Source organism: Macaca nemestrina, chromosome 2 (genome assembly GCF_043159975.1).
Source record: "Macaca nemestrina isolate mMacNem1 chromosome 2, mMacNem.hap1, whole genome shotgun sequence".
NCBI lineage: Eukaryota > Metazoa > Chordata > Mammalia > Primates > Cercopithecidae > Macaca > Macaca nemestrina.
Window position 1 is genome coordinate 113,746,921 of NC_092126.1, and position 129,129 is coordinate 113,876,049.

Consider the following 129,129-nt stretch of genomic DNA (forward strand, 5'->3'; position numbering starts at 1 on the left):
TCTCGATCCACTGCTGGGCCTCCTGTCTTTTTACCTCGCAAAATGCCGTCCTGGTGAGGTGCCTGGGGAGCCCACCGCTGGCCAAGACCCGGGGCAGGGCAAGGAAGGCTTCCTAGAGGTAGAGAGGTGCACGAAGGCGGGAAAGCAGATATGGGGACATTGGGAGCCCCTTTAGACCGATCTTTAGGTGTCTGAGCCACGGCCATTTGGAGGGAAGGCTGAATGGGGATCAGCCCCCCCAAACCTGCTGGAGGAAACAAAAACTCACTCCCGTTATAATTGCTCCCCGCCCCTCCCCCCCACCAGCTCTCTTCTCCCAGAAGACAGGACGGCCCTGTCCCCACAGGCTTCACTCCATTTCATTCACTCCATTTCCCTCGAATGGTGCCCACCTCCTATCCTCCCATCTCTCGTATCCTCAGGTTCTACTCCTCATAGCAACCAGAAGGAACTTCAAAAATCAGATCATGTTGGCTGGGCGTGGTGCACGGTAGCTCACGCCTGTAATCCTAGCATTCTGGGAGGCTGAGGTGGGCGGATTACCTTAGGTCAGGAGTTTGAGACCAGCCTGACCAACATGGCGAAACCCCGTCTCTACCAAAAATACAAAAAAATAGCCGGGTGTGGTGGCGCGCCTTGTAATCCCAGCTACTCGGAGGCTGAGGCAGGAGAATCGCTTGAGCCTGGGAGACAGGCTGCAGCGAGATGAGATCGCGCCACTGCACTCGAGCCTGGGTGACAGGGCAAGACTCCATCTCAAAAAAAAAAAAAAAAAGTCAGATGATGTCATTCTGCCTTCAACACCCTCCAGTTGTTTCCTTCATACTTGGAATGCAATTTAAACTTTCTTGCCCCATGGCCGGGATGATCTGGCCCCTGCTGACCTGTGCCCCTTGGTGCTAACCCACAGCCTAGCCTGTTGGCATGGGACGCCATGCTGGCCCTCACGTTAGGGCCTTTGCCCTGGCTGATGGCTTTTCAAAAGCTTTTTCTCCAACAGCCTGAAGTCACTCCTGACAAGGCCTACTTCCCTAACTGTCTGCTTGGCCTTGGTCACAGTATTTGCTTCATACGGTACAGGCAGAGCAATGCTTGTGCGTCCAGAACTCAATGACCAGCTTCCCTCCTGCAACAGGTCCCTCCTCCCCTATTACTCCCTCGCTCCTAGTCACAATCTACAGGAAGCCCCTGAGCCCAGCTGGCAAGGTGCACCTTGCTTGGCTGCTTGCTATTGCATCACCTTCATTAGGGCTGTTTTTGCTCCTTCATTAAATTAAATTCCAGGAAGCAGTGTTAATGACAGCCCTAACAAGTCGCCGGAGAGGCTCCCAGCCCCAGCCTTTGGAAAGCATGGCAAGGAGGACTAGGCAATAACATGAACAAAGCAGTAGCTCCTGGGAATAGAATTGATTATCATTTCCCAGGCCCTCCAAGGACCCTGGGCTTCCCAGGGTAGGTGGCCTTTGGAGACTGCCTATGCAACAGGCACAGTGACAGGTTGTACCATGAACTCTTCAAGGACAAAGAGAAGGAGGGAGGTTAAGTTTAGTCCTTGGCCCCAAAGCCCTGAGAGCTCCTGAGTTCCCTGCAGGGCCTGGGTAGCTCCTCCCCCGTCATACAGGAGCACCCTGAATGCCAGAACCAGTTGGGTTTGTAGGGCTAGGCATGGATCACTGGCTTGGAGATGCTGGTGCCCCTACCTCAGCATCCCCTGGAGACTTGGGAATCCCCTGTGTGGCTTGTTCCTCCGTGATGCCTCATGGCAGTCCCCTCTCACACCAGTGTTTTCTTGCTCTCACTATTGTGGCCAGGCTGGGCTCCTCTCTGGTTCGGGAGCATCCAGCTCCTTCCCAACACAGGGCCCTTGCACTTGCCGCTGCCTCTGTCGTCACTCTCTTCTGGCTTGTTACAAGACTGGTCCTTCCACATGATTCAGAGATCCCCTCCTCAGACTGTCTTCTCCTGCACACACCTCCCAGTGGCTGTAGAGTCACCCTATTGATTTCCTCTGAAATGGTGAAATTCATTTCCCTGTTTGTTTGGTGTGTGTTCCTCAAGGACAGGGCCCAGCTGCCTCTTTTACCATAGTGTTCTCAGCACATTGGCAGGCAATATGTTCAGGGAACAGTGGTTGAACAGATGACCCCTTCCTCTGGATCCTCCCGCACTGACCCCCAGCCTCCACCCCTGTGTCAGGTTGGGCCCCCTTGCCTAATCCAGATGCCTATGAGGAAGGGGTGCTGGGGCCTGAATTCTCCAGGTCAAAGCCAATGATCTGTGAAGAGGGTGGATGACCAGAAAGGGGGACTTTGGGATCCAGGACTCCCAGGCTTTTGGGTTTTCCTCCTGGATGAAGAGAGACCTGGGAAGAGGGGTCTGCCAGGGAGCAGGGAGGGAGGGCAGGATGGCTGACTCTACTTTCAGAACTTCCACTGGGCTAAGAAGCAGGAAGGGGAAAGCGCAGGAGATGCACCAGGAAGTGGAGTCTGCCCCAGGGCAGTAAGGAGGGAGCAAGCTGTGACCACCCAGGTCTAAAAGCAGTAGCTGCAAGGCTGTGATTGAGTTGGTCACAGGTCCTTGGCGGGGGACTCCCTGTCACCTGAGACCCATGGAGGTAGGGTGGTCAGGATCCTGAACTCCGGGCATCCCTGTGGGGTCCTACCTGGTCCTGGACTCTGGGCAGGGACAGGCACACCCACCCCGAAACTGCCTTTGGGGAAGTGCTAGCAGCTTCCCCTTCCTGGAGCCTGCAGGCAAGCATGTCACAGCCCACTGAGAGGGTCTTCGTTCCTCACCCTGCTCAGGGATACTGCTTGATAGGAACTCAGGCCAAGCTGGACCTGCCGTGCTGCCCGTGGTGAGCCCCAAGGCTATTCTGGCGGTAGGGGTGAGCCAGAAGCTGCCACTTCTTCATTTCAGCTGAGATGCCACCCTCATGTCATTCCATTGTCCTTTATGGTCTTGTCCAAGTGGTGCTGGGCCTGGTGGCCATGGGGACAAGTCATACCTCCTCCGGTGCTCATGAGGCCCTGGCTAGGCAGCTTCCCTCTGCCCCCAAAATGACGTCTCCTGAAAGGACTCCTGGATTCCTGAGTATGAAGAAACCAGGATGCCCACGATGTACCTCACCAATGACTGTGACTGGGTCCTGGCCCACTCTGGACCTCAGCTGACTCAGCTGCAAAGCAAGGGGTTTGTTTCTCCAGCTCTCAGCCTTGATTTTCTCACTGGCCCTTCCCCAGACCCCTGCCTCTCAGTCCTACTGCCCTTCCTTTGCATGTACTCTTCCATATTCTTGCAATATTTTTCCTCACTGTTCTTCTCCCTCTAGCACTCCCTGCATCACCTCCTCAAAGAAAGCTTCTTGACCTTCCCAGGCACCACTGGTTTCTCTCTTGTCTGTGTATACAGCTACATGAATATTTCCATAGGGGCAGCAGCTCCCAGCTCCAGGATGAAGAGACTGATTGATTGATTGATTGATTGATTGATTGATTTTGAGACGGAGTCTACCTCTGTTGCCAGGCTGGAGGGCAGTGATGCGATCTTAGCTCACTGCAACCTCCGCCTCCCGGTTTCAAGCGATTCTCCTGCCTCAGCCTCCCAAGTAGCTGGGATTACAGGCATGAATTGCCATGCCCAGTTAATTTTTGTATTTTTAGTAGAGATGGGGTTTTACCATGTTGGCCAGGATAGTCGATCTCCTAACCTCATGATCCTCCCACTTCAGCCTTCCAAAGTTTTGGGATTACAGGCGCGAGCCACCGCACCCGGCCTTATTCATTTAAATTGACACGTATTTACCTGCCACCCTGCAAGAAGCGTGGAATTAGGGATGTGAGTGGGATAGACCCACCACCAGAATAGTGGGATGTGGCTGGGGAAGGGGAAGCCCCAGGACAATGGGACTCAGAGAGGCCCAGCTCACAGCCAGGGAATGAAAGGTGGGGAGGAGGGATTAATTTAACAGGGTAGGGGGATGGGAGGGAAGATCTGGGGATGGAGAGAGCAAGGGAAGCCAGATGGTTGGAGTGCCAGTGTGTTGCACGTGGAGGGACATGAGGTGGACCCTTGAGTGGAGACAATCATAAAGCCTTACAGAAATCACTACTATTGGGCCAGGCACGGTGCCTCATGCCTGTAATCCCAGCACTTTGGGAGGCTAAGGCAGGAGGATTGCCTGAGCCCAGGAGTTCAAGACCAGCCTGGGCAACATGGTGAGACCCCATCTCTATTAAAAAAAAAAAAAAAAAATGGGCCGGGCGCGGTGGCTCACGCCTGTAATCCCAGCACTTTGGGAGGCTGAGGCGGGTGGATCACGAGGTCAGGAGAACGAGACCATCCTGGCTAACACCGTGAAACCCCGTCTCTACTAAAAATGCAAAAAATTAGCCTGGCAGTGGGCGCCTGTAGTCCCAGCTACTTGGGAGGCTGAGGCAGGAGAATGGTGTGAACCCGGGAGGCAGAGCTTGCAGTGAGCCGAGATCCGGCCACTGCACTCCAGCCTGGGCGACACAGTGAGACTCCGTCTCAAAAAAAAAAAAAAAAATGGGGGGCCGCGCATGGTGGTTCACTCCTGCAATCCCAGCACTTTGTGAAGTCAAGGCGGGCAGGTTACCTGAGATCAGGAGTTTGAGACTGGCCTGGCCAACATGGCAAAACCCCATCTCTACTGAAAATACAAAAATTAGCTGGGTGTGGTGGCGGGTGCCTGTAATCCCAGCTACTTGGAAAGCTGAGGCACGAGAATCACTTGAACCCGGGAGGCAGGGATTGCAGTGAGCTGAGATCGTGCCACTGCACTCCAGCTTGGGCAATAGAGCGAGACACAGTCTCAAAAAAAAGAAATCGCTACTATAACACCTCACCCTTATTGAGAGCTTCCTATGTGCCATGTACATTCTGTATGTTTTACATGTTTCCTCCTGAAGTCCTGTCCTCTGCCTGTGCTTTGGGTATGTGTAACCATCAGGCCCATTTTACTGATAAGAAAACCGAGGCACAGGGAGTTTCTGGTACTTGTCCAAAGTAACAAGTAGCTGGCAAGTTTGCAAACTGCTCCTCAGAGTCTTTGCTTCCAACTGCCAGCCTACAGCCTCCACCTGCTGCAGAGTCCAAACCAGTGTGTGTGGGGACTTTATCTATTGTCAGGGCATTGGGGAACCACAGAAGGTTTCTGAGCAAGGAAGTGATGTGATTTCTTTCAGTAGGATGCCCTTGGCTGCCATGTGGAGGATAAATTGTAGGGAAACAGGAGAGCCAAGGAAGAGGCTAGAGTCCTAAGCTGGGAGATAGTGGTGACAGAGAAGAAATACAGATTGAAGGGGAAATTGAGGTAGGGAAGAGGCTGGCGGCATATAGGGGTAGGGGAGGGGAGTCATTGCTGTGGCTGGTGGGGGGACCATGAAGTGGTGGAGAGCCTCGGAACAGGGGCCAGTGGGATGGGATGTACCCAGTTCTGGACAGTGTGGGTTTGAGGTGCCTAGATGTCTCGGGGAGGCTTCAGAGCAGTGGTGGACATGGGGTTGGCAATCAAGGAAGTCAGGCTGGAGAGGACCTTGTGGGGTTCTGAGCCCCCGGAGTGGGAGGTGTATGACTGGAGTGGCAAGCAGAGGCCTGGCCATAGCCTTGGGGACCCCATGGAGATGGAGAGGGAGCAGCTAGCAGGGTGGAAGCAAGGGTTGCTGGACTCCCTGGGAAGAGCATAGGACTGGAAAGGAGCAGCTAACTGGTGGGAAGGGTGCCATAACCACAGGACCTGGCCTGGGATGGGGGAAGGCCATGCCTTCCAGTGGCCGCATCCTGCCCTGCCTCCATAGATTGGGGTCTGTGTTGTGCCCACCTACTGAGAGCAGGGCCTCCAAGGGGCTGACAGTTTCTCCCTGTTGCCTGGCAACTGTGAGAGCTGTTGGCTGTTGCTAGGAGCAGGCTAGAGAGGCCAGAGGAGCGAGGATCAGCTCTCAAGCCTGGGGCGGGGTGACTGGTGGAGGGAAGGGGAGGGGCCCACCTTGGAAGCCAGTCTGTGAGTGGACAGACTGTATTCTTGGCCATGTGTACCCATTTTTGTAGTGTGTTCTGTGGATCTGAGGCACGTTGGAGGCTGACCTATGTGTAGGTGTATACAGCGTATCTGTGGCCCTGGTGGGCGTTATGTTCCTCAACATGTTGCACACCCATGGCAGGGCCTGCTTGAGCTTCAGAGCAGTGGTGGACATGGGGCATCATATCCCATGTCTCAGGACAGGAGGGAGCCCTGAGGGAGTCATTGGAGGACTTCCAGGTCAATGACTCCTCAACAAGAGAGACATTCAGATAGGGATATGCAGACACTCCAGGGAGAACAGCCAGCCTGGGGATTGGGAGCTGGAACAAAATGTGTACCAAGGTTCTTTTTTTTTTGAAACGGAATCTTGCTCTGTTGCCCAGGCTAGAGTGCAGTGGTGTGATCTCGACTCACTGCAATCTCCAGTTCCCAGGTTCAAGCGATTCTCCTGTTTCAGCCTCCTGAGTAACCGGGATTACAGTCACATGCCACCACGCCCAGCTAATTTTTTTTTTTTTAATGGGGTTTCGCTCTTGTTGCCCAGGCTAGAGTGCAATGGCGTGACATTGGCTCACTGCAACCTTCGCCTCCTGGGTTCAAGCAATTCTCCTGCCTCAGTCTCCCAAGTAGCTGGGATTACAGGCACCCACCACCATGCCCAGCTAATTTTTTGTGTTTTAGTAGAGACAGGGTTTCTCCATGTTGGTCAGGCTGGTCTCGAACTCTTGACCTCAGGTGATCCGCCCACCTCAGCCTCCTGAAGTGCTGGGATTACAGGTGTGAGCCACCGCACCCAGCCTAATTTTTGTAATTGTAGTAAAGACAAGGTTTCACCGTGTTGGCCAGGCTGGTCTTGAACTCCTGACCTCAAGAGATTTGCCTGCTTCAGCCTCCCAGAGTGCTGGGATTACAGGCGTGAGCCACCATGCCCAGTCAAAATGTTTTCCAAGGTTCCAAGGAAGGGGTCTATGCTAAACACCGGCCTGTTGGTGGCAAGCACCCTGTCTTGCGTCAGGGGACTTCCCTGTATTTGGGCTGGGGCCTCCTGGCCTGATGGCACTTGGGCCACACAAAATGCCTTCGTGGTTCATCTTTGGCAGCCCCTTCAAATGTCCAGTCGAGGTTGGGGCTCTGGGCACAGGATCAGAAAGACTTGAAATGTTCAGCTAGAAACACTGCTGCCTCCACCCCACCTTTGCCTGGCCATAGGGTTGCAGCCATTGCCCAGTGGGGACAGGCCACAGGAGGGTGGGATGTGGGATCATGGCCACCTCCAGACGTGGACAGGCCATGGAAGAGACAGGTCATAAGATTGTGGCCACTTTTGTTTCTAGAAGTCCAGTGGCAACTCCTTCCTCTTTTTTCCCTCCCAACCCCCTCACCCTGCCTGCTCGCCCTCCCCTCTTCCTCCCTCTCCACCCTCTCACCCTCTCTCCCTTTCTCCCTTGGGTCCTGATTGCCTGGTCCCAGATTGGAGTCCAGGATGGCTGCCTGCAGAAGAATGCCTCCTGGTAGGTTGGGGAAGGATGGATATGAGAAGTCACCCAGCTAAAGGAGACAGCCTAGGCAAAGGTGTAAAGATGGAAATCAACTTTTTTTTTTTCTTTTTCTTTTTTATTTATTTATTTTTTATTTATTTATTTATTTATTTTATTTTATTTTATTTTATTTTATTTTATTTTATTTTATTTTTTTTTTTGAGACGGAGTCTCGCTCTGCAGCCCAGGCTGGAGTGTAGTGGCCGGATCTCAGCTCACTGCAAGCTCCGCCTCCCGGGTTCACGCCATTCTCCTGCCTCAGCCTCCCGAGTAGCTGGGACTACAGGCGCCCGCCACCTCGCCCGGCTAGTTTTCTGTATTTTTTTTTTAGTAGAGACGGGGTTTCACCGTGTCGGCCAGGGTGGTCTCCATCTCCTGACCTCGTGATCCACCCGTCTCGGCCTCCCAAAGTGCTGGGATTACAGGCTTGAGCCACCGCGCCCGGCCCTTTTTTTTTTTTTTTTTTGAGACGGAGTCTTGCTCTGTCGCCCAGGCTGGAGTGCAGTGGCCGGATCTCAGCTCACTGCAAGCTCTGCCTCCCGGGTTCACGCCATTCTCCTGCCTCAGCCTCCCGAGTAGCTGGGACTACAGGCGCCCGCCACCTCGCCCGGCTAGTTTTTTGTATTTTTAGTAGAGACGGGGTTTCATCATGTTAGCCAGGATGGTCTCGATCTCCTGACCTCGTGATCCGCTCGTCTAGGCCTCCCAAAGTGCTGGGATTACAGGCTTGAGCCACCGCGCCCGGCTTTTTTTCTTTTTAGATGGAGTTTTGCTCTGTCGCCCAAGCTGGAGTGCAATGAATGGCGTGATCTCGGCTCACTGCAACCTCCGCCTCCCGGGTTGAAGCAGTTCTCTTGCCTCAGCCTTCTGAGTAGCTGGGATTACAGGCGCCCACCACCACGCCCAGCTAATTTTTGTATTTTTAGTAGAGACGGGGTTTCACCATGTTGGCCAGGCTGGTCTCGAACTCCTGACCTCAAGTGATCCGCCCGCCTCGGCCTCCAAAAGTGCTGGGATTACTGGCATGAGCCCCTGGGCCCGGCCTTTGTTTTTTCTTTTTCGATTTGCTGCAACCCAGAGGGAGAAGGCGGTTTACCGCCTTAAGACAAAGAAAACCGCAGTCCAGAAAGGCTCCCGAGTTCTGTAGATTCCAAAACAAGTTTATTGGACTCATTAACTTTAACAAATGACAAAGACACGCCTCCTCCACCTAACTCGCCCAACTCGCAGAAGCTCAGAGCGCTGGTTCCTGCTCTGTCCTCGAGGGCACCGGATCCCCACCCTCGGGCTAACAGATCCGCCCTCCCGGCTGTCCAGCAACTGAGCTCCCGGCGCTCCGCACCCAATCACAGCCCGGCCCCGCCTGCAACCCGCCCAGTGCCGGGTCCCTGGGTTTGGATCCACCCCTATTGCCTTTGCTCCGCGTGGCCACGCCTGCAGCCGAGGCCCGAGCCTGGGCTGCGCCTCATTCCCCCTTCGCCCCGCCCTCAAGCCAATCACCAGCCTCGAATCTCCTCTGGCCCCGCCTCCAGACCCGCCCCGGCCCAGTCCCGGGCTTGGTTAGCCCAGGCCCCACCCCCGGCCCGCCCCGCCGTCGGTGCGCGGTGGTCGGGAAGGCGCCTCCTGCAGACGCTCTGAACTGCCGACCCGAGAGCTTCCCGCAGAGGGCTGGTAGTGGGAGCGGAGCGGGTCGGGCGGGGCCGGGCGGGGCCGAGCCGGGCCGTGGGCCGTGTGGGGGCCGGGCGGCGGCCGGGCCGGCGGACGGCGGGATGGGCTGCACAGTGAGCGCCGAGGACAAGGCGGCGGCCGAGCGCTCTAAGATGATCGACAAGAACCTGCGGGAGGACGGAGAGAAGGCGGCGCGGGAGGTGAAGTTGCTGCTGTTGGGTGAGGCCGCGTCCCGCACTGGGATCCTTAATTCCCAGCTCGAATCCCCAGACAAGGACTTTGACCTCTCATACTAGGGCTTCGAACTCCCGGACTCGGGCTGTCTGGGACCCCACACCTGGGCCAGGACCAGGGTTGAAAACTCTAGGTTGGGCTAGACCTTCGATCCTGCCCAGACTCTAGACCAGATCCCTATCTCATCCCAGACCCCAGACCTCCAAATCCAGTCAACAGTGCCCCAACACCCGCGGTCCAGTGCCCTGCTTGGCCATCCCCCCTTACTAACCAGCTTCACAGAACTTCAGAGACCCCGCCATCCTTCCTTACACTTTACCCAAACCCCCAGGATGCCCGCCACTTGTTCCCCAACCCTCAGGCTCCACTTGTTTTCCTCATCTGCGCCTTTTATTCCTGTTGGGCATGAGCATCCCGCGGAGCCCCTGCCAGGCCCCCTACCCACTCCCTCCTTCTCCCTCTGTGCCCCATCCCTAGTCTGGAATCTGTGTCTTCCACCTGTGCGTTCTGACCCAAGGAACCTCTCGAATGGGAAACTGCTCTTGAGCCCGCTCTCCAACTGGAACCCCTTCAGCGAGCCCTGCTCCCTGCTTCCTGCCCTCCAGATCCTTCTCTGCAAGCATCACTCCCGAAACCTTCTGCTGATCCTCCACTAAGTCCTCTTACACTCTGGCCTTCCCCAATCCTTCCACCTCTCCTGCACCAAGTGGGCTGGGCTAGGATGAGGGAGCCCCGGATTGGAGAGGGCCTAGGCTGCCTTATGAAGAACCCCCACGGGGCTGGACTGAGGCTCCACTGGTCAAGCTGTGGGAGGGGGCCAGGCCTCACGCTTCCCAGGGAGGCTCTGCGGGCTCTATGTTTTCCAGTTTCGAAGGCCAGTCTGGGAAGTAGGAGAGAGTGTGGAGGAGTTAGGGTTGTGGTCGCCTCCAAGGCCAGGAAAGATGGTGGCTGCTAGAGGGGTGGGGGGAAGTGGAAGTGGTGAGATAGCCGACATATTGCTGCCCCTGCGGGTGAGCCCAAGAGATCTGCTAGTAGGTGCTGGGCTGCCCACACCCCTTCTGGGCTGCAAGGCCTGGGATGTAGCCACTGAGAGTTCGGGGGCTTGTTGGATCTTGGGACCCTGTGAAGGGGGATGGTGGACTAGCTGAATGAGGAGTTGAGGGGCCAGCTAGGGGTGGGCCAGGGTGCTTCTGAGCATCCCAGCTGGCCTTTTGCAAAGACAGTGGGCCTAATGGCTGTCCCCATCCAACCTCCCACTGGAAGTAGGGGTGGTGCCCAGTGGCAGTCTGATTTTGATTTGGGGGTTTTAGAGTCGGGGGAGGGAGGCCCTTGCAACAGCACAGCACCGTTGTAGGCTGAGTACTGCCTGGGGGGGTGTGGCCCCTCAGCTTCAGAACTGTCATGGGGCTCCCAGGCTGTGAAAAGCAAGGCTTTTCGTGCTGGGCCTGTGGCCGAGGAACAGCATGTATGTTCATTATGGGCCCATCTGTTGACTGTCCCTGCGGACCTAGCCTCCGGGGCACAGCCTCGGAGGTTTCAAAATGGCATCCGCTTCGCTGCTGCCTCAGGGAGGAAGAGAAGGGGCGGGAAGGGGCGGCGGCCCAGCCTCCTGGGCTGCTTTGCGTTGGGCGCTTGCCTCTTCCTGTCTCTGCTGTGAGTGCGGCAGCGGCAGTGAGTGGGTGTCGACGCGGCGGAATGCCCATCGCTGCTACTGCTGCTGCTGCCCGATGGGCCTGGGGAGGGCACTTCCGGTACCGCTGCCTCCCAGTGCCCAGCCAGGAGTCTCTAGCCAGCCTCTCCCTAGGCTGATTGCAGCTACTGTGGTGACTGAGGAAATGCAAGACTGGACCATAGAGCTGGGGGAACGTAGGGCTTCTGGCTAGTTTTGTGTCCCGTCACTAGAAGGGTCCCCGATCCCACCAGACTTGCTCCTTGGAGCCCAGCTCAGCTTTTGGGCTAAGTCAAGTGAGACCCGGCAACTCGTCCCACACTGGGCTGGCAGCAGCCAGGGAGGCAGGGTCTGGCTTAGCACTTTCTAGCCTGGGGAGTTCACCCTGGGGTCCTGGCCTTCTGGCCTTTGCTTACTCTGTGAAATGGGCTTCCTGGGTTTGGGCCAAAGGAGTATCCCAGCTCAGGGTGGGGAGAACAAGAGCCTCCTGGTGGTTCTTGTTGGGGATGTGGGTTGGGAGTTAAGACCCTGCAGTGTGCTGCAAAGGGCTCTGACTAAGCTCTGCCCGATATTGACGACCCAATCTGCCATGGCTGCCTGGGGAGGGATCCTGGCTTGAGCCATGCCTTTCCCATTCAGGTGCAAGGTGGTGATGGGAGCCCAGCTGTGGCAAGTTCAGAGTTCTGGGCGCCTGTCCCATGTAGCGGGAGACTTTGTCCAGGCAACGGGACTCAGGTTGGGCAACTGCCAGCCTTCCCTCCCAGCCAGAACCACGCCTGCTGCCCCGCCTGCACACCGCCTCCCTCCATCCTGGGTAGCTCTGCCAGCAGGCGGGCACAGTTCTTGTCACCAGGGTAGAGGCTGATGTGGTACACACAGGCAAGAGAGTATTTCCTGGCAGCTTGGTAGGGGGAGCAGATACCAGTCCTGCGCTAGGGATGCTCACCACTCCTACCCAGCTCAATGTGATTGACCAGCTAGGCCCAGGTGGAATCTGGGCACTTAAGGGAAAGGAAGCCAGAGTGTGTGTGAGCGGGGAGAGTCTCTGATTTGGGATGGGCTTGTGTGGACGGCTTCACAGAAAAAGGAGACAGTGTCCACCACTGGCTCCATAAAGGCTTCAGAATGTAAACAGAGCAGTTCTTTCTTGCCCCTGGAACTTTGCGGAACTGTTGTTCCCTACTTGATTGTTCTTTAAAACTTTACTCCCGGATCACCTCCCAGGATCCTTCCTGGACATCCTCCTTCAACCAAGGTGAAACATCTGGCTCCCAGCGCTGTTGTTTCCCCTCTCAGATGCCTGGAGACTGTAGGGCAGGGCTAAGTCCTCTTCATTTCTGTGCCCAGCATGGAGCCTGGCATCTACTGGGTGCTTCTCATCTGTTTGTTGAATGAAGGAAGTATCCTCCGAACCTGATTTTGGGTAGATGGAGGAGTAAACTGAGTGGCAGTTTGCGTACTGTGGGCAGGTGGCAAGGGCCCACAGGCCCACCACAGGGTTGGTGACCAGCACTGAGGGGACCCTGAGAAAAGTTCTTCAGGCTGTTTCTTCCCAGCCCCGCCACAGGCTATGCTGGCACCTAAGAGACAGTTCTTACCCCACCCAGTGCGGAACTCCTGCTGAGCAGAGTGGCTTTGGATTCTTCCTTCCAACTCAGGTGCGCTGCTAGAGGGCTGCTGTCTCTGACACTCCAGTAGCCACAGTTGAGCTTGAGCTGGCTGGTATAGCTAGGGCTGCCCTGCAGCCCTGGGGCTCAGACCAGAGTAATGCTGTGAGGGTCCTGGTACTGGCCAGCGCAGAGACTGCACATAGCAAGAGCTCAATGAAGTTTACCAAGAGAAGAAAGGGGGTTTTGTGACCTCTCTCCTGTCTGTGTCTCTTGCAAAGGACTGGCATACTGTAGATGCCTAATGATTGTATATGGACAGAATGAAGTGATTGAACATGTCCATGAACAGGGCAGAGCTCCTGGGAGAGGGGTAAGTATAATCCTGGGGCAGCCACTGGAGCCTGGTCTAGCTGGAGATAGATGGGAAGGGCTGGCCTGAGATTCTGGCTGGCTGGGTAATGGGTTAGACTCTAGTGGTGCCTGTGAAGGTGGGGGGGGCTTCCTGGAGGAGGCGTCTGCTGGGCAGCTGTGAAGGATGAACACCATTTGCCAGGGCTAGGCACTGGGGGGCAGAGGGACCAACTTGACAAGAGCACTGCAGCGGGAATACAAGACTTGGCCTGTATTCCCAAGAGCTTGGGTGGGTGTTTCCTGGCCTGGGGGAAAAGGGCCACCCTCCCTGGACCAGCCCATGGGGTAATCCAGACCTGAGTTCGAATCCCAGTTCCACCTATGGCACTGGCTGAGAAACTCAGCATCAGGTGAAGCCCTGGCAGGAGTCCTGCTCTCCACTCATAACCTGGGGGCAGAGTGCCTCCCTGCAGCCACAGGTGTTACAGGGACAGTCCACCAAAGCCTGGAGGTATGAAAAGTGGGTGAGGAAGGCCAGGCGCAGTGGCTCACGCCTATAATCCCAGCACTTTGGGAGGTTGAGGCAGGCAGATCACCTGAGGTCAGGAGTTCAAGACCAGCCTGGCCAACATGATGAAACCCCATCTCTACTAAAAATACAAAAACATTAGCCAGGTATGGTGGTGTGAGCCTGTAACCCCAGCTACTCGGGAGGCATGAGAATCGCTTGAACCTAGGAAGCGAAGGTTACAGTGGGCCGAGATGGTGCCACTGCACTCCAGCCTGGGGGACAGAGCCAGACTCTGTCTCAAAAACAAAAAAACAAAAAACAACAAAGAAAGGAAGAAAGGAAAGAAAGAAAAAAATGGATGAGGGACCCACTGCTGAGAGTTTGGTGAGAAGGAGTCTCCCATCCTAGAGGCTGCCTGGCCCCGGTTTGCGGCCCTGGGGAACCCCCTCCTCTGGCCTCAGGCAGCTGTTCACAGCAAGTGGGGAGCCCAAGGCATGCAGATAGTTGGTGCCAGCAGGAGTGACAGACTGCCCTGGGGACCTTCGACCTCTGGGGGTCTAGGTTTGGAGATGTGGCAGGGCCCTGGGTGCCAGGTGGCCAGTACCCACCCAGGCTGGCCTCCAGCCCCTACATTCTACCCCAGCCCTCTCCTTCACTGCTGGAGCTCATTAGCACTTGAATGGGGGGCGGGGCGGCTTGGGCCTCTGAGTCTCTTCTTCCCACCCCTCCCCCAGGCTTGGCGGGGCTTTGTCTGCAGGAGCAGGCAGGGATGGAGCTCCCACACCAAGGAGTGAACAGGGGTCCAAGCCATAGCTGACCTCCTCTGCCTGCATCCTGCCCAGTTCTGCTAGGTTCAGCCCCTGCCTGTCACGCCAGTGTCAGCACAGCCAACATGAGGTCATACCTCTAGGGTAGGAATGAGACTAGGTCCTTCAAGGGATACCTTTGAGCTGAGAGACTAGGTGAATCAGGGCAGCTGGAGCTAAGCTGGGAACATCCCAAACAGAGTGGGGGAGGGGAACCCCAGATGAGGGCAGAGCAGGTGTGAGGACAGAGGGAATGAGCTGCGCTGCTGTGGCTGGAGGTGGAAGTCAAGCCAGTTGCGGGACATGGGCTTCCATGCCAGAAGCCCTGAGGCAGCATCACCACCCACTATGCGTTGGAGCCTAGGCTGCCAGGTGGGGCCTGGGGATGGTCCAGGACCTCTTTGGCCCTGGGCAGCTTGTCAGGGGTTGGCCCTGGGTGGCCTGAGAGGTAGGGTCACTGAGTGGCATCACTGATGTCCCAGGCCCTTGAACATCTGTTTGCCTAGCAAGTGGCAGCAGGTAGTGCTGAAGGTGGGGTGTGGTCAGATCCCAGCAAGGTCCGTAGGCCTCCAGAACTGCAGGGGTGGGGCAGTAGGTGCACTTGGGGCTACTGGGGCCACAGGCAGACACACAGGTCCTGTATACTCTGCCCTTGATCTCAGTTCTTGGTCCCTGGCTGTGTCTCCTCAGTCTGTCTCTAAAAGCCAGCCATTCACTTGGCGGGAACAGGATGGAGGAAGCTTTGTCCACCCAAGCTCTGAGCCACTGAGGAACCAGGGACTCCCCCCACCCCACCCACAGCAGAGGAGGAGACTGTCACCCCAGAGCCTGAGTGCGGCCTCTCCTGCATCCCGTTGTGCTGTGGGGGAAGGCAGGACTGGGCAGATGGGGGCAAGGTACAGGCCAGGGAATAGTCTCATCTTCCCAGCATCTCAGGCCAGGAGTCTTGTCCTAGGAGTTCAGCGAGGAGGGGGAAGGGGTCAGCAGGTTCTGGCCAGGCCACTGGTGAAGCACCCAGCCTAAGAGTGCTCTGCAAGGTGCTTTGGGGAAGGCAAAGGATTGGGCCCTTTGATGGTGTCCCTGGTACCTGATGCTCTCAGGCAGCCCTTCCCTCAGCTACAGGTGCAGGGTGGGGCCCCATCTGCCCAGCCCCACCCGGCCCTTCTAGCCTGAAGCTCTTGTTCTTACTAAACCCCAACCCCACCCTCACCCTGATGTTACTTCTTGGGGCTGTGGCTGCTCTTGGTGGCTGGGGAGGAAGAATCTTTCTGGAATAACCAAACATTTGCTGGGCTGGTTCTTCTGTGTCGGCCTCTGTGCATATTTACAAGGCTTGAAAGGCAGCACCACACCAGTCTGAGCAAAGGCCTAAAGGTGGGGTCATCTCAGCCTTGTTGGGAGAAGATATCCTTATGGCTTGGAGGAATCTGGGGGCTCCAAGGCTGCTGATAGCCTCAAGATATGCAAAGGAGGTGTTGGTAGCACCTATTGTGTGTGCCCCAGGCGGGAAGGAGGAGGTAGTGAAGTCTGCACGACTTGGCAGGGCAGGGCTGGGCCTCTCGGGGAAGTGGTGTCCACACCAGAGGAAAAGGAGGAAGCAGCTGGGGGAGGAGGAGCCCAAAAGAGGAAGAGGCCAGAGGGCTGCCTGGTGCTAGGGTGGGGGTGAGAGCCCAAGGGCCCCCAGGGCTTTGCCAACTGGAAGGGTCTAGGAGGTGAACACCTGCCCAGGCTTATCTGTGCACTCCTGTGGGCCATTCTAGTGGCGGTCACTGAGTTGGAGCAAGTCCAGGTAGTTGTCCCCAGCAACCGTCAGGCCCAGGATCCCAGAGAAGGTGGTGCCTCCGAGAAGGATTCTAGGCCCCTTCTTTGGCCACAGGAAGTTGTGGCTGGGAGAGGGACGCTGGCGGGAGGGCTAGCAGGAAGGCAGAGGGCCGCTCTTAGATTCCCGAGCGGCCATTGCTCTCCAAAGCCGGAAGGCCAGCCACAGGCTGAGATGAATGCCTGGAAATGCAGCAGCAGCCCCGAGATGAGCTCACTCTGGATTTCCCCTGCTGGGGGCGGACAAAGGAGCCCTTGCCTCAGCCTAAGGATTCTCCCCTGACAGCACCCACTCACTGGGTCTAGGGCTGCATTCACTGGGCCTATTTCCCCTCAGGTGATAACCACAGCTGTCTCTGATTGAGCCTTGACTGTTGTGTGGAGCTGAATTGTTCATTATCTTGTCATATTTAATCCTGTGAGGCTGGGACTGACATTACACCCATTTCACTGATGGGCAAACTGAAGCTCAGGGATTTTACGCACTTACACAAGAAACAGAGACGCCAGGACATGACCCATGTGGTGGCCAAGCGCTTGCCTCCAACTGCCGTGGCCCCTTGGGAGTCTGTGCTGGCTGGAAGTAACCGATCAGGCAGGACAGCAGGCAGACAGTGTGGGTGCATGTGTGTGCTGCATGTGCCTATGGTCCCTGGCTCGCGGACCTCAATTCCTCTTTTAGGAGACAGAAAGGAAGCTGTCTGACCTGGAAGGTGGGACCGAAGACTGTGTATGAATCTTTCTACAGCCATGTGGTCATGGGGGAACCCCCCGCTTTTTTTTCTTTTTGAGATGGAGTCTCACTTTGTCGCCCAGGCTGGAGTGCAGTGGCATGATCTCCGCTCACTGCAACCTCCGCCTCCTGGGTTCAAGCGATTCTCTTGCCTCAGCCTCCTGAGTAGCTGGGACTACAGGCACACGCCACCACACCCAGCTAATTTTTGTATTTGTAGTAGAGATGGGATTTCACCATGTTGGTCAGGCTGGTATCGAACTCCTGACCTTAAGTGATTCGTCTGCCTCAGCTTCCCAGAGTGCTGGGATTACAGGTGTGAGCCACCGTGCCCGGCCACAGCTGCACCTTTTGACTTCCCGCTTTTCCTCCTCCGTATCCCCTCACAGTGATGCTCAAGTTATAGCTGGCAACTTAGGACTTCATTCTTTCCCTAATATTATGCTTGTTCTCCCACAAGCCCCAGTCTTAGACTGAGACCAAGCCTGGGGAAGGTTCAGAAGCTATTGAAGTGCATGATGAGGGCCCCTGAGACTGGGAATTGTCCAGAGGAGTGAAAGGAAAGCATGTTCCTTAGGGCTCCACCGTGAGCACAGGCTCAGTGCTGGATGCATGTGTGATGCTGTGTGGCGGCGGAATGTGGCCATGGTGTCGGCTGATGACTGCATGATAGTTGATGAGGCTGGTTCCTCTTGCTCCTTGATCTCTGAATCTCAGTGTTGTGGCCTAGTGAGGCCTTGCCCTCTCCTGTAGGGGTTCCTAGGGGTTTTGCTGTGTTGCCAGGTCAGGCCTTAAGGGGCTGAGGGGGCTGAGGGAGGCTTAGGAGAGCCAGAGCAGAAGCGTCCAAGCCTCTCTGGGCCATGAGTGAGGCCATGCACAGAGTAGAGACCTGTGCATCCTCATGGCCACCGAAGACTCTGGGTCCCAGAGGGTCCAATTCCTTACCGTGAGACCTCAGACTGGCCTCTTCCCTCTCTGTGTCCAGTACTAGAACCAGTGATGCTGTGATTCTTTTGTTGTTTTTTTTTTTTTGAGACTGGGTTTCGCTCTTGTTGCCCAGGCTAGAGTACGATGATGAGATATGGGCTCACTGCAACCTCCATCTCCCAGGTTCAAGTGATTCTCCTGCCTCAGCCTCCAGAGTAGCTGGGATTATAGACATGTGCCACCACACCTGGCTAATTTTGTATTTTTAGTAGAGATGGGGTTTCTCCATGTTGGTCAGGCTGGTCTCTAACTCCTGACCTCAGGTGATCCGCCCACCTCAGCCTCCCAAAGTGCTGGGATTACAGGTGTGAGCCACCGTGCCCCGCCAATGCTGTGGTTCTTAGCATGGTCTCCTGGCCTCTGGACACAAGGACAGCTGCTGGTTTGGGTTGGGCCCTGAGGCAGTTTGAGGTGACTTTGAAGATCTGAGGGATGCTACTCAGGGCAGGCCTTGGGTTTGGCACCCTTCCTCAAGGGGTGCATTTCATAGATGAGGTCTAGGCTCCCGTTATCTTTCCCAGAGTCCACCGCTGTGAGTCAGAAGGGAAGAGAGGTCATTCAGGTGCCTTGGGAACAGCGGAGGGATGCCTGAAATGAAGAGGCCTCCGAGGAGACGGTGCCAAATGGCCCAGCTCCGCATGATCTGGGTCTTGTCCAGCACCTCCTGGCTCCTGCAGAGAGCAGTACCTGGGGCCTGAGGGGCCAACGATGAACAGGTCTGGAGCCTCCTTTACATCAGGCCCGCCTTCCTCACCCGGTGCCTGAGTTTCCCTCTGCAGTGGAAAGGGCTCCACTGAGGGAGACACACCTTGCCCCAGAAAGCCTTTCCCATGTGTGGGCAGGACCTCAGGCTTCAGTTTCCCTAACACAGAGATCTCTGACTTGGCAGTAGCAAGCCAGAACCCGGTTGGTAGTGCTCCCCTTATGGGCACTGTGAACCCCTGGAAGCCGCTGGAGGCAGCCGAGTTCCAGAGACTGGCGGGAGGGAGGTGTGGAGTCCGCTGGTCTGTTCAGGCATCCGTTATAGGGCCATGCCACACACACGGGTGGGGGTGTTGCCGGTCCCTTTCAAGACCTCGAGTCCCTGTCTCCCAGTGCCGGACCGGGGCTGAGCCTCCTCGGAGGGAATGAGGGGGGCCAGAGAGCAACACCTGGAGGAAGGAAGAGACGCCAGGGGCGGGGCTCAGAGGGCCTTTGTCTGGCCGGGCCTCTGCCCCTCCCTCCCGTTGCCATGGTTTCTGTGTGTGCGGAGTCTGCAGGCTGGGGGCTTCCCAGGGACGGGCTGGTGGGTGGGGCACCTTCCCCAGCCTCCCCTGGCTGTGGCTGGTTTTCTGAAACAAAACGCTCCCCAGTGTTTCCCAGCCCCCACCTCCTTCCATAGTGTCTCTGGCTGCCGGGCGCCCCCTGGTGGTGGCGGGACCTGGGTCCCTAGGACTGCAGGGGACGAGGGGGTGCGCGGGATCTGAGAACCACAGGCTCAGCTGGAGATGTGGCGCCTTCCTGGGATGACAGTAGGAGGTGGTGTCCGGGCTGCCTTTGTGGTGGGCTCAGGGCTACCCCCACCTGCCCCACCATGTCCCACTGGGATAGGCTGGGGAGTTGTGGCAGTGTGGGCGGGCCTGGTGCTGTGGGTTTGAGCTGGGCCGCTGCCCAAGTCTACCCTGTGGTCCCAACCGCTGCTGCTTCTGAGAATCTCTGCCCTCGGGCCTGCCACGTCAGCTGGCTGCTCTCCCTGGCCCCACGTGTTCCCACGGAGCCCACCAGTATGGGGGTTCTCTCCAGGGAGGTCTTCTGCCCGGCTTTCTGGGTGTGTGGAGCCAGTGAGCAATGTCAGCAGTGAGGCTTCTGGGCAGGAAGGAGGCCCCAGCTGTGTAGGAGTGCCCGGTTATACGGAAGGGAAGTGACGACACAGAGCGGAAAGCCAGCAGAGGAGCCAGTAGCTCTGACTCCTGTTCCAGGTTATGCTGAGTCCCAGCAGGGAACCACCAGAGCTCTGAATCAGCCTGTTAGCTGCTGTCCATTGCTCTTCATCTGCTCTTTATCTGAAAGCCTTCAGAAGCTGTCCTTCAAATGAGATGACCACAGCAGTCTTCTCTGCAGGTTGCAGGAAATAAGAGGTTTGGGGAAATCTGTACTCTTTCAAAAGGTAGAAAAATAGTGATAACTTTTACCTGCATGCTCACCATGTGCCCCACACTGTGAGAAGAGCTTTGCATTTAATCCTTACCCATCTCTCAGAAGGAGACAGTGTTGTCCCATTTCACAGATGAAGTGCCAGAGAAAGGGCAGGAAAGGAGCTGAAGCTCTTGGGGATCTCAGGAAGCATTAGAGTGGACATCCGGGCTGTGGCAAGTCTGGACCTCCTTCTGGGAGAGGATCTGAAAATGGGAGGTGGGCTGGCTGGCCACTTGAGGCTTGACAGCTCTGCCCAGAGGAAACTGAAGCCAGAAAGGACAGCAGCAAGTCCCAGCCTCCCAGCAGATCAAAGCCTATTAAGGAGTTAGAGGGTCCAAGATGAACAGATGCTGTGACTTGAATGCTGGGGCCTGGAATAAGCATCAAGCGACCAGACCTGTGGGCCTGTCTCTCCTGCTGCAGGGGCCCTGCTGGTCTTGTTCGCGCAGGTGGAGTGGTACTGTCTCCCTTCTCTCATCGGTTCCCCCCCCCCGGGGGTCAGCACTCCCAAAGTGGAAGCAGATGTTCTAATGCAGAGCAGCTGCCACCACCCAGCACATCACTGCGATTACTGCCCACCTGCTGTGGGCCCAGCAGCTGCGTCACAGGGCAAAGGCTGCAGAGGTTTCTTCCTTGGTGGGAAGAGGTGTGACTCAGTGGGGATATCAAGGCCACCCCAGGAAACCTCTGCAGGCCTCTCTGGTCTTACCCAGCTGGGGATAGAGCACTTGGTGGAGCCCTCTACAGGCAGGAGGGGCTGACTCATGCCACCTTCTATTGCCTCAGTTCGCCTACCCAGCATCTTTGCAGAAATCTGGACTCAGGCTGGACACGGTGGCTCACTCCTGTAATCCCAGCATTTTGGGAGGCCGAAGCAGGTGGATCACTTGAGGTCAGGAGTTCGAGACCAGCCCGGCCAACATGGTGAAACCCTGTCTCTACTAGAAATACAAAAATTAACCAGGCGTGGTGGCACATGCCTGTAGTCCCAGTTACTGGGGAAGCTGTGGCAGGAGAATCGCTTGAACCAGGAGGCAGAGGTTGAACTGGGAGGCAAAGGTTGCAGTGAGCCGAGATCATGCTATTGCACTCCAGCCTGGGCGACGGAATGAGACTCTTGTTTCAAAAAAGAAAAAAGAAAAACCTGGACTCAGCCACTCCTCTGAGAGGCAGGTGGGAGGGGAGCTGGATGCGTGCAAAACTCACAGATAAGCCTCATGCCATCTTATCTGGTAGGGGATATCCATCAGGTCCTGATGGAAAGAGGACCCAGCCAGAGATGTGGAGAGTGAGGCTACTGCCTCAGCTGGCAGAGCACTTAGCCTGTGGGCTGCCCAAGAGCTCTTCACCCCACCCATTCCATCCAGATGCCATACTCCACCCACCTCTGCTCCTGGCCCCCTTCTTTGCTGGAGCTGCTCCTGGGCTGTGCCCCTGCCTCTGTCCCGTTGTTCCCCCTGCTTCCTGCCTGACTGCCAGCACCACGCCCTTGTCCTGCCACTCACTACTTCCCGCCTGAGTCACAGCTGCTGGAAAGACAAAGAGACCAGCCTGAGTCTAGGGATAGAGGCTCCATGACCTTGATTTGCTTACCTGTCAAGTGGAGGTCTTTTTCAGTGACCCCTGCTAGGGGTAGAGAATGTTCTCTTAACATTTAAGAGGTCTTAGGAGGGGAAACTGAAACTCAAGGGGGACAGGGAAGTGGGCCCTCTCAGGGCTGGGGCAGGGAGCAGATATCCTGGCTCCTAGCATGACTGGCTCTGTGCTGCCTACCTCATGTCTACCAGGTCTAGCTGCTGCTAGGAAAATCAGATGCAAAGCAAGTTTGTACCCTCATCACTGCCCCTCGGCAGGGTCACAAAGCGGCCCACATCACCTACTAAGAGTGTTCAAAGGGCCAGACCCCCTCTTCACTCCCAGTGGCCAGATAGGGAAACTAATGCCTCAAGTGGGCAGGAGTCCTGAAGTCACACAAGAGGGGGCAGCTTTCACCCTAGACCTCAGGTCCCCCATCCCCTGGGTAGCTTCCCTGCTGAGTCTCGGCTTGCCTCATTGGGGACTGCATGGAGACTCATGGCTTGGCATCCTTGGCCTCTGCTCCTTCAGTTCCCCCCATCCTGGCTGTGACTGGCTCCTGGTTCTTCCTCCTGCTCTGGAGGAGCCAGTGGGGAGGATAGTCAGGTGGCTATTGCTGCCTTCCCTGCCCCAGTGGGTGCTTTGAGCCCCAGGGGGATGGGCCTTGGTGATGGGGCATCACTGTGAGGCTTTCCTGGGACCTTTCCCTGTGTCCCCATTGGCAGGCGGAGGAGTGTTAGTATGGAGATCCTGGCTGCCCCTCTGCCATGCACAGCCCAATGGGGAGGGAGTGGTGCTAGTATATAGTCTGGTATACACCCCAGTGAAGATAGTGGGCCTGGCACCTGTAGTGCCCAGGGGCTAAAGCAATAGAGGGGATTGCTGCCCCAGCCTGCCCAGGGCCTGCACATTTGTATGTCCACAAGGTTGTGCAACCATCACTGCTATCTAATTCCAGAATATAATCACCACCCTCAAAAAGAAACCTCTTACCCAACTAGCTGTCACTCCCCATCTCCCCACATCCCCTCCCCTCATCCTGGAAAGCAGGCCTGGGACAGTCAGAAGCTCAGTGATTGCAGACACCTGGTGGCATTTGTGAGGAGGGCTCAGGCCCTTCCCCTCAGGGTGGTCTCTGGCGTAGGGGGCTGAAGGTGGGCAGGGGCCTTGGCACGGCCTGCCACCATATCCCAATGCCTGCTGCTGCTTGTTGAGCGCTGCGCACATGGCCCAGAGTCTGCCTGGGGAGACAGGGAGTGAACCCAGTGCCAGGTGGACTGTGTGGCTCCGCTGCAGTACCAGGTACTCAGGACAGTTCTAGGAGGGACTGCATGGTGGACAAATGCGCTCCCTGCAGAGGGGACTCTAACCTGTGACTTCAGCCTCCCTGGACCTCAGTTCCTTCATTGGTTAGAGCGGGGTGAGAATGGAACCCACCTCCCAGGATTGCTGTGGAGGTGGCAGTTGGTGGGTGTCATTGATGTAGAACAGCATCCGGCACATGGTGGGCGCTGTTTTCATATAGCTTTGCTGTCAATATTGCCGATGTTATTGTTACTGCTTGTGTTTGTTTGTGTGTTAGCACCTTCATTCTTCTGAGGTAGTTTTGACCAGCCCCGAGGGATACTGGTAAGGTTGGCCTGAGTCCCCAAGTTTGACCTCTGCACAGACTGCACTGCCCACCCAGCTAAGCTGTACAGAGGAACAGACGTGCCACAGTGATCAGAACTGAAACACTGTGAATGGGGCATGGGGCACATATTCCCAGCAAAGAGAACAGCATGAGTAGGGTGCTGGAGGTGGCTACAGGTAGTACCTGGCAGCTGCAGGTCTGACTGGCAGTGATGGAGCAGGAGCAGAGGGGTCTGGGAAGAACAGCAGGGCCCAGCTGGGGGCCATTCGACCTGGAGCTCAAGACAGCCAGCAGCAAGGGATCAAGGTCAAGGTGAGGCCTTGCCTCCACTCCCTCTGGCCCCTAGCCAGGGAGTTGGGTGGCCCTCCTGGTCCTTCTTCACACAGACTCCCTGGGTAATACAGGCTCCTGGGCTGCACTCCTCAAGATCTGGCTGTTATCTGGGATGGGACCTGGGAGTTTGCTTTTTTTTTTTTTTTTTTTTAAGACCAAGTTTCGCTCTTGTTGCCGAGGCTGGAGTGCAATGGCATGATCTCGACTCACTGCAATCTCCACCTCCCAGGTTCAAGCGATTCTTCTGCCTCATCCTCCCGAGCCTCTGGGATTACAGGCACCCGCCACCATGCCCAGCTAGTTTTTGTTATTTTTAGTAGAGATGGGGTTTTGACATGTTGGCCAGGCTGGTTTCGAACTACTGACTTCAGGTGATCCACCTGCCTCGGCCTCCCAAAATGCTGGGATTACAGGCGTGAGCTACCGTGCCGGTGGAATCTGCTCTTTTAAACACCTCCCCAGGGCATTGTCCTGCAGGGTCTTAGCCACATTTTGAGAATGGCAGGGTGGACCTGGCATCATGGGTTCCCTCCACCCTCTTGCCCTTCTGAGTCCTGGCTACATTATCTTAGATCAATATTTTATTTTTCTGAGCCTCAATGTCCTTGTCTGTAGAATGGGAACAGAAACAATATCTTCTGTGACTAACACGAGAGAATGCAGCAAATCTCAGTACCAGCTAAGGAGAAATATGGGCCAGGGGTGTACCAGGCCAGGGAAAAGCTTGAGTCAGTATGGGCGTGTGTGGGTGTGGGTGTGTGAAATACATCGCAGGTCTCCCAGATTCATGAGTCAGTACGTTTCTGTGTTAAACTGTAGGTCTCCCAGATTCTAGCCTTCTAGCCTCCATCTGCTCAGGGCAGACCTGGGTGCCGTGAGCAGAGGGCGGGGCATTGGGCCACGTCCAGAAAGCTGAAGTGTGACGCTGTGCTCCTGCTTAGGGCCTTGATTGCTAAGGCTCAGAGTGTCGGGAGAAGAAGGGCTGCTACCCTGTTGGATGGAGTATGCAGGGCATCTTCCTGCCAGCTCTGCCCAGGGTACCATATTGGCATGCACCAGCTGCACAGGTTGGTGAGCCTATGTATGTGAGAACAGGTTGACTCCTTCAGGTCTGGCCAAGTCTCCAGCCAAGACCCCTGAACTCAACCAGGACAATGGGGAGCCATGGTGGGCAGCAGAGCTTGTGGGAGGCAAAGGCCTGCAGAGAGTCTGCCATGGGGCACAGGTGCTCTAGGTTACCTTGACCACTGTGGCCCTGCCAGCTGCATTCCTGATAGCTCAACGGCCCACCAGGCCCAGCTGCCTCCATCTCACGGTGCAGCTGGTAGGATGGTTAGTTCTGCCTCCTGGGCTACAGGTGTCTGGGCATTTGTTCTGTGCCTGTGGAGCCCCTCTGGGCCTGCCCCCTGACCACCTGTGCCCTCTGTTCCAGGTGCTGGGGAGTCAGGGAAGAGCACCATCGTCAAGCAGATGAAGTAAGTGCTGTATCCCAGAGGCAGTGCCCAAACTCCAGCTTCCCCTCTTCATCCTCTGGGCCTGTACTGCCCCCGACTACAGGCCCAGCCAGTCTTAGCCAGGCCCAGAACCTTCTCAGAGGCAGTCACTTATCCTCAGGTCCCAGTGGGTCAGGGGCAGTTTTTTCTTCTCTGAAGCAGGTCCCAGCAGCCCCAGGCAGCTGTGGGAACTCCCAGTGCCCTGGGGACACTAACCTTCCTGGTCCCTGGCTATCAGGATCATCCACGAGGATGGCTACTCCGAGGAGGAATGCCGGCAGTACCGGGCGGTTGTTTACAGCAACACCATCCAGTCCATCATGGCCATTGTCAAAGCCATGGGCAACCTGCAGATCGACTTTGCCGACCCCTCCAGAGCGGTATGTGCCCTCCGCCCCACCCTCTCCCACCTCCCAAAAGGTTTCAGGGTGGCTGGGTGTGGTGGCTTATGCCTGTAATCCCAGCACTTTGGGAGGCTGAGGCAGGTGGATCACCTGAGGTCAGGAGTTCAAGACCAGCCTGGCCAACATGGTGAAACCCCATCTCTGCCGAAAATACAAAAATTAGCCGAGCATGGTGGCACGTGCCTGTAGTCCCAGCTACTTGGGAGGCTGAAGCAGGAGAATCGCTTGAACCCAGAAAGTGGAGGATGCAGTGAGCCAAGACTGCCCCACTGCATTCTAGACTTGGTGACAGAGCTAGACTCCATTGCAGAAAAAAGAAAAAAAAAAGGTTTTAGGGCAAGTCTCATCCTAGGGAATCCAAGAATACCCTAGCCTGGGCCCCATTCCAGAGGTTTCCCTGCCTCTGGCAGGGTGGGGGTATATTCCTTCAACTGCCTGACCACCCGCCGCTGTGCCCAGGACGACGCCAGGCAGCTATTTGCACTGTCCTGCACCGCTGAGGAGCAAGGCGTGCTCCCCGATGACCTGTCCGGCGTCATCCGGAGGCTCTGGGCTGACCATGGTGTGCAGGCCTGCTTTGGCCGCTCAAGGGAATACCAGCTCAACGACTCAGCCGCCTAGTGAGTGCTCTGAGGGGCTGGGCTGGGCAGGGCAGGGGCTGGGGGAGGACTAAAGGCTGGACTGGAGGGCCTGAGAACCCCCAGAAGGACACTGCTGGTCTTTGCTCATGAAACCGAAGACCGTTAACCAAGGCCTTGGTGTTTTTTGGTTTGGGGGGTAGGTGGGTGACACGTTATTGAACGACCAGGAGGAATGACAGGCAGGTGGCTTATACAGTACATCTCTTCCAGTTGAGTCTGATCTGTCTTGACATACAGTCTTCTAAAGAACATTTGCAGCCGGGCGCGGTGGCTCACACCTGTAATCCCAGCACTTTGGGAGGCCGAGGTGGGCGGATCATGAGGTCAGGAGATCGAGACCATCCTGGCTAACATGGTGAAACCCCGTCTCTACTAAAAGTACAAAAAATTAGCTGGGCGTGGTTGCGGGCGCCTGTAGTTCCAGCTACTTGGGAGGCTGAGGCAGGAGAATGGCGTGAACCCAGGAGGCGGAGCTTGCAGTGAGTGGAGATCATGCCACTGCACTCCAATCTAGGCAACAGAGTGAGATTCCATCTCAAAAAAACAAAAAGAAGGCCGGGCGCGGTGGCTCATGCCTGTAATCCCAGCACTTTGGGAGGCCAAGGCGGGTGGATCACGAGGTCAGGAGATCGAGACCATCCTGGCAAACACGGTGAAACCCCGTCTCTACTAAAAATACAAGAAAAAAAAAAATTAGCGGGGCGTGGTGGTGGACGCCTGTAGTCCCAGCTTCTCGGGAGGCTGAGGCAGGAGAATGGCGTGAACCCGGGAGGCGGAGCTTGCAGTGAGCCAAGATAGTGCCACTGCACTCCAACCTGGGTGACAGAGCGAGACTCCATCTCAAAAAAAAAAAAAAAAAATTTGCTGCTACCTGTTCTGTGCCAGGCCCTGTGCAAGGCTTCAAGGACACAGTGATGAGTGGAGCAAAGTCCCCATGCAGTGACAATTTAGGATGTTAGTGAAAAGGTTGAGGTGGGTTAGTGAAAAGGTTGAGCAATCCTCAGAGGCAGGATTGCTGAGCTCTGAAGGAGAGTCAACCAGGGGAGGAGTGGATGAGGGGATTCCAGGCAGGGGCATAGCATGTGCAGCATCCTCGGGGTGGTGGAGAGCTGGCTGTGCTTGAACATAGGCTGTGGAGGCTGGCTGGTGGGGGCCACAGGGGAAGAAGTTATCTGGGAGGTGACAGGTGTGTGTGTAGGTCGGAGCCCCTGGACCTCACCTCTGACCCTCGCTGGCTCTGGGCTGAACCCAGGACTCAGCTGAGGAATTACAAGGGGTCCCAGGAATCCCAGAGGCATGACAGGTCTGCACCCTTGCCACAGTTCTGAACTCCTTCGCTGTGGTATCTGTCATGTACTCGGACTGGTGGAGGGTGCTGAGGAACCCACGGGGAACAGGACAGACAGGCTGATAGCCATTGAGGATGGCTGCAGGGGACATCCACAGGCTTTGGATGGTGTCACCAGATAGGCTGCTGTCCCTGTTCTCTAGTCTTCCCCGATCTCTGCTTAAGCCAATCCCCTCTGTCTGGAACACCCTTTTGCTCCTATTGTTAATCCAATCCTGAGCCCACCCAGAGGGTGGATTTCAGCAAGGGTAGGTGGGAGGAGGAGGGTCCTGAGCCCTGTGCCAGCCACATGAACAGCCTCCTCCTACCCTCCTTACATGGCCTGAATGCTCTTGTGAATACGTACCCCCTACAGGAGCTAATGCAGTCACAGTTAAATGCTGTGGGGGCCCCAGGCCTCACCACTGCCCCTCCCTGAGATCTCTGGCCCAGCCACCAGCGAGCTTGGCGCTCAGAGCAGCAGGGACCTTGGTGCCCATGATACTCAAAGGGAGCAGGGATAGAGCCAGCTCCAGGCCACCTTCCGCTTCTCCATCATTCTCTTTCTTCATTCTCCAGACATTAGGCACCCACTGTGTGCCCAGCACAGTTTTGGGAGTGAACACAGGCTCTGCTCTCCCAGGCAGGTTTATGCCTTGACGGTTCCCCCCAGGGATGAGTTGTGGATTGGAACACCACAGGAAGCAGGGCTCCTCCAGCCCCTCATCACAGCAACCCTCCAAGATTGCAGTGAGGCAGGGGGTCCCTGGGGTGAACCCACCTGTTGGGGAAAAGGGAGAGGCTGGTGTGGAATGCACCATGGTGCCTCCACATTGAGGGCTCTGTCAGTAGGGGGCGGTGCGTGGTATGCGGGTCACAGCACATGTGTCATGGTTCCCCATGGCCCTTCCTGTTTTTCTGTTTTGTCCCTGCTACTCTGAGATCATTTCCCTCTGGCCTGGTTTGGCCTGGTTGCTGGTGGGAGCCAAGGGCCGGCCCCAGCAGCCTTGCCCCAGGAATGAGAAGTCGGCTCTGGGCAGCAGCCTGGAGGCCTCGGACCAGCCTCCAGGGCATGGCAGGGATATTGAGGCAGGCAGCAGAGGTAGGACCCTGCAGGGGTAGCCTTGATACTAATTAAGGGAACCTGGTAATGAGGAGCCCCTGGGACCCTGGCCAAGCAGGTGTCTGTGCCCTCCCCCTGAGGAGCCCAGATTTCATTGGGTACTGGGCAAAGAGTCCACTGGGCCTGGCAGGCCCTAACCTGTCCAGCACCACATCGAGGGACCGCACCAGGCTGTTCTGCGGCTAGTGCCGTAATTGTGCCCATTAGCATCCTGAATCCTTCACTGAAGGACTAATTTGCCTCCTCCCACCCTCTTTGCCTATAGCCCCAACATCCTGGATCCTGTCCGAGGCAGGCCTGGCTCAGACCCTGAGTACTAGATCTTCACTGGCTAGCTGTCCACAGAGCTGCACCTCCTCCCATTCCCATTCTACAGGTGGGAGGCCGGGGGCTCTGAGTTCAGGTTTCTTCATTTGAGCAATGAGGTAATGCAGGCAGGGGTTAAAGAAGCAAGGGCTGTGCCTAGGCTGGGCACTGTGGCTCACGCCTATAATCCCAGCACTTTGGGAGGCTGAGGTGGGTGGATCACCTGAGGTCGAGAGATCAAGACCATTCTGGTCAACATGGTGAAACCCCATCTCCACTAAAAATACAAAAATTAGCTGGGCTTGGTGGCTTGCGCCTGTAGTCCCAGCTACTCAGGAGGCTGAGGCAGGAGAATCGCTTGAACCTGGAAGGCGGAGGTTGCAGTGAGCCAAGGTCAGGCCACTGTACTCCAGCCTGGCAACAAAGTGACACTCTGTCTCAGAAAACAAAAAAAAAAAAGAAAGAAAAAGGGAAAAAAGCAAGGGCTATGCCTGAGAAATGGCATGGGAGGAAAGGGGCCTCTTCCAGCTGGCCCAGGGTCCAGGTAAGGTGGCCCCATGTTGGCCCCCACTGACCCTCCCACCCCCCACCCCCAGCTACCTGAACGACCTGGAGCGCATTGCACAGAGTGACTACATCCCCACGCAGCAAGATGTGTTACGGACCCGCGTAAAGACCACGGGGATCGTGGAGACACACTTCACCTTCAAGGACCTACACTTCAAGTGAGCGAGCATATAAACAGGTGGGAGGGGCAGGACCTGCCAGCCTTTGGGGTAGCAGAGGCAGGGGCTGGTCCAGGATCCCCCAGCCCCACTGAGGTTTTGCGAGGCTCACATGTTCTGGGCCAGCACATCCTCACCACCTGGTGAACCAGCAGTCAGGATCCATGCCACCTCTGCCAACTGCTCACAGCCTCTGCTGCTCCTGCCTGATGTGGCTGCAGCCTGTCTGCTGTCCAAGCCCCAGGCCCAGAACCAGGGGTGAGGTGGGCAAGTGTGGATGATTCCAGATGTCAGCCAACCTGGGAAATGGGGCAGAAAGCCTCCCCCAGCGCTCCCTTCCTGGAGCTAAAGTGATCCTATATCTGCAGGATGTTTGATGTGGGTGGTCAGCGGTCTGAGCGGAAGAAGTGGATCCACTGCTTTGAGGGCGTCACAGCCATCATCTTCTGCGTAGCCTTGAGCGCCTACGACTTGGTGCTAGCTGAGGACGAGGAGATGGTGAGAGGCTGAGAGAATGCTGCGGGTGGAGGCAGCGGGCTTGGGGAGTGGTGGCTAGTGTTGACCTCGATATTCTGCCCCTAGAACCGCATGCATGAGAGCATGAAGCTATTCGACAGCATCTGCAACAACAAGTGGTTCACAGACACGTCCATCATCCTCTTCCTCAACAAGAAGGACCTGTTCGAGGAGAAGATCACACACAGTCCCCTAACCATCTGCTTCCCTGAGTACACAGGTGTGGGGACTGTGGGGACAGGGCCTCCAGAGAGTTGCTGTTTGTCCCCAGTAGCCCCTGGTGACCAGGTGGCCCTCAGGTGCCCCCCACTGGACAGAAGTGTAGCCTTGGAACATTTGCAGGGGCTGGTGCCTCACTTAGGCTTGTATAGTTATGTGTGCACATGTGGAGCCCTTAACACACTCAAGCATGTACCCCTGAACATGTGCACCTGGGCATCCTCCTTCACACAGTAGGGTACCCCTTTGCACATCTGGCATATATGGGCAGCCACACACATTGTCATATTGTGCACATGTGTGCACAGGTTGTATGCCTGGCCATCCACACGCACAGACCCTTGCTGCACATGTAGGATGGGGCTTGCCTGCCGCATATGCAGCACAAGTCTTCACCATTTTCTCTTCCCCAGGGGCCAACAAGTATGATGAGGCAGCCAGCTACATCCAGAGTAAGTTTGAGGACCTGAATAAGCGCAAAGACACCAAGGAGATCTACACGCACTTCACGTGCGCCACCGACACCAAGAACGTGCAGTTCGTGTTTGACGCCGTCACCGACGTCATCATCAAGAACAACCTGAAGGACTGCGGCCTCTTCTGAGGGGCAGCGGGGCCTGGCGGGATGGTGAGCCAGAGGGGCTGTGGCAGGGAGCTGGGGAAGAACTAAGCGGGCCTGGAGCCCCAGCAGGGGGTTCTGGGGGTGGGTAGGGGCTTGAACCTGGAGGGGGAGGGGCAATAGGTGACCAGGGGACAAGGGAGGAGGAGGCACAGGGTGTGAATCAGGAGGTCAAGTGAGTGGGGTGCAGGGCATGGAGGAGGTCATACAAGCAGGCCTGGCCCAGTGGTCCAGACAGAAGGGCCTGGCCTTGCCCTGGGACAGAACCAGAGGCCATTCTGATGTTCCCTGGAGAAATCTCACCTCCTCACCCACCAGGCCATTGGCCCAGCCTGGGCCAGCGGAGCCCAGCCCTCCTGCCCACTACCACCAGCTCTGTGCACACCTCCAGCTCTTGCCCTCCAACCTGTCTGAGCTTCCTGGGCTTAGGCTGGCCCCACTGGCCCTGGTGGAGGTGGGAATGACTCTCCCAGTGCCACAGACTCCCCTCCCCCATGTAACCCAGCAACAGAAACTGGCTCCTGGGCGGCAACTGTGTCCCTGGTAACAAATGGGTAGGAAAAATGGAGAAGGGTCATTGTCTAGGGAGGTGGGAGAGAGGCGCGGCCTGGCTGCTTCCCGATCCATGCTCTGCTTTCCCCCCACCTCCAGGGCCACCGCCAACTCTGTACCCCCCAACCCTTGAAGAAGATGGGGGCAAGAAGACCACGCTCCCCGCCTGTTCCCCGGCCGCTTTTCTCCTCTTTCCTCTCTTTGTTCTCAGCTCCCCCTGTCCCTCAGCTCCAGATGTAGGGGAGGGGTTGCCACGGGCCTCCTTGTTTGAAGCCTGCCCTTGTCTGAGGTGCTGGTAATGGCCATGGTACCCCCTTTCTGGGCATCTGTTCTGGTTTTTAACCATTGTCTTGTTCTGTGATGGGGGGAGGGGGGCACATGCTGAGTCTCCCAAGGCTATGTCCGGAGGGGCGCCTGCTTCTCCAGCCTGGACCCCCAGCTTTGCCCAACACCAGCCCCTGCCCCAGCCCAAGTCCAAATGTTTACAGGGAGCCTCCTGCCCAGTCCCCTACCCCCCAGCCGCTCGGAGGCCCCAAAGGAAAAAGCACAAGAAGCGTGAGACACCACCATTCCTGGAGACCACAGTCCACCTACTCATTCTCGTAGCTTTTTAAAAAAAATATGAAAGTAAAGGAAAAAAAAAAAAAAACTGCAAATCTAGAAAACTTTTTAGAGAAAAACTATTTAAAACTGTCAGATCCTGACCAGCAACCCCTCCAGCCCCCTTTCAAGTGACTCCGTGCCTTGAGTGTGTCTGCGTGTTTACACCCATCCCTCTGCTGGCCGCCCCTGTGCGAGCCGCAACCCTGCCCTGCCCTCCACAGAATTGGGTTCCAAGGGCTGTTCCAGACAACTGCCAACGTCACTGAGGGCCCTGCCCCAGCGGCCCTGGGCCCAGGCTCCATTAACCTAAAATGTAGCTCCCTAGCGCTAACCTAGGAACCGCCGCTGCCTGCTGGGGGGCCACACCCCTCATTCCCTTGTCCCAGGCCCGGGGCCTTCAGCGTTGAACACTTCCTTGCTTTTTTCACATGTTTTATGGAATTGTTCACCTGGTTTGAAATAATAAAATGTAGAAAGAAAAAAAATACCGAGAACTGATGGGTATTCTCTCCCAGGGGCAGAGGCCCCGGCTAAGGTGTGCCAAGGTGATGGTGGTCTTAACCTCAGTCCTCAACCTGGGGCAGGGCCCTGACTCAGCTTTACGGGCCGTCCTGGAGCCCGAAGCTCTGGGCTTCATTTCTCCCACCTGGACTAGGCAGCATACATGTGGGGGCCGTGTGTCCCCACCTTCCCAGCACTCTGCAGCTTTGGGTCTCGGGCAGCTGGACTGGCTTCTAAGGAAACTGTTGTAAGGTGCTCTTCCACATCGGGAGCAGGAGGGGTGTCCGGCACGTCTCTAACGTGGAAGGAGAAAGTGACTTACGACTTAGGTACCAAAGCCCGGAGAGTGTGCGTTGCCAAGTCCACACAGCCAGGTGGGCTGGATGCAGTCCAGGCTTGACTAAACCGAAGGCCATTAGGGGCCTTGAGACATATTCTGAAATGTCCCTGCCCCAGAGGGCCCCCGTCAAACCTGAAGGGTAGTGACAGACAGGCCCCGTATTACCATGTGATGGTTGCCACAGGCTGGGCCTGGGGGGCTGCAGATCATTGAAGATGGAAAGCTCCCTGAGGCTGTGGGAAGGGCCCGCGCGTTGCTGGGGAAGGGAACTGCAGATGACAAGGCTGGTGATGCTTGTGGGGCGGGCCCTGAGTGCCATCGAGGCGCCTAGACCTTCTCCTATGGGCAGCAGGGACAGCCGCGGCCTGAACGTGTCGGGGCGGGCTGGGGGAAAAGCCGGCCTCCACAGGGTGGGGCTCCGGGGTTAACGCCTCCGCCTCCGACCGCCAGGGGGCGCCGCCGCCCGCGTTCGGCCCTGTCTGGCTGGTCACGGAGGCTGACGTCAGCGGGTCCCGCGGAGGCCGCTGGACACAAAGGCAGCTTTGTGAGGAGGCGACGGCTCCGCGGCCACCCCGAGACAGAGCTGCTTGGGCAGGGGGCGGGCCGGGGTCGGCGCCGCGGAGGCGGGGAGGGAGGGAGGGAGGGTTGAGCCACAGCCCTGGGACCCCGCCCCCGCACACCTGCCAGTGCCCCGTACCTTCGGCCCCGGGCACTGGCAGGAGATGAGAGGCTGCTGCCGCCCGGTCGGAAGGACATCGGCGCCCCCCAGGCCCGGTCCCCACCCCTGCCTGCGAGGGCCAACGACACGGAGAACAGGATCCCGCGCCCAACCCAGGTCCCCCGCCTTCTTTCAGAGGCCCAGGCCTGGACCCCGCTGAGCCGCAGATGTGCGAGCAGGAGCATCAGAGTCCTGATGCCCGCCCAGCAGGAAGCGGGCGGAAGATGGTTCCTTCCTTCTGTCCTGAGGGGGAACCCTGCACAGAGGGACCATTGAGGGACTGGCATTGTCTGCCTAACTCACCCAGTGCCTCCCTCCCTGGGTGGGCCATGCGGGGCCCTGGCAGGATCGACCTGGTGCTGTCTTGGCAGTGGGTCTGGGTGGGATCCTGGGGGCAGGGCTTCCCTGAGTGCAGACAGCTAGGCCTCCACCTGCCCTGGCCTCCCACCCAGGCTCAGATTTCCAGGGCATAAGGCTCTATTGTCCCAGCACTGGTGGAGGCGGCCTGTCAATTCAGCCTTGTGTTTGGTGGTTGGGAAATTCCCAGCTATAGGGGGCTGCAGGCAAGAACGGGCTGCCCAGGTGTCCTGCACCCCAACTGAAGGGACTCCATGAGGTTGGCTCCTGGGCATCCCCTGCCGCCTGGAGCTGTCCCAGGCTGGACCTCAGCCATTCATCAACCCTCAGGAGCAGTTGGGTGAGGAGCACCAGAAATTCAATGCTCGCTGGCCCTGAATCCCCAGAGCCCTCCCAGCCTAAGAAGCCCCATCTTTCTGTCTCCACTCATGGGCAGCTGCAGCTGTGAGGCCCAGGATCCTTAGCAGGACATGCAGAGCTGGGCAGGGACCCAGGCTCATGCTCCCAGCGTGGGGGGGGGGTTGTCTCTAGCCTGTGGAGACCGCCATGAAGCTGATCTGCCTCCCAGAGGGCCTGGCCCGTTTGAAATAATTGCTCTGGCTACTGATGTGGTGGGAACTTTGGTATTTTTACCCATTTGTGGGGTGGGGGAGCAGCTGGGAAGAGAGAGGCAAGCTTTCAGAGTCAGGCCTGAGAGAGGAGAGGGACATTCTGTGAGGAGGAGCCAGTCAGGCTGCCTCTCAGTAGTTCCCCAGGCCTAGACACCCCTCGTCCCATCCCCTGTCCCAGCAGATAGGTGCAGACCCAGATGCCAGTTGCAGAAGGGGGAAAGGGCCCTCTCCAGGGTTACAGCAGGGATCACTGAGGCTGCAGGAGCTGCCAAGGCCTGGAAGAAGTCCCATGTTCCAGGGAGCCCCATGGCTTCTGATGTCAGGAAAACTTAGTTGTCTCAGTTCCCCAGAATCATTTCACCCCACCCCACCCAAACTGAGTGCCAAACCAGTTGGGTGGAGAATACAAGCCCTGACTCTAGCTGCCTGGTCAGTGGCATGGCCAGCCAAGTCCTAACGACCCTGGGAGTCAGGGAGGAGGCAAGGATAAGACTACAGCATTGTTTGGCTGAGTTCTGGGTCTGGCCCCACTCCCCAAAACTGACCCCAATCTCTGGGTCTGCTGCCCTAAAAAGAGACCCTGGGGCTGGGCGTGGTGGCTCACACCTGTAATCCTAGCACTTTGGGAGGCCAAGGCGGGCAGATCACCTTAAGTTAGGAGTTCAAGACCAGCCTGGTCAACATGGTGAAACCCCGTCTCTACTAAAATACAAAAATTATCCGGGCATGATGGTGGGTGCCTGTAATCCCAGCTACTCAGGAGGCTGAGACAGGAGAATCGCCTGAACCCGGGAGACGGTGGTTGCAGTGAGCCAAGATCATGCCACTGCATTTCAGCCTGTGGGGCTGAATGAGACTCTGTCTCAAAAAAAAAAAAAAAAAAGGAGACCCTGGCTGTGTAGCAGGTCATGCCTGTAATCCCCAGCATTTTGGGAGGCCAAGGCAGGAGGATCACTTGAGGCCAAAAGTTTGAGACTAGCCTGGGCAACATAACAAGACCCCTTCTCTTTTTTTTTTTTTTTTTTTTTTTTTTTTTTTGAGGCGGAGTGTCGCTCTGTCGCCCAGGCTGGAGTGCAGTGGCGCGATCTCGGCTCACTGCAAGCTCCGCCTCCCGGGTTCCCGCCATTCTCCTGCCTCAGCCTCCCGAGTAGCTGGGACTACAGGCGCCGCCACCACGCCCGGCTAATTTTTTTGTATTTTTAGTGGAGACGGGGTTTCATTGTGTTAGCCAGGATGGTCTCGATCTCCTGACCTCGTGATCCGCCCGTCTCGGCCTCCCAAAGTGCTGGGATTACAGGCTTGAGCCACCGCGCCCGGCCAACCCCTTCTCTTAAAAACAAAAGATCCTAGCGGTCCTCATCTCTACCATGGACTACCAGAGGGAAGGCAGCACCTCTCATCACCCAGGGGGATGGCCTCTAGTCAGCTGGGGTATGTATGCAGGTGTGTGGCAGCAAATGTGTCCATGCCTGCCACGCACTCAGCCCTCAGTCACACAGTGATGGGCACTGATATCCAAGAGGAGCAAAAGTCAAGGCCATGGGTCCTTTTCTCCCCTTGCCAGAGATGCAGCCCCACAGCCCCTGGTAATCTTGTTGGGAGAAAAATCAGAGTTTGACATCTCATCCCATTGCCTTCTGCTTTCTGACCTCACTGAGGTCAGGGTTGTCAAGGCCTGGGGGACTGGGACAGGGTTAAGGGGTGTCCATTCTCCATCCATCCTCCAACCCCATGGAGACTCAGCATGCCTAGGAAGGTGGAAGGGCTTCCTATGGGCACACCATCTCCTGCCTCCCTGTGCCTGTCCTCTGCTGGGTCCTGGGGTCACCAGTGATTGTAGCCCTTATTGCTTCCCCCACAGTGGGGAACCCAGAGCCCTGCCCAGAGGCTTGAACCTGACACCACAGGTCTGGAATTACACAGAAGACTGGAATTACACAGAAGACAGGTGACAGCCAGGTGGATCATGAACGGTGAGGAGGAGTCCAGCAGGTGACAAGGGGAAGGGTCTAAAGGGTGAAGGACACAGCGCAAACAAAGTCTTGGCAACAAAAGAGCTAATGCATCCCAGAAACGGGGCAGGTGCAGCACTGGAAGACCGGCCCCCACCAAGCTACAAAGAGTGGTCCTGTGGCCCTGGTGTGGTGGCTTAGGCCTATAATCCCAACACTTTGGGAGGCTGAAGCAGGAGGATAACTTGAACCCAGGAGTTCAAGATCAGCCTGGGCAACATAGTGAGACCTCCATCTTTACAAAAAATACAAAAATTAACTGTGTGTTGTGGTGTGTGCCTGTAGTCCCAGCTCCTCGGGAGGCTGAGGTAGGAGGATCACTTGAGTTTAGGAGTTCAGGAGGCTGCTGTGAGCCATGATCCTGCCACTGCACTCCAGTCTGGTGACAAAGCAAGATCCTGTCTCAAAAAAAAAAAAAAAAAAAAAGAAAAAAAAAGAAAAAGAAAAGAAAGAAAAAAATAAAAAGAGAGTGGCCCAGTGAATGCCAGGCTAAGAGCCTGCAATCCTACCAAACTTCAGCAAGCTCTCCGAGTCAGGCGTCAGGGACACGGTCCTGCAGAGGGGAGGCATGGGGAGAGAAGTGGCAGAATGACCCCAGGGATACAACCCGGGGGAGGGTAAAGGGGTCAGTGCTTGTCCTAAGACAGACAAAATGTAGGGGCTCTCAGGAGAGTAGGCTTGGTAGTGCCAGGGGTGGGTTGGGGCCTTGGGAAGTGAGAAGACTGAGGAGTCTTCACCCAGGGGAGGGAGGGAGCTTCGAGTAGAACCCTGGGCACAGGGGTCAGAGGGTTTAGGAAGTAATTGTACTGCGGTGGCCGGGAGCGGTGACTCATGCCTCTAAACCCAGCACTTTGGGAGGCCAAGGCAGGAGGATTGCTTGAGCCCAGGAGTTCAAGACCAGCCTGGGCAACATGACAAAACCTCATCTCTACCAAAAAAAAAATAACAATAATACAAAAAAATTAGCCAGGCATGGTGGCACATGCCTTTAGTCCCAGCTACTTGGGAGGCTGAGGTGGAAGGTTGAGGTTGCCGTGAGCCATGATCCTACCACTGCACTCCAGCCTGGGTGACAAAGCAAGATCCTGTCTCAAAAAAAAAGAAGTACTGGGGTGAGGGGCACAACAAAAGGGGAAAAGAGCTGAGCCTAAGAAGGGGCCTTGTTCAGCTGGGATGGAAGAGGCAGCAGTGGAGGGTTTCTCTGAGGCCTTCATAGGCCTGGGTGCCCAAGATGCCCAGAGCTAAGGTGGCAGCAAGAGTGCATACCTGTGGTACCCCCACTGTGTGCCAGACCTGCCTGGGCGCTGTCTGCAGCTGCAGAGAAGATGAGAGGTGCAGACTCCAGCTAGGGAGTCAACCCCGCCTCCTGCTGGACTAACAAGAGGGTTGATCCCTGGGGCTGACTCCAGACTCCCCAGCCGTCCCCAGAGCATTCACAGCCCCCTACCCAGCACTCCTGGGAGGCTCTCCCCTAGCCAGTTAGGAGAATGCAGTATTTATGTGAATGTCTGTTCATGAGTGCAGTGTGCCCTCAGAGTCCACTTTCCAGCATTCCTGGCACAGCCCCCTCCACCCTGCCGGGCTTGGGAGGAGGGAGGGAGAGGGAGGCCCCGCCCCCAGCCCCCTCTCCTCCCACCCCTCCCTGCTGGGCAATGAGGAAAACAGGAGTGAGGGAAGAGCTGTGATGTGGCTGGTGGGGGGGGCTCCTGCATCCCAGAGGGGCTGACCTCAGCCTGGGAGGAATGTGCAGGGGGGGAGGGCAGGGGTGGGGCGGGTGGGGGTAGGGCCACAGCCAAAGGCCCAGGGTTCTTGGTAGCCCCTCCCTCAGCACCTCCATCTCAGTTCTGACAGGGCCCTCAGAAGGGAAGGGGAACAGGAAAGGAGGGGAGGAGCTTATCTTTCAAAAAAGGTGGGCCAGGGTCCCCTGGGAATGTGGAGACCAGGCTGGGGTGAGGACATGCCTGCAGATGCTTCCCCAGAAGATGCCCCTGGGGCGGGGCCTTAGAGTGTCTGGGAAGTTAGGCCTCAGGTGATGATCCTATGGCCGCCCACGCCTGTCCCTACTGTGCCTAAGTCCTCTGGGCAGCATGACCTGGTTTCTACGTGGCCAGAACAAGGAAGAGTTCATTGGAGCCACCAGCCCTGATGACTAAAGCAGGTATGAGTGGGGCGCCCAAGATCCCATCCAGCCCAGGCTGCACTGGGAGGGTTGCCACAGCCTTCCTCAGATGGGTATCCCACACCAACCACACCACCCGGAGTCCAGGCATGGGCAAAGCGGCAGGCTCAGCTGGTGGCCAGGGGTGGGGAGGCAGGTGCTGAGATTTGGCACAACAATCCAGGTTTTTCCAGAAGGAAAAGCCAAGGCTGTGGCAGGCCATGCCACTGACAGGCAGCCCCAGAGCAAGAACCCAGACAGGCCTCTGTTGATGGAAGCTCTCTCAAAAGAGAGAGGCCCAGGGAAGGAGTACAGGCAGGAAAAGGGACCCCAGCTGCCTCCCCCGGTTTGCCCCATTCTGTTGAGATTCAGGCCCAGGCTGCCTGATTGTAGAATCCTCGAGGAGCTCCAGCCCCCAGTGTGATCCACAGGCAGTGACCCTGCTCCTGGAATGCTGGCCTCCATGGGGGCCCCTACCCATGGCCTGGCACACTGGACCTGGGGCTGAGGAACAGAAAGGGGACCATGTGGAATCAGGGACAACTTGGCCTCCCATATCTGGGGACCTCCATTCCTACTCAAGGGAGGGTACACATCTAGAGGACAGAGGACAGGGCACAGCACTCAGTGGGGACAGAGACAGCCCAGTCCTTTTGGCTGGGGGTTGAATCCCAGGCTATTGGAAAGATAATGGTGGGGGGTGGTCCTGGTCCCGTTTCCCAGAGTGAACGCAGCGCTAGTGGAGGAAAGTGCAGGGTGATGAAATGGAGACCGGGCCCCTGGGCCTGGAAAACATGGCAGTGAGGGCCTATGGGTGCACGGTGGGAGTGGATGGGGGCCTCTGAGGTACTTGCTGATCCTGGCTGCTTGGGTAGAAAGCTGTAAACAGCCAAAGAATGTTGTTTGCTTGCATGGGGCCAGGAGAGCCTGCCCAGGTCCAAGACTACAGGCACCTACTCCCGGAGTGGGAAAAGGCCACATCCAGGAAGCCCACGAGCCCAGGCAGGGATCTGTCCTTCCACTTGCCCTCCTGAAGGGCCCTGCGGCTCCCATTGGCCCCTGTTATTCACCTGCCAGCTGGCCAGGCCAGGCCAGGTACACCAGGTCCTCAGGCTCAGGAAGGAGAGCATGGCCCCACTTCCACTTCCAGGGGACCTGCTCCCACCTCTGTCCCTGCTTGGCTGGAGGCCTCCAGGGCTGGGCAACAAAGCTGCAACACTTAGAATGCCCACACTGCCCCATCAGCCTTGGAGGTGGTAGGAAAATGCCTTTTTCAGGGATGGAAGGATCAAAGCCCATTCTCAAGCCCTGGTATATTCACTCAGGTGGACTTGAGGGCTCCACTCTGCCACTGTCAACATACAGTCCCTCCAGAGAAGTACCCCTCATGCTACAAATGGGGCATGTTCACCAGACTAAGCTTCAGGACAAGACCCCAAGTCATTCCCAACTGAGGCTCCGAGTTACAGGAGCTCCATCCTGTCTGTAAAACTCCCTCAGGTTTCGGCTCTGGGTTTGGTGGGGGTTGTTCCACCTCCAACCTAGAAAGAGAGGTCAGAGGAAGGGAGGTCATAGGCCGCCCCCCAACCTCTTAGCAGTGATGCAGAGCTACCTGTCCAGGATGGGGGACTCCAGATGGGCCCCGCCCTGTGGTGCAGAAGTGAGATTTGCTGCTCCTCCTGCATCTGCCCTTCTCCTGCCCTCCTCTCCCTCCCCGATCTGGCTGTCGTGGAAGAAGCCACCGCTCGTCAGGTCGCTGAAGTACTAAGCAGCCCAAGTGGTGAGGAAGGACTGGGACTGGGTCCCGAGGGCCCATCCGACCTCCAGTTGAGAGCCCCTCCCCTGACCTCTGGCTGCCCGCCCACCCCAGCCGGTCCCTGGGAACTGAGGTGGCAGCTGAGCTCCCCATTATCTCTCCCCACAGCTCCCCACCTGTGGAGGGACAGGTGAGATATTGGAGTCCCCGGGTGGTGCCCCCACCCAGTGATTCCCTTTGCCTGCTGAGCCCCTGGAGCTGGGGTTTCTTCCTCCCTTGCCTTGGCTGGCCACCTGGCTTCTGGGACCACCACCTGGGGCACACTACTGTCTTGAGACCCAATAGGGGAGGGGTTGTCCCTACCAGCCCCTCCCTCGTGCCCATTCCACTCCCGCCTGGCCGCCTTCTCCAGCCCGTCCGGCTGCCTGCCCGGCTGCCTGCCCGGCTGCCTGCCCGGTCACCCGATCCGCCCTCTAAACTTTACGGCGCAGTGCGTGGGGCGGTGGCTGGCCTGGTGGGGGCGGGGGCTGCTCCTTAAAGGAGCCGTCAGAGGGTCCCCTGCGGCCCCACGGTGGGAAGGGGCCAGAGTGGAGAGGTGCCTCTGCGGGAGTCCTCGGTGGAGTGTGAGAAGGCAGCCGGTGGTGGCCTGGAAGACCTCTAGAACCTGAGAAGAGGCAGTGGCAAGTGTCAGCAGGGGGAAGGAGGGAGGTGGGGGTCCTGGCCTGGGACGGGGCCAGGAGCTGGGCAGGAGTGTGGGTGGAGGGGCCTGGAACCTGCCCCAGCAGCCACTCCACTTGCTTAATCCCACCTGGAACCTTGCCCCACTCCCTGGGCTCCTGTGTCCAGCACCTGCCCAGCTGGCCCCTGGGAAGGAGAGTGGGCATGGCAGCCAGGTCTTTGCCCCAGCTGAGGGCCTGGGGGAGGTGTCTGGCTCCTAGAGTGAAGCGGCTCAAAGACAGGGAAACCTCAAGGGTTGAGAGAAGTGAAGGGAGAGGCTCAGAGAGGCTGTGGAGGCACTGAGAGGGAAGGCCAGCTCAGCGAGGCCAGGAGGCTGGGGCACAAGTGAAGGGCTGCCTCACCTTGCCCCTCTTTGATTCCTCAGGGGTGTGGAGAGACAGCCCTCAAGCTCACATTCAGAGGCTGCTTCAGCTGGGTTGGGAGCAGTCCCCAAGTCAGAGGCTGAGGCTTCTGCCCAGGTCGTGGGTCTCCTGGGTGGCACTTCTCCCTATGGAGTGATTGATGCTGCAGTTGGATTTGCTCACTTGCATGCCCGGAGACACGTCCACCCTTATGGGTGCACACGTTTGCACATGCACAAATGTGCAACACATCTGTGTGCAAAATATGCACATATCGCACATATGCACTCCATAGATTGCATGGTGCCACATGCATGTGCACACCAACCCATATCCACACATGTGCAATATGCCACTATATATTTGCACACAGACATGTAAACATGTGCATACACATAAGCATACACACTACATACATGCGCACATCACAAGGGGACACTCGGAAACACATTCACATTCACAGGCACCCACACCTTTGACTCCAGCCTCAAAAGTGTCTCTGTGTTTTTCTGCGGGACTGTGGGGACACTGCCACCTCCAGAGGCCTGACCCGCTCCTGTCACTCTCTCTCTTTTGACTGGCTTGTTTTGCTCTTTACACTTGGCACCCTCTGCATCCATCCTTGTTGGTGCTCTGTCCTCTCTCACATGGGGACCTTGCCTATGTCTCCCAGTATCCCTCCTCCCAGGCCGAGGCTGGCATGAAGTTGGTGCGCATTGTGAATTAATGTCTGTGAGTGTGTATACAAGAGGGGAGGTTACTGAGAAGGGTGACGTGGTGAGGCGAGCCTGCCAGTGCAGGGTGACCCTGAGGGTGTGCCCAGTGGCGTGGGTGTGTCTGTGATTGTGGCCAGGCGGGGCACCCTCGGAGGGGAGGGTTCGGAAGTGGAATGTGACCCCCCAGCCTCTTTCCCCTAGGGGCTGTAATCTGATCCCTGGGGACTCCCCCTCCCTAGCCTCCCGCCCTCGCCTTCACTGCCGACTCCTTCTCTTCCAGATCCTGGGGCAGAGTCCAGGGCAACTCAAGGCTCCTCCACACACATACCCGCTGAACCCTGAGCGCCCCGAGCTGCTGAGATGGGGCGGGCCGGGGCCGCCGCCATGATCCCGGGCCTGGCCCTGCTCTGGGCAGTGGGGCTGGGGGGTGCCACCCCCAGCCCCCCACGCCTTCGGCTCTCCTTCCAAGGTAGGTGCACCTGGCAGGCAGGAGGGCCCAGCTTGAGGTGGGCAGGAAAGGGTCCCGGTATGGCCAGGGGGCTCTGTGTTGGCTGTTGCCCCACGTGCGTGCCTGTCACCAGACTCTGGTGGGATTAGTGGGCACTCTCAGGCCACCTCCAGTTAACCCTGTCTGGGCCTCAGCCCCCAGCCTCTGCCCACATTCTCTTCGTGCTTTCTCAGGAAGACGCCTCCTGTCCCCATAGCAACAGACCTTGTCTCTGTTCCGTTCAGTAACCCCAACAAGGCGATACTCCTTCAGCAGAGCAACAGGGAAGTCAGAGCCCCCTTCTCATGCCTCCGGTACAGGAGGGTGGCCCCTGGGCAGTGGCAGTGAATAGGCAGTTCTGCTGAGCTCAGGCTGGTGGTGGAGTGGCAGGAAAGGAACTCTCAGCCTGACTTTTGGGAGTTGGGGGTCTGGCCATCCCTGCATGCCGGTCTCCCCCAGGACTCTGGTGTCCATGAGCCTGGCCTCCCAGTGTGCCCGCCTGGAGATACCACCTGTCTGAGCGTGCCCAAGTTCAACCTGCCTTCCTCTTCCTGGGGGGGCGTACCACCTCCCCTGGCAGCTCCACACGTGCACCTGGGTGGGCTTGGGTTTGCGTGTGTAAACTCACACACACGTAAACTCACATGTATACAGGCCAGGTCCTAAGGACAACCTTGGCCCATAGAGTCACCACCGGGCAAGACCTGGGGGAGGCTTCCAGCATGGCTGGCGAGTCCTCAGCAGTGTCCTGCCCTGCAGAGCTCCAGGCCTGGCATGGTCTCCAGACTTTCAGCCTGGAGCGAACCTGCTGCTACGAGGCCTTGCTGGTGGATGAGGAGCGTGGACGCCTGTTTGTGGGCGCCGAGAACCATGTGGCATCCCTCAGCCTGGACAACATCAGCAAGCGGGCCAAGAAGGTGCCAGGGACCCCCAACCCCAGCACTGCCCAGGGAAGGAGCCCTAGGACCCCACTCCAGCCTACCTGGAGAGACTCAGAGGAATGGGCTCCCTGAGGTAGAGAATATCCCAAGTCCCTGACCCGTGTCCCCTCTCCCCCAACCTCCCCATAGCTGGCCTGGCCGGCCCCTGTGGAATGGCGAGAGGAGTGCAACTGGGCAGGGAAGGACATTGGTGTGAGTGCTGGCTGTCCAGGCTGGGAGTGGGGAGGGTCAACCCCTCACCCCAGAGACAGGGCAGGGCTAAAACAGAGGCCTGCCTGTTCTGGCTGGGATGAGGGCAGGGAGGTCGAGGTGGCTGAGGTCTGGGGGTGGTGAGTCAGGGTTGGGGCTCGTGTAATTCTTCTGGGGGGCCTCTGAGTCATGGAGGCTTTGCAGGCCTGTGCTTCCCCAGACGCCCACCCTGGTGAGGCCTGGGCTGGTCAGCAAGGGCCCCCAGTTCCCTGTGGCCCATGTTAGTACTTGCCTGGGTCGATGCCAAAGAGAGAGAGGGGTGAGGATGCCACTGGTGAGCTGGGACCTCTTAAGGCCATGTCCCTGGGGGAAACCTCACACCTCCAAACCTACTAGACTGAGTGCATGAACTTTGTGAAATTGCTGCACGCCTACAACCGCACCCACTTGCTGGCCTGTGGCACGGGAGCCTTCCACCCAACCTGTGCCTTTGTGGAAGTGGGCCACGGGGCAGAGGTAAGGCCGTATCTAGGCAGGGAGGGAGGTCAGGAGGGTAAGAAGGCCCTGGTAGTCACAACTTGCCACACCTCCCAGGAGCCCGTGCTCCGGCTGGACCCAGGAAGGATAGAGGATGGCAAGGGGAAGAGTCCTTATGACCCCAGGCATCGGGCTGCCTCCGTGCTGGTGGGTGAGTCCAAGGGCTAAGGCCCCAACAGAACCCCTTAGAAACTGCCGAACCTCACAAAGTCCCAAGACCCCCAAGAGCTCCAGGAATTCCCCCATAGCCTCACTGACTCCCTGAGAGCTCCCAGAGCTCCCCAGGCCTTCCTGCCCCAAGAGCCCTCCGCTTGGCTGAGCAGCCCTTTCTCTGTCTGTAGGGGAGGAGCTATACTCAGGGGTGGCAGCAGACCTCATGGGCCGAGACTTTACCATCTTTCGCAGCCTGGGCCAACGTCCGAGTCTCCGAACAGAGCCACACGACTCCCGCTGGCTCAATGGTGAGAGGCTGGTGGGGTTGGTGGGAGGAGGCTGTCACCCTCCCACAGGGCAGGTGCCAAGCAAGGCCCATAAAGTAAGTGAGCAGTGGGTGTGGCCAGGTCTTACCAAATACTCTCCTTAATCAGGCAGTGGTGTCACAGAGACAGATACGACAGGTATGACTGTGACCTCTTTGAGTTCACAGATCACATACATGATAAGATCAAGTCCAATGGCCATGAGACCAGAGAGAAACAAGAGAGGAAGTGAAAAGGAGACTGGGTGGGTGGAGGGGGTTGGGTAAAGGAAGCTGCTGTGCTGAGGGGAGTATGAGCTAATTCCCAAGCACAAGAGAGCCAGCCAGCAAAGTTCAGAGATGAGCATTCCAGGCAGAGGGAGCAACTAGTGCAAAGGCCTGGATGCAGGAACAAGCAAAGGAATAGACTTGCAGAGCTAGTAATGATAAGGGGGTGTGGACTGTCAGGGGCCAGAGTTATTTATTCTAAGAGCCATGGGGGCTGGGCACAATGACTTGTGCCTGTAATCCCAGCACTTTGGGAGGTGAGGCAGACAGATTGCTTGAAGACAGGAGCTTCATACCAGCCTGGGTTACAAAGCAAGACCCTGTCTCTGCAAAAAAGAAAATAAAATTAGCTGGGGGCAGTGGCATGCACACACCTGTAGTCCTGGCTAGTCAGGAGGCTGAGATGGAAGGATCACTTGAGCCCAGGAGTTGGAGGCTGCAGTGAGCATGATGCTGCCACTGCAGAACAGAGCAGACTCTGTCTCTAAATAAAATAAAAATTAAATAAGGGCTAGGGGCTGGTGGGCGCAGTGCCTCACACCTGTAATCCCAGCACTTTGGGAGACTGAGGCAGGCAAATAGCTTGAGGCCAGGAGTTTGAGACTAGCCTGGCCAACATGGTGAAACCCTGTCTCTACTAAAAAATACAAAAATTGGCCAGGTGCAGTGGTGTGCACCTGTAATCCCAGCACTTTGGGAGGCCGAGGCGGGCGGATCACCTGAGGTCAGGAATTTGAGACCAGCCTGGCCAACATGGTGAAACCTTGTCTCTACTAAATATGCAAAAATTAGCCGGGTGTGGTGGTGTGCATCTGTAATCCCAGCTACTCAGGAGGCTGAGGCAGGTGAATGACTCTAACCCAGGAGGTTGAGGTTGCAGTGAGTGGAGACTGTGCCACTGCACTCCAGCCTGGGCGATAGAGCAAGACTTCGTCTCAAAAAATAAAATAAAATAAAATAAGCCAGGTGTGGTGGTGGGCTGTGTCTGTAATCTCAGCTTCTCGGGAGGCTGAGATTGCAGTGAGTCGAGATCCAGCACTTCAGCCTAGGCGACAGAGCAAGACAGTCTCAAAAAATAATAATACAATAAAAAGCAATGGGACCCAGCAGAAGGATTTGAAACAGGAGTGGGGAGCATCTGGTTATGCTAGGGAGGAAGATTCATGAGTGAAGGTGAAACCAGACTACCTCATCTCCCTCCTACCCGAGCCTAAGGTGCTGGGCGACTGTGTGGGGTGAGATCGGAGGCTAGCCGGGCTTCCCGCCTGGGCCCCCAGGTAGCCACGGTCTCTGCTGCCCCCTCGCGGCTGCTTCTTGCCTCGCAGGCCCTGATCCTTTGGATTCGGTCGGCGCAGAGCGCCAACTGAACGTGGTCCTAGAGGTTGGGTGGTCAGACACTGTGATCCCGTGTGCTGTGCCCGCGCAACAGGAAGGGGAAGCAGCGCGTGGGTCTCGTATCAGGAGGCGAGGCCAGGACCCGCTGACCCATGCCTCCTGCCGCGGTCAGAGCCCAAGTTTGTCAAGGTATTTTGGATCCCGGAGAACGAGAACCCAGACGACGACAAAATCTACTTCTTCTTTCGTGAGACGGCGGTAGAGGCGGCGCCGGCACTGGGACGCCTGTCCGTGTCCCGCGTTGGCCAGATTTGCCGGGTGAGGAGTCCCTGGGCCACACCCGGCGACCCTGCCCCTACCCCTTTGCCTGCGCTGATCTCGCTCTCATCCCCTCTGATCGTCCCGGCAGAACGACGTGGGCGGCCAGCGCAGCCTGGTCAACAAGTGGACGACGTTTCTGAAGGCGCGGCTGGTGTGCTCAGTGCCGGGCGTCGAGGGCGACACCCACTTCGATCAGCTCCGTGAGTGCGGGAGTGGGTATGGGGTTGGGGAGGGGGGCAGCGGTGCAGACTCCAGGAGCCCCCGCCGCAGCGGGGCTGTGCGCCCTACCCCAGCTAGGCCCGTTCCCCGCAGAGGATGTGTTTCTGTTGTCCTCGCGGGACCACCGGACCCCGCTGCTCTATGCTGTCTTCTCCACGTCCAGGTGAGGGGCGGGAGGTAGGGAGCGCCTGAGCAGGCCGCTGGGTTCCACCGGGCCCCTCACCCCGCCCTGGTCTTCTCCTCCAGCAGCATTTTCCAGGGTTCTGCAGTGTGCGTGTACAGCATGAATGACGTGCGCCGGGCCTTCCTGGGACCCTTTGCACACAAGGAGGGGCCCATGCACCAGTGGGTGTCATACCAGGGTCGCGTCCCCTACCCGCGGCCAGGCATGGTTCGTAGCCCAGGAACTTTTGCTACAACCCACTTCAAAGCCTCAAGGGTTTGAGAACTTGGCCTGGGGTCTTCTTGGTGAATGTGCTTTCTTCCTTTGGTTATGGGTGGGAAAACGTTTCCATAAGACAAAGCTTGTTTCCCGCCTCTGACTTCCCAGGGCAAGGCTGCATCTCCTCTCTAATTCTCAGGGCAGGGTTCTGTCCCCATCCCCCTTCATGTTCCCAGAGGCTTGGCATGGAGGGCCGCCTATCAAGCCCCCATATCTATATCCCTACTGTACCTCTCTTCCCCCCACCCCCAGTGCCCCAGCAAGACCTTTGGCACCTTCAGTTCCACCAAGGACTTCCCCGACGATGTCATCCAGTTTGCGCGGAACCACCCCCTCATGTACAACTCTGTCCTGCCCATTGGGGGGCGCCCTCTTTTCCTACAAGTTGGAGCCAATTACACCTTCACTCAAATTGCCACGGACCGGGTTGCAGCCGCTGACGGACACTATGACGTCCTCTTCATTGGCACAGGTCAGGGTCCCTCCACAGCGACCCCCAGGATCCCATCCAGGCCCTGTGGGCTGCTGGTGGAAGCTCTCCCTGTTCAGTCCCATCTCCACATCCTTTCCCGGGCTGTGTCTCCACCTTCTGGAAGCTGCCCAACCCACACTCTTCCAGTCCACACTCTTCACAACCCAAATATGCTGAGGGTAGAAGCCTCAAAGGCGAAGAGACCCTAGCTCCAGCTGTCCGGGAGCACCAATGGTCATTACCCCTTCTCATTCCTGCAGACGCTGGCACGGTACTGAAGGTGATCTCGGTCCCCAAAGGCAGTAGGCCCAGCGCAGAGGGGCTGCTCCTGGAGGAGCTGCACGTGTTTGAGGTGAGGCCTCGACCCCAGTCGCCCGGGACCCCTCCACACCCCACTAAGCCCTGACCCCGTCGCCCCTCCTCCCTCTCAGGACTCGGCCGCTGTCACCAGCATGCAAATCTCCTCCAAGAGGGTGAGTGACCAGGATGGGGGTGGGGGTGGGATGGACTGAGCTTGTGCCTGGAGTGTCCCAAGCCTCTGGTCCCTCTTGGTAGTTCGCAGTCCCGCGTTTGAGTACAGGCTCTGGCTTTGCCAGACTGTGTGACCTGAGGCGTAAGACCTCAGTGTTCCCATCTGTCGAGTGGGAGAAGGGATCCCTGACCGATGGGTGGCAGGCGTGGGGTCGCCCTCGGTCAGCCCAGAGCCCCTCGTGCCCCCTAGCACCAGCTGTACATAGCCTCGCGGAGCGCGGTGGCCCAGATCGCGTTGCACCGCTGCGCTGCCCACGGCCGCGTCTGCGCCGAATGCTGTCTGGCGCGTGACCCCTACTGCGCCTGGGACGGGGTCGCGTGCACGCGCTTCCAGCCCAGTGTCAAGAGGTGGGCGGGGTCGGGGTTGGGCCGCCGGGAGGGAGGCGAAGGGTCTTTCACTGCCTGGGGCTGAAAGAAGAAGGGCTCATGGAAGATCCGATGTTCCCCACAGGCGGTTCCGGCGGCAAGACGTAAGGAATGGCGACCCCAGCACGCTGTGCTCGGGAGGTGAGTCTCCCAGCTGTCCCTACCCTCAGCCCCAGAAGACGCCCCACCTTCCCTGCCTTGCCTAAATCTGACGTTCTTCTGCCCCAAGACTCGTCTCGTCCCGCGCTGCTGGAACACAGAGTGTTCGGCGTGGAGGGCAGCAGCGCCTTTCTCGAGTGTGAGCCCCGCTCGCTGCAGGCGCGCGTGGAGTGGACTTTCCAGCGCGCAGGGGTGACAACCCATACCCAAGTGAGCCTTACTCCACCCTCCCTGCCAGGCTCCCGTCCCACCCCCTGCATCCAGGAGAGGCCCCGCCCTACCCAACGAAGCCCCGCCCAACCAGACCCACACCCCGCCGCGTCGTTTGGTCCCTCACCTGCACTCCACAAGCTGCGGAGACCCCATTGCTTCCAACCGGGCTCCTGACCCGTCTCCCCTGAATTCGGGAGAAGACCCGCCCTCCACCTGCCCATTGAGGTCCCTGACCCACCCCGCACGTTCATGTAAACCCCGCCTCGTTCGGATTCCCCCTTGAAGACCACCAACTCCCAAACAGCCTTAAAATGTGCGCCCGGGGGCACCCCTTTCCCGCCCCACCTCGGTTCCCAATGACTCTTTGCTTCTTCCGTCGCGTGCTAGGGCCTGGAAGCCCTGTTCCCGGCCCGACACTCCCGCCTCACGCTGTCCCCTGCCCGCAGGTGCTGGCACAGGAGCGCACCGAGCGCACCGCCCGGGGACTACTGCTTCGCAGGCTGCGGCGCCGAGACTCGGGCGTGTACTTGTGCGCTGCAGTCGAGCAGGGCTTTACGCAACCGCTGCGTCGCCTGTCGCTGCACGTGTTGAGTGCTACGCAGGCCGAACGGCTGGCGCGGGCCGAGGAGGCTGCGCCCGCCGCGCCGCCGGGCCCCAAACTCTGGTACCGGGACTTTCTGCAGCTGGTGGAGCCGGGCGGCGGTGGCAGCGCGAACTCCCTGCGCATGTGTCGCCCACAGCCTGCTCTGCAGTCACTGCCCCCGGAGTCGCGGAGGAAGGGCCGTAACCGGCGGACCCACGCTCCTGAGCCACGCGCTGAGCGGGGGCCGCGCAGCGTAACGCACTGGTGACCGGACTGTCCCCACGCCGGGAACCAAGCAGACTACAGGCGGGAGAGGAGCCAGACAGACCCTGAAAAGACAGACGGGTTGGGGCCGGGCACATTGGGAGTCCCAGGCCGACGGAGACACCAACCGACAGGCCCTGGCTGAGGGCAGCTGCGCGGGCTTATTTATTAACAGGATAACCCTTGAATGTAGCAGCCCCAGGAAGGGCGGCACAGGCCGGGCACAGGATTCAGCCAGGAGGGAAGAGAGGGGGAAGCTGGGCTCCAGAGCAACGACCAGGGCCGAGGAGGTGCCTGGAGTACCCACCCTGGGGGACAGACCCCACCTCCTTGGGTAGTGAGCAGTGAGCAGAAAACTGTGAACAGGCTGGGCTGTTGGAGGTGGGGCGAGGCAGGCCAACTGTACTAAAGTAACGCAATAAACGCATTATCAGCCAAAGCTGGAATGGCCCCAGCAGACAACCCCAGTTCTAGGCCTTGCTATGTGGTCTTGGGCACCTTCCTGGCGGTGTCAGGGCCCGAGTTTCTCCTGTCCAAAGTTGCCTGGTGAGGATTAAAGGTGGTTCCGGCCAGGTGCGGTGGCTCACGCCTGTAATCCCAACACTTTGGGAGGCCAAGGCGGGCGGATCACGAGGTCAGGAGATGGAAACCATCCTGGCTAACACAGTGAAACCCCGTCTCTACTAAAAATACAAAAAAATTAGCCTGGCGTGGGGGCATGCGCCTGTAATCCTAGCTACTTGGGAGGCTGAGGCAGGAGAATCACTCGAACTCGGGAGACGGAGGTTGCAATGAGCCTAGATGTCGCCCCTGCACTCCAACCTGGGTGACAGAGCGAGACTCCTCAAAAAAAAAAAAAAAAAAAAAAAAAGAAAGAAAAAAGTGGTTCCACATGACTGAATAGGTTCTGTAGGGCCTTTGGGAATAGTGACACGCAGGGCACATTGTGCATAATATAACTTCAGGACTAAGTGCTATGAAGAAAATAAAACTGGGCTGGACATGGTGACTCACTTCTGTAATCCCAGCATTTTGGGAGGCTGAGGCAGTCGGATCACGAGGTCAGGAATTCAAGACCAGCCTGACCAACATGGTGAAACCCCATCTCTACTAAAACTACAAAAATTAGGTGGGTGTGGTGGCACGCACCTTTAATCCCAGCTACTCAGGAGGCTGAGGCAGGAGAATTGCTTGAACCAGGGAGGCAGAGGTTTCAGTGAGCCGAGATCGCCCCACTGCACTCCTGCCTGGGCAACAAAGCGAGACTCCGTTTCAAAAAAAGAAAAGAAAACTGGGTGATGTGGAAAAGAATGTATGCGGCCCAGCCCGGTGGCTCACGCCTGTAATCCCAGCACTTTGGGAGGCCGAGGCGGGCGGATCATGAGGTCGGGAGATCAATACCATCCTGGCTAACACGGTGAAACCCCGTCTCTACTAAAAATACAAAAAATTAACTGGGTGTGCGCCTGTAGTCCCAGCTACTCCAGAGGCTGAGGCAGGAGAATGGCGTGAACCTGGGAGGCGGAGCTTGCAGTGAGCTGAGATCCGGCCACTGCACTCCAACCTGGCCGACAGAGCAAGACTCTGTCTCAAAAAAAAAGAAAAAAAAAAAAGGAATGTACGCCGAAGGCCTCACTGAGGGGGTGACATTTGAGCTCCCTGACAAGAAGGGGCCCGCCACAGGGCTATCTGGGAGCAGAGCATTCCAGGAGGGAACAGCCACCGCCAAGCCCCTGAGGTGGTAACGAGCTTGTTAACTTTGAGGAACATCAGGGAGGCCAGTGTGAGACAGCGGAGTGACAGGTTTGAGGTGTGTAGGAAGTAGAGCCCACAGTCTTGCTTTGCCCCCATTGGGAAGGAAGGGCACAGGGATCCAACCACAGAGGGAAAGCTGGAAGCTGGACCACCTCCTCCCTTCAAGGTAAGCAGTAATGTGCATCCTTACACAAACTTATGCAACCTGTCTGCCCTTGTGGAGATGGGAGCAGGGGAGGACCAAAACCGTGGATTGTGATAAATGCTCCAGATGTGGTTCTCAGTGTACACTGCCAGGGAGAAGCCACTGTTATTCCGACTTTACACATGAGCAAACTGAGTTCAGGGAGGAGAGATCCTTTACCTAAGGTTGTAAGCTTAGTAACAAACGAACCAGCCTCCAACCTAGGTCTACCCACTGGCCAGCATGGGTGCTGTGGGTGTATCTGCCCACTTGTGAAGCTATCAGAGCCCTCATCAGGTTTCAGTTGTCCATCACCCTATATAAGACACACACAACAACAGTATTGTGTGGTAGCAGGTCATGCAGTGGAGGCTGCTTGTCTTGTGTTCGCTGGGAGGAGAGATGACTGGGCTGTGGGTAAGAGTCTGCAGGGGTGGAGGGGTGGCTGAGTAGAGATGCACAGGGGTTCCTTGTCTGCCTTGGCTGCCAGGGACTTGCTGAGCCTGGGGTGGCCATTCTGGATATATGGGGAGGTGCGCTTCCCCTTGAAGGTCCCTGGGCACCTAGACTAGTGGAGGCAGGCTCCTGGCTGGCTCCCTCACCAGGTAGATAGTCCAGGCTGGCCCACGTGGATCACTCTGCCCCTTCCCATGGCTGAGGGCTGCCCCCTCTAAATATAGCCCAGTGGGCTGAGCTCAGGCCTATTTTAGGCCAAGACTGGGAGGCAGCCAGGCCTTCCCTGGGCTCTCAGAGGAGCCACTGCTGCCTTTGTCCAGTCCTGCTACTGGATGCCATCATCGGCCCCCGACTGCCCACTGTTTGCCATGCCTGAGGAGACCCAAGAAGGTAGGAGAGGGTGACCATGAGGGAGGGCAAGCCCTCAGTCCTGTGACCTTGTGGACCATGGAGAGACCCACCCTCTGTCCCACTGACCTCATTGTCTTGAGTAAGTTAGTTACCCATTTTCATTCCCCAGCTCCAATAAAAGGACCTGCCCCCTATGCAGGGAGGAAAAGCCTGCCATGCTTGGAACCCCTTGTCACCTCAGGCCCTGCTTCAGTTTCCCCTGCTAGGGACATTAAGGAGGAATGGGGGAAGCTACCCAGTTAGGAGTGGATCAACTACAGGCTGTGCTCAGGTGGGTGTGGGCATCCGGGCAGCTGCCTGGCCAGTTCAGCTCTTAAGGGAGGAAGCTGGGATTGGGGTGGGCAGTGGTTCCAGAAAGCATTTGGGTACCTGTCCCATGGACTGAAAAGTAGATAGGCCTCTGGCCTCCCCTGACTTGGGTCTAAATATCCCTAACTGCCTAGGGTTGGGGGTCCCTTGGCCCGGTCAGACTGAGACTCAGCTAGTCAAGAGCTTGGTGGCCACTCGCCTAACTGCACCACTGCATATAAGAAGTACTGATGCTCAGAGGAGCCAGGACAGCAGAAATCTAGGAAGCTACAGGTCCAGTACTGGCCAGGACATAGGACTGTCTGCTCCATGGCTCCATCTTATAGCCCATGACAGAGCTAGCAAGCTCCTCTTATCACATTTTCAACTTTTTTTTTTTTTTCCTGAGAAGGAGTCTCGCTCTGTCGTCTAGGCTGGAGTACAGTGGCGTGATCTCGGCTCACTGCAACCTCCGCCTCCCAGGTTCAAGCAGTTTTCTGCCTCAGCCTCCCAAGTAGCTGGGATTACAGGCGCCTGCCACCATGCCTAGCTAATTTTTGTATTTGTAGTGGAAACGGGGTTTCACCATCTTGGCCAGGCTGGTCTTGAACTCCTGACCTCGTGAGCCACCCGCCTCAGCCTCCCAAAGTGCTGGGATAACAGGCGTGAGCCACCACGCTCGGCCCCAACTTTTTAAAATTTTTTGTCACCCAGGCTGGAGTGCAGTGGTGCGGTCTCGGCTCACTGCAACCTCCACCTCTCAGGTTCAAGCGATTCTCCTGCCTCACTCTCCTGAGTAGCTGGGATTACAGGCATGCACCACCACGCCCAGCTAATTTGTTTTTTTGTTTGCTTTTTTGAGATGGAGTCTCACTCTGTCACCCAGGCTGGAGTGCAGTGGCACGATCTCAGCTCACTGCAACCTCTGCCTCCCAGATTTGAGCGATTCTCCTGTCTCAGCCTCCCGAGTAGCTGGGACTACATGCATGTACTACCATGCCCGGCTAATTTTTGTATTTTTAGTAGAGACAAGGTTTCACCATGTTGACCAGGCTGGTCTCAAACTCCTGACCTCAGGTGATCCACCTGCCTTGGCCTCCCAAAGTGTTGGGATTACAGGCGTGGGCCACTGCCAACATTTTCAACATCGTAGGAGAGGAGCTTGGCCCCTGGTAGGAGGAAATGTTTACCTCCTTTGTGCGTGTGTGTGTGTGTGTGTGTGTGTGTGTGTACAGAAAGGTCTCCCTGATCTTGAACTCCTTCCCTCAACCAATCCAATCCTCCCACCTTGGCCACCTTGGCTTTTCTTTTCTCTTTTTTTTTTTTTTTTTGAGACAGAGTCTCGCTCTTGCGCAGGCTGGAGCAGTGCAGTGGCGCAATCTCCGCTCACTCCAAGCTCCGCTTTCCAGGTTCATGCCATTCTCCTGCCTCAGCCTCCCGAATAGCTGGGACTACAGGCGCCCGCCACCACGCCCAGCTAATTTTTTTGTATTTTAGTAGAGATAGGGTTTCACCAGGTTAGCCAGGATGGTCTCGATCTCCTGACCTCATGATCTGCCCGCCTTGGCCTCCCAAAGTGCTGGGATTACAGGCGTGAGCCAAGCCACTGCGCCCAGCCCTTTTTTTTTTTTTTTTTTTTTTTGAGATGGAGTCTTGCTCTGTCGCCCAGGCTGGAGTGCAGTGGCTCGATCTGGGCTCACTGCAAGCTCCGCCTTCCCCAGGTTCAAGCCATTCTCCTGCCTCAGCCTCCCGAGTAGCTGGGATTATAGGCGCCCACCACGCCTGGCTAATTTTTTGTATTTTTAGTAGAGATGGGGTTTCACTGTGTTAGCCGGGATAGTCTCGATCTCCTGACCTCGTGGTCCACGCTCCTCAGCCTCCCAAGGTGCTGGGATTACAGTCGTGAGCCACCGCGCTCGGCCAGCCACCTTGGCCTTTCAAAATGCTGGGATTAGACACATAAGCCACCATGCCTGGCCTCTTTTGGGATCTTAACAATAACATTTACTGTGTGTTTTTCCTATAATAATTCACATTCAATTTAGAAAGTGTGAGAAAAGCACAACAAAGTACAAAGAGGAATTTTTTTTTTTTTGAGACAGAATCTTGCTCTGTCGCCCAGGCTGGAGTGCAGTGGCATGATCTCTGTTCACTGCAACCTCTGCCTCCCAGGTTCAAGTGATTCTCCTGTCTCAGCTTCCTGAGTAGCTGGGACTACAGGCGCCTGTCACCATACCTGGCTAATTTTTAAATATTTTTGGTAGAGACAGCATTTCACCCTGTTGGCCAGGCTGGTCTCAAACTCCTGACCTTGTGATCCACCTGCCTCTGCCTCACCAAGTGCTGGGATTATAGGTGTGCGCCACCGTATCTGGCAGCAGGGAATTTGTTTGTTTGTTTGTTTTTGAGACAGGGTCTTCCTCTGTTGCCCAGGCTGGAGTGCAGTGGCACGATCACAGCTCACTGCAGCCTCAACCTCCTGGGCTCAAGCAACCCTCCCACCACAGCCTCCTGAGAAGCTGGGACCACAGAAGCATGCCACCATACCAAACTAACCTTTAATTTTTTTTTTTTTTTTTTTTTTTTTTTTTTTTTTTTTTTTGAGATGAAGTCTAGCTCTGTCACCCAGGCTGCAGTGCAGTGGCTTGAGCTTGGGTCACCACAAGCTCTACCTCCTGGGTTGAGGCGATTCTTCTGCCTCAGCCTCCTGGGTAGCTGGAACTACAGGCGCTCGTCACCATGCCTGGCTAATTTTTTGTATTTTTAGTACAGACAGGGTTTCACCACGTTGACCAGGCTGATCTCGAACTCCTGACCTCGTGATCCGCCCACCTCATGCTCCCAAAGTGCTGGGATTACAGGTGTGAGCCACCACGCCCGGCCCTAATCTTTAATTTTTTGTAGAGATGGGGTCTCCCTAAGTTGCCCTGGCTGGTCTCAAACTCTTAGACTCTTGATCCTCCTGCCTTGGCCTCCCAAAGTGCTGGGATTACAGGCATAAGCCACAGTACCCAGCCCAAAGAGAGAATTTAATATGACCTTAAACCCACCACCCAGACATGACTGGCAGCACTTGCTTGTTTTTGTTGTACTTGCTTTTGAGCATGTCAAAAGGCAGTTTCAAGTAAATCATGGAGGTTGAGTTACTGTCCTGAGAATGACAGTCCCAGAGTGCAAGGCCATCCTTGCTTCTATCTGGAGGTGTCCCCACAATGCTCTTCCCCACTGTTATCAGCTTCCAGGTAGGTATCTGGAGCTCTTGGCATCTGGACCAGGATTTTTGGAAATCAAGTTAAAGAACAACCAGAAAATATAATTAAATATTGGCCGGGTATGGTGGCTCATGCCTGTAAACCCAGCACTTTGGGAGGACAAGATGGGCAGATGACTTGAGGTCAGAAGTTCAAGACCAGCGTGGCCAACATGGTGAAACCCCGCTGTACTAAAAATGCAAAAATTAGCCAGGCATGGTGGCACGTGCCTGTAATCCCAGCTACTGCGCAGGCTGAGGCAGGAAAATTGCTTGAACCCAGGAGGCAGAAGTTGCAGTGAGCTGAGATCATGCCACTGTACTCCATGTACACTGGGTGACATAGTAAGACTCTGTCTCAAACAAACGAAAGGCCAGGTGCAGTGGCTCATGCCTGTAATCCCAGCACTTTGGGAGGCCGAGAAGAGGGGATCATGAGGTCAAGAGAACGAGACCATCCTGGCCAACATAGTGAAACCCCGTCTCTACTAAAAATACAAAAATTAGCCGGGCATGGTGGCACGCGCCTGTAGTTCCAGTCACTCGGGAGGCTGAGGCAGGAGAATCGGTTGAACCCAGGAGGTGGAGGTTGCAGCGAGCCAAGACTCCAGCCTGGTGAGAGAGCAAGACTCTGTCTCAAAAAACAAACAAACAAACAAACAAAAACACCAGCCAGGTGCGGTGGCTCACACCTGTAATCCCAGTACTTTGGGAGGCCCAGGCGGGCTGATCATGAAGTCAGGAGACTGAGACCATCCTGGCCAACATGGTGAAACCCCTTTTCTACTAAAATACAAAAAATCAGCTGGGGGCGGTGGTGGGTGCCTATAATCCCAACTACTTGGGAGGCTGAGACGGGGGATTGCTTGAACCCAGGAGGGGGTGATTGCAGTGAGCTGAGATCATACCACTACACTCCAGCCTGGCGACAAAGCGAGACTCCATCTCAAAATAATAATAATCATCATCTCACCAGGCGCCGTGGCTCACGCCTGTAATCCCAGCACTTTGGGAGGCTGAGGCGGGTGGATCATAAGGTCAGGGGTTCAAGACCAGCCTGGCCAAGATGGTGAACCCCCATGTCCATTAAAAATATAAAAAGCAGCTGGGTGTGGCAGAAGGCGCCTGTAATTCCAGCTACTTGGGAGGCTGAGGCAGAGAATTGCTTGAACCTGGCAGGCAGAGGTTGCAGTGAGCTGAGATCCTGCCACTGCACTCCAGCCTGGGTGACAGAGGGAGACTCCATCTTAAAAAAACCAAAACAAAAACCAAACACGGCCGAATGCAGTGGCTCATGCCTGTAAATGCCAGGACTTTGGAAGGCCGAGACGGGCAGATCACAAGGTCAGGAGATCGAGACCATCCTGGCTAACATGGTGAAACCCCGTCTCTACCAAAAAATACAAAAAACTAGCCGGGCGAGGTGGCGGGCGCCTGTAGTCCCAGCTACTTGGGAGGCTGAGGCAGGAGAATGGCGTAAACCCGGGAGGCGGAGCTTGCAGTGAGCTGAGATCCGGCCACTGCGCTCCAGCCTGGGCTACAGAGCGAGACTCCGTCTCAAAAAAAAAAACAAAAAAAATAAAAAAACCCCACAAAAATTAGCTGGGCGTGGTGGCACACGCCTGTAATCCCAGCTAGTCTGGAGGCTGACACAGGAGAATCGCTTGAATCCAGGAGGTGGAGGTTGCAGTGAGGCGAGATCACGACAGCACTCCAGCGTGGGCAACACAGGGAGACTCCATCTCAAAAAACAAAAAAAACAAAAAAAACAAAAAAAAAAACACAAAACCCTGCTCTTGATTTCAATAATTCCACTTCTGGGAACTGAAATTAGTAACTATCAGGAAATTGGGAAAAAACCTTCATACTCAACGGTAGATGTCCTGGGGGTTAATTTCAAAAGGGAACTGCAGCGGTGAGCCAAGATCACGCCATTGCACTCCAGCCTGGGCAACAAGAGTGAAACTTTACTGTCTCAAAAAAAAGGTGGGGGGGAGGGGTACTGCAAACAGCCTAGATGCCCAGGCAGCCTCAGAGAGATGTGTGAAGGGCGAGAACTCAGAGGCATATGAAACAGTATAACAAAGAAGGGTCTCTCCAATAGTAAATGTTGAATGAAAACAGCAGGGTTCACACATGTACAGCAGAGTCACACCAAGTATGTTAACGAACACAGAACCAAGGCCAGGAGGGAAAGGCACCAGAGTGGCTACAATAGGGCTTTCTGACCAGAAGATGCCAGGCATTGGGTCTGCAGGGAGAACTGACAAAAGAGGCAGGACTGAATTCCATTTGCTGCAGGTTTAGCATTGAAGGCTGATAAACTGCTAGAAATGAGCAGGCAGAGGAATGCCTGAGTCCCTGGGGTGCTTGGAAGGAAACAAATCAAATGTACCTGCTGCTCCTGTATACAGAATAAGCCTGTAAGGGTCTGCGATCATCCTGGATCCAAATCAAGGGTCACTCCTCACTCAGTTTTAGGGGATTTGGAACCAAATGCCCCACTATCCCTATCCTCCAGAAGTCCCTGCTGCCTGAAGGCACCTGGTAAAAGGAAGGGGGTTGACCCACCACTGGCTAAATCAGCCTGCGCTGCCCCTGCAGACTCCGTGGCACAAATGATGCCCAGCCAGAGCAGGGGGCCACTGGCCCCCAACTACGTGCAGGAGGTGCACCTGCATCGGGTGGAGTCCATCAGCGACCTACACAGTGGAGGTGAGCGGGGACAGTGAGGATGATGTGCTGGGGGAAGGGACGAAAGCAGGTGCACCCACCACCCCACCGATGTCCCATCCCCCCAGCAGGCACACTGCGCCCTTGTCTGACTGAAGAGGCACGGCCGTGGAATGAGCTGCTGAGCGTTTTGCCGCCATCACTGTGTGCCCAGGCTGGCTGCAGCCCTGTGTACAGACGAGGAGGGTTCCTGCTGCTGCTCGTGCTGCTGGTGCTCACTTGCCTGGCGCTGGCACTCCTGGCTGTCTACCTGAGTGGTATGGATGCACAGGGTGCCAGCAGGAATAGACAGCAAGGTGGTGGGGACTGGGAGGCCCTTCTGTGCAGCTGGAAGGAGCCAACTGCAGATGCTGCAGCAATGAAAGATGGGGTGGGAGGCCCGTGGGTGCCCCTGGTCCTGGGCTGGGTCTGCAGGGGTCATGGGGTGGCACATGGTCTGATGATCCCCCACTTCCCATTCACAGTGCTGCAGAGCGAATCCCTGCGCATCATGGCACACACGCTCCGCACACAGGAGGAGACGCTACTCAAACTCCGCCTGGCCAGCCTCAGCCAGCTTCGGAGGCTCAACTCCAGTGAGACCCAAACACCCAGCTGAGATGCCATTTGGATCTGGGGCCTGGGGGTGTGTGTGGGGGAAATAAAGTGGCTATGGGCAGGTCTCTCCTTCCCTACTGCTGGCTGCCACATCTACACTATTTCCTTGGTGAGATTTTTGTATAAGAACCCGATGTTAACTTCACAGCTGCCTGCCTCTCCTGATCTCTTCAAGCCAGGCCTAGCCAAGTCTCTGGTGCCAAAGCCTTGTTTTGGGTGGCCCAAGGTCAGGGGAAGGGGCACCAGCTTCTGGGTTCCTCCTGTGGCCTGTCAGCACTCTCTGGCCACCCCAGATGGCAGGTTCTGAAGTCTAGAAATAGCTGCCCCCACAGCAATCACCCAAACTCTGCCAGGCCTCCCAGTGAGGGTCCAGCCTCAGCTCTCAAAGACAGGCTGGGCTCTGAGTAGCAGGAGAGGCACCACTTGGGGAAAGACTGCCTTGGAGGGCAAACGTGACATTGTGGAAGACCCAGCTGGGCCCAAGCCTGGGGTGGTAGGTGGGGAGGGAGAACAGAAAAATACCCAGGGGTTAAGACCACAGAAGCCTGACCATTCTGTTTAATTATCTCTAATAATTCTTAAAAATCAGCACACAAATCCATTCCAGGTAGCTTTGCCTCTCCACCTGCTGTGGTGGCATTTGTCCAGATGCCACCACCCCCCTAAGAGTGGGTCATCCTGGGCCTGAGAAAGGAAAGGAAGGGAAAGGCCCCCTAGTGCCTGCCCCACAGCCCTGGGACAGGCACGTATTTAGCCTGGCCTGAGACAGGGCAGGAAGAGGCCACAGGGCTGAGTGCAGGGACAAAGGGGCCAGGGTCCCAAGTGTCCGGGCCCCCAGCTACCCACCCCATGTCTGTTTTTGGTTTTGTCATTTAAAAAAATAAAGTGACAAATACTGGTGGAGACCAGTTGTTGCACTGTCTTCTGTTAAAAATACGGACCAAGAGCATAGAAAGTCTCCTCTTCAGCAGGTCCTGCTTCACAGGATGTCTGCCCGCTTGTCCCGCACACGGCTTCGAGCCTTGGTCCGGGCTTTGAAGGCGGCAGCATTGTACAGGTGCTAGAGTGGGGACAGAGAGTGACACCTTGGGGAGCTGGGAAGGGAAAGGGCTGGGGGTCCTCTTCCAGCCTCTGCAGAATTTCAGGCCTCCAGGAAACACGGGAATAGGGGGAAGAGAAAGGTGCCCAAGGGTGCAAACCTTCTCGAAGCGTGGAACCTTGCAGGCCTTCAGGGCAGTGGCATCCAGCACCAGCACAGGGCCCAGGCCAAAGATGTCACGGAGTAGCTCATTGTTCTGGGGGGCAGAGGGCAGTGAGCTCAGGCCAGACTGAAGCAGCCACACCAGGTGTCCCCTCCCTGTGCATCCCCGCACCTGGAGGTGGTGGTGCATGCCTGAACCCAGCACTTCCTTGAAGGCAGTGTAGATCCGGTGCCGAGCCCAGCTGTCCATGTAGAGCACCTCAAAGCCAAAGCGCACTATCTCTTCTTCACATTCACCGCCCTGCAGGGTAGAGGGGCCAACACAACTGGGCTTGGCTACTATGCCTGGGAGTGCACCCTCACTAGGACACATATGTTCTCACACACACCTCCACGGAGTGCAGCACGGCACGGAAAGTAGAGCGCTGGCGCCGGCGATCAGCCTTGGCACGGTACTTGTTACTGTCAGTGGCCAGAGTGCGCAGGACACTGCAGAGGGCCTCCATGTCCTCATAAACAAACTCCTCCTGCAACGGGAGCGTTGGAAGGTGTGTGGTAGGTAGATGCTTGAGCTCTGCTGGCTCTGAACAGGGCACTGCCGAAACCCATCCTTTCCCTGAAAGACCCTCTCTTCTCTGACTGGCCCCTTTGACCCCTCCTGGGCGTCTGTCAGGCCAGGACACCGCTGCTCAGGGCACCCATCATGACATCTAGCAGATGAATCTGTGTTGGGGCCACCTCCTCTGCATAATGACCTAAAGCTGCTCTGTTTTTTGTGGCACCCCCTGCATCCAGCCTGTGATGGGCAGGTGGTATCACCAAGCACCCCCCATCCTTGTCCCTCGCACCTCAAGGTCCCGGGCAAGCTCGAAGAGCAGTGCAATGGTTTCACCGGCAGCGATCCGCAGGTTCACACTTTCACTGGACAAGAGCTGGGGCAGCCGGGGCAGCTGCCTAGGGAAGGGGCAGGCTGAGCTGTATGTGTGGGTTGGGGGCCTTTTTGAGATCCCCCCTCCATCCCAGTGGACAGCCACCCCTACCTGTCAAGGATGTGGCTGATTTGGGTGCTGGGGCAGATGGTGAGCAGCAATGCCCAGGCCTGCAGGGCAGCACAGAGCAGGCCGTGCAGGCTGGCAGGAACCACAGGAGTTGTGGAGCTGCCCAAGCCATAGAACCGGCTGAAAACACTTTCTAAGCAGGCAAGGCAAGAGACCAGGTCCTAGGAACACAGGGAGGCAGGGGAGCTCAGAGGCAGAGTTACAGCCCTAGATGCTCTACCACCTGTGCCCAGAGACCACTCACCTGGATGTCGGCAGCAGCCACGTAGCAGCCCAGGCCAAGAGCAGAAGCACACTGTTGGGAGAAGGGCAATGCTGTGCCACAGTCAGCGGATGAATCTGGGTTCCCAGCCCTGGAGCTCACTTCCCTCAGAGTAAGGGAGGCTGAAGACAGGGGGAACCCAGCACTCTGTTGAGGGATAAGGTGCAGGAAGGGTTTCATGGGGCACAGGCACACTCACGTGGAGCCGGGCAGCAGGGCTAGCTGTGCTGTCACTGAGCACAGAGACCAGCAGAGGCTGCAGGCTGTGGAACAGCTCCTCACCCTTGGGTCCCGGGCCCAGCTGCACGCAGAGCAGACCTAGCACAGCAGCGGCCAGGGCTTGTTCCTCTCCCTTCCCTGTGGGATGCTTTCCAGTCAGCCTATGCAGCAAGGGCCAGCGTCTGCCCAGTTTAAGTCTCCCATGCACCCCCAGCTCCAACCTTTCTTGAGGCACTTTTCCAGGGCATCAGCTAGTGTGAGGCGGCGCTCCAGCAAGAAGTCGGGGAGTAGGCGGGACGCCAGGGCCAGGCGCAGGCTCTCGAGAGCACCCTGCCGGGTCTTGGCACTGGGGGAGGTCGAGAAGGGGGGTCATATAGGCCAGCCCTCCCTTGGTCACACTTGGAGTTGGGTGTAGGAGTTGGCTGGCAACCAGGGGTACCTCTTGTCTGTGAGGCAGTCCACATACTCCTTCAGCTTTTCCTCAAGGTCTTCCTGCTGGCCCTGCTCATTCACGACATCCCCCCCTGGAAGGCCACCTGGTCAGCACTGCTTCTTGTGCTCAGCCCATGGAGCCCTCACCAAGCCCCTGTCAAACTTCCACCCGCTCTCACCAAGGCTGTCCTCTGCAGTGGTGCTGAGAAGGCTGGGGCATTCACTGGTGGTGCTGCGGGCCTCACTGGCTGCCTCATCATCACTGGAACCCGAGTCAGCTTGGGCACTGCTCCGGGCACCTGGGGAAGGTGGAATAGGACACTCAACTTGCCTCTACTGATGAGGGATGGCTGGGGGTACCTCACCCAACCTCATAATCCCAAAAGATAGAATGGTGCTCCTCTCGGAGATGGAAAACCAAAGCCAAAGGTCAGTAGGGTTGGTGCACTCCTGTGTGTGGGCTCTGTCCAGGGACAAGGGCTCACGCTGGCAAGGGTGGCTGCTGTGGCAGTTTTGGACAGGGTGTGATCACCAAGCTGCCCCTAATTCTAAGAACTACTCACACCTCTCACCTGCAGGAGGAAGTCCAGCCTACACATTGGCCTCTGCTCCCCACCACCTTTTTTTTTTTCTGAGACAGAGTTTTGCTCTTGTTGCCCAGGCTGGAGTGCAATGACGTCATCTCAGCTCACCACAACCTCCGCCTCCAGGTTCCAGTGACTGTCCTGCCTCAGCCTCCCGAGTAGCTGGGATTACAGGCATACGTCACCACACCCAGTTAATTTTGTATTTTTAGTAGAGATGGGGTTTCTCCATGTTGGTCAGGCAGGTCTCGAACTCCTGGCCTCAGGTGATCTGCCTGCCTTGGCCTCCCAAAGTGCTGGGATTACAGATGTGAGCCACCACACCCAGCCTGCTCCCATTTTATCTTACTATCCTACCTGCCAGAGCAGCCCAGCCTTCCCTCATTCACTCCACTGTGCTGGGGTCCCTCCAGCTGCCAAGACTTTGCACAACTTGCTCTCTTCTCCATCTTCTCAGGACTCACCCAGAAGCACCTCCCCCCAGGCCTCCCTGAGTCGTAAGTCTGGGGCTGACACCATTCAGTGACCATGTTCTATACCCTATTAGACGTACCCCACCCAAACCCCACCATGGTGGTGACCAGTTTAAAGTTATGCTTAGGTATTTTCCTCCTTCCTGTGATCAGCCGTCCTCCCCTCCCCCTCAAAAATAAAAATAAATAAATTTGTGCATCGTACACACGCCATCCCAGCAGAGTAAACATAAGTGTTTACTGCATTAAGACAGGCTCCTGGTCTAAGCTGATAAGCGAGTCCCAAGACTGCCTCAGGCTCCAGGATAGTCAGCCACCTTGTGGAGTCAGGCCTGCCAAGGTGCCAAGGCCCTAATCAGGTAGCTTCCCAACAGATCCCCCTCCTTCTGTTAACCGGAGCAGGCCAGGACTCCCGCCAACTTCCTTGATCAGTCCAGGAAAGGATCAGGGTTTGGCAAGGGGACTGGCTTCCTGCTTTGTCCGGTGAGTTTGCCCACCCAGCAGGCAACTGAGGCAGAGAGGCAACGGGGAAACTGAGGCCCGGAGAGGCTGGCCGGGTCACCGCTGGGAGCGCGGACTCCCAACAGGCAGTGGGCAGAGAGCTCAAGTTGGGCACGCACGTGGCCAATGACTGCTGGGGCACGTGCCAGCCTCGGTAGAGTTCTGGGAAGCTGCGCGGGGCTGGCCGAGGGGGTTCCCCACCCAGGGCCCTCGAGAACAACTACGGGGACCCAGCAGGACCCCCACCCGCCGCTCATCAGCTGTCCCACGCCCCCCACCCCACTCACCTCCTCCACGGCGCTGACCACCCTTCCGGAGCGTGTTGCCCTTACGGGCGCGAGGCATGCCGGGAACCGGGCGCGGGGGGCGCGGGGTCAGGGACCCGGTGGGTGTGGGCTCCAGGGCAGCGAGACGCCGGCCGGTGCGCTGCGCTGAGACTTGGCCAGACGACGGGCGCCACTCGCCCCGCGCGCCACCATCTTCGCGAGGCGCCCCCCCCTGCCAAACAGGTCGCCGGGAAGGCGAGTTCCAGGCCATCCGATTCAGGCCCACATCCACGAGGCTAAAACTACTAATCCCAGGGGCCTGAGCGCGCAGGTGACGGCGGCTGGCTGAGCGTTAGAGCACCACGGGAATGGTAGTCCACGCCTGGGGCCCACCAGCCGACTACGCGCTAGCTGAACTATGCACCCACAATGCCCTGCGCGCGCCCCAGCCCCCTCGGTGCACACTCGTAAACTCCGAAGCGCTCCTCAGGAGCACCACGGCAGGACTGGCTTCTCAGGGTACTTGGCCGCAGGACGCTCGCGACGAGTCCTACCCCTGCTCCTGGGTCTGGGGACCATGGGAAGGGCTTAGAGCTTGGGATAACAGGAGGAACAGCCAAACCTCAGGCAGTGGAAAAAAGTGACTTTATGATGAAACAGTGCAGACAACAGCTTAACACTTTACGGACCTTAGCCAAGATTTTTGGGGGCCCATCTGCCCGTGCACGGCCCATCTTCTGTGACCTCTCCATGGGCCTAGTGAGGTGTAGGCACAAAGCCCTAGGCTGGCAGCCCTAACTAGCTGGAACCTGACTCTCCCTGGAACTGCTTCCTTGCCATGGAGGAGTCACATGATCTCAGAGGGCCTCTGGTTTTATAAGCGTTTTTTCTGGCCCCTTCTACCCCTCAGGGATTCCAAGGGAAGCGGGGTGTGTGCTTGGGAGGGTTGACTGTAAACTGAATAGAGCAAGAGTGGGACAGAGTAGCTCCAGGACTGGAAAAGTGGCAGCAGGGAAAAGAAGAGGCAGTGGCAGGGGCCCTGGCTTTATATTGCTTCTTTAGGCCCAAGCCTGGGCTCCTGGCAGGTGGGGCCAGCCCAGCCACAGTAACAGTGGCAGCTGAAGGACTTCCAATCTCCAAGGCTGCCGTCTGGCCACAGGTGTAGAAAGGCTTCCATCTGTCCTGGATCTCGCCGGGCACAACGCCCGTGACCATGGCACCGCTGGTGACTGCAGGCCATCGCTGCCCTGGTCACATTGATCACATAGGGTCCCAGGGTGTCCACCAGGTAGTCATGGAGATGCCAGCACTCCTCCTAAGGAGAAGGGAAGAGTTGTGTCAGTATGCCTGCTCTATAGTCTTGACATGGCCGTTCCCCACCCTGGGACCCCAGCATGTGCTACATGGCAGGCTCAAAGGGGCAATGATCACCTCAGAGCTGGAGAGGCTCAGATCCCCCCAGAGCACCACGCCGGCTGCCCCTAGCGCTGCACTCACACCAATGGTCTGCACAAGGTCATCCTGGAGACAGAGAGCTGCTAAGCCAGGGCTGGGCTGGCCAGATCCATGTGGGCCCACATCCACATTCAAGAAACTCTTCTGGTTCACTGTCACAATGTGATTCTACCTCTACAGTAGGGCCCCTCTAGTTTGGTTTGGTTTTAGAAGCAGGGTTTTACTCTCTCATCCAGGCTGGAGTGCAGTGGCATGATCATAGCTCACTGCAGCCTTAAACTCCTGGGATCAAGTAATCCTCCCACCTCAGCCTCCCAAGTAGCTGGTACTACAGGCACATGTCATAACACCTGGCTAATAATTTTTTAGGCTGAGCACGGTGGCTCACACCTGTAATCCCACACTTTGGGAGGCAAAAGCAGGAGGATCACTTGAGCCCAGGAGTTCAAGACCAGCCTGGGCAACATGACGAAATCCCATCTCTATAAAAATATAAAAATTTGGTGGGTGTGGTAGTATGCACCTGTAGTCCAGCTACTCGGGAGGAGGCTTAGGTGGGAGGATCACTTGAACCAGGAAGTGGAGGCTGCAGTGAGCTGAGATCGTGCAACTGCACTCCAGCCTGGGCAACAGAGCAAGACTGTCTCAATTTTTTTTTTTTTTTTGGTAGAGACTAGGGTCTCACTGTTGCCTAGGCTGGTCTCAAACTCTTGGCCTCAAGGAATCCTTCCATCTCAGGCTCCCAAAGTACTGGGATTATAGGTGTGAGCCACTCACCCAGCCCGAGTAGGGCCCCTTTGTATCGAGTCTCTGAGTGACTTCTCAGGCCTTCCACTCAGAATATCTCCCCTCAGACCAGCACTCCAAAGGCTGGGCCTCCCTACCCCTCAACATCTTCCAGGGCAGAGCCATGCCTCCCTCATCAGATACTCCAGGACAGGGCCTTCCACTCAGAACCCCTAGATTAGGACCAACCCCTAGGCAAGATCTTCTCCTGGGACCTTCCTAGAACAGGGCCATACCTCCTGACTAAGACCCCTAGACCTCAGCTTCCACTTACCTGGGACAGGAACCTCCCAGATCTCCGGTGTGTGAGGCGGACATAGGCCAGGACAGGCAGGGGATGTCGGTGCCCAACAAGGGCCACACGGAAGGCCTCCTCCAGGCGATGTCGGACAAAGGCCTGGTGGTGGGCAGGCGGCAGCCTGGGTGGGAGGTAGATGCTGGGGAAGAGGGCACTGGAGGCGGCCCAGAGCCAATGCAGTTGAGTGTTGCGGGCCAGGGTGGCTGCATGGCAGCGGCCGGTATAGTTGGAAGCCATGCTATGCCAGCCATTGCCGCAGGCTGGGTAGCGATAGAAGCCCCAGAGTCCATGGGGCCGCAGTGCCTGGCCCATCCGCAGCGTATCCTCCATCAGTGCACGGGCCGCCTGCTCAAAGCCAGTATAGGCCTTGTAGAGCTGCTCCTGAGGGTCCAGGTCAGGGAATACCTGCTGTGCCCAAGCCCAAGAGGCTGCCTGATAGGCCCGGCGGCGGCCCCAGTTCCCAGCCCAGAGTGGACACCACTCCTCCCAATCCAGCACTGCTGGGCCAGCAAAGCTGGGTCTCAGGCTGTGATGGATCTGGTAGGCGGCCAGTGCCAGGTGGCGGTCAAGGGGCAAAGCCTGGGGGATGCCCCCATTGTGAGCTGTGCCCCTGGGCCCAAAGTAGGGATAGAGGCCGAGTTGGTTCTTGTAGAAAATAGTCATGTTCTGACCGTGGAAATGCTGGTCACGGTTGGCTATGATGCCCAGGGCATTGAGTGGCAGGTGCACACCAAAGCGGGCCTTACAGTGTGCTGAGGGTACATTCCACAGCACAGAGAAGGGGTGTTCAGGGACCTGTGGCAGGGGCTGGCCACAACCCAGGCACAGGGCCACTCCCAGCACCAGGGCTGGGCCTAGTTGCGTGGTCATGCCCCAAGGATGGAAACCTGCAGGAGAGAGGGGGGTGTGAGCTTAGAGTCCATAGCTATGACCACACTTTCCACACAGCAGGGAAAGCCAGGAAAGCTCCCCCAGCTCCTTTCCATCCTTACAGGAAGAGCTGGGGAAAGCATGTTTCCCCAGGGGTCTCTTGGGCCTTTTAAAACAGCCACACCACAAGCTGGCTATGATGCCCCGGGCATCGAGTGGCAGGTGCACACCAAAGCGGGCTTTACAGTGAGCTGAGGGTACATTCCTTCCCATATTCCCCATCTTTGTCAATACACCACTGTATCCTCCCACGGCTGTCACAAGTCCCCTTCTTTCCTCTGTCCACCTTGTTCCTTCCAAGAACACTCAGCTCCCACCTCCTTACCTGCCTGGTTTAATTCCTACCTAGCACTCAGGTCTCTGCTGTGACATCATTGCCCTGGGAGGTCTCCTGGATCCCCAGGTGGAGTGAAGTCACTTGGGTTCCCAAAGCCTGTGTACCTCCCCTGTGCCATATGGATCCTGCTACTGTATGCCTGTTTGTCTAGTTACCCACTGCCTATGTCCTGTCCAGGGCTTGACACACAGTAGGCGCTCAGTGAATGGTAATGAGTGAGTGAATGGGGAAGAGAACAGCCACCCTGTCTCCTGAGCCTGGTGGGGGGTAAAGGCAAAGGACAGGCATCCTCCCATCAATGGCCTTAGGACCAAGGTGGATCTGGGGACTTCTGCAGGGATAAGGGACCTGCAGAAGAGGGGAGAGGTGAGGGTAGGGGGGTCAACAAATAAACTCTGTCACAGCCACACCCAACAGAGGCTTTATTCAGCCACACTGACGGCTCTGAGCCAGAGCCACCTCCTGGCCCCACTGGTACCCAGGAAACATGCCCAGACTAAAGCTGCCCCCCAGGGGCTAGGGGGCTGAGGTATGGTCAGTGGGCTGAGGCTTGTAGACTGTCCAGGGCAGTCTATTGACCCAGAAAGACAGTTCCTTGCCCTGGATGGCCTCAGATGTCTTTTTCCATCCAGAATATGGGGCGCCCCCTCACATTTTGATATTGTGTCTCCAGCAGGCTTTTTGAAGGGGGCCCTGATGGAACTGGGGGTGAGGTGGTCAGGCACTCAGGTAGAGGAGGGGGTGGTGGCAATGGAAGTCCCTTGGGACCCCTTGGGGCAGCTTGGACAGTCAGGTTTGGGGCCTTCCAGGGTGGCCGGGGAGAGGGGCCTGTGGGGAAGGCATTAAGCAGGGTGGAAGGCAGCCGTCTGCTGGTGAAGACCATGCCCTGCACAGGCTTGCCCAGCTGGTAGCCCAGGTGGGTATAGAAGTGCACCTGGTCATGGGTGGTGAGGTGCAGCTTGCGGAAGCCCCGGGCCCGAGCAAAGACCTCCAGGCCCTCCATGAGGCAGCGGCCAAAGCCACGGCCCCTCAGCGCCCGGGCCACCACCACTGTCTCCACTAAGAGGCTCTGGGGCTGGTTCAGCACCCGTGACAGGCGGGCATGGCCCACCACAATGGGTGCTGCTTCAGATGTGGGGTGGGGGCTCAGCAGCATCAGGCAGAGGGGGAAGGCATCTGAGGACTGGCCCAGGGAGTGAAGGCGGGAGGCGCGGCTGCGGGGCCACTGATCATTGATGAGGTCAGCACAAGCGTCCAGGAGCTCGGGTCGGCGGTGCACAGGCTCCAGGGTCAACTCAGCCAGGCTAGGAGCTGGTGTCTCCTCTGGCTGGTGTTCAGGATCCACGGTAAGCTCAGTTGGGCCAGGATTGAAGGTCATCTCTGGTTGGCATGTGGAATCCAGGGGCAGCTTTGGCTGGCACGCAGGATCCAGAGTCAGCTCAGCTGGGCTGGTACTCAGGATCAGTTCCATCCGGTGTGTAGGGTCTAGTGTAGGGGTCAGCTTGGCTGGGCCAGGGCTCAGAGTCAGCTCTTGCCTATGCACAGGATCCAGGTTCAGCTGAGTCAGGCTGGGAGCCAAGGTCACCTGCTGCTAGGTGGCAGGTGGCTCAGTGCCAGGCTGGAGGTTAAGACCCCAGTCTCCAGGCAGTGGCATCTCTTCAGACCACAGTGGCTCTCCTCCTGTAGATAACAGCCATGCTGGGCTGTGCCAGGAGGGAGGGTGGGGTTGGGGCAGGGAAAGGCTGACAGAGTGCGAGGGGGACCATGCATACTGGAACTGGGGAGTGGTGGGCTGCACTTTGTCCCACACTCACCTGATAGCACAGGTGACCTGGAAGAGACCCATCCCCTGTAGAGCAGGGCAGATAGATCCAGGTGTCTACCCCACATTGGAGGGAGGCGGGGAGTGATGGATGAGCTGCTTAAGGCTAGGACAGAACCTAGGAGTCCTGGCCCCAGCCTGCTCTGACTACAAATTTGTCTTCCTCAGGACCTCCCCTCACAGGGGGCCTGTAACCACCAGGTCTATAAAACAGCCGACCCAATCCACCTGCTGGCCTTCTGTCTTCCAGTAGTCCTCCCAGTCCACCACTAGGGCATGGGATAGAAAATGCAAAGCAGACACTACACCCCCTGCTCAAACCTACCTCAAGGTTCCCTCCATAGGAAAAACTGCCCCAGGAGTCTTCCTGTCCCTTTCTTCTCCCTATGTTCTGAGTCTCCTCCAGCTCCCAGCCTTTTCAACTACCTGGGCTATGCCCACGGCCTTAGTGGATCCTGGGGCCCCACTCATGCACCCATCAGGCTGAGCTTTGGCCTGTCTTGACTGCCTTCCCTGCCTGGAGCCCCTGGCCCCCTTCCCAACTCTGCCCATCTCAGGACACTTTGGATATAGACCCAACTGTCCCCTCAGATGGGACCCCAGCAGCACCAGCACTGGGCCTGGTCCACAGCCACACAGCAGTATTGCCTCTGCAGGCTTGGTTCCCCACTGGCCTGAGTTTCGCAGGCACCCTAGATAAGGACCACACCTTCCTTCCTATATACACAGGGTGTCCAACGGTCACCAGGTTGGGGGCCTAGGCCTCCTGTGCCCAAACCCTACTGTTTTCCCATCTTAACCAAGGTCCTGCTGTCAGGCAGGTCTACGCTGGGGGTTTTCTAGTGGTGGGCGGGCAGCTGGGCCCCCCCCTTCTACTCACCTGCTCCAGAGGGGGCCTCTTGGCTCCCCTACCTCTCCTGAGCTTGAGGCCAATTAAACACTGGTCAGTAACAGGCACCCCACTCCCCTCACCTCCCACCCCATTCACAGGGCTATAAGCCCCTCACCTGCATCAGCCACCTCGGCAGCAGCTGCACCCTTTGGTCTGGAGGGAGGAAGCCCCAGGATCCGCCCCTAGGGCTGAGCCCTGGGCTTCCCCGCGGCCTTAACCCCTTCAGTGCCGACCCCACCCACTGGGGCGGGGCTCCGGGGTCCTCAGAGAGTCGCTTCTCCGTCTCTCCCGGGCCTCGGTTTCCCCCTCCCTTCTAGTGGGTCACAACAGGCTGTGGAGCTTTTGGGAATGGGGACTTCGAGAGCTCGACTTTGTGGGCAGGTGTGGCTCGGCATGCTCTAGAAACGAACGACTGACGCGGGGAGGGCGTGCAGGGTGGCATGGCCACTTGGGGACCGCACGCGCGGGGTGGACCTACAGGCAGCAAATAGGAAGGGTGCGGTACTGACATGTTGAAGCCGGCCTCCGGGATGTTCCGCGTCCTAGCTCCGCACAGCTGGGTATCTCACTCAGTCGCCACCTCGGACTCCTCGGTCCGACAGCGCTGGCCCCCAGCGGCGCGGCGGATGTACTGCAGCCGTCGCGTCCTGCGGCGCGCCAAGGGGTTCCAAGGTCTCCCGGGGTGTCCCGGAACCCGCGCGTCGCCGCTTAGGCCCCGCCCCTCGTTTACGCGTCACAACACCCACCAGGCGCAGGCTCAGTCTCCACCCTGCTGAGCTGAGCTCCGCCCCTGCTGAGCTCCACCCCATCTCCATTTGAGTCCGCCTCCTCCCCACTCGGCCCCATACAGGCCCCGCCTCCTGCTCCTTGCGTCAGAGCTTAGGTCCCGCCTCGATTTGGCTTCTTCCAGGCCCTGCCCCGGCCCAACACGTCACCACTTCAGCCAGGCGCAGGCCCCGCCTTCAGTTGACTCCGCCTCTGCCAGCCCCGCCCCAGGCTCGGACCGGTCCAGCTTCAGTTCCCTCCTGCCTCCCACCCCAGGACAGCTTGGAAACGGTCAGATCCGGTGGGGCTTCCTCCTGAAATTTGGGCCCCACCCTGGGAAGCAGCCGCTCTTAGACTGACGTCAAATCTGGTGAGAGTGACAAGCCTTTCCTGTGCCCTTTGGATACCGGGGCCTGGACATTTTAGGCGCTCAATAAACAGCTAGGTAAATCATGACTGCTTTATTTGCTGGGCTGGTGCCTCTCAGCAGACTCAGGGGTCGTGCAGGGCTGGTTACCATAAACTCAGTAGGAGTGCAAGGGCTGTACCCCCAGAGCTAGACAGCCTGGGTTTGAATCTCAACTTCTCCCTTTTCGTGCTGTGCAACCTTGGGCAACGTGTTTACCCTCACTGTGAGTGACTCAGTTTCCTTATAGTCTCATTGTGAAGAATGAATAAGTCCACATAAAATGCTTAGCACGGCGATTGGCAAAGAGTAGGCACTCAGTGAATGTCAGCCTTTGTGATTGCTGCAGTTCAAAGACTGGCTCAGTGTCTCTGGAGGAATTGTCTATGACCTTGCCAAGTGGATGCATATGGACATGAAATGAATGGTGTCTGCTGTAGTTCAAACTCCTTATGCCACTGTTCTAGTCTGTAAGTATGCATGTGCAGGGAATATGCCCGTGACAGTGGCTGAGTGTACTCTTCACTGTGACCATGACTTATATGACTGTGCCTGTATTTGAAGAAGCCCTGGCCAGACCCAGAGTGCATTAGGTTCTCAAGGTGCGCAACTCAATGTGTGGCCAATCACCACATGCTCTTCTGCTCACACCACGGTCCCTGCCAGCCAGGGTAGCATCGACATTTGAACTCCACGGCCATCTGTGCCTGATCTTCAAGTGAGAGGGCACCCCGCAGGCTCAGGGGTCCACCATCAGGCGTGAGCTGGATGGAGAAACTGGCAGGGTTAAGAATGAGGAGGGCTTTAGGGTGGCTGGGGCGGCGGACACAGCGGCCATGGCTGGAGCACAGGGCTTGACTGCAGAGAAGTGCCCCACTGGTCACATTCAGGATGAAGGGCCCCAGGGTAGTGTCCATATACTCCTTGATGGCCTGACATGATTCCTAGGTGGGAGGGGAGGAGAGCGTCAGGGACACCTTGGTCATGTATGGACCCTCCTAGGGCACTGAGACACTCACCTGCTGGTCAGCCAGGACTTTGCAGGTAGAAAGGGTAAGTCAGGGTCTACCCAGTCAGCTTAATGACCCCACCTCTTCCCCACCCCCACCCTCATGCCAGGCCTAAGCTCACCTTGGTTCTTGTATTTTCCCAGCTCACCCAGAGCACCACTCCAGCTGCCCCCTGGGCCGCACTCTCCCCCAGGCTGTGCTCCAGCTCATCCTGGGAAGGAGACAGCACAGTTCTGTGGGGACTCCTTCCCACCCTGTGGCAGACTGCTGGAACACCATTGGATGGGGCAAATAATTCATGACCTTCACCTGGGGCTGCTCTGGCCACGGGACCAGAGGCAAACTGCTTCCTCCTCTAGCCTATGAATTCCAATAAATGTTGAATTGCCTGTGCCTGGCACAGAACTTGGCACAAAGTACGCACTCAATTGATGTGCCCATGCACCAGGCATGGTGGCTCATACCTGTAGTCCCAGCATTTTGGGAGGCTGAGGTGGGAGGATCACCTGAGGTCAGGAGTTCGAGACCAGCCTGGCCAACATGGTGAAACCCCATTTCTGCTAAAAATACAAAAATTAGCCAGGCATGTTGGTGGCATGACTGTAATCCCAGCTATCCGGGAGGCTGAGGCAGGAGAATCGCTTGAACCTGGGAGGTGGAGGTTGCAGGAGCTGAGATCTTGCCCCTGGTACTCCAGCCTGGGTGACAGAGCAAGACTCTGTCTCAAAAAAAAAAAAAAAAAAAAAAGAATGAATGGATGAAAATGTCCCAAGGTTGGGGGCCGGGCACGGTGGCTCATGCCTGTAATCCCAGCACTTTCGGAGGCTGAGGCGCGCGGATCATGAGGTCAGGAGATCGAGACTATCCTGGCTAATACAGTGAAACCCCGTCTCTACTAAAAATACAAAAAATTAGCCGGGTGTGGTGGCGGGCGCCTGTAGTGCCAGCTACTCGGGAGGCTGAGGCAGGAGAATGGCGTGAACCCAGGAGGCAGAGCTTGCAATGAGCCGAGGTCATGCCACTGCACTCCAGCCAGGGCGACAGAGCGAGACTCTGTCTCAAAAAAAAAAAAAAAAAAAAAGAAAAAAAGAAAATGTCCCAAGGCTAAAGTACCCCAAGGCTGGACCTAATATCTGACAAGGCAGGTTGACAAGGTGGGCAGGTTACAGAAGACTTACCAGGGGCAGAAAGTGGTTTGTCATGTCATAGAAGATCTGGACATAGGGCAGCACTGGCAGATTGGGGTCACCAGCAGCCACAGCCACACGGAATGCCTCAGCCACACGGTGCTGCACATACATCTGTGACTTCCCTGTGCCCTCCAGCACTGCGGGCATGTAGATGCTGGGGTAGAGGGCACGACTCTGGCCCCACAGCCACCCTAGCTGGTCATTTTGGGCACGGATGCCTGATGGGCACTGGCCGGTGTAGTTAGGGCTTAGAAAGTCATAGTTGTAGCAGTCAGGGAAGCCATAGAAGCCCCAGAGGCCGCGAGGACGCAGTGCCCGCCCCAGCTGGAGGGTGCCTGCCATCCAGGCCCGTGCAGCTCCCTGGAACTGGTCCTGGGCTACTGCCTCCACCTGAGTAACTGGCCAATCAGGGTGCTGCGCCTGTACCAGAGCCCGTGAGCGCTGCCGGTAAATGTCCTTGGTGTCCCAGTTGAAGGCCCAGCGTGGGCGCCATGCCTCCCAGTCGATGACTGCCAGCCCTGAGAAGTCAGGAGCAGGTATGGCAGCCAGGATGTCCTGGAATGTGCGGGCCAGGTGGGCAATCAGGCTGGCATTCTGGGGCAGACCACCAAACACAGGCTCCCCAGTGGGCGTGTAGTAGGGATAGGTGCCCAGCTGAGAGCTATAGAAAATTGTCATGTCAGGGCCACGGAAGGTCTGCCCTGGGTTGGCTACCACATCGAAGATACTGACATCCACGTCCACGCTGTGCCTCTCCAAGCACCACTGGGTGTTTGCATTCCAGACGGTGGCGAAGGGCCGGTTGGGTAGCAAGGGGCCCCTAGAGCCTTGGGCCATATCAAGTAAGGTCAGGAAGAGGGTGCAGATGGGAAGCAGGTGGGCTGCCATGGCACGGGAGTGGTCGAGGACAACCTGGCCAGGGGAGGCAGAGCTGAGAACAGGTTGCAAAGTCTCTCATCCCCCACTGCTCAGGGCTAGGGGGCTGAGCCCTTGCACATTAATCCACCGCTGCTCTGGTCTCTGTTAAACATTGACCTGCAGGGCTCCGGGAGGGCAGAGGAGACACATGGAGGCGAGTATGGCCACTGGAGGGCACATCCGAGTTGCCTCTCTGACCAGGCCTCTGCCATCTCCCACAGGACTTGCTCTAGCCTAAGCTCGCCCACCCCTGCTTCCCCATGAGCCACTGAGGCCATGACATCTGTTCTGGGAAGAGTGGCTGACAGCTAGGCCCTCAGCCCCCAGGCTGACCCCACCAAGGGGAGGAGGACTTCCTGTCTCTTCCACAAGAAATCCTGGCAGCCATTGGAGGAAGATCCAATGGCCTCAGTGACCAAGGACAGGTCAACCCAGCCCTCCTGTACACCCGCCAGTCTGCCCGCTCGTCCCTGCTGACCTTGGGGCTGAAGGGCCTCATCCTCCAAATTTCCTGACCCCAGGATGGGGGCCTAAGCAGGGCCTGGCTAGATTCTACCCCAGCAGCACCAGTGACTCCTGGAGGAAGGAGCGGCTGCTGGAAATTCTGAGCTTTTGTAGGGGGTCACCCCGCCCAGGCCAGGGGCGGGCCAAGGGGCGGGCCTTGGATTGGGAAGCCAGGCCAGGCCAGGCACCAGGGCTACCTCTGTAATCCCCGGCAAAGGGATCTTGGTTGGGGGTGGGGCTGGGCCAGCAGTGGCCCCTCCCACGCTGTCAGCACTAGGGCAGGGCGTTGTGATGTTACCCGGGCTGGAGGGGGTGGGCAGGGGCAGACCCTGCTGGGCAGGCCTGTTTGTGACACTGGAGACTGGGTTCCTCCATGTCTTGTGCTCAGGGAGTGTTCTTACATCTGACATTGATGGGCCCTAGGCACTTTACCTTCATGGATCCTTTTGCCTCCTTAAAAAAAATATTTAAAAATATGGCCAGGCCTGCCGGGCGTGGTGGCTCACGCCTATAATCTGAGCACTTTGGGAGGCCGAGTTGGCGGATCACTCACGAGGTCAGGAGATTGAGACCATCCTGGCTAACATGGTGAAACCCCGCCTCTACTAAAAATACAAAAAATTAGCCGGGCGTGGTGGCAGGCGCCTGTAATCCCAGCTACTTGGGAGGCTGAAGCAGGGGAATTGCTTGAACCCGGGAGGCAGAGGTTGCAGTGAGCCAAGACCGTGCCACTGTGCTACTGTATTCCAGCCTGGGTGACAGAGAGCGACTCCGTCTAACAACAACAACAACATATATATATATATATATATATATATAGATATAGATATATATAGATATATAGATATGGCTATAATCTTAGCACTTTGGGAGGCTGAGGTGGGAGAATTGCTTGAGCCCAGGAGTTCGAGACCAGCCTAGGCAACGTAGCAAGACCCCATCTCTACAAAAAAATTAAAAATTAGCTGGGCGTGGTGGTGTGTACCTGTAGTCCCAGCTACTTGGGACACTGAGGCAGGAGGATTGCTTGAGCCCAGGAGGTCATGTCTGGGTTACACTATTATATATTAATTATTAATATATTTATATTTATATTATTCTTTTGATTAAAAAAACATTTTTGTGGGCCCCTGAAATTACTGTGGCCCTAGGCCTTGGGTCTATTGTGCTTAGTGGATAAGTCATCCCTGTTGTAGGGACCTGTTTCTGAAAGGCACTATGTTCATGAAGTCAGGGCTGTGTCATCACCCTTTGTATATGTGCTGGGTCAGTGACTGTCTTTGTGAAGCCCTGTTTAGTGACCATCTGAGCCTCTGCACAAATTCCAGTGGCAAGTAGGTGTGAGTGTGGAACCCAGTGCCTGGGACTGGGTGTGTGTGAGCCCTGCTGTCTTGTGAGCATGAGACCCTGTGTTTGTGTGACCATGTGTATGAGCTGTCAGTGAGCACATGCTTGTTCATTCATTTGTGGTTTCACTTGTTCCATGTGTGAAAGGGAAATATCTTGGGCCCCTTCAAGCTGGGAACCGCTCAGAGCAAATCTGCCTTCCATTCTATTCAAGTCATCCTTTTGCTTACAGACATAGATGCATATTATGATTGCCTTCATTGCCTCTTTTGGAAGGACTTACCAGAAACTCCAAAGAATGCAACCATCTATCTCTCACCTGCCTGTGACCTGGAAGCCCCCAGTGGGTGGCCTTGCTTTGAGCTGTCTCCACCTCTCTGGAGAGAGCTTATGTACTTCTTTTTTGTTTTTCTGAGACATAGTCTCGCTCTGCAACCAGGCTGGAGTGCAGTGGCATGATCTTGGCTCACTGCAACCTCTGCCTCCTCGGTTCAAGAGATTCTCCTGCCTCAGCCTCCAGAGTAGCTGGGACTACAGGTGCATGCCACCACATCCAGCTAATTTTTGTATTTCTTGTAGAGACAGGGTTTTACCATATTGGCCAACTGGCCTTGAACTCCTGACCTTGTGATCTGCCCGCCTCGGCCTCCCAAAGTGCTGGGATTACAGGCATGAGCCACAACACCTGGCTAATGTACTTCTTACGTATTGATAGATGTCTCATATGTCCCTAAAATGTATAAAACCAAGCCATGCCCGGACCACCTTGGGCACGTGTCATCAGGACTTCCTGAGGCTGTGTCTCGGATGCATCCTCAACCTCAGCAAAATAAACTTTCTAAATTAACTGAGAGCTGTCTCAGATTTTCTGGGTTCACATTTGGTAGCTATGGATGGATTCTGAGTGGAGATGTCCTTGACCTTTGACTAATTGCCTATCTATGCTAGGTACCAGCACGAGTTAACTTTATGGCTCAAACCAACAGGACGATTTGCTGAAGTCTGGGAGCACCCCCTCCAGAGAATCCTTGATCTCTCAAAATTTGGTTGAGATCTAAAGTTTATTTTGCTGTACAACTTTTTTTTTTTTTTTTTGGAGTTTTACTTGCTCCCAAAAGGAAGGCAAGTTTTCCTGCTTCCATGATGACGGAAGGCAGGTAACTCCTTTATGGAGTTCAAGCTCACTTCCAACAGGGAAATTATTATTATTTTTTCCTACTTCTAGGATGGTAGAGAGCAGTCTACAGCCTGAGACCATCACTAGGTAAGAAACTGGATTGGGATTCTGCCTTGCAATTTCCTTTAAATGACTAAAGTTAGCATTTAACAGCCAGCTGGTGTTAATTTCTGCTTACACTTACAGCGCTCAGAAATCGTATACTTTGGCTGGGTGAGGTGGCTCACGCTTGTAATCCCAGCACTTTGGGACGCCGAGGTGGGTGGATCATGAGGTCAGGAGATCGAGACCATCCTGGCTAACACGGTGAAACCCCGTCTCTACTAAAAATACAAGAAACTAGCCGGGCGAGGTGGCGGGCACCTGTAGTCCCAGCTACTCGGGAGGCTGAGGCCGGAGAATGGCGTGAACCCGGGAGGCGGAGCTTGCAGTGAGCTGAGATCCGGCCACTGCACTCCAGCCTGGGCGGCAGAGCGAGACTCCGTCTCAAACAAACAAACAAACAAACAAACAAACAAACTCCAAAAGGTGCTCTTAAATGCAGGTTTCTGATAACTTTGGAGACTGTGACATCAGAATACAGGAAAAACTTTCAGGACTCATGGAGAGCTAAAATGTTCATGAGTATCAAGCAGAACAGGACTTAACTGCATGGAATGAACCAATCTCTTTGACTTTTTGCTTAAAATGTTTGCTAATCCTGCCAGGCACAGTGGCTCATGCCTGTAATCCCAGCACTTTGGGAGGCCAAGGCGGGCGGATCACGAGGTCAGAGGATCGAGACCATCCTGGCCAACATGGTAAAACCCATCTCTACTAAAAATACAAAAATTAGGCCAGGCGCGGTGGCTCACGCCTGTAATCCCAGCACTCAGAGAGGCCAAGGCGGGTGGATCACAAGGTCAGGAGATCAAGACCATCCTGGCTAACACAGTAAAACCCCATCTCTACTAAAAAATACAAAAAATTAGCCGGGCATAGTGGCAGGCGCCTGTAGTCCCACCTACTCCGGAGGCTGAGGCAGGAGAATGGCATGGCGTGTACCTGGGTGGCGGAGCTTACAGTGAGCAGATATTGCACTACTGCACTCCAGCACTCTAGCCTGGGTGACAGAGCGAGACTCCGTCTCAAAAAAAAAAAAAGAAAAAATACAAAAATTAGCTGGGTGTAGTGGCGCATGCCGGTAATCCCAGCTACTCGGGAGGCTGAGGCATGAGAATTACTTGAACCCAGGAGGTGGAAATTGCAGTGAGCCGAGATGACGCCACTTTACTCCAGCCTGGCAACAGAGCATGACTCCGTCTCAAAAAACAAAACAAAACAGGTCAGGCGCGATGGCTCACGCCTGTAATCCCAGCACTTTGGGAGGCTGAGGTGGGCAGATCACCTGAGGATGCGAGTTTAAGACCAGCCTGACCAGCATGGAGAAACCCCGTGTCTACTGAAAATGCAAAAATATTACCCAGGCGTGGTGGCATATGCCTGTAATCCCAGCTACTCGGGAGGTTGAGGCAGGAGAATCACTTGAACCCAGGAGGCAGAGATTGCAGTGAACCAAGATTGCGCCATTGCATTCCAGCCTGGGCAACAAGAGCAAAACTCTGTCTCAAAAAACAAAAAACACTTTTCTGTTGAGCTATTGACAGCGTTTTAAATTTTTTTTATTTTTTTGAGATGGAGTCTCGGTCTGTCGCCCAGGGTGGAGTGCAGTGGCACGATCTTGGCTCACTGCAAGCTCTGCCTCCTGAGTTCACGCCATTCTTCTGCCTCAGCCTCCTGAGTAGCTGGGACTACAGGCGACCGCCACCGCACCCAGCTAATTTTTTTGTATTTTTAGTAGAGATGGGGATTCATCATGGTCTTGATCTCCTGACCTCATGATCCACCCGCCTCGGCCTCACACAGTGCTGGGATTACAGGTGTGAGTCACTGCGCCTGGCCAATTTTTAAATTTTTATTTTATTTTATTTATTTATGGGTTTTTTTTGAGATGGAGTCTTGCTGTGTTGTCCAGGCTGGAGTGCAGTGGCATGATCTCAGCTCACTGCAAGATCTGCCTCCTGGGTTCATGCCATTCTTCTGCCTGAGTCTCCCGAGTAGCTGGGACTACAGGTGTCTGCCACCAAGCCTGGCTAATTTTTTGTACTTTTAGTAGAGGGGTTTCACTCTGTTAGCTAGGATCGTCTCAATCTCCTGACCTCATGATCTGCCCACCTTGACCTCCCAAAGTGCTGGGATTACAGGTGTGAGCCACCGCCCCCAGCCTATTTTATTTATTTATTTATTTATTTATTTATTTGAGATGGAGTCTTGCACTGTAGCCCAGGCTGGAGTGCAGTGGCACAATCTCGGCTCACTGCAAGCTCCGCCTCCCGGGTTCACACCATTCTCCTGCCTCAGCCTCCCGTGTAGCTGGGACTACAGGCCCCCACCACTATGCCCGGCTAATTTTTTTTGTATTTTTAGTAGAGACGGGGTTTCACCGTGTAAGCCAGGATGGTCTCGATCTCCTGACCTTGTGATCCGACCTTGTGATCTGCCTGCCTCGGCCTCCCAAAGTGTGGGGATTACAGGCATGAGCCACCGCGCCTGGCCTAATTTTGTTTTAGACGAAGTCTCACTCTGTTGCTCAGGCTGGAGTGCAATGGCACGATCTCGGCTCACTGCAACCTCTGGCTCCCGGGTTCAAGCGATTCTCCTGCCCCAGCCTCCCGAGTAGCTGGGATTACAGGTGCACGCTACTACACCTAGCTAATTTTTAAATTTTTAGTAGAGACAGCGTTTCAGCATGTTGTTCAGGATGTTCTCGAACTCCTGACCTCGTGATCTGCCCGCCTCGGCATCCCAAAGCGCTGGGATTACAGGCGTGAGCCACCGTGCCCGGCCGACAGCTTTTTTTTTTTTTTTTTTTTTTTTGAGACGGAGTCTCGCTCTGTCGCCCAGGCTGGAGTGCAGTGGCCGGATCTCAGCTCACAGCAAGCTCCGCCTCCCGGGTTTACACCATTCTCCTGCCTCAGCCTCCCGAGTAGCTGGGACTACAGGCGCCCGCCACCTCGCCCGGCTAGTTTTTTGTATTTTTTAGTAGAGACGGGGTTTCACCGTATTAGCCAGGATGGTCTCGATTTCCTGACCTCGTGATCCGCCCGTCTCGGCCTCCCAAAGTGCTGGGATTACAGGCTTGAGCCACCATGCCCAGCCGACAGCTTTTAACAATTTAGTATACTCCTATGAACAAAATTTGGAGCATATTTGTTTCTCTACCTGACTTCTCCAGAATTTGGAAACTATGTGTGAGTATTCTTAACTTATGGCAATACAGTTATTTGCATAACTGCAATAAGAATCTGTTTTCACCTGGCATGGTGGCTTACTCCTGTAATCCCAGCACTTTCGGAGGCCAAGGTGGGTGAATCACCTGAGGTTGGTAGTTCGAGACCAGCCTGGCCAACATGGCAAAACCCCATCTCTACTAAAAACACAAAAATTAGCTGGGCATGGTGGCACATGCCTGTAATCCCAGCTACTCGGAAGGCTGAGGCAGGAGAATTGCTTGAACCTGGGAAACGGAGGTTGCAGTAAGCCGAGATCGCACCATTGCACTCCAGCCTGGGCAACAAAGCAAGATTCCACCTCAAAAAAAAAAAAAAAAAAAAGAATCTGTTTTCATTTGTAACAGGACACAGTTGGAGGAATCCGTTATTTGACCAAGACTTTGACTGGAATGGTGTGCTTTCATTTAAGGAATCAAACTTAACTTACGGAGCCAATAAAGCCCTTGGGAAAACTGGCCTCCTATTTTGTGTACACAGTCCCTGTACAGGGTTTCTTACCTCTAGTAAGTAAAGAATGTCACTTTCTGGGGCCAGGAGCTGTGGCTCATGCTTGTAATCCCAGCACTTTGGGAGGCCAAAGTGGGCAGATCACCTGAGGTCAGGAGTTCAAGACTAGCCTGGCCAACATGGTGAAACCCCGTCTCTACTAAAAATACAAAAAATTATCTGGGCGTGGTGGTGGGTGCCTGTAATCTCAGGTACTCGGGAGGCTGAGGCAGTAGAATAGCTTGAACCCAGGAGGCGGAGGTTGCAGTGAGCCGAGATTGCACCACTGCACTCCAGCCTGGGCAACAAGAGCGAATCTCCATCTAAAAAAAAAAAGAAAAAAAAAAGGATGTCACTTTCTGACAGGCGCAGAGGCCCCAGGTTTATCTGTTTACGTTGCAAGTTGAAAGGACAGGAAATTCCACCCAACTCATGGGTATTTGATGGCACAAATCCATGGCTGGGCAGGGCTTTAAAAAGTCTTATCTGAGATTCCTCTTATGGAACAAAATAAATTATTCTTGCTGCACTGTATACAAATATTTAGGCCAAGTATAATAAGCAAACAAGTCATATCATGATTTGTCTTTAGTAAAATGGGAAATTGGAGAGAATAAAATTATGTTTCAAAACGAATGTACACCTGTTGTTAGATTCTAGTCTTAACTGTTTTTTTTTTGTTTCCAATTTTTATGATTTTCTACAGTTTGGACTGAATTTTTCTTGGCTACAAGTCTTCAAAATAAAGTTTTCAATTTTTTTCTTTCTTTTTTTTTTTTTCATTTTCCTAATTTGGAGTCACTGAAAACTAAGCTGTGGTTTCTTTCTTTTTTTTTTTTTTGAGGTGGAGTCTCCCTTTGTCACCCAGGCTGGAGTGCAGTGGCGCAATCTCAGCTCACTGCAACCTACGCCTCCTAGGTTCAAGTGATTCTCCTGCCTCAGCCTCCCAAGTAGCTGGGACTACAGGCGCTTGCTACCATGCCTGGCTAATTTTTGTATTTTTAGTAGAGATGGGTTTCACCATATTGACCAGGCTGGTCTCGAACTCCTGACCTTGTGATCTGGCCGCCTCAGCCTCCCAAAGTGCTGGGAGTACAGGCGTAAGCCACCGCAGCCGGCCCTAGCTGTGGTTTCTCTTTTTTTTTTTTTTTTGAGGCGGAGTCTCGCTCTGTCGCCCAGGCTGGAGTGCAGTGGCGCGATCTCGGCTCACTGCAAGCTCCGCCTCCCGGGTTCCCGCCATTCTCCTGCCTCAGCCTCCCGAGTAGCTGGGACTACAGGCGCCACCACCACGCCCGGCTAATTTTTTTGTATTTTTAGTGGAGACGGGGTTTCATTGTGTTAGCCAGGATGGTCTCGATCTCCTGACCTCGTGATCCGCCTGTCTCGGCCTCCCAAAGTGCTGGGATTACAGGCTTGAGCCACCACGCCCGGCCAGCTGTGGTTTCTTAAAAGCGTGTGAACTAAAGCCAGACAACTTACACTTCAGAAGAAAGTAACAGTAACCTGTTTACATACATAAGCCACTTTCATACCTGCCTACCAATGTATGGACTTCAGAGTAACGTGGCCTATATTTTTCCAGGATTTTTTTTTGGAGACAGAGTTTCACTCTTGTTGCCCAGGGTGGAGTGCAATGGCAGGATCTCAGCTCGCTGCAACCTCCACCTCCTGGGTTCAAGTGATTCTCCTGTCTCAGCCTCCCAAGTAGCTGGGATTACAGGCATGAGCCACTATGCCCAGCTAGTTTTTTGTATTTTCAGTACAGATGGAGTTTCTCCATGTTGGTCATGCTGTTCTCGAACTGCTGACTGCAGGTGATCTGCCCGCCTTGGCCTCCCAAATTGCTGGGATTACAAGCATGACCCACCCCGCCAGGCCTTGGATTGTTCTTTTGCTGTTTTTTTTTCTCCCTTCCTCCTCCCTATTTTTCTCTTCACTGCATGAGACTTTACAACCTGTTAAAAATGAGTTTTCAGGACCTACCTATCTAGCAATGAGAGATCAGATGAAACCTGAGACCAGATACTCATTTTCTTGCAAAATGCTTTCTCCAAAAGATTTTAAAAAAGAAAATGGGGTAAATGTGAAAGGAAAGTATCCTGGGCCTCTTCAAGCTAGGAACTGCTCAGGGCAAATCTGCCTCCCATTCTATTAAGGTCATCCTTTTGCTCACAGAGATGGATGCATATTCTGATTGCCTCCTTTGGAAAGACTTACCAGAAACTCAAAAGAATGCAACCATCTGTCTCTCACCTATCTGTGACCTGGAAGCCCCCAGTGCTTTGAGCCTGGGAGCCTTGATTTGAGCAGTCTCCCCCTTTCTTTCTCGAACTAATGTGCTTCTTACATAATGATTAATGTCTCATGTCTCCCTAAAATGTATAAAGCCAAGATGTGCCCCAACTGCCCTGGGCACTTGTCGTCAGTACTTCCTGAGGCTGTGTCACCGGCAAGTCCTCAACCTCGGCAAAATAAACTTTCTAAGTTAACTGAGACCTTTCTCAGATTTTGTGGGTTCACAGCTGATTCAGAAGCTGGTTATTGACACCTGCTACGTGCTTGGGCCCAGACTTGCCTGCCAGAGTGGGGTGAAGGAAACACCATGTCCCTGCCCAAGTGAAAGTGCTGCCTGGATCTGAGTCAAGTCTGAGACTGAGCCACTGCAGCCAGGCCACCCCTGGCACGGTGGCCACTGAAGCAGTGAAACTCACAGTTAACTACCATCTGGGCTTGGTCCTCCAGGCTGCCTGGGATAGAAAAGCTGACAGGGCTGAGGGAAAGAAGGGCCCAGGGTGCTGGGGACAGCATGAGACTTGTACACAGGATCAAGCCCCAGAAGTGGTGGCTGCTGATCCTGTTCAGGAAGCAGGGTCCCAGAGTGATGACCATGTAGGACCAGAGAGCCTGGCACAACTCTTGAGGGCTGAGGGAACAGAACATCAAGGCAGCCCCCGGCCCCTCTCCTCGAGGATTCATGCCACCTCCTGGTGCCCCCCAGAAACCTAGTGCTGCAGTTGGCACGATCCAGGCAACCACCAGGCCAGCATTCTCCAGCTGGCCTCAGTCCAAGGGAGAAGCTCTAATGGTGGAACCACAGGAAGAAGCCGAGGGTGCCTGAAACCCTCTTCCACCCCAGGGCCCTGCCCACAGGCCTGCTCCTACTGGGCTGGTCCAGTAGGATTGGTTCAAGTGGTGTGTGTGCGTGCATGTGTCTGGGGCCCATCAGCTTGATGGTCCAGTCCGGCCTGCTGTCTCTGGCTGTGCAACACTTCAGACCTCTGAGCCGCATCACTCCCCATTACTTTACTCCTACACACTCCCTGTCTTCCCCACAGGACAGTGCTGGCTCTCCCTGAGTTGCACTTTCCCTAGGACTGTCTTTTAGGTCCTCTGGGGGAAGAAATGGAGGTTCATAAAGGTTTATATGGAGGGGGTCACAGCTCGATGGGTACTGGTCACAGCTGTGCAGGAAAGGTCGCAGTTGTGGAGGAGTCACAGCTATTTGGAGAAGGTAACAGTGGTGTGGGGTCACACATGGGAGGGGTTACAGGTATGCAGGGGTCATAGCTAAGTGGGAAAGGTCACAGTGGTGTGGTCTGGATCACCTGTGTGTGTTGGGTGTGGGTGGGGTAGCTCAGAGGTATGCATGGTCACGTGTGTGGGGGAGGTCACAGGTGCAGGAAGTCACAGGTATGGGGGACAGGCCACAGCTCCTTTCTCCTTTCCTGCTCTCCCTTTGCTGAGCACCATTATCTTATTGTGGCAACTTTTTTTTTTGAGACAGAGTCTTGCTCTGTCACCCACGCTGGAGTTCAGTGGCGCAGTCTCCGCTCACTGCAACCTCCTGGGGTCAAGTGATTCTTGTGTTTCAGCTGCCCAAGCAGCTGGGACTACAGATGTGCACCACCAAACCTAGCTAATTTTTTTTTTGAGATGGAGTCTCGCTCTGTCGCCTAGGTTGGAGTGCAGTGGCGTGATTTCGGCTCACTGCAACCTCCATCTCCCGGGTTCAAGTGATTCTCCTGCCTCAGCCTCCTGAGTAGCTGGGATTACAAGCAGGCACCACCATACCCGGCCAATTTTTGTATTTTCAGTAGAGATGGGGTTCACCACATTGGTCAGGCTGGTCTCTAATTCCCTGACCTTGTGATCCGCCTGCCTTGGCCTCCCAAAGTGCTGGGATTAGAGGCTGAGCCACTGCGCTCAGCCTGTCCAGCTAATTTTTGTATTTTTAGTAGAGGCAGGGTTTCAGCACGTTGGCCAGGTAGGTCTCAAACTCTTGCCCTCAAGTGATCCACCTGCCTCAGCCTCCCAAAGTGCTGGAATTACAGGAGTGAGCCACCGCACCCAGCCCATCATTTTATTGACCAACACCTGAATCTTCTCTCCAGCCTGGCCTCCCCCACCATGGCCATGAACACCTGGGACTCCTCTACTTCTGTGTCCACCTCATTCTTCACTGCGTGAATTTACCACGTCACCTTTCCAGTGCTACCACCTCACTCTCTCCTCTCCATTCTCTACCCATTAGAGGTGAGGGAAGGATGTCTTTACAGTCTGGGTTGGCACTGGCTTGGCCGGGCTTGTTTCTGTCATCTGGCATCTTGGTCTTTGCATCTAGTGTACATCTACCTCTATTTTGTCACTCCCACAAGGACAGGGGTCTGTGTTGGTGTGGTTCACAGATGCATCACGGATGCATCCCCAGCACCTAGCCCAGCACAGGCACACTGCGTGCTCAGCGTTTACTGAATGAGTGAGGCAGTCTCCACCATTAGGCGAAGTCAGGCCTGGTGCTGTTCCAGGGCTGTCCCTCCTGCCTCTGTCCACAGCAGCCCCTAAGCCACACCCCAGCTGTGAACTGTTCACCTTCACCCTCTCCAGCTTCCTTTAGCCTCTGCCCAGGATTTGTTCCCGAGCATCGAGCTGCTGCCCTCACCTTTCAGAACCCAATGTGGGAAGCATCTCTAAGGGCACCACCCCTGCTCCCCTGCTGCTGGCTGCCCTGGCCACTCAATGGCTTCTTGAGTCTGTCTCCCCAGAGCCAGAGCCTCCTGAAGCAGGGCTGCGTGGTGAGTCATCACGGACATGGGCGGGACCCCAGGTGGGGGGTTGCTGGCTGAGGGGAGGGGCAGAATGCACTCCTGTCAGAGGCAGGGCTAGTGAAGCAGCTCAGAGCTGGTCTGGCAACTCCAGCTGCTCCTTCTTTCCTCAGGGACAATCAGAGACTAGCCATATTCTCTCACAGCCAGGACGGAGCAGACCTTAGAAGATGTTCCTGCTCCCAGGCCCAAGATACCACCTCCCAGCCCCATCAGGCATCTCCAGAATGGGACAGGGACTGAACCTCAGGATTCAGATCCCAATCCCCTGCCCACCTCCCACCACCAGATCCGAGGGAGGGCTGTGACCCTGATGAGAGGTGTATGTGGCTGGTGTCCACTGCCCTTGGGAGCAGGGACTGGAGGAGACACCCTTGCCTGTGGAACAGCAGGGAAGATCAAACGTTTCTCCCTGGGTTGGCAAGGAGGCTGGCACTGGTCCAGCTGAGAAGACAGGGGCCAGTGGCAGAAACACAATGAGCCCCGTCCCTCACACAAGGGCTGGGCCTGACTCCCTGGCAACCAATATGGAGAAAGCAAGGTCACTGGTGTTGGGATGGAATGTGGGTCCCCCCACTCCCAGTGACTCGTGCTCCAGCAGAACAGCTCCAGAGTGGGCAGCTCTGGGCCCCCAGTCTTGGTGAATACATCTTATACGAGAAGTCCCCAGCAGAGGGTTTCATAGAGACAGAGCTGAGCTCAAACCCCATGAGAGATTCTGGAATCTCTCACACACTCTAGCCCACATACAAAATCCAAGCAGAGAAGCAACTGTTTTATGTTTAATTTACAAAAGAGACCCCAAAATAATAATAATAAACTATCCAGGGCAAGAGAGTAGGATCAGGTCCTCCCTAGCCCAGCTGTACCCTCCTTCCCCTCTGGCAGGGAGAGAAGGGGCCTCCCAGGGGACTTCCCCTCCCCCTTAGAACAGGGGGCTGCGAGCTGGTATGGATGCCCTCCTGGGCTTCGTGGGGGCTCTGCCCACTCCAGACTCCAGTTTGTCCACCCCCTGCAGGATCCTACATGCCTAAGAGAACCCTTGTGGTAGAGGCCAGCTTGCTGGGCAGCTAGGCAGGAGACCCCTACAAGGTCCAGGTAAAGGCCAGGGCTGCCAGAGCCAGCAGACTGGTGAGGTGGAACGCAGCCCAGGCCTCACTGGCACCCCCAGCTGCCTGCCTATGGTCCCACTGGCATTGCTCACCACTCCAGCCCAAGTAGCACTGGCAGCGGAAGTGTGTCTGCAGGTGGTCAAGGTCGGCCCAGCTGAGCTCCCCGACAGGTCGCAGCTGGGGTTCACCGGGTGTGTGGCTAGGCACTAGGCGGAAGCTGTTGGTGCTGAGATGCAGGAAGGTACTGGCACTGGGGTTGCGGCGCACACAGCGTCCGTGTCCATGGCACTGGGCCCGGCTGCAATATTGGGTGGCCCAGGACACATTGACCACGTAGGGGACCAGCAGCCGTGTCAGGTAATCCTTAAGATACTGGCAGGTCTCCTGGAGGCAGAAGCCAAGGACCACAGGTCAGGGTCAGTGACCTCAGCCCACAGGCCCAGATGGAAACTGTGTCCACACTGTGATGACTATGCCTTATTTTAACTGCACACATTTATACATTCAATCTGCACCTGAGCCACACAGTCCCTGCTCCTGACGAGAAGTGGGTGCGGGCAGAGACCGGAACCCTGTTGGGCAGATGGGGAAGGGCGGAACTCAACAGCTGTTCAGGAAAGCATTTCCTCTTTCCTGAGAGCAGGGTGGGGGTGATCTCCTTTTCTGTCGTGACCAGGGATGCCTTGGGTGGGAGACAGACAAGGGGACTAGACTAGGATTGCCCACCTGAGATTGGTAGCCAAATGCCCTCTCTGGCTGTCCCGTAGACTGAGCTCTAGCAGGGTGGGTCTCGCTTACCGTGCTTGTGGTGTACCCTGCGTCGCCCCAGAGGATGACACCAGCTGCGCCCAGGGCTGCACTCTCGCCAATGGTAGAGATGAGGTCCATCTATGCAGGAAAAGGGATGGTCACTGGGGAAGACTGAGCCCACGGGGTGAGAGGAACAGATGGGGAGGGCAGGCCCCAGCCTGTTTCAACCTACTGAACTCACAGCTCAACCCCCCTTTCACCTCCAGGCAGAGACTCATCTGTTTTGCTTCCTTTTTAAATGTGTAAGTCCATTTCCACCCCACTTTTGGGCCTCAGTTTCCCAAGCCAAGGCACACTTGAGCCTAGGTGCAGCTATCAAGATGGATTCCAAAGTTAGAAGGCCTGGGCCCCAGTCCCAGCTCTGCTCTGGATTTGCTGGGAAGCTTTGGGCAAACTTCTCAGCATCTCTGTGCCTCAATTGTTCTCATCTGAAAAATGGGGATAATGATGTCGCCCTTTCAGGTTACAGAGAGAATGATTTGAGGGAATGTGGAGCAGCCAATAAACTACAGATATAGTCCTATAGTGGCCCCTGATAACCCAAATGTGCAGTGGATCCTCAAGGAGGCAAAAGGCAGGGCCCTGGAGACACATACCTCACTAAGCCCCGTGAGCCTGCGGCTATAGGTGGGCCGTGTGAAGACGTAGACTGGGAGTGCATGGTTGGCATGGTGGGTTCGAGCCACACGAAGGGCCTCCTGAACACGGAAGCTCACAAAGTTGCGGCCATGGCGGGAGGAAGCAAGTGTCTCGTCCAGGTAGACAGACGGGAAGAGGGCCGTGCTCTCAGCCCACAGCCAGGCCAGCTGGTCATTGCGGGCCACCTCTACATCAGGACAGCGGCCTGTGTAGCTCTCCCAGTTCTGCACATAATCATGATTGTAGCAGTCAGGAAAGAGGTAGAAGCCCCAGAGGTGCCGGGGCCGCACTGCCTTGACATAACGCAGTGTCTCCAGCATGAACTGCTGTGCTGCGAACTCAAACTCATATTGTGCCTGTTTGACTATGCGGTCTGGAGGCCAGTCAGGGTGACGACTGGCCACCAGCTGGCGTGATGACCGGCGGTACACATCTTTGTCCTGCCAGTTGCGTACCCACACAGGTCGCCAGTCCTCCCAGTCGATGACCGCCAGCCCCTCAGACTCCTGTGTCCGAATGTAGTGCTCCACACGTTTCTGCAGCATCTTCCGGTGTGCCCAGAGGCTGACATTCTGTGGCACACCACCATGCACAGACCTTCCCGCGGAATCGAAGCGTGGGTACAGGCCTAGACGGTCGCGGTAGAAAATGGTGATATTCTGGTTCACAAAACCCTCATTAGGTGAGGCCTGCACATCAAAGGCATTCAGGTCCAGTGGCACCTTGAGGCGTGGGCCACAGTCCTGTGTGGGCACATCCCACGCTACCACAAAGGGCCGGCCTGTGAAGATGGGTGGTGCTGTGGGCTTGAGCTCCATGGCCCATGCCACCGCCAGCACCAGGGCCAGTGTAACGGCGGGGCCTGGGCCTGCCCGCATGCTGGGGGCTGCAGGAGGTGTCACCTGCCTGGCACCAGCTCAGGAACTGGAAGAAGGGTGGGGGAAAACAAGTCAGTCTAGGGAATCCTGGAAGTGCCCCCCTCAAGCCCATCTATGCTCCCAAAGCCCATGCTGTGTGGGGGCACTGTGCTCATGGCTGTAATAGGTTTGAGAGACCACAGGCCACTGCACAGCAGGCAAGGCACCCTGGGAACTCACTGCCAGAAACACACGGCTCCTTTCTGGAGCAGGTAGCCTACGACTCGGGAGAAATCTCTATTAGGTCTGTGACCCTTCTCAGAATTAGATAATCTAGGCTCACCAGAGTGAGCATGTACTGCATACCATCCACTACATGGTTTCAGAGAACCCTGAACCCCTGATGCCCACCCTGTACACCGTGAAGAACCCTTGATCCAGAGAAACTATAGCATTTGGGTAAAGCAGCGAACAGCTCATTCAGAGGATAGGAAGCTGGAAGGAACGCAGCTGCGAGGCTTCTATCCGTGTAACACCCGCCCGGCAGAAGAGTGAGGCTGTCCGGACTTTCGAGAGCTGACACTCTCCCGGCTTGGAGGAGGCCCCGCGGGGACAAAGGGGCAGCGGACCTCCCACGGCGGCGCCGGCCGACCGGCCCGTCCCTCCACCGCCACCGAGAGTGCGCGCGCCCGCCTCCCCCGCCCGGCAGCTCAGGGCTAGAGCGCGCTCCGCCGGGTCTTTGTGCGGGACCCCGCCCCCGCCCCGCACGTGGGGCCAGCGCCCGGTCGGGTGGGGGTGGGGTTTGTGGGACGCCTCTCCGCGAGCACCCCCGGGGATTCAGGCCCCAGCCCAAGGGGAGAGAGCCGCCAGGTTTGCACCGCCCGCCCTCACCTCGCGCGGGGCGCCACCGGGACCCGCGCCAGGGACACCGCCATCCCGGGCCCAGCCCAGCCCAGCCCAGCCCTCTCCGGCCGTTCGCCCAGGCGCGGCCCCGGCTCAGCGCCTCTGCTGGCTCCGCCCCTAGGCCCGCTGGCCCTTTAAGACTTCAGTGCGGAGGTGGGCCCGGGACTGGACTTGCGGCCGAGGCGGGAAGGTGTGTTTCACCTTTCTCGGTGCCGGTGCCGCGTTTCGGGCTCGAAGATCCCCAGGTCCTCTGCAGAGGAACGTAGCCACCCATCTGGGACCCTAATGGCCCTCTGAGCAGGGTTTTCTCTGGGAGTCTCAGCCACGAGCGTAAGTCAGCCTGAAATGTTCCCCCTGCAGCCCGAGGCCGGTGGTTCAGTCCTACCCGCTCCGCGGCGCCGCCAGCCCCTTAAAGAGACAGTGTGAGGGACGGGGCAGGGGGACGGGGAGAAAGGTGGGGGAAATGGGAGGAGGCGTTGTCCCGCTCGACCATCAGGAGGTGCTGCGGTACTCCGAGGTTGGCGGGGGGGCAGCAGCAGATCTGGCTCTGCACCCCCGAACGTAGACGCCAGCCATGGGGCCCCTTTGTGTGGAAAAAGGGACTTTGACCTGAGGCGACCTCTGGTCTCCTGGACAGTAATGCTCCGCCTCCCACGAATCAGGGGCCCCCTTGTCAGGTCCGCGGTGTAAAGGGAGGCCCCGCCCCCTGCAAGACTGAAGGAGGGGGCCAAGCACCGCTTCTTAGCACGCCCGGGAAGGGCCGAGGCAGTCGTTATCCTGGCAACCCGGCTGTAGGTCGCGGCGTGGCCAGTAGGGGTTGGGGCAGGGAAGCTCAGAGGGGTCTAGGAAGTTGGCCGCCCCCTCTCCCTGACTCGCATCAGGGAGGGCCAGTCATCCCTGGGATCCCATCCTTTTCTGCCCGGTCTCTGAGGTCCTTTGGGAGCCCGGCTCCCTCTCAACCCCGAGGAGGCCCCCATCCCCTGCAGCAGTTTCTGGCTGTACCTCCAAGAAAGCCAGCAAGAGGGGTCTCCCAGGGCCTCCATCCCGTATCCAGCGACCCCTACGCTCCACCGGCCCCTCCCAGTGGGGGACAGGCTTAGAGCTGGACCCTGGCGAGCCCCGTGCGAAACCACATCGGCTCTTCCTACGTCCGCTCCCCAGTGCGAGACTCAGCTCCCCAAAGGGCCCACGTCTGCGCCACCAGCCCCTAACCCTCCCAGGCGCCAGGAGAGGGAGGGAGTGCTGTGGGGGTGCAGACCAGCCGTCTGCGCTGGGCTCACCTGTGTGGGAGTCCGTCGGCCCAGTCGGTCGGCGGCCTCCCTCCTTCCTGGGGTGAGCCTCTCCAGCTAGGCTACTTGCGCTAGCTGCTGCCCGTTGGGCAGCCCGTCGAGGACTTGATAAACCCCATTCCCTCCCATCCGCTCCCGCCTCCCATCCCAGCCCTTTCTCCTCACTTCCTGCTGCCCCCTGAGAGGAAAGGGCCAGGAACAGGCGCGGGGGAGGAGATCGCCTTGACCCTGTTTCCCTCCAGAATGCCCTGCTGGCTGGCTGCCCTCCCCACCCTTCCCCAGTAGGATTTGGTCCCACTAGCTGCGCCAGGTGACAGGAAGGCTATGGGCTCAGGATCAGGTGCCAATCTCCCCCACACCCACAGCTTCCAACACTAGGGAACCTCTTCACTCCTTCCCTAGGGTTGGGGCCCATCCTCAAATCCAGTAGGGTGTGAGAGGATGGGGTCAGGTGGTGGTGCTTTTGAGAGTCAAAATACTTGGGGTTGTTCAGCTGAGGGTCCCCCAGAGCAGGTGCCAAAGAAGGGAACTAGCCTTGGGAGGAGGGTCGGGGGGACTTCCAGTAGCTGAGTCCATTTTTTTCCACTGAGAGCTTCCGCATCCTGTGTGACAGGACAATGTGTTGGTGTGACTGTGTGGGTTGGGAAGGAGGGGACCAGCTGGGAGGGTTCTGCTGAGTGCTTTCCTGCTGGAGTTCATCCCTGGGTGTATTTCAGAGTTCACTACACAGAGTAGGGGACTCCTTACAACATGGATGAGGAAAGGGGAATATTCCTCTGGGAGGGGTGTTCCTGTGGCTGGCCCTAGGGAGGACTGCAGCGAGGTTCCAGCAGACCTCTCCAGGGGTGCAGACAAATCTACCTACCCTCAAGTCACCCAGAGCCAACCCCTCAGCAACCCAATGGCCCAATGCCCAGGAGCCTCTCCCGCAACAGAAGGCTGTGTGAGGGTTAGGTGAATGCCCTGGAGTCTGGCCCTGAGGACCAAGGAGTCCATGACATGGTAGGGGAAGGTGCAGTGTCCCTGTACTGTGCTGGCTTCACAGGGGTCAGAGGCCTTGGAAGCTCCATGGGTGGGGACCCCTGGGGAAACAAAGGCTAGGCCAGACTGTCCCAGGGCAGGGACACTTCCTTAGGCAGCCAGCAGGAAGGAAGTGAGCACAGCCCAGCGGAAGAGAGTGAGGAAGTGCTGCCTGACCTCCATTGTTTCCAGTGTTGGGGTCAGCTGGGCAGGCCCAGCACAGGGAGTTCCCCCAGGCTGGGACAGTGGTGGTAGGAGATAGGATGCTATCTGGCATGGGAGAGTCCTGGGCCTTGAACAGCCAGTAGAGGGGGACCATGGAGGATGACAGGGCCTCATGTTTGGCATCCTATGGGGGGTATGGGGAGGCACCCCACAGAACTGCAAGTCCAGGCTGGATATGGTGATCCTGCTCTAGGCTTGACAAATTCAAACCTCCGAAAGACTGGCAGACCAACTCCCTACAGTCAGAAGCCTGTCCCTGAACTCTCTCCTCTCTAACTGGGAATTGGACTGATAGTCAAAGGCTAAGCCTAGCAGAGAATCTGCGTCATAGCAGCCCCTGAGAAGTGCAGGCAGAATGACCACAGTGGGCAGGCTGCAGGTGGTGACAAGATGGGGGCAACAGAGAGCAGGGGCAATACTGGTGGGCTGAGCCTTGCTTGCTGAAACATAAGACTGAGCTCATTCTCCTATGGTGTCCACAGGCAGGCCTCAGAGAAGGCACATGAGTTTGGGTTGCTGAGCCTGGCAGTAGGCCAAGGGTGTAGGGACACCTATCTGGCTGCTGTCCATTAAAGTTGGGCTTTTGAGGTCCATGGGGGTCAGGCCATGACCCCACTTAGGGTCAGCTGGCAATTCTGCAGCTAACACAGATATTCCAGAACTATCTGGGGTCACACTCTCTCACCTTAGGTCAGGCAGGTAGGGCCAATCCTCAGTGAAGTATCCCAGGGCCTTCTGATTCCAAGGGTCACCACCACATGGATCACAACAGATAAGTGAGTGCCCTCCCACCCTGCAGGAGGCCTGCAGTGAGGTCTGTGTGAACACACAGCCACCTGCTGGCCACAGCTGGGATGGCCACAAGCTGAGCTCAGACTTACCCTTGGGCTTTGCTGGTCATAGGGGGCCTGCCAGAGTCCTGTGCCAGGCCTACCTATTGAGCCCAGGTGGTAGTCTAGACACTGGGTGTCACAGCCCCACAGGATGCCACTCTCATGTGCAGGATCTACAAATCATTTTATTGAAATTGAACAAATAACACAACAGTCTTCCTAGGCTGGGGGCCATCTTCCCCAAGCCACTTCCCACATTCTAGAAGCACAGAGCTTGCACAGTACTTAAAAAAAAAAGTCACCTCTATATAGAAATCAGACTCTGCCACGACATCATCATGGACTATTTACAAACCTTCACATTATAAGTATTCCTTTTATGGTTTTTCTCTCCTTTCTTTCCCTACCCAGGGGCTCTAGTACTTTCCCTTGACTGATCCTGAAGGGGTGGCGGTTACTGTAAGGGAGGGGGTGGTAGGCTACTCATAACTACTGGCACCAGCCTTAGGGTGTTGTCCCTTACCACAAGGTGGTGAACAGTCCCCTCCCAATTGGAGGGGTGGAGGATTTGGTGCAAAGCCATGGGGATTAGACAGAATAGGTGGGTTGGAATAACTCCCCATAGGCACAAGCATCCACAGCATGTCCTGACCCCAGCCTGCACCCTCTCAATTCCTCAACTGGGGGTTTGGGGTGCGGGGGGAACAGTTAGTTGCAGTAGGGGGATCAGCCCAGCCCTGGGTAGAGGGAGAAGCCCCCACCCAGTCCCTACTCCTATCAATAGCCAGCAAACTGTCCATCCATCTGAAGGCGGGAACAAATGGCAGGTAGGTTGGAAGAATCAGGCTGGCACTGCCCCCAGCCTCTGTCCAACACAGGAGGAATCGAGGTAGCAAACGGCTGAAATGCTCTGACTAGGGGTTAAAAGGGAAGTGAAGGAAAGGAAGTTCCTACTTGTATACAGTGCCCACAGCCTAGGGGCTGGAAGAAGGCATACCTTGCTTGTAAAGTGCTGTAGCCTCTAGCAGGGCTAGGCCCCAGGCAAACTTGGAAGAAGGCAGACCAGGCAAGGAACCAGGTAACGGGCATTCCTGACTGTTATATGCCCTGCCGTGCTTCTTGCAGGGGTGGCTGGGGAGAGTGGGGTGCTAACTCTGCCATTAGCCTTCACCACCCACCAACCACCTCTTGTCCATACAAAAACCAACACCCAACTAATATTGCGGGACTGACCCGCTCACAGCTGAAGGTTATGGGCCAATGGAGTTTATTCAGGGTTGTGGCCCCAGCCTGGGCTCCTCAATGGAAGTCACACCTTGATTGAGCCTGGGAGTTTCTTGCTGGGGCAGGGGGTGCTTCCGTCTGCCACCTCTCAGGGTCACACCTCATAGAGGATCACAGGGAAATCCACGTGGATGCGGGGGGGATCCAGCTTCACGATGCCCTGCCATGGAAACAGAGGCTAGTGAGGGTCAGCGCAGGGCCTCTACTTCAGGAAGCTTCCTTGTGCCTCCCAGATCCCCCCTCACCATGACAACAGATCCCATCTGGGTCTACCTCCATATGCTTACTGTAGGCTCTGTGACCACTGCCCAGCCCCTCACCTGAGGAATCAGATTCTTATGCACTCGCCTCAGCTTGGCCCGCTTCTGCCCGTTCTTGGTGACGATTGTCTCCTCATAGAACTCGTGAGCGAGATCCCCATCCTCATCATAGAACATAGAGCTGCGCAGAGGGAGAGGGGAACAGGCTGGGTTGGAGCCCCACACCTAGGCATGGCAAATGTCACAGGCCACAGGGAAGTCTGTGGTCTTCCTAACTCAAGTGGGAAGAAAAGAGGATAATATGCCTGGAGAATCCTTTTTTAAAAAAATTTTTGCCGGGTGCGGTGGCTCACGCCTGTAATCCCAGCACTTTGGGAGGCTGAAGCAGGTGGATCGCGAGGTCAGCAGATCGAGACCATCCTGGCTAACACAGTGAAACCCCGTCTCTAGGCCGGGCGCGGTGGCTCAAGCCTGTAATCCCAGCACTTTGGGAGGCCGAGACGGGCGGATCACGAGGTCAGGAGATCGAGACCATCCTGGCGAACACCGTGAAACCCGGTCTCTACTAAAAAATACAAAAAACTAGCCGGGCAAGGTGGCGGGCGCCTGTAGTCCCAGCTACTCGGGAGGCTGAGGCAGGAGAATGGCGTAAACCTGGGAGGCGGAGCTTGCAGTGAGCTGAGATCCGGCCACTGCACTCCAGCCCGGGCTACAGAGCGAGACTCCGTCTGAAAAAAAAAAAAAAAAAAAAAAAAAAAACCTGTCTCTACTAAAAATAACAAAAATTAGCAGGTCGTGATCGCGGGCGCCTGTAGTCTCAGCTACTTGGGAAGCTGAGGCAGGAGAATGGCGTGAACCCGGGACGCGGAGCTTGCAGTGAGCTGAGATCGCGCCACGGCACTCCAGCCTGGGCGACAGAGTGAGACTCCGTCTCAAAAAAAAAAAAAAAAAATTTTTTTGGAGACAGTCTCACTCTGTCGCCCAGGCTGGAGTGCCGTGGTGCGATCTCAGCTCGCTGCAACCTCTGCCTCCCGGGTCCAAGCAACACTCGTGCCTCAGCCTCCCAAGTAATACTGGGACTACAGGCACGCACCACCACCCTGCTAATTTTTTGTATTTTAGTAGAGACGGGGTTTTACCATGTTGCTCTGGCTGGTGTCGAACTCAAGAACTCAGGCAATCCACCCGCGTTGACCTCCCAAAGTGCTAGGATTACAAGCGTGAGCCACCATGCCTGGCATGCCTGGAGAATCCTTTGCCTGAGGTTTGGGGTCTACTAGAAGAAACTGGAAAGAGAGGTGATGGGTGGGCAGTGCTACTATGTCAGACCCCCAAGAAGAGAGGCCACACCAGAGCACACCATCCAGGCAGCCACCAAGGCCAGTTCTCATCATTGATTTGTTCAGCAAGGGCAGCCATTCTAATATCAGGCCTTTGCCCTCACCCAGGACTTCTAGAGTGGGCAGGGTGGTGGCCTGGGCATGTTGGTCTCACTGCAGAAGATGCTGCTGGCCCAGTGTCAAAGACTGAAATAGCAAATGCCTAAGCTAGGAAGGAGCCCAAAAGAATGAAGGCTGTGTCTCCCCTGACCCCACACCCCAGGTGGCTGGTGAATTGCCACTGTTGGGTCTTCCTGGTGTCTACAGCCAAATCTCCAGCACGGGGAGCGCCCATGTCCAGGAGCCCACTACAGCCAAGCCAATCTGGTACTCTTGTCCGGGCCTCTGGGAGACTGGGGTGGGGACTGGGTGGGTAGGTCAGCGCTCTGGATCTGGAGAACATAACTGGGTGAGGATCTTTTTCCTCAGCCTCACCCCCAGTACTGGGGCCTATCCCTGCTTTCCCAGCCACTACTCTGAGAGGTTCAGTCCCACTACTGTCAGGAAAAACAGCCTAAACAGAGGATCATTATCCCAACTGGGGGGAAAGGGAGGCTAGGAGCCTTCAGTATGCAGGCTGAGCCGGAAGGGATGAAAGGAAGAGATCCTGAGGTCTTATGGAGGCCCTAGCTTAGCTTTACCGTGCGGAAGGTTTGCCCAGTGACAAGCCTCAGGCCCACTCTTCCCTAGGGAGACTTCCAGAGTGGCCAGGCCGCTAGGAGACCACTACCTGGCTTTCTCCACCCCTAGCTCCAATGGGGCTCAAAATATGGGGGTCATCCTGGCTTGGCTGTAGTGGGGTACGGCGGTGGAAGTTCCCCCGTGGCGCAGGCCGCCTGGCCGCCTGCCTGTTCCCCCCGCCAGGGTGGAACCCATGCCCTTACCCGCGGCGCGTGAATACGAACGGGGGCACAGCTCGGCCCCGAGGCCGCACCAAAGCTTGCTCAGCTCCTGCTGCCTCTGAGCCGCCGCCTCCGGCCGCTGAGGCGAAGGGCCACAGGCCCCGAGCTTTGGACCCGCTGGCGCCCATGTCAGGGCCGCCGGCGCATGGCGGGCCCCGCGGCCGCTCTGCTCACAGCGCAGTCCGCTCCACCATAACCTGCCCTAGCCGCTGCTCGCAAGTGCCGCCGCCGCCTTCCGCAGGCTCTGCTGTCTCCACGGAAACCTCACTTCCGCTTCCGCACGCTGCCCCCTCTGATTGGCTGTTGCTCAAGGCGTGGGGACGGGACCAATGGGCGCCCTTAGATGCTGGGCATCCCAGCATGCGTTACGAGATCTCGGGTCCCAGCAAGCCGCGATCTGACCAGCTGTGACAGTTCCCACGGAGGAAAGTGGTGGCCGTGAGTCCTCCCGCTCTCTTGGGTGTATTTGGAGGCTCCAACGTCCCCCAACACCTGAGTTCAGGCCTAGCAGGCCTTCTCAACCACCAATCCTCAACCAGCACTTCAGGGCCTAAGGCCAGACCGCTGGGTGCCCATCTGGCTTCTATTTTCACAGCTGTATTTTTGCGATTGCCACGCTTATGTGAACTAACAAAGTTGAAGGAAAATTAAGGAACTGGCCAGATTCACATAGTTATATTCAGGTGTGAAGAACTTCGAATTCAGAGTTTTCAAACCCAGCAGAGTCCATGCTTTAATGAAAGCAAGAATTGTTAACAGCTATACCCTCGGTGCCATGAGCAGTGTCTGGTCCACGGTGGCAGCTCAGTATTTGGTGAAGGGGTTATGTCACACCTTCTCCCAGAGCGTGGTGTGTGTGTGTGTTGAAGGGATGGTTTCTCGGTTTTTTTTTGTTTTGTTTTGTTTTTTTGAGATGGAGTTTCACTCTTGTTGCCCAGGATAATGTGCAGTGGCACGATCTCGGCTCGCTGCAGCTTCCACCTCCAGGGTTCAAGCGATTCTCCTGCCTCAGCCTCCCGAGTAGCTGGGATTACAGGCATTCACCACCATGCCTGGCTAATTTTTTTTTTTTTTTTTGAGGCGGAGTCTCGCTCTGTCGTTCGGGCTGGAGTGCAGTGGCCCGATCTCAGCTCACTGCAAGCTCCGCCTCCCGGGTTTACGCCATTCTCCCGCTTCAGCCTCCCGAGTAGCTGGGACTACAGGCGCCCGCCACCACGCCCAGCTAGTTTTTTGTATTTGTTTTTAGTAGAGACGGGGTTTCACCGTGTTAGCCAGGATGGTCTCGATCTCCTGACCTCGTGATCCGCCCGTCTTGGCCTCCCAAAGTGCTGGGATTACAGGCTTGAGCCACCGCGCCCGGCCGCCTGGCTAATTTTTAAAAAAATTTTTAGTAGAGACAGGTTTCACCATGCTGGTCAGGCCGTCTTGAACCCCCAACCTCAGGTGATCCACCCGCCTTGGCCTCCCAAAGTGCTGAGATTACAGGCGTGAGCCACTGCGCCCGGCCTTTTTTTTTTTTTTTTTTGAGACGGAGTCTTGCTCTATCGGAGTGCAGTGGTGTCATCTCCACTCACTGCAACCTCTGCCTGCCGTGTTCAAGTGATTCTCCTGCCTCAGCTTCCTGAGTAGCTGGGACTAGAGGTGCCCACCACCACGCCCAGCTAAATCTTTTGTATTTTTGGTAGAGATGGGGTTTGTCATGTTGGCCAGGCTTGCCTCGAACTGCTGGCCTCAAGTGATCTGCCCGCCTAGCCCACCCAAAGTGTTGGGATTACAGGTGTGAGCCACCATGCCTGGCCAGTTTCCCTGAGTTCTAACTGCAGTCCATTCTTGTCTCCACCACAACCTGAGCCCCAGGGAGCTGAGTGATGACTGAGTATATATGCATACTACATCTGCTTCACAGACTGGTCCATGGTGACTTTGCAAGACACCTGTGAGCCTGTCCATAACCCTTGGCAACTTCCGGCACCATGAGGGGCAACTGCAGCTCTCCACCTATAATAAAGAGTCCAGGCTGGGCAGGGTGGCTCACACCTGTAATCCCAACACTTTGGGAGGCCAAGTTGGGAGGATCCTGGGCAACACAGGGAGACTCATAAAAACTTTGTATGTATAAAAGATTCCAACAGTAGGAGGATCTTTAAATCTTTATTCAGCCAATTCCCTTAGGCCCCAGGCCCTGATGATGACTGTCACCCCTACCCCTTTCCCCACAGGAGGCATTCAGCTGAGGCCACCACACATTACATACATTCATACACTTCATGAAAAATACCTGAGGGAGAGACCCTGGCTTTGATTAGCAAATAAGGTATGAACCTGGGCCAGTGCCCACATTTACACAGACCCTGGCCCAGGGACATCCTCCTCATATGAGGCATTAAGGCACTTGATGCACTGTGAGCCAGCACTCCCTGACCTCAGGGTGTGTGAGGAGTTGGCACTGCAGAGAGAAAGCAAGACTCTTCCTCAATGCCTGTCTTATTCTGAGCACCTACCCTTAGCTCTGATAAGGATATCCTGAGACCACATTCAAAATCCAAAACCTTTCCCCATAGATGAGGGCCCTCACCCCTGCAAACACGACCCTGTTCTGTTTGTAGCATCTCCAAGATTCTCACTTCTGAGACACAAATTGAGGAGACTTCTGTCTGCTCCACTCCTGCTGCAGGCCTGGAGCAGCTTCTCAGGGCAGCCCTGGCCCACCAAGGCCCAGTAATGAGGGGCAGAGGGGTGCAAGGGGTGCAGAGCCATACCCGGCTATACCCACAGGTGGACACAGGGGGCAAGCTCCTTCGCTGTTCTCTGGGCTCATTCCCCCAGCAGAGGAGAGCCTCCACGCACACTCATTCCACAGGCCCCACTGGCCCTGTCACACTCACACGGCATGCACTTGGTGCTGCCTGCTCTCCGCCTTCCACCTGGGGGTACAAGAGGTCACCCGAGGGGGCAGGCGTGCAGGGCCTCTTGGATCTTCTGGCGGCAATAGGAGTACTTCTGCAGGATCTGGCGGAGGTGCTCCTCCTCCTCCCGCTGCAGGATACGCAGGAAGTTATGTAATTCAGGCATGCTGAAGGCATCCCACTGCAAGGGGCGAAAGGGGAGTGTACAGGCTGCAGAAGGGATGGCCAAGTCAGCAGACCCTCCCCAGAGAAGACTAGCACCTCATGTTCACACAAGCTAGGACTAGGCTTTCTGATGTCAGGCTTTTGGCTGAATGATCTCTGCTAGGATCCCTGACAGCAGTTTGTATGGAAGATGGGCCCTACAAAATGGTCACCTTACTGAGGCAACCAAATCAGATGTTCCCCAATTACCTGTGGACAGGTCAGGCATATTCTAATTCCACTCCACAGGCCTAATACCTTGGAGCCAGAAAGCTTCCAGGTAAAAAGTCTGAAGGGGGCCTCCTCATGTCATTAGATGGACTCCTGCATCTCCAGATTTTCCACACCAGGAAAGACCAAAGCACCAAGACAATTCTTCCTGGCTTCTTGGGACAACCCTAGGCTTTGGCATGAGTGGTCTGGAAGCCTTTGCTTTAGTTACAATGCCTATACACTCCTGGAACTGTTTTGCAGGGCTTGTCCTCCAGCACAATTCCTCCTTCAAGCCTTACTGTAGCTACAGCCCATCAGTCCCATCTAGTGACAACCAAGAAACTAAGGAGAACTATGTACTCACGTTCACCTCCCCAGAGTCATTTTCCTTCAGGACGAAGCTCAGGGCCTTGTCACTGGGCCCTGCCAGGAGCCGCAACCGCAGGGGCTGCTCATCATCCAACAGCTTCCGCAAGTACACTGTGAAGGGGAAGTAATGATCAGAGACAGGGCCAGCTGCTCAGCCCTTGCATGCACAGGTGCATGTGTATATACTCTCACATAGAGCAGGGTGGGGTGGGAATCCCACCTTGGCCATGACGCTCAGCCCGCTCAAAGAGTGCAAACTTGCGGGGGTCATCCACCACCAAGAACTTTCGCAGCAGGGCCTCAATGACTTCACGTGCCTTTGTGCGTGACAGCACATGCAGGTGCTTGACAGCATCCTTGGGCAGGTAAAAGGAAGTGCGGCGCCTGACACTTGTGCCCCGTCCTGGGCCCCGCCGGGCATCCTGCAAGGAGGGTGGCTTCTTGCTGGAGGGCACAGAGACAGGGCGCACCAGCTTCAGCTGAACCTTGATGAAGCCTGTGTAAGAACCATCCTTGTTCTAAAGAAATAGAGAAATCAAACGATAGTAGGTTCCAGGTGAGATGTCAGTCTACTTGGGGCTAGGCTGGGTATGCACAAATTACTGCTTGGGCCCACCCAAGAAAACCTCAGTTGTGACCCTCTGGGTATCAGGCACACAGCTGGGTACCTGTTCCTCCCCACACGCCTTTCCTGCACAGTCAACTCACCAAGCTCATGAAGAGGTTGCTATTGATCTGGGCATTGTACTCCTTGATCTTCTGCTCAATCTCAGCTTGAGAAAGGTCAGGTGTCTCCCACTCCACGGGCTCGTCCTGCAAGATGGGCCAGCATGGACACAGGGCCCTTGAGGAACCCAGAGCTTCTCTGAAAAATGGCCTCCGGGGCAGTCCTTAGAAACTGACTGCCTTTGGCCCCCCTGTCTCTGATGTATCTATACATAGCTGCCAGCTGGTGCCCACCCTGAACCCACTACTGCTCCTGGTTCTGCATGCTATGGGTGGATAAGGGAAAGGCAGAATCATTTGGCTTCTCTCTGCTGCCTGCCTAGGGCCTCAGCACTGACTGTAGCCCTAAGGATACCACAGAAGCAGGGGCAACTGAAGGAGCATGGCCAGGGGACAGGAACAGATGAGGGACTCTGAAGAGGGACTCTCATTTAAAGTAAAATCTGGCTGGGTGTGGTGGCTCACATCTGTAATCCCAGCATTTTGGGAGGCCAAGGTAGGAGGATCACTTGATCCTCAGGAGTTTGAGACCAGCTTGGGCAACATAGCAAGACCTCATCTCTACTAAAAAAAGAAAAAAACAATTAGCTGGGTGTGGTGGTGTGTGCCTGTAGTCCCAACTGCTCAGGAGGCTGAGGTGGGAGGATCGTTTGAGCCCTGGAGATTGCAGCTACAGTGAACTATTATTGTGTCATTGCACTCCAGCCTGGGGAACTGAGTGAGACCCTGCTTCAAAAAACAAAAAACTAAAACAGGCTGGGCATGCTGGCTCATGCCTGTAATTCCAGCACTTTGGGAGGCCAAGGCGGGTGGATCACCTGAGGTTGGGAGTTCGAGACCAGCCTGACCAACACGGAGAAACCCCGTCTCTACTAAAAATACAAAATTAGCCAGGCGTGGTGGCACATGCCTGTAATCCCAGCTACTTAGGAGGCTGGGACACAAGAATTGCTTGAACCCGGGAGGCGGAGGTGGCAGTGAACTGAGATCGCGCCATTGCACTCCAGCCTGGGCAACAAGAGCGAAACTCGGTTTCGGAAAAAAAAAAAAAATACAGTAAAATCACACCTCAATTGCACATTCTGATCACAGCACCCTAGTTGAGTTGGAGTGAGGGTTTGTCTTGGAGAAAGCAGCCCATTTTTATCCTCTGCCCCAGCACAGGGCCATGACCCACTGCAGGTGAGAAGAGTGGAGAGTGGTGCACATCAGTAGTCCAGCCACCAGTGGACAGAGTAGTACTTGGAGCCAGCTCTCCACGTCTCATACATAATGAGAAAAATCACTGTGACATGATGTTTAACCTTGACCCAAGCTGCACATAAAAGCAGCTTTAGGCCAGGCTCCAATCTGCCAGAGGTACACAGGCAGCTTCCTGGTGGGTTTCTGCACCTGCCAGTGCTGTCCGGGGATTTGGCCGAAAGATTTTTTTTTTTGAGACGAGGCCTCACTCTGTCGCTCAACCTGGAGCACAGTGGCTGGATCTTGGCTCACTGCAAGCTCTGCCTCCTGGGTTCAAGCGATTCTCCTGCCTCAGCCTCCCGAGTAGCTGGGACTACAGGCGCACGCCACAACACCACCCAGCTAATTTTTGTATTTTTAGTAGAGATGGGGTTTCACCACGTTGGCCAGGATGGTTTTGAACTCTGGAGACCTCAAGTGTTCCACCTGCCTTGGCCTTCCAAAGTGCTGGGATTACAGGCGTGAACCACTGAACCCGGCCCAAAGATTTTTAACTCCACCACTCACTCCCCATCTCATCTAGGGACTAGATTCTTGCCGGAAGGGTGGAGTGTGGGACAGGGCAGCCAGGCCTCTGAACTGACTTTCTTCTCCCAGACTCCCTTGGTTGGCCCCATTGCATCAGCCTAACTTCCTGTTGATGTCAGACAGGCCCTAGTTAGAATGGGAGTGTCACAGACACAGCTAAGCTCAGCACTGACCAATATTTTGTCCCAGAAGAATTCCCACAAGGTTTCCTGTAGAATGATCTTGTGCCCAGCCCAGGAGAGCCAGGGTTCTCCCTGACTCCGCCCTGGAGTCCCCTTAAGCGCTTAAACCATCTGATGGGGACAAATGGAGAGGACAGATGAGGGAGCAGGGTGGAGCCTTTTAGCAGAATGCTCCTCACCCAGAACCCGCTGCTATTCTGCAGCCAGCAAGGATGTGGGGCTGAGAACTGAGGCCAGGGCCTCACAGGAAAAAGGTAAAGGGGGAGGGGTGGGAACTGAAGCTCATTTGCTTCCCCAAGTATCCAAAGGTCTCCTGGATGGAGAACAGCATTGGAGTGAAAACCCCAGCACAAACCTTACTGGGGACAGTGGGCAACCTTGTCGGGTTAGTAAAAACAAATGGTGTGGCCCTGGAAAAAATGAGGGCCAGAGGCTATGAATAAAGCAGTGGATGTGTTTATTCAGTACACCAATGGGAAGAAGCACCCAGATGGGAGGAGTACTAGGGGTAGGAGAAATGCCAGGCAGATTCTAGTGCCAGGGCAAGAAGGAAGATCACTTTGTTTGCAGAACAGGGAGGGCACAGGGATGGCTCTGAGCTCCTACCTGAGAAAGCTTGCTCCTTCTTCCCTTCCTGGATGACCCAGGAGCCCTGGGTTGGGATGCAGTGACCTCATTTCCAGCCCCTTCCCTTCTGGAAATGAACCTCCCTATCTTCACTCAGAAAACAAGGGACTTGGACTAGAGGCACTACACAGCCCTTCCAGGATTCTAAAGGAGGAAGAGTTTCTTCTTCTGTTTCTAAAGCTGCCTGCTAGAAGAGGACTTCAACAGCCATCCCAGTTGGACGTATAGCAGGACCATGGAATTTCCCTTCTGCACCATAGGGATCCACCCTCCACTCTACCACTGTCCATGAAAACTGTTTTTGGTTTTGTTTTTTGAGACGGAATCTTGCTCTGTTGTCCAGGCTGGAGTGCAGTGGTGTGATCTTGGCTCACTGCAATCTCTGCCTCCTGGGTTCAGGCAATTCTCTGCCTCAACCTCCCAAGTAGCTGGGATTACAGGTGCCTGCCACCAAACCTGGCTAATTTTTTGTGTTTTTAGTTGAGATAGGGTTTCACCATTTTGGCCAGGCTGGTCTTGAACTCCTGACCTCGTGATCCACCCACCTCAGCTTCCCAAAGTGCTGGGATTAAAGGTGTGAGCCACTGTGCCCGGCCTAAAACTGATGGTTTTATTTTACATACGACTTGGGACTTCTCAGCCTCCTTTTCTTTCTTTCTTTCTTTTTTTTTTTTTTTTGACAGAGTCTTGCTCTCTCGTCCAGGCTGGAGTGCAGTGGCCCGATCTCGACTCACTGCAACGTCCATCTTCTGGGTTCAAGTGATTCTCCTGCCTCAGCTTCCCCAGTAGCTGGGATTACAGGTATACAACACCATGGTCAGCTAATTTTTTTGTATTTTCAGTAAAGACAGGGTTTTGCTATGTCGGCCTGGCTCGTCTTGAACTCTCGGCGTCAAGTGATACGCCTGCCTTGGCCTCCCAAAATGCTGAGATTACAGGCATGAGCCACCAAGCCCAGCCTTCTTTCTTTTTTTTTGAGACAGAGTCTTACCCTGTCACCCAGGCAGGAGTGCAGTGGCGCGATCTTGGCTGACTGCAACCTTTGCCTCCCGGTTCAAGTGATTCATAGTCTCCCAAGTAGCTGGGACTACAGGCACACACCACCATGTCCGGCTAATTTTTGTATGTTTAGTAGAGACAGGGTTTCACCATGTTGGCCAGGCCGGCCTCGAATTCCTGATCACAAATGATCCGCCTGCCTCGGCCTCCCAAAGCATTGGCATTAGAGGTGTGAGCCACCGCACTTGGCTTCCTTTTCTATTTTTGAGACAGTCTCGCTCTGTCACTCAGGCTGGAGTGCATTGGCACGATCTTGGCTCACTGCAATCTCTGCCTCCCAGGTTCAAGTGATCCTCCTGCCTTACCCTCCCAAGTAGCTGGGATTACAGGTGTGTGCCTCCGTGGCTAGCCCTCCTTTTCTTTTTTTTTTTTTTTTTTTTTTTTTTGAGACGGAGTCTTGCTCTGTCACCCAGGCTGGAGTGCAGTGGCCCGATCTCGGCTCACTGCAAGCTCCGCCTCCCGGGTTCACGCCATTCTCCTGCCTCAGCCTCCCGAGTAGCTGGGACTACAGGCGCCCGCCACCTCGCCCGGCTAGTTTTTTTTTTTGTATTTTTTAGTAGAGACGGGGTTTCACTGTGTTAGCCAGGATGGTCTCGATCTCCTGACCTCGTGATCCACCCGTCTCGGCCTCCCAAAGTGCTGGGATTACAGGCTTGAGCCACCGCGCCCGGCCTAGCCCTCCTTTTCAATTGGTTAGTGTCTTGTGGTTTTCCCACCTTCCCACAGTGGAAAATGGCTCAGGACTGAGTGACATGAAGACAAGCCCAGGGGTTTACACTCAACCCTTGCACCCAAGCTCTGGGCTAAGATTTTGGGGTGCTGAGCACCACCCCTTTTGTAAGGAATTTTGTAAAATTTTATCCAAAGCATCACTCACAACTCCACTTTCTTCACTTAAATAAGGATTTCCGCCCCATTGCTGCCAGGCATACTGAGCTTCACAGTCCCTATTTCTTTTTCCTGGTGCCTGGGCCTGGTTCTCTGAGCCTGGTGGTCACACCCATGGCATCTGGCACAGAGTTCTCTAATAATGGGGATACCTAGGAGGTTCCGAGACACCTTACAGTCCTGGGTTAGTAACCTGGATCTCTTTCCACCTCTTTAGGCATTTTATAATCTACCCTTCCCCCTTCTTGTGGGTAAAGTGCTCCTGAATGCTTATGGTCCAAAATAAGACTTCTTTCCTATCCATTTCCAAATCTTTCTCCAGATCCACCCTAGAGGAAGGGATCAGAATCTTTCACATTCCAGCAGCTGGTGACAGGCCAGAACAGGGAAGAGGTGAGGGCTCAGCTGGCTCCATAAAGGAGTGCAAATGGAGGAGCAGGATCTCTCTCTGCCTCTCAGTTTTCCTAAACATACTTCTCAATTCCTGGCGAGGACTCCTCCCTCTCCACTTCCTCTCCTAGTCTCCCCAAGGAGGGAGCAGGAGCATCTGAACGCGGAAATCGAGGTGCTAGTCCAGACTGCTCGGTCGCCTTTAGTCATAGCTTGATAATGCCCGGCTCAGGTCTACCACAAGCCACACAGCTGCTTTCCCTGTTCAACCTGTCTGTGACAGAAACCATGGGGGCCCAGGCAACCAGTATCGAGGCGGTGGAATCGGGGTCTTACACACGGTTCTGCGGGCAGGCCACCGGCCAGGACACGCGGGGAGCCACGTAGCCGGGAGGGTGGGGCTGCCCACCGACCCAGGACGCGGCAACGGACCGGGGAGGGCGGAGCTCCAGCAATCGCCTCCCGCCCCCCGCCGGCACCCCCGGGCTCCCACCTGGTCCCGGCGCGGCCTGCGCGCTAGCGAGGTTCGCGCGGTGAAGTACTGCTCGAGCTCCGAGTCCGAGTCCTCTTGGCTGCAGTAGCCACTGCTCGTCGTGCTGCTCCAGGTCATCTCGAAAGAAGGCGTCTCCGCCTCGCCCATCGCCGCACCCGCCCGTCCCCCTGGTCCCGCGCGTCCGTAGCCGCCAACCACCGCCCCGGTCGCGTGCGTGCGTGCACGCGTGTCAGTGTGCGCGTGCGCCCGGGCCAGCGCCGCGCCGCAACCGTTAAGACTGAAACGTAGATCGCCGGGATCTAGCTCTTGTGTCATTGGGGGAGGAACGCCGGGGCGGGGACACGCACACTTAGCCCCGAGGAATGACCTCATCGCTCCGGCAGCTCCACACAGAGACCCCACCTACCACAGGGAACGGGGCGGGTGCCAGCGTCCGCGCAAGCGCACAAGGGTGGCCTCTGGCCGGAGGCGAGGGCGGGAAGGTGCGGGAAGTGCGCGTGCGCGGAGCCTGCGTCCGCCTTGGCCGGGGACTGCTAGCGGCTGGGGTCTGCTAGCAGCCGGTGGAGGCTTTGCGGAGCCGGCAATCCAGGCACCCCTCTCAGCCCTCGCTCAGAATTAGCCTCTCTCTGCCGCCGGGAAATCGGCACTTAGAACGCTCCTTGCGCGCAGCACCCAGGCAGTCTTCGAGAATGCCTGCGCTGTGGCCTGCCCGTCCTCGCCCTTCCCATACGCCCTCGGCCCCGCGCTCACCACGTTCGTGTCCCGCTCCACCGCGGGTTCCCAGCCCAGGTCCCGGGGCCCGCAGCAGTCCAGGCAGACGAGCGCGCGGCAGCGGTAGTGGCAGGTGAACTTGCAATCTGCAGAGAGGCCTAGCCGTGAGGCGGAGGAGCCCCAGGTCGGGGAAATGTCCGGGAGATTGAAGGGAAGCCCCAGGAAGAGGGCCGTTGCCCGCCAGGCTCCGCAGGCCCGGCTTCAGTGTTTTACCTCACACTGCTATGCGGACTTTAATGTTGGCCACCCTGGGTGTCTGGAAACCGGCCGGAAGGCCACAGCAGAGGCCTGCTCAACAGTTGGGATCTCTGTCGCCTAGCACAGAGCTTCCCCTTTCCTCATTGGCAATTAAAAAAAAAAAAACCAAAAACCGGAGTCTTGCTTTTGTCACCCAGGCTGGAGTGCAATGGCGCGATTTCGGCTCGCTGCAACCTCCGCCTCCTGGGTTCAAGCGATTCTTCTGCCTCAGCCTCTTGAGTACCTGGAATTACAGGCGCCCACCACCACGCCCCGCTAATTTTTGTATTTTTAGCAGAGACAGGGTTTCACCATGTTAGCCAGGCTGGTCTCAAACTCGTGACCTCAGGTGATCCACCCGCCTCGGCCTCCCAAAGTGCTGGGACTACAGGCGTGAGCCACCGCGCCCGGCCCTTCATTGGGAACTTCTATGGAATACATCTGCCCATTTACTTGAAGGAAAAACTAAACACCTTTAACCTACCTCTGCCCTCTGGTTGTCATCTGTCTGTACTCCCCTCAGACCAAAACATTGGTCTCTATACACTCTAATCCTTCGCCTTCACTCTCCCATCTACCCACTTCAGCCAGGCTTGCCTCTCCCTCCAGGAAACTGCCCAGGACAGGGTCCTCAGCGATCTATGTGCTGCCAAATGGAATGCAGTGTTCCATTCTCCATTCTCACCCACTCAGCATCATTTGAAGCTTGCTCCCTTTGACTCCCAGGGGCTACACTGCCAGTTTTCCTCCTACCCCCCTGCAGCTCCTGCTCAGCTCCTTTGCAGATTCTGACTCAACTTCCGTATCTCATGATGAAGTCTGGGCTCAGTCCTGATCGCTGGCCTGGTCTGTCTACACAATCTTCTGCCCCAGATCCACAGCTGAAACACTGACCTAAACCCTCAGATTAGATCCTCCGTGCCAGTACCTTCACTAGGATGTCTAAAAGACGTTTCAAGTGAACATGGCCAAAATTTAATTTCCTTTTCTTCCACCTCACTGCTACCCTTGCCCAGCTTCCTCTTTGCAGCAAAAATGGCCACTATGCTCCCGGTTACTGGAAACAAAAACCCAAACTTATCGTTGATTTCTCCCTTGTCTCTACCTCTGATAAACATGCCCAAATCGTCCTGCTTCTTATCTCTATGGCCACTTTATTTCTCTTTGAGAATGCTGCAGTGTCCCAGCCTTTTTCTTCCTTCCTTCCTTCTTTCTTTTTTTTTTTTTTTTGAGACAGTCTCAATCTGTCCCCAAGGCTGGAGAGCAGTGGCGTGATTTCAGCTCACTGCAACCTCCGCCTCCTGGGTTCAAGCAATTCTCCCACCTCAACCTCCTGAGTAGCTGGGATTACAGGCACCCGCCACCACACCTGGCTAATTTTTTTGTATTTTTTAGTAGAGACGGGGTTTCACCATGTTGGCCAGGCTGGTCTTGAACTCCTGACCTCAGGTGATCCACCCGCCTTGGCCTTCCAAAGTACTGGAATTACAGGCCTGAGCCACCGTGCTCGGCCCTTGTTTATTCTTTGTATTCTGTCACAACTTTGTGCTCCCCCCAGCTGAATTTGTGATGTCCTCTTGTACCAGATGAGAGGGTCTCCATGCACATACAGACCTGGGACACCATCTATCCACTAGTTCCTAAATGGGTCAGAGCACTGATGCTCAACCCAGACTCCATGTTACAATAATTTGGGGATTTAAAAAAATTTACTGCTGCCTAGAGTCCACTCCCAGCAGCTGATTCAATGGGTCTGAGGTGGCATCCAGGCTAGAGGGTGGGAGGGCTGTAAAAGCGCCCCTGGTGATTCCAGCTGGTGTCTAGCTAGGGGAGAGCAACCTTTGCTTGCTGGCGATTCCCAGGGGTGCAGAAGGACTGCTGGGTGTGTGGCTGCCTTCCATATTTTAGCTTCTGATTCAAGGGTGTTTGCTAAATACTCAACAAAACTCCTGCTTGCAGGGGGCACACCCAAGGTTCTAACTTTTTCCAGGCTCCCTCCCATAGGTGGGTAACTTCCCTTCACCCCAAAGGTTCTGGAGGGGGTCACAGTGAGTGAATGTTTGAGAAGAGGCAAGCCTGGGAAGATGGACTCCGAGGACAGTAGGCACAAACCCTTTCTCAAGAAAGGCCAAGGCATTTTAAAGATAAGAAACTTGAAATCAGCATATTTTTACATATAAGCTGCCACCTCTGCTCATCTGTGCCCCATATACGAGTGGAGTGCGACAAGGGATAAACCATTTTCGCGCACTCTTCAGCGATGGGGCGAAAGTAACGGACCTAGTCCTCGGGAGCTGTCCCCACCGACCACCTCTGCCGCGACTTGACCCGCGGCGACGGCGCTGCCCCTTGGCTGCCCCTTCCGCTCTCGTAGGCGCGCGGGGCCCGCTACTCACGCGCGCACTGCAGGCCCTTGCGCACGACGCCCCAGATGAAGTCGCCACAGAGGTCGCACCACGTGTGCGTGGCGGGCCCCGCAGGCTGGAAGCGGTGGCCACGGCCCGGGACCAGCTGCCGTGCGGGGTTGCACGCGGTGCCCCGCGCGATGCGCAGCGCGTTGGCACGCTCCAGCCGGGTGCGGCCCTGCCCAGCGCGCCCAGCGGGTGCCAGCTCCCGCAGCTCAATGAGCTCAGGCTCCGCCGACATGGCCCAGTCGGGCCGGTGCTTCGCTGGCTTTGGGGCTAGCAAGAGCGGGCCGGGCGGGGCCACAGGGCGGGCCCCGACGTCAGCACCGCCCCCAGGATCTAAGCTGGGAGGCGGGAAGGAGCTGAGGAGAGCCGTGCAATGGAAACCTGGGTGCGGGGACTCTGGGGCCCGAAGGCGGGGCTAGGCGCGCTCTCGCAGAGCCCCCGCCTTGCCCTTCCTTCCCTCCTTCGTCCGCTCCTCACACCCCACCCTGGATGGCCACAAAGACGGCGACCGCAAAGCACCACACGGAGATACCCGTGTTTCTGGAGGCCAGCTTTACTGTGCTAGAGGAAGAGGGTCCCCACATCCGGCCTTCGCCCTCCTGGCCCAGTTTGCTGAGGCAACGCACTTGGCCTGCCCACCAGGTGGGGCAGGAAGTCTCGAGCCTTCCCTTGGGGTGGGGAGGAGGGGGATGGGTCAGCAGCTTTACCACTGGCTCTGCTCTCCACTGCGGAGATTGGGGCTCCGGCAGAGGCTGGACCGTGATCTTGAGGTTCAGGGGTGCATTCTGGGTGGATTCCCTTGGCATAGGTGGTTGGCCCTCAGCAACTGCAACCCTCATTTGGCTCTGTCACCCTGGGCTGCCAGGACACAAGTCTTTCCATGCTTTTCCCAGTGCTTGACTTGGCACTCCCTGCAGGCAGGTGGGTGTTGAGGAGGGCAGTGCATGTGGGGGATGTGGCAGTAGGACTTAGGTGTCCAAGGTTCTAGGATACCCTCACCTGCAGCAATACCACTCATTCTGGCATCGCGAGCAGCGCTTAGAAGCCTCTGCACTGCAGTAAGCACAGCGGGGCCGCTCTGGAGCCACTGCCTCTAGCACGTCCAGCCTGTAGGTCTCAGCCCACCTGGGGGAAAGTCAGGAAGGTCTGACTGGCCTTGGAAGGTGGGGGCATCCCTGCCCACATCCATGCCTCCTGCATCCCATCCACTCCTCCTGCCAGTTCCACAGGACTTACCTTTGTGCCTGCAGCCGCAGGTCCTGCTCTGAGGGGCTGAACACATGTTGGAGCTGGTGCTTGGCAATTGCCTGCCACTTGCCTCTGTTTTCTCGCTCCAGCCGCTCCCAGATTTCTGGGATCTAGGGAAAGGAGTGGAGAGTGGCAGGAAGGTGCTGGTAAAGTAGGACAGTGGTCCTGAGGAGCTAACTTTCCAGTGTCTACCTGTTCCAACACCAGGTCCTTCTTAGGGGGCTGGGTTTCAGTCAGGGCCAGATGGGCCAGGAAACTCTGCAAGTGGGCCAGGTTGGGCAGCTGGTCCAGTAGTGTGTCTGTGAGGAAGGCCCGAAGCTGCAAGAGTGTCCAGTGGAGGCCAGTGTGATGCAGGTGCTGGCCAGGGGGCCACGGAAAAGGAAGGGGCTGGGTTGGGCTGAGCATGCCTGTGGGGGTCCATGTCCCACTAGCTGGTGTGTCACCTGAGGCCCAAGGACTGAAAAGAGCACGGGGGTTGAGGTGGGTGGGCAAAGATAAACAGCAGGGACAGGGTCAGGGTAGGATGGGGAGGGCGGTGCTGGGGCTATGGGGGCTGGTGCAGAGGGAGTCCGACCTTGAGTAGCTGTCCCTTGGCAAAACTTGTGAGGCAGTAGCGCGCCTGGGCCTCAGGGCTTAGCAGCAGGTTGTACAGGGCTATCCACACTTGCCCGTCCAACTTGCTCAGCTTTTGCTGCTCTGAGGGGGCCACAGTATGCCAACGGCTGCCCTCGAACTGCTGCAGCTTGCCTGGGGAGAGGAACCAGCACACTGGGTACAGGCATTGCATTCTCTTCAAGTGAGCCAGCTGTGGGGCCTGGGAGACTGACCACTGCCTGGGAATGGTGGGAGAACCTGGGCCACAGGACTTGCCCAGGCTATAGTGCTGCTGACCCCAGAGCAGAGTGAGCCTCAGTAGTGGACACATGGGCCTGGCCTGCTGCAGAGCTCAGGTCTAGGCCACCCTTGGCTGAGGCATCCTGGTATCCTCAGATGGGCTTGGGGACGGGGTTTGTCTTCGTGTGTGCAAACTGCCCCCTCTATCAAAAAGATATCCTGAAGCAGTAGCCTGGGGCTTAGGCTGGTGTGGGAGGACCCTACCTCCTTCCCGCCGGTTCCAGGGACTATGCTCCAGCAGTTCCACCAGGAGGCAGGGCAGGTTGTGTGTGCTAAGCATACGGCTCAAGGTGCTGAGAGAGAGGCTAGGGGCAGGGACGTTGTGAAGGAGGTGAGCAGAGGCAGGCTACAGGCCCAGTCTTCCAGCCCTCCACGGTAGGCCCAGGCCCAGTCGGACTGCCCACCTGTCCACACAGTCTGTGATGTAGCGCAGTACTGAGAGGGCCTTCAGTGCAATCTCAAATTCCATCAGCTCTGCCTGCTTCTGCAGCTCCTGCGAGGTCACACAGTGTTCATGCTGGGCTACCCTTGCCTGTGCAGGCCTTGGGGAACCCAGACCTAGGCTTTCACAATCCTAGGTAACCTCAACCCACCTGCATGGGGTTGCTGTCCTGGGACCCCTCCCCTTCAGGGGGGCCACCACAGCCACTCCGGGCCACCAGCAGAGTCAGTTTGCGGTGGCAATAGTCTACCAAGTCCAAGACAGTGTCTTCTGCTGACTCACACACCTCCTGGGGAAAGGGGGAGGGAAACTTTCTGTGTCTGATGCCCTCCCCACACAGATACAACCTCCCTTCCTGCCAGGCCCTGACCTGAAACTGTGGCCCATGGGCAGAGATAGTCCCTCACCTTGTGGAAGAACACTGTCTCCAAGAGGTTGATGATGGAGGCCTCGTGGTGCACCTGACAGACAAAGAGAGGGACAGGGCCTGTGGTAGGGATAGGGGCTACCAGCTCCCCTCCCCAGTCCAGAGCCCTCTGAAGGAGTGGGAGGAGGTATGAACCAGGGGCCCAGCTCACCACCATGTAGATGGGAAAGGTGTTCTGGGGCTTGAAGTCCTCCACCCTGCAGAGCACGGGGAACACCTTCTGCTTCCACATCTCCACTGCGATCAACTCCTCCACCAGCGTTGGGACCTTTGAAGGATGGGGTAAAGGACAGGGATGAGATGGGCCTACCTTTGCCTGGCAACCCTCCCATCCCCAGCTTGGCTCAGCTCAGCCCAGATCTCCCCAAACACTGCTGGGCCCCTAAACTATCCCAAACCCCATGGCTATCCTTCCTGACTTTTCTCTTGCATTTCGGACCTTCGTTTCCAGCTGCTCCCAACACCTCTGTGGATGTCCCTCATGCTTATGTGACTGGCTCCTGCCCAGTTCCCAGACTGCCTTGCCCTGCCTGCACCTGCCCCCTTATCCTCTCCCCGCCCATTCAGGCGTCCCTTTCAAGTCAGCCCTTCTGCTCATGCCCTCCCTCTTGTCCCTGTCCTGTGGTTCTCTAAGGCTCTTGTGTGCCTTGGCCTCACTCTTACTCAGGACCCTTCACAGTGCCCTGTTCTTCTTATCCTATCCCCTTGTATGAGTTCCACCTTTCTCTTGCAAAGGAACTCTTTTTTTTTTTTTTTTTTTTTTGACAGAGTTTCACTCTTGTCACCAAGGCTGGAGTGCAGTGGCACGATCTCGGCTCTCTGTAACCTCTGTCTCCTAGGTTCAAGCGATTCTCCTGCCTCAGCCTCCCGAGTAGCTGGGATTACAGGTGTGCACCACCATGCTCAGCAAATTTTTGTATTTTTAGTAGAGGCAGGGTTTCACCATGTTGGTCAGGCTGGCCTTGCACTCCTGACCCCAGGTGATCCACCCGTCTTGGCCTCTCAAAGTGCTAGGATTACAGGCATGAGCCACCATGCCTGGCTTTTTTTTTTTTTTTTTTTGGTCAATTGATATCTCAGGTCATCTGCTGGTGACACTCCCTGGTCCATGTTCCAGCCAGCCATCTCCTTGGTTTCTAACTTTCCCGTCTCATGTTAGGAAGGCTGCCTCCTTCCATGCCAAAGTTCTACTTCCAGTTAAGTTATCTCCCCTCCCTCCTGCCCTCCCCACCCCCTCCCCAGCCTTACAGTCAATTCACAGATGCCTTTAGCATTTGGGCCTTCCCCTCGAAGCCTAAGCTGTTTTAGGACCTACAGCTTTCTCCCTAATCAACTCATGCCCTGTACCTAGCCTGGTGTGCCAGAGTCCTGTCCAACAGCGACACAAAATGAAACATGTAACACATTCCTCTCTCCCCTTCAGGGAGGACAGGTGTACCAGGCCAGAGGGGAAAAGCACACAGGGGACTCCTGAGGGTTAGAGTAGGTGAGGTATGGGGGAAGGCAGGAACCCTGCCTGTGACCTCGGGGTACCTTCCCATGGGTGACCAGCAGCTCCTGAATGGGCTCGCCCTGGCTGATTGTGGCATCGAGGATGGCTTGCATGTTCAGCTTCTCCAGGTTCTCGTGCTGCTGGTTCCACCTGCCTCAGAGGGTTGTGTAAGTGCATGTGGGTCCACGTGTGTGCATTTGGAGTGGGGATGGGGGCTGGATCCTATTGAAGCCTAACCTGATCCTGAGGGGACACAGGGGGCTCAGGAACAATTATATTCCTGTCTCGGAACACTCTGCTCCCCCATTTGGGAGCCCCTCCACACTGGGCAGCCCCTCCCCCCATGTCAGGCTCCAGCTCCCCCACTCAGGGACAATGACTCCGTGACTCCGCCTGACCCGGGTGCCTCACCCTTCGGAGCCCATCTCGCGTAGCGGGAAGCTGCGCAGACCCCGCACCAGCACTTCAGCTTCCCCGGGCAGCAGCAGTTCCAGGTCTCCCATATCGAGGCCGGGGTCCGGCGGATCCTGGGTAGCAGCCGGGGTGGGGATGCTGACACACTCGGGGACGACGGACCCCGACGGTGCCAAAGTCTGGGACAGGACAGTTGTGGGACGGTTGGGGAGCGTGAGTTCTCGCAGCCATGGAAACGGGTTAGCCGCGCCTGCGCAGTGAGGCCTGGGCTCCGCACCTGGAGGTGGCTCGCGCCTAAATCCGGGCGGGTCTCCAGCCCGCCTCGCCTACGGGGCTGCCAATCGCCACAGTATTTGGATTCCCACAGCTTTCTCGCGATGTGGACCACGAGTCTCTCCTGAGCTCCAGATCCTTGTGGTCTGGACTCTGCCCTCGGACGCCAAGTCGGCTTGCACGGGGATGGGGGTAACCCCGACCCCACGAGCTCCTCCTGCGGCTGCTGCGGCATCTTGACCCACCCGCTGCTCCACCTCCTCCTTATGGCTTCCTGATTCCTCTGTTTCTCGCGTCCCGGCTCCATTAGTTGGCTCCTGAAATACTGCCAGGGCGCACGACTTCTCTCCATCCTCCCTATGTCCAGACTGTCATCACCTGTCGTGGGTTAACTGCGGCAGCCTTTTCTGTAGACTTACTTCCACGCTTGATCCTCACGGACAGCCCCGGAGCCTTAAAAGTGTGTATCACGCCGGGCGCGGTGGCTCACGCCTGTAATCTCAACACTTTGGGAGGCCGAGGCGGGCAGATCACTTAACGTCAGGAGTTTGAGACCAGCCTGGGCAACATGGTGAAACCCTGTCTCTATTAAAAGTACAAAAATTAGGCCGGGCGCGGTGGCTCAAGCCTGTAATCCCAGCACTTTGGGAGGCCGAGACGGGCGGATCACGAGGTCAGGAGATCGAGACCATCCTGGCTAACACGGTGAAACCCCGTCTTTACTAAAAAATACAAAAAACTAGCCGGGCGAGGTGGCGGGCGCCTGTAGTCCCAGCTACTTGGGAGGCTGAGGCAGGAGAATGGCGTAAACCCGGGAGGCGGAGCTTGCAGTGAGCTGAGATTCGGCCACTGCACTCCAGCCTGGGCCACAGAGCGAGACTCCGTCTCAAAAAAAAAAAAAAAAAAAAGTACAAAAATTAGAAAAAGTACAAAAATTAGACAGGTGTGGTAGCACACACCAGTTGTCCCAGCTACTCGGGAGACTGAGGCAGGAGAATCGCTTGAGCACAGGAGGTGGAGTTTGCAGTGAGGCAAGATTCCACCACTGCACTCCAGCTTGGACAACAAAGGGAGACTCTGTCTCAAAAAAAAAAAAAAAAAAAAGTGTATAGGCATCATTCCCTCGCATGAGAGGGGCTCTGCAACTACCTCTGGCCCTCAAAATGCTAGGTTGGGTGCTGCTTACCAGCAGCTCTGCAAGACCTACTTCTTGCCTGTCTTGTACCTCGGGACTTGGATTCTTTCCTCTCCTCCTTTCTTCCCTGGACCTACCTCATACATTCCAAAGAGGTTTTGCCTCAGGGTTTTGCACTTTGCCTGGAATACTCTTCCTTCAGGGCTCAGTTTACATCTCAGTATGGCCTTTCTTGGCCGTTTAATCCAGAGCAGTCCCTGCCTCCAACCCACTTTTTTTTTTTTTTTTTTTTTTTTTTAGAGTCTCAGTCTGTCACCCAGGCTGGAGTGCAGTGGTGTGGTCTCACTCACTGCAACTTTCACCTCCTGGGTTCAAGCCATTCTCTGCCTCAGCCTCCCAAGTAGCTGGGATTACAGGCACCCACCACACACGCGGTTTTTTGTATTTTTAGTAGAGACAGGGTTTCACCACCTTGGCCAGGCTGGTCTTGAACTCCTGACCTCGTGATCCACCTGCCTCGACCTCCCAACTCACTCTTGATCACATCTGTTCCTTTTTTTGAGATTGAGTCTCCTGTCACCTAGGCTGGAGTGCAGTGGCATGATTTCGGCTCACTGCAACCTCTGCCTCCCAGGTTCAAGTGATTCTCTTGCCTCAGCTTCCTGGGTAGCTGGGATTACAGGTGCGCACCACCACACCTGGCTAATTTTTTATATTTTTTTTAGTGGAGATGGGGTTTCACTATGTTGGCCAGGTTGTTCTTGACCATCTGACCTCAGGTGATCTACCCGTCTCAGCCTCCCGAAGTGCTGGGATTATAGGTATGAGCCACAGCACCCAGCTACATCTGTTTCTTTCTAGGTTTATTATTATTATTATTATTGAGATGGGGTCTTGCTCTATCACCCAGGCTGGGGTGCAGTGATGGGATCACAGCTAAATGTAGCCTCCAACTCCTGGCCTCAAGTGATCCCCCCACTTCAGCCTCCTGAGTAACTGGGGCTACAGGTGAGTCACCGCGACCAGACGATTTTTTTTTTTTTTTTGTAATTAACCGGCACTTTTACTTGTCGATTGTCGGTCCTGCCCACCAGATGGCGATCTAGAGCACAGCTCGTAGCTATTTCATTCACCGCTGGGTCTCCGGTGGCTGGCCCAGAAGCAGCACTCAATAAAGGCTGTTTGAAATGGATGTCTTTATTTACAGAACTAAGAGTCAAGCTCTAGACAGTATGACAAGCCTCCTGGTAGGAGGGACTACCTACAGCAATGTGTCCATCCAGCCACCACCAGCCTCACTTCCAGCAGATGATAATGTTGGGGTCATTTTCAAGCCGCTCATCCAGCTCATGGTAGCTCATGCCTGGGTGGGGTGGTGGAGGAGAGGTCAGTGGCCTTGGCCTGGCCACCCTACCCTGATCCCACCCTGACTGCCCGCCTGCCTCCACCTGTCTTGCAGCAGATCTCGTCATAGCTGTGGCAGCCTGTATAAAGCCGGGCAGGGTGGCTCTGCTCTTCCCGAGACACCCGCACAGGATACTTCTGTAGTCGCCTGATGAGGTTCTTCATAAGCCCGAACTGGATCAGCTTCCTAGGGTGAGGATCAGAGGACAGAGGGGTGACGCCCTGGCCAGGCCTTCTCTCAGGCAGGCGAACCCTTTCCTGTAGTATCCCTTCAATTTTGTCTTTGTAGCCCACCATCTCCAGGAAGCCTGCTTGGATTGGCAGTGCCCCATGACCCAGGGCTCCTGAGAGACATAAAGGGTCTAGCTTTCCTCAGGTAACTCCCAAATGCCCCAGTGAATTCTCCTCTGACCGTTCATCAACGTGCTGCAGCTGCTGGGGGTGGCGGCCAATGAGGTCTCGCACAGTAGTGCCAGGGCTCAGGCTGCAGTATAGCTGGAACACATCCCGGAGACTGGCCCTCTTGTGCCCTGTGGGTGCCAGGGATCAGTTCACCATGTGGCCCTGCCCTCCCCAAGATGGCTTCCCCCAGAGCCCACCACTACCTTGCTTGGTCACGTAGGATAGACATGCCTCCTGCAGGGACTTGTCATCTACCAGGTCCTGGACCTTGGGCGTTGGGCAGTATACATTGGAGTACTAGAGGGTAGCAGAAGGCATAGGGGCCTGAGTGAGGGGCTTGGGAAGGTGACACAGCCCTGGTCTGGTCCAGTCACATGGTCCACTCTCCACTTAACCAAACCCAACTCACCTACCTGGAGGATGGACACCAGTGTCACGACGCCATAGTACCTGAGAGAGAGAGTTATGCTCAGCTTCTGAGGACCATGCCTTCCCGACCCTCACACCCAGGGCCCCTGAGCTCTTCCCTGGCTGGTGACCTTGTACCGGGTATGACTGTAGGCCCACTCACAGCAGGTTCTGGATAGCAATGCGCACCAGGTTGAGCTCCACGTCTGCCTCTGCTGAAATCTTCTGGACGTGGCGGAACCCATCAATGTAGGGCAGGATCTGGGCAGAGCAGGACAAGGTCAGAGGAACAGGATGAGGCCAGCGCTGTGGCCAGCCCCAGGTGATGATACCCAGGGAGGGATGGCATACTTGTTGTGTAGTGAGGTCCCACTGTGAGTTGAAGAAATCCTCCTTGTCTTTGGTAAAGACAGGTACATCATACTCCTGGGCCACCGGAGGGTCTGGCCGCTGCTCAATCACCTTCAAGTGGATGGTGTTGGACTCATCTGCAGGGGGTCCCATCCATATCCTCAGTGCCACTTCTTCCAAGAGGCCCTCAATTACCATCCAGGCCTCCCAGCATCCCTTGGGGCAAGCAGGTGCCTCTGGGTAGGGCTAATCTTTCTCTTTTTATGAAGTGAGAAACTGAGGCCCACAAAGAGGAAGGAATTGCCCAAGGGGCAGAGCTGGAGAGCTCCGCTTCCCCCCATCCCCAGTCCCAGCTCCATCATGCATTGGACCCTGGACATGGGCACCTCAGCCCATGGCTATTTCCTGCCCACCAATGTGTTCATGAGTCTTGTCCTTCTCCCTGACTGGCTGGGCTCACTTTCCCATCTCTCCTCTACCCTTCTGCTGTCCTTGCAGAGGCTGGCCATACCAATGGGCAGAGTGCACCGGCCCGAGGCATTTAGCTCCTCCAGCAAGATGGTCATGATGGGCACCAACTTCTGCTTGCTCTCCTCCGTGGACACGAAGCTGCTCTCTAGCTAGATAGAGCATGGACAGCATGGTGGGCACATCCCAGGACCCCTGGCTGGTTGGCTGCCCTGAGTCCTGAGCTGGTTGCCAGGGTCTCAGGTTTGGGGGACTTAGGAGACATGGGAACACCTTCCCCAACTGTCCGTAAACCCAAGCCCATCTCATTGCAGACCTCTAGTGTGGTCAGATAGCCAGCCAGCTTTTTAACAATGGGCTCGAGGGCGCAGGTCTTGGCCTGGGCATCACACACGAAGCCCAGGTTGAAGAGGAGGGCATTGCGGCTGTACTTCTTGTGTTCGATGCACACAGGACAGCCGATCAGCTTCTTTTCCATGGCTGTGCTAGATAATTGGAACAGAGTCAGGCCCCCAAGCCTGTCCCTTCCTCCTCCTGGGACAACCCCTGCTGCCCCCCGCTCACCCCGAGCTAGGGCCTCACACAGTGATAAGCTTGTTCTGCAGCTCTGGCTTGGTGATGATGTACACTTGGACTGTGTCAAACAGCTCTCGGGAGATGAAGTCTTCAGGGACCTGGGAAGGGGAGTGGCAATGGGCCCCTCAGTGGACATCTGTACTCGGTGTAGTACAAATGGTGACCTCCTCATGCCTCCCAAGCCCAAGTCCTCTTGTCCAGCGTTCCCCTCTCTCCCACCCACTCAGGCCTATTCTTTCTGTTTCCAAACACACGCTATGATCTCACCTCCTTCCTGGCTTCTGCATATTTGCTCGACCTGGAACACTTTCTCCTCCCTTATCTAAACTTCCTATGCATCATTTACTCTTCACTCAGTTCAGGGATACTCATGGGTCACCCACCTCACCTTCTGTGGGACCTGGAACCCCTCAACCGGATCCTTACAGCCCAATATCCTACAAACACTGCCAATGTGACGTATGTCTTCCCTGTCACACTGGGAGCCGGGGGGCCTGGGTCTGACTATCCTCTAGCCTCACAGTTGTCTGCGAATGAAGTAGCATGCCTGCGTACAGCACGGGAAACTACCGCCTTTAGGCAGCCGGTTGAGCTCTCGAGAACGTCCCTCTCCCCGCCCAGTCCCGCAAGTCCGGGTGGCACCTGATAGGTGATCTTGGGTCCCAGCGTGGGGTGGAACTCGCTGAAGAATATGCATTCGATGCGGCAGCCGCTGCCCATGGCAATAGCCAGGCCCAGGCCCGTAGCTCCTCGTTCGTCGCGCAGGGGCGTCCCCACCTCCTGTGAACACTTGTCACAGACAGCCCCGAAGCCCGTGTCGCTGGGGCACGCAGGCTCGCGAATCCCTCTGCCTAGCGGCGCCTGCGCAGCCCGACTCAGAGGCGTGGCTGCTGGGGGGCTCGTCCCAGGAAGTCCTGGGTGCGTAGACGTCGCACCCGGAAGTAAAGCGGCTCCGCGACGGAGCGGAGGTGCGCGCGGCAGGGCCCGGAGTATCCCGCTTTCTTTGGAGGAAACAACCGCATCAGATCTGCGCTGCGGCTGAGGCAGGCAAGTCCCTAGCGTGGAGGGGCAGCATGCCCGCAGCACTTGGGGAGGCGGTGCGCTAAGGGATTCACGCTGTAACTGGGACCGCAGCAGGGAACTACAATTTCCATAGTGCCCCGCGCCTTCCCAGCGGGCTCTACTGCCGGCGACGGCGTGGTACACGCTGGGATTTGTAGTCTTACATGGCTTTTCGCATCCTACCTGGAAGGCGGGCCAGCGTTTGGTACCAGTTAAGATGAGTACACGCTGACAGGCCGCCGGCCCTCGACTGGCATGTTGTGATCATTCCTGGTGCTGGTCTTGGTACTGTTCTTTCCTATCATAACTTATTGGAAGAGGGTGGCATGCCTGCCTTGCAGCCTTTTCTCCAGTGAGGAGTGAACAGTGGGCACCTGAGACCCTGGCCCTCGCTACTATGCTTTCAGGCTACAACCACTGGCACGGCTGACCATGGCCCTTTCTGCGGAGACCGAGTCACACATCTACCGAGCTCTGCGTACTGCTTCTGGAGCTGCCGCCCACCTTGTGGCCCTGGGCTTTACCATCTTTGTGGCTGTGCTTGCCAGGCCTGGCTCCAGTAAGTAGAATTCATAGCTGACTTCTGGGAAGGGAAGGGCCGCTTTTCCTGGGGAGGAAGGGCAGTGGGACTCCCGGTAACAGGCCTGGCTGGCTGAGGGAATTCGGTGCCGGAGCGATGAGTGGGGTGGAGCAGGTAGGTGTGGCCAGGGCACACAGAATTCCTGGTTTCTCTTTCCTCGTCTGGGTGCTCCCTTTGGCTGGTTCTCAGGAAGTGTAAGGGAAGGAGGGAGGACTGCCAGAGGAGTGGCAAAGCATGGCCTCTGATCCAGGAAGGGGCCAGGAAGAGGATAGGTGTGGGGTCAGCTTGTTGCAGAGCAAGAGGGGGCTCACAGTTTGGCAGCACCTCCTTGGGTGATGGGCCGCTGGTATTCCTCAACCCTTAAGGATTGGTATGGCTGGTTTCTTCTTGCCTCAGCCCCATGAGGCTTCCTCTTCTCATTCCAGGCCTGTTCTCCTGGCACCCGGTGCTTATGTCTCTGGCTGTAAGTAGTGGACCTGGGCAGTTCTTAGGGGTGGGAGCATGGGCATGGTTGGTGGCCCTGGCAGCCTCTGGATCTTTGTCTACATTTAATGTTTGTTTGGAAGAGTTGCATGCTCCAAATACTCCTGCCCATGGTATATATCTGAGACTTGAGGCCAGGCATGGTGGCTCATGCCTGTAATCCCAGCACTTTGGGAGGCCGAGGCGGGCACATCACCTGAGGTCAGGAGCTCGAGACCATCCTGGCTAACACGGTGAAACCCCGTCTCTACTAAAAATACAAAAAATTAGCCGGGCATGGTGGCACGCTCCTGTAGTCCCAGCTCGGGAGGAGAGGCAGGAGAATCACATGAACCCAGGAGATGGAAGTTGCAGTGAGCCAAGATTGCGCCACTGCACTCTAACCTAGGCGACAGTGCGAGGCTCCATCTCAAAAAAACCAAAAAACCAACCCCCCCACAAAAAAAAAATTTAGCTGGGTGTGGTGGCAGATGCCTGTAATCCCAGTTACTCAGGAGCCTGAGGCAGGAGAATCGCTTGAACCCAGAAGGCGGAGATTGCATTGAGCTGAGATCATGCCACTGCACTCCAGCCTGGGTGACAGAGACTATCTCCAAAAAAAAAAAAAAAAAAAAGACTTGAATCAGAGTAATTAAGACCCAGGTCAAATGGGTAAGGTTTGTCTAAGCACGAGGCTTCACCCACCTCTAGGTAGAAAGCTGAGACATTGCATTTTGATGTACTTCTGTCCCTTTTTAATTTCTGGTGATGCACCTAACTTTCCCTGAAATAGTGCACCCGTGTGGCCAGCTTTTGCCAAGAAATTGTATCCAGCCCCACGTTAGGGAAACAAAGCTTGTGAATCATTTATAACTGCCACATCTCAAACCTTGTGTTTGCTTGGTAACACAGCACAGATGACATTTCAGACTGGCACCTAGGAGGAAGTGTGGAGATTATTCAGGGCACATATATCGTCCCAGATGGGGTTTTCCACTCTTGCCCCACCAAATGGATAGTCTTGTCAGTGGGGAGAGAAAGAAAAAGGGGAATCAGCCCAGGACTCACTGGCAGCTGAGGGTTACATAAAGCCCTCTTCCCCTCTTCTGGGGCAGTACCCTCACTTGAGCTTCCCATCCCCTGTCTCCTCAGTTCTCCTTCCTGATGACCGAGGCACTACTGGTGTTTTCTCCTGAGAGTTCGCTGCTGCGCTCCCTCTCACGGAAGGGCCGAGCACGCTGCCACTGGGTGCTGCAGCTGCTGGCCCTGCTGTGTGCACTGCTGGGCCTCGGCCTTGTCATCCTCCACAAAGAGCAGCTTGGCAAAGCCCACCTGGCTACGCGGCATGGGCAGGCAGGGCTGCTGGCTGTGCTGTGGGCAGGGCTACAATGCTCAGGTGGGGTGGGGCTGCTCTACCCCAAGCTGCTGCCCCGATGGCCCCTGGCGAAGCTCAAGCTATACCATGCTACTTCTGGGCTGGTGGGCTACCTGCTGGGTAGTGCCAGCCTCTTGCTGGGCATGTGCTCACTCTGGTTCACTGCTTCTGTCACTGGTGCAGTCTGGTACCTGGCTGCACTATGCCCTGTCCTCACCAGCTTGGTCATTATGAACCAGGTGAGCAATGCCTACCTATACCGCAAGAGGATCCAACCATGAGCTCTTCCCAGCCTAGGGGAAGCCTGGATTTGCCCCTCCCTGTAGGAGCTGGGGCTAGGGACCTCTTGAACTCTCTCAGCTGAGTCAGGGGACACCTCAGGCACTGGGACAGTTGGGCATTTGGAGGCCCATATGTGAATTCCTGCTCCTCATGCTGGAGTGCCTCCCATTTCCTTCCCCTCTCTCCATCATCCCAGAGGAACTTATGCATCATGTGTCTGGATGAAGCTAGGTCTGCAAGACTGTCTCCCCTGCAAGGCAGCTCATACTTGTACTGTATGTCCAGAAATTTCAGGAGAGAAAAAAGTAAAAATTTTTACAAAAATGACTGAAAAGATTGATGAGAGAAGCAGCCCAGAGTTGGGGATGGTTCTTGTTAATGCCATCAGCATGGGAAAATGGGCAGCTGGGCAAGATGGGGACCCCTCCGATCCCTGGCTGTTCCCTATGGGGCTGAAGCTCTCCCAGCACACAAATCCCCAGGATCTAGCTGCTGAGCCTCCGAGGCCACTCTGGGCCCTGGCAGGCCCTAGAGCTGCAGCTGTGAATGGTACAGCTGTGTGTCCTTTCTGTCCCCCGGCTGTCCACTGTGCTGGAGTCTCCAGACTGTGAGGGTTAGATACATACAATAACAGGATGGGAGCTGGGGCTGAGTTGTCTCTAGGGGTGGCAAGCACTGAACATTCTGTCTTAGAGGTAAACCATGGATAAGAACAGCGCCTTATGATGGAGAGGCCCTTATTATCAGATCTAGGCAGGGACAGAAGGCCTCCCAGATAGGGGTTCGAAGGGAAAGAAAAAAGGAGTAAGAGTCTGAGGCAATAGCTCTTGGAAGGTTACTTGGCAGTGTGCATGTGGTGGTGGCGGTGGTGGGGAGCTGGGGCAATGGGCTTCTCTATCCAGGTGGAGTTACCATGGAGACAATCAAGTCCCTGTCTAACTTTGCAGTTGAACGTGATGAAGGGGCTGCACAAGGTGGCCTGACAAGAGCCCAGGAGTCATTCGTCAGAGAACTGCTTTATTGATACTGCGAGCCTGGGCTTGGCTGCCCACTCAAAGTGGTCCTGTAGAAAATACCTGGGAGCCGAAGCTGTTCTGGTCCAGAAGCAGTCACGGCCACAGCAGAGGGAAACAAATCCTGACAGGAACAGTCTTTCTGTGGATGGGCAGGGATGTGCAGCCCCAGGTCGGCTCCTGCATTTGCTGGGCCCCCAGAACATTTTTGGCAAATCCTTGCCTTGGCTCAGGGCTCTCGGCAACCAGTGTCAGATGTGAGGGCCGGCCCAGGAGCTGTGGCATCAGTGTCCCTGCAGCCACTTGCTTGGGGCTGCCAGCTGATGTACATTCTTACCTCAGATGAGGACCTGGACTGGCCGATGCCTCAGAGGCTCCAGGCCTGGCATAGTGGTTGTCTGGAGTTGGAACCAGGTAGCAAGAGTCCTGGGTAGTGTTGGCGAGAAACAGCAGAAGGCCATGGAAAGCCCCAGCAGGCCTTCTTCCCTCTCCTCAGAGCAGTCAGGTGCCCTGGAGTAGCTGAGAGGATGTCAAGGGGGGCTCAGGAGGGGAGGTGCCACACTCAAGGTGGTCTGGAGTTACAGCGTCGAGGGAGCTGCCTCGAAGGTAATTAGACTGGATTCTGGGGCAGCCCCCTTCCCTGGGGGTGTAGGAGCTTTGTCTGAGGGCAGGGGGCTGTCTACCTTGGCCCCAGACTCCTCTTCATCATCATCCATGCTGGGCCAGACGGACTGGTCCTCCACTCTCTTCAGCCGCTCATTGAGTGCCTTCAGGGCCAGTTGCCTGGGGCCAGAGGAGAGAGGACAGGTCACTCTGGGTTTGGCGTTGGGTCATGCTCTCTGCCCTTCTGCAGCAGGCTGACTCCTCACCGTACCACCTAGACTCCTCCCCCAGAATCCCATGTTTCCCCTTCACCATGCAGAGCCTGGGACTCCCCAGAGATTGGTTTAGGACCCACTCTGCCATCAGAATGATAACCCAAAGGCTCTAAGAGTCTTCCCTCCATAGCTGAGGCACCTCCAGGGTGAGAAGGTCAGCTGGGTATCTGTCAGACTGCCCACCAGGCCAGCCACCAGGAATGGTTCTGAGGGAGGTATCTAAGGGTGGGTGGAACTAGTGCCCTAGGGCAGATGGGTGGAACGGCAAGTTTTGGAGTTTCCAGGAGTTTCTGCCTGGGTGCGGGCATCACATCCAAGGGAAGGGTTATTAATTCTCCCCGTCTCCTGGTTAGGGGTATCTTGACCCTCCTGCCAAGGGTCAATGGGGAAGGCTGGAACTCAACACCTCCCTTGGCGCTCAGCCCAGGAAGCAGGGCCAACCTGGGTAAGTCTACCCATCCTAACTGATGCTAATATTCTCCCTCTCAGAAGAACCCCCAAAGCCACCAAGGCCCTTGTTAGAGCAGGGACTTTGAGGAGCCCTTGCAAGAGGAGAAGGAGAAACAGCCCACATGGGTAGGCACAGGCCAGAGCCTACTGCTTCCACAGGGTGTATCCTTAGGGGCCCCACTTTGAGGGCAGGTGGGAAAGTCCAACAGAAGAAGGTTTACACATGTGCTTGGGACCCTGGCTGACCAGAAGGTGGAGTGCCGCAGCTGCCAGGGAACCGTTTCAACAGTGACCACTGTGGACTCCTATGCCTCAGCCTCTCTGTGCCACCAATGTGGGGACAGCTCGTGTAGCCTTTCAGGTTCCAGCTGAGAACCAAAATCTACACCATGCCAGGGAACATGACAAGGGAGGCAACAAGGACACGGGTGTAGAAAGCCCTATCACACTTCCACCCTGCCCGTCAATCTCACATGTGACAAGTTGGCATAGACAGGACAGTCCTTCCCTGCTGCTACCCAGGCTCCCATCCTGGTGATGCCCTTGCCAGTTCCATCTAAAGCCTGCCAAGGCAGAGAGCGAGTGTCACACTAGTCACTTCCTCACAAGGACCAGAGAGACAGGAAACCCTGCCTCCCTCTCC

General features: G+C 56.2%; 14 protein-coding genes and 2 long non-coding RNA genes across 58 annotated transcripts in view; 5 read left to right on the plus strand and 11 right to left on the minus strand.

Moving 5' to 3' along the window:
* Positions 1 to 9,207: 9,207 nt before the first annotated feature.
* On the plus strand, positions 9,208 to 32,697 carry LOC105480474 (G protein subunit alpha i2). Of its 3 annotated transcripts, none has more exons than XM_011739404.2 (9): positions 9,208 to 9,468; positions 25,117 to 25,159; positions 25,416 to 25,557; positions 26,041 to 26,201; positions 29,575 to 29,703; positions 30,072 to 30,201; positions 30,286 to 30,439; positions 30,852 to 31,066; positions 31,709 to 32,697. In XM_011739404.2, the coding sequence occupies exons 1-8, from the start codon at positions 9,351 to 9,353 to the stop codon at positions 31,040 to 31,042; spliced, it is 1,068 nt and encodes a 355-aa protein (XP_011737706.1). In that variant the 5' UTR covers positions 9,208 to 9,350; the 3' UTR covers positions 31,043 to 31,066; positions 31,709 to 32,697. The 3 variants fall into 3 exon arrangements, with proteins under 3 accessions (XP_011737706.1, XP_011737707.1, XP_070947855.1); XM_011739405.3 differs by lacking the exon at positions 9,208 to 9,468 and adding an exon at positions 19,838 to 20,085; XM_071091754.1 differs by lacking the exon at positions 9,208 to 9,468 and adding an exon at positions 20,095 to 20,114.
* A 5,876-nt stretch (positions 32,698 to 38,573) lies between these two features.
* On the plus strand, positions 38,574 to 50,731 carry LOC105480475 (semaphorin 3B). Of its 15 annotated transcripts, none has more exons than XM_071091757.1 (20): positions 38,574 to 38,909; positions 40,508 to 40,689; positions 40,834 to 41,345; positions 42,741 to 42,929; positions 43,707 to 43,864; positions 44,018 to 44,080; positions 44,474 to 44,593; positions 44,672 to 44,765; positions 44,956 to 45,075; positions 46,789 to 47,012; positions 47,104 to 47,215; positions 47,328 to 47,397; positions 47,481 to 47,625; positions 47,929 to 48,148; positions 48,409 to 48,500; positions 48,580 to 48,621; positions 48,870 to 49,027; positions 49,131 to 49,186; positions 49,275 to 49,414; positions 49,864 to 50,731. In XM_071091757.1, exons 4-20 carry the CDS (start codon positions 42,821 to 42,823, stop codon positions 50,266 to 50,268), a joined length of 2,328 nt encoding a protein of 775 aa, XP_070947858.1. In that variant the 5' UTR covers positions 38,574 to 38,909; positions 40,508 to 40,689; positions 40,834 to 41,345; positions 42,741 to 42,820; the 3' UTR covers positions 50,269 to 50,731. The 15 variants fall into 15 exon arrangements, with proteins under 15 accessions (XP_070947858.1, XP_011737712.1, XP_024648305.1 ...); XM_011739410.3 differs by having other exon boundaries at positions 40,645 to 40,689; XM_024792537.2 differs by having other exon boundaries at positions 40,648 to 40,689.
* Positions 40,126 to 45,146, minus strand: LOC139361968 (uncharacterized). The gene is made up of 3 exons (XR_011620057.1): positions 45,008 to 45,146; positions 41,745 to 41,890; positions 40,126 to 40,450 (listed from the first exon to the last, which is right to left on the minus strand). It is a non-coding gene; the product is annotated as an uncharacterized lncRNA (long non-coding RNA).
* A 1,910-nt stretch (positions 50,732 to 52,641) lies between the features above and the next one.
* Positions 52,642 to 60,314, plus strand: LOC105480481 (leucine rich single-pass membrane protein 2). Of its 3 annotated transcripts, none has more exons than XM_011739436.3 (4): positions 52,642 to 53,049; positions 59,213 to 59,323; positions 59,413 to 59,598; positions 59,806 to 60,314. In XM_011739436.3, exons 1-4 carry the CDS (start codon positions 52,992 to 52,994, stop codon positions 59,937 to 59,939), a joined length of 489 nt encoding a protein of 162 aa, XP_011737738.1. In that variant the 5' UTR covers positions 52,642 to 52,991; the 3' UTR covers positions 59,940 to 60,314. The 3 variants fall into 3 exon arrangements, with proteins under 3 accessions (XP_011737738.1, XP_011737737.1, XP_070947870.1); XM_011739435.3 differs by having other exon boundaries at positions 52,817 to 53,049; positions 59,410 to 59,598; XM_071091769.1 differs by having other exon boundaries at positions 52,840 to 53,049; positions 59,130 to 59,323; positions 59,410 to 59,598.
* A 153-nt stretch (positions 60,315 to 60,467) lies between these two features.
* LOC105480480 (interferon related developmental regulator 2) lies at positions 60,468 to 65,278 on the minus strand. Its single transcript, XM_011739433.2, has 12 exons — positions 64,956 to 65,278; positions 63,290 to 63,409; positions 63,118 to 63,202; positions 62,900 to 63,024; positions 62,659 to 62,816; positions 62,442 to 62,492; positions 62,180 to 62,358; positions 61,988 to 62,093; positions 61,529 to 61,666; positions 61,312 to 61,440; positions 61,138 to 61,233; positions 60,468 to 60,998 (listed from the first exon to the last, which is right to left on the minus strand). The coding sequence occupies exons 1-12, from the start codon at positions 65,203 to 65,205 to the stop codon at positions 60,918 to 60,920; spliced, it is 1,518 nt and encodes a 505-aa protein (XP_011737735.1). The 5' UTR covers positions 65,206 to 65,278; the 3' UTR covers positions 60,468 to 60,917.
* Positions 65,279 to 65,557: 279 nt separating this feature from the next.
* On the minus strand, positions 65,558 to 72,093 carry LOC105480479 (hyaluronidase 3). 3 transcript variants are annotated; one of them, XM_011739428.3, is made up of 4 exons: positions 71,964 to 72,093; positions 67,450 to 68,360; positions 66,366 to 66,455; positions 65,558 to 66,249 (listed from the first exon to the last, which is right to left on the minus strand). In XM_011739428.3, the coding sequence occupies exons 2-4, from the start codon at positions 68,341 to 68,343 to the stop codon at positions 65,980 to 65,982; spliced, it is 1,254 nt and encodes a 417-aa protein (XP_011737730.1). In that variant the 5' UTR covers positions 68,344 to 68,360; positions 71,964 to 72,093; the 3' UTR covers positions 65,558 to 65,979. The 3 variants fall into 3 exon arrangements, with proteins under 3 accessions (XP_011737730.1, XP_011737729.1, XP_011737734.1); XM_011739427.3 differs by lacking the exon at positions 71,964 to 72,093 and adding an exon at positions 71,570 to 71,699; XM_011739432.3 differs by lacking the exon at positions 66,366 to 66,455.
* On the minus strand, positions 69,139 to 72,101 carry NAA80 (N-alpha-acetyltransferase 80, NatH catalytic subunit). Of its 5 annotated transcripts, none has more exons than XM_011739424.2 (2): positions 71,964 to 72,101; positions 69,139 to 70,420 (listed from the first exon to the last, which is right to left on the minus strand). In XM_011739424.2, the coding sequence occupies exon 2, from the start codon at positions 70,209 to 70,211 to the stop codon at positions 69,351 to 69,353; it is 861 nt and encodes a 286-aa protein (XP_011737726.2). In that variant the 5' UTR covers positions 70,212 to 70,420; positions 71,964 to 72,101; the 3' UTR covers positions 69,139 to 69,350. The 5 variants fall into 5 exon arrangements, with proteins under 5 accessions (XP_011737726.2, XP_011737724.2, XP_011737725.2 ...); XM_011739422.2 differs by having other exon boundaries at positions 69,139 to 70,275; positions 71,964 to 72,099; XM_011739423.2 differs by lacking the exon at positions 71,964 to 72,101 and adding an exon at positions 71,570 to 71,705.
* Positions 72,102 to 72,529: 428 nt separating this feature from the next.
* On the plus strand, positions 72,530 to 82,816 carry LOC139361969 (uncharacterized). The gene is made up of 3 exons (XR_011620059.1): positions 72,530 to 72,664; positions 78,820 to 78,858; positions 82,448 to 82,816. It is a non-coding gene; the product is annotated as an uncharacterized lncRNA (long non-coding RNA).
* LOC105480482 (hyaluronidase 1) lies at positions 72,666 to 76,825 on the minus strand. 2 transcript variants are annotated; one of them, XM_011739438.3, is made up of 4 exons: positions 76,222 to 76,823; positions 74,814 to 75,737; positions 73,757 to 73,846; positions 72,666 to 73,569 (listed from the first exon to the last, which is right to left on the minus strand). In XM_011739438.3, the coding sequence occupies exons 1-4, from the start codon at positions 76,240 to 76,242 to the stop codon at positions 73,252 to 73,254; spliced, it is 1,353 nt and encodes a 450-aa protein (XP_011737740.1). In that variant the 5' UTR covers positions 76,243 to 76,823; the 3' UTR covers positions 72,666 to 73,251. The 2 variants fall into 2 exon arrangements, with proteins under 2 accessions (XP_011737740.1, XP_011737741.1); XM_011739439.3 differs by lacking the exon at positions 73,757 to 73,846 and having other exon boundaries at positions 76,222 to 76,825.
* Positions 82,817 to 88,460: 5,644 nt separating the features above from the next.
* On the minus strand, positions 88,461 to 93,438 carry LOC105480483 (hyaluronidase 2). 3 transcript variants are annotated; one of them, XM_011739440.3, is made up of 4 exons: positions 93,293 to 93,438; positions 90,210 to 91,176; positions 89,602 to 89,691; positions 88,461 to 89,187 (listed from the first exon to the last, which is right to left on the minus strand). In XM_011739440.3, exons 2-4 carry the CDS (start codon positions 91,128 to 91,130, stop codon positions 88,777 to 88,779), a joined length of 1,422 nt encoding a protein of 473 aa, XP_011737742.1. In that variant the 5' UTR covers positions 91,131 to 91,176; positions 93,293 to 93,438; the 3' UTR covers positions 88,461 to 88,776. The 3 variants fall into 3 exon arrangements, with proteins under 3 accessions (XP_011737742.1, XP_011737743.1, XP_011737744.1); XM_011739441.3 differs by lacking the exon at positions 93,293 to 93,438 and adding an exon at positions 92,214 to 92,420; XM_011739442.3 differs by lacking the exon at positions 93,293 to 93,438 and adding an exon at positions 92,001 to 92,109.
* Positions 93,439 to 95,544: 2,106 nt separating this feature from the next.
* On the minus strand, positions 95,545 to 99,454 carry LOC105480485 (tumor suppressor 2, mitochondrial calcium regulator). The gene is made up of 3 exons (XM_011739444.2): positions 99,187 to 99,454; positions 96,984 to 97,104; positions 95,545 to 96,823 (listed from the first exon to the last, which is right to left on the minus strand). The coding sequence occupies exons 1-3, from the start codon at positions 99,330 to 99,332 to the stop codon at positions 96,758 to 96,760; spliced, it is 333 nt and encodes a 110-aa protein (XP_011737746.1). The 5' UTR covers positions 99,333 to 99,454; the 3' UTR covers positions 95,545 to 96,757.
* Positions 99,455 to 101,342: 1,888 nt separating this feature from the next.
* Positions 101,343 to 112,798, minus strand: LOC105480486 (Ras association domain family member 1). 4 transcript variants are annotated; one of them, XM_011739446.3, is made up of 6 exons: positions 112,436 to 112,798; positions 109,782 to 109,888; positions 103,605 to 103,709; positions 103,117 to 103,414; positions 102,892 to 103,007; positions 101,343 to 102,291 (listed from the first exon to the last, which is right to left on the minus strand). In XM_011739446.3, exons 1-6 carry the CDS (start codon positions 112,683 to 112,685, stop codon positions 102,145 to 102,147), a joined length of 1,023 nt encoding a protein of 340 aa, XP_011737748.1. In that variant the 5' UTR covers positions 112,686 to 112,798; the 3' UTR covers positions 101,343 to 102,144. The 4 variants fall into 4 exon arrangements, with proteins under 4 accessions (XP_011737748.1, XP_011737749.1, XP_011737747.1 ...); XM_011739447.2 differs by lacking the exon at positions 109,782 to 109,888 and having other exon boundaries at positions 112,436 to 112,717; XM_011739445.2 differs by lacking the exons at positions 109,782 to 109,888; positions 112,436 to 112,798 and adding an exon at positions 109,032 to 109,775.
* Positions 112,799 to 112,985: 187 nt separating this feature from the next.
* LOC105480487 (zinc finger MYND-type containing 10) lies at positions 112,986 to 117,610 on the minus strand. Of its 2 annotated transcripts, XM_011739448.3 has the most exons (12): positions 117,365 to 117,610; positions 116,995 to 117,103; positions 115,613 to 115,729; positions 115,442 to 115,495; positions 115,186 to 115,323; positions 114,997 to 115,085; positions 114,797 to 114,897; positions 114,273 to 114,445; positions 113,891 to 114,016; positions 113,687 to 113,808; positions 113,450 to 113,575; positions 112,986 to 113,361 (listed from the first exon to the last, which is right to left on the minus strand). In XM_011739448.3, the coding sequence occupies exons 1-12, from the start codon at positions 117,454 to 117,456 to the stop codon at positions 113,286 to 113,288; spliced, it is 1,323 nt and encodes a 440-aa protein (XP_011737750.1). In that variant the 5' UTR covers positions 117,457 to 117,610; the 3' UTR covers positions 112,986 to 113,285. The 2 variants fall into 2 exon arrangements, with proteins under 2 accessions (XP_011737750.1, XP_011737751.1); XM_011739449.3 differs by lacking the exon at positions 116,995 to 117,103 and having other exon boundaries at positions 117,365 to 117,571.
* A 2,344-nt stretch (positions 117,611 to 119,954) lies between these two features.
* On the minus strand, positions 119,955 to 123,312 carry LOC105480490 (NPR2 like, GATOR1 complex subunit). Of its 11 annotated transcripts, none has more exons than XM_011739453.3 (11): positions 123,027 to 123,312; positions 122,391 to 122,482; positions 122,125 to 122,293; positions 121,852 to 121,960; positions 121,341 to 121,477; positions 121,153 to 121,250; positions 120,995 to 121,031; positions 120,785 to 120,878; positions 120,592 to 120,709; positions 120,224 to 120,366; positions 119,955 to 120,138 (listed from the first exon to the last, which is right to left on the minus strand). In XM_011739453.3, exons 1-11 carry the CDS (start codon positions 123,102 to 123,104, stop codon positions 120,071 to 120,073), a joined length of 1,143 nt encoding a protein of 380 aa, XP_011737755.1. In that variant the 5' UTR covers positions 123,105 to 123,312; the 3' UTR covers positions 119,955 to 120,070. The 11 variants fall into 11 exon arrangements, with proteins under 11 accessions (XP_011737755.1, XP_011737754.1, XP_070947866.1 ...); XM_011739452.2 differs by having other exon boundaries at positions 122,940 to 123,312; XM_071091765.1 differs by having other exon boundaries at positions 122,125 to 122,288; positions 122,773 to 123,080.
* Positions 123,296 to 127,059, plus strand: LOC105480489 (cytochrome b561 family member D2). Of its 2 annotated transcripts, none has more exons than XM_011739450.2 (4): positions 123,296 to 123,431; positions 123,854 to 124,005; positions 124,452 to 124,489; positions 125,641 to 127,059. In XM_011739450.2, the coding sequence occupies exons 2-4, from the start codon at positions 123,879 to 123,881 to the stop codon at positions 126,142 to 126,144; spliced, it is 669 nt and encodes a 222-aa protein (XP_011737752.1). In that variant the 5' UTR covers positions 123,296 to 123,431; positions 123,854 to 123,878; the 3' UTR covers positions 126,145 to 127,059. The 2 variants fall into 2 exon arrangements, with proteins under 2 accessions (XP_011737752.1, XP_011737753.1); XM_011739451.3 differs by lacking the exon at positions 123,296 to 123,431 and adding an exon at positions 123,550 to 123,731.
* An 86-nt stretch (positions 127,060 to 127,145) lies between these two features.
* LOC105480491 (transmembrane protein 115) overlaps positions 127,146 to 129,129 on the minus strand; it is a 4,308-nt gene continuing 2,324 nt past the window's right edge. Inside the window, exon 2 of the mRNA XM_011739461.3 lies at positions 127,146 to 127,941. Coding sequence (XP_011737763.1) covers positions 127,737 to 127,941 — 205 coding nt within the window. The 3' untranslated portion in view covers positions 127,146 to 127,736. The remainder of the gene's footprint in view (positions 127,942 to 129,129) is intronic.

Bases quoted from the DNA above. Each gene is read 5' to 3' on its own strand.
- LOC105480474 (XM_011739404.2), top strand. From the start codon at position 9,351: ATGGGCTGCACAGTGAGCGCCGAGGACAAGGCGGCGGCCGAGCGCTCT. The intron at 25,160-25,415 runs GTAAGTGCTGTA...CCTGGCTATCAG, and splicing joins ACCATCGTCAAGCAGATGAA to GATCATCCACGAGGATGGCT. The intron at 30,440-30,851 runs GTGTGGGGACTG...TCTCTTCCCCAG, and splicing joins CTGCTTCCCTGAGTACACAG to GGGCCAACAAGTATGATGAG.
- LOC105480475 (XM_071091757.1), top strand. From the start codon at position 42,821: ATGGGGCGGGCCGGGGCCGCCGCCATGATCCCGGGCCTGGCCCTGCTC. The intron at 44,081-44,473 runs GTGAGTGCTGGC...CAAACCTACTAG, and splicing joins GGGCAGGGAAGGACATTGGT to ACTGAGTGCATGAACTTTGT. The intron at 45,076-46,788 runs GTGAGAGGCTGG...CCCGCGCAACAG, and splicing joins CGACTCCCGCTGGCTCAATG to GAAGGGGAAGCAGCGCGTGG.
- LOC105480481 (XM_011739435.3), top strand. From the start codon at position 52,992: ATGCCATCATCGGCCCCCGACTGCCCACTGTTTGCCATGCCTGAGGAG. The intron at 53,050-59,212 runs GTAGGAGAGGGT...CTGCCCCTGCAG, and splicing joins GCCTGAGGAGACCCAAGAAG to ACTCCGTGGCACAAATGATG. The intron at 59,599-59,805 runs GTATGGATGCAC...TCCCATTCACAG, and splicing joins CCTGGCTGTCTACCTGAGTG to TGCTGCAGAGCGAATCCCTG.
- LOC105480480 (XM_011739433.2), bottom strand. From the start codon at position 65,205: ATGGCCTGGAACTCGCCTTCCCGGCGACCTGTTTGGCAGGGGGGGGCG. The intron at 63,025-63,117 runs GTACCCCTGGTT...GACCTCCCCCAG, and splicing joins GACTGCCTCACAGACAAGAG to TGCCAAGACCCGGCAGGGTG. The intron at 62,817-62,899 runs GTTGGAGCTGGG...AGCATCCCACAG, and splicing joins GGAAAAGTGCCTCAAGAAAG to GGAAGGGAGAGGAACAAGCC.
- LOC105480479 (XM_011739428.3), bottom strand. From the start codon at position 68,343: ATGACCACGCAACTAGGCCCAGCCCTGGTGCTGGGAGTGGCCCTGTGC. The intron at 66,456-67,449 runs GTAAGTGGAAGC...CTCTGTCTCCAG, and splicing joins CTGGGAGGTTCCTGTCCCAG to GATGACCTTGTGCAGACCAT. The intron at 66,250-66,365 runs GTGATCATTGCC...CCTTCTCCTTAG, and splicing joins TGAGCCTCTCCAGCTCTGAG to GAGGAGTGCTGGCATCTCCA.
- NAA80 (XM_071091768.1), bottom strand. From the start codon at position 70,586: ATGGGTCTCTTCCAGGTCACCTGTGCTATCAG. The intron at 70,276-70,554 runs GTGAGTGTGGGA...TCCTGTGCATAG, and splicing joins CAGGTCACCTGTGCTATCAG to GCAAGAGCTGACTCTGAGCC.
- LOC105480482 (XM_011739438.3), bottom strand. From the start codon at position 76,242: ATGAGGCCCTTCAGCCCCAAG. The intron at 73,847-74,813 runs GTAAGTCTTCTG...TCTCCTTCCCAG, and splicing joins CAAACCACTTTCTGCCCCTG to GATGAGCTGGAGCACAGCCT. The intron at 73,570-73,756 runs GTGAGCTTAGGC...CCTCCCACCTAG, and splicing joins GGGAAAATACAAGAACCAAG to GAATCATGTCAGGCCATCAA.
- LOC105480483 (XM_011739440.3), bottom strand. From the start codon at position 91,130: ATGCGGGCAGGCCCAGGCCCCGCCGTTACACTGGCCCTGGTGCTGGCG. The intron at 89,692-90,209 runs GTATGTGTCTCC...TTTCCTGCATAG, and splicing joins GGCTCACGGGGCTTAGTGAG to ATGGACCTCATCTCTACCAT. The intron at 89,188-89,601 runs GTAAGCGAGACC...TTCTGCCTCCAG, and splicing joins CAGGGTACACCACAAGCACG to GAGACCTGCCAGTATCTTAA.
- LOC105480485 (XM_011739444.2), bottom strand. From the start codon at position 99,332: ATGGGCGCCAGCGGGTCCAAAGCTCGGGGCCTGTGGCCCTTCGCCTCA. The intron at 97,105-99,186 runs GTAAGGGCATGG...CCCTCTGCGCAG, and splicing joins TTCGTATTCACGCGCCGCGG to CTCTATGTTCTATGATGAGG. The intron at 96,824-96,983 runs GTGAGGGGCTGG...TTTCCATGGCAG, and splicing joins ATAAGAATCTGATTCCTCAG to GGCATCGTGAAGCTGGATCC.
- LOC105480486 (XM_011739445.2), bottom strand. From the start codon at position 109,403: ATGAGGTCATTCCTCGGGGCTAAGTGTGCGTGTCCCCGCCCCGGCGTT. The intron at 103,415-103,604 runs GTGAGTTGACTG...CTATTTCTTTAG, and splicing joins GCAACCTCTTCATGAGCTTG to AACAAGGATGGTTCTTACAC. The intron at 103,008-103,116 runs GTGGGATTCCCA...TCCCCTTCACAG, and splicing joins GGCTGAGCGTCATGGCCAAG to TGTACTTGCGGAAGCTGTTG.
- LOC105480487 (XM_011739448.3), bottom strand. From the start codon at position 117,456: ATGGGAGACCTGGAACTGCTGCTGCCCGGGGAAGCTGAAGTGCTGGTG. The intron at 114,446-114,796 runs GTAGGGTCCTCC...TCCTCTCCCCAG, and splicing joins CTGGAACCGGCGGGAAGGAG to GCAAGCTGCAGCAGTTCGAG. The intron at 113,809-113,890 runs GTAGACACTGGA...TCCTTTCCCTAG, and splicing joins AGGACCTGGTGTTGGAACAG to ATCCCAGAAATCTGGGAGCG.
- LOC105480490 (XM_011739452.2), bottom strand. From the start codon at position 123,104: ATGGGCAGCGGCTGCCGCATCGAATGCATATTCTTCAGCGAGTTCCAC. The intron at 121,478-121,851 runs GTATGGCCAGCC...GACCCCCTGCAG, and splicing joins CCGGTGCACTCTGCCCATTG to ATGAGTCCAACACCATCCAC. The intron at 120,139-120,223 runs GTGGAGGCAGGC...CACCCCACCCAG, and splicing joins CGAGATCTGCTGCAAGACAG to GCATGAGCTACCATGAGCTG.
- LOC105480489 (XM_011739450.2), top strand. From the start codon at position 123,879: ATGGCCCTTTCTGCGGAGACCGAGTCACACATCTACCGAGCTCTGCGT. The intron at 124,006-124,451 runs GTAAGTAGAATT...TTCTCATTCCAG, and splicing joins GCTTGCCAGGCCTGGCTCCA to GCCTGTTCTCCTGGCACCCG. The intron at 124,490-125,640 runs GTAAGTAGTGGA...CTGTCTCCTCAG, and splicing joins CGGTGCTTATGTCTCTGGCT to TTCTCCTTCCTGATGACCGA.